General features: G+C 39.7%; 7 protein-coding genes across 10 annotated transcripts in view; 4 read left to right on the top strand and 3 right to left on the bottom strand.

The window, feature by feature from the left end:
• The window catches only part of vac14 (vac14 homolog (S. cerevisiae)), a 16850-nt gene extending 1412 nt beyond the window's left edge, over positions 1–15438 (bottom strand). Inside the window, 19 exon segments of the mRNA XM_046850070.1 lie at positions 255–405; positions 1257–1336; positions 2288–2406; positions 3406–3580; positions 4244–4376; positions 4559–4706; positions 5338–5403; positions 5486–5630; positions 5912–5975; positions 6432–6569; positions 6988–7125; positions 8870–8991; positions 9105–9214; positions 9332–9439; positions 9522–9584; positions 10162–10329; positions 11936–12086; positions 14683–14827; positions 14915–15438. Coding sequence (XP_046706026.1) covers positions 255–405; positions 1257–1336; positions 2288–2406; positions 3406–3580; positions 4244–4376; positions 4559–4706; positions 5338–5403; positions 5486–5630; positions 5912–5975; positions 6432–6569; positions 6988–7125; positions 8870–8991; positions 9105–9214; positions 9332–9439; positions 9522–9584; positions 10162–10329; positions 11936–12086; positions 14683–14786 — 2183 coding nt within the window. The 5' untranslated portion in view covers positions 14787–14827; positions 14915–15438.
• A 2623-nt stretch (positions 15439–18061) lies between these two features.
• Positions 18062–23657, top strand: zpd (zona pellucida glycoprotein d). Its single transcript, XM_046848940.1, has 9 exons — positions 18062–18172; positions 18254–18305; positions 18395–18502; positions 19618–19826; positions 20700–20857; positions 21986–22228; positions 22345–22549; positions 22629–22734; positions 23424–23657. Exons 1-9 carry the CDS (start codon positions 18137–18139, stop codon positions 23543–23545), a joined length of 1239 nt encoding a protein of 412 aa, XP_046704896.1. The 5' UTR covers positions 18062–18136; the 3' UTR covers positions 23546–23657.
• Positions 23658–25211: 1554 nt separating this feature from the next.
• Positions 25212–45030, top strand: mmp15a (matrix metallopeptidase 15a). Its single transcript, XM_046849677.1, is given in 11 exon segments — positions 25212–25800; positions 30617–30765; positions 32063–32185; positions 33392–33696; positions 34630–34791; positions 36617–36960; positions 37343–37364; positions 37367–37480; positions 39895–40042; positions 42556–42671; positions 43064–45030. Coding segments are annotated over 11 exon segments (2043 nt in total). The 5' UTR covers positions 25212–25683; the 3' UTR covers positions 43507–45030.
• A 22863-nt stretch (positions 45031–67893) lies between these two features.
• Positions 67894–81412, top strand: LOC124386530 (cyclic nucleotide-gated cation channel beta-1-like). 4 transcript variants are annotated; one of them, XM_046850432.1, is made up of 19 exons: positions 67894–68266; positions 68413–68578; positions 69975–70001; positions 70471–70569; positions 71848–71999; positions 72608–72799; positions 72929–73137; positions 73270–73320; positions 73422–73508; positions 73696–73760; positions 73988–74110; positions 75524–75665; positions 76774–76933; positions 77017–77114; positions 77976–78059; positions 78476–78594; positions 78674–78820; positions 78929–79127; positions 79216–81412. In XM_046850432.1, the coding sequence occupies exons 1-19, from the start codon at positions 68026–68028 to the stop codon at positions 79423–79425; spliced, it is 2571 nt and encodes an 856-aa protein (XP_046706388.1). In that variant the 5' UTR covers positions 67894–68025; the 3' UTR covers positions 79426–81412. The 4 variants fall into 4 exon arrangements, with proteins under 4 accessions (XP_046706388.1, XP_046706387.1, XP_046706389.1 ...); XM_046850431.1 differs by having other exon boundaries at positions 69969–70001; XM_046850433.1 differs by lacking the exon at positions 69975–70001.
• Positions 81413–84125: 2713 nt separating this feature from the next.
• lrrc29 (leucine rich repeat containing 29) lies at positions 84126–94424 on the top strand. The gene is made up of 8 exons (XM_046848744.1): positions 84126–84420; positions 84659–84760; positions 85691–86005; positions 86091–86762; positions 90585–90797; positions 92374–92589; positions 92694–92911; positions 94173–94424. The coding sequence occupies exons 1-8, from the start codon at positions 84394–84396 to the stop codon at positions 94339–94341; spliced, it is 1932 nt and encodes a 643-aa protein (XP_046704700.1). The 5' UTR covers positions 84126–84393; the 3' UTR covers positions 94342–94424.
• Positions 94425–98895: 4471 nt separating this feature from the next.
• Positions 98896–129281, bottom strand: elmo3 (engulfment and cell motility 3). The gene is made up of 21 exons (XM_046849522.1): positions 129057–129281; positions 122146–122255; positions 119071–119111; positions 118888–118960; positions 118124–118174; positions 117842–118011; positions 117472–117571; positions 117227–117378; positions 115450–115528; positions 114479–114529; positions 113707–113829; positions 113125–113247; positions 112391–112495; positions 111854–111962; positions 111239–111375; positions 103029–103192; positions 102349–102461; positions 101990–102094; positions 101270–101349; positions 100174–100254; positions 98896–99749 (listed from the first exon to the last, which is right to left on the bottom strand). Exons 2-21 carry the CDS (start codon positions 122221–122223, stop codon positions 99537–99539), a joined length of 2148 nt encoding a protein of 715 aa, XP_046705478.1. The 5' UTR covers positions 122224–122255; positions 129057–129281; the 3' UTR covers positions 98896–99536.
• Positions 129282–131944: 2663 nt separating this feature from the next.
• e2f4 (E2F transcription factor 4) lies at positions 131945–143192 on the bottom strand. The gene is given in 11 exon segments (XM_046850032.1): positions 131945–133804; positions 136342–136383; positions 137330–137377; positions 137529–137684; positions 137860–138133; positions 138396–138460; positions 139749–139792; positions 140024–140185; positions 141410–141519; positions 142685–142781; positions 142783–143192. Coding segments are annotated over 11 exon segments (1170 nt in total). The 5' UTR covers positions 142839–143192; the 3' UTR covers positions 131945–133688.
• Positions 143193–144179: the final 987 nt, after the last annotated feature.

Here is a 144179-nt window from a genome sequence, read left to right as displayed (position 1 = left end):
ACGAGAAAATTAAGTCTTCCCTATAAAGAAGCAATAAACTGTGTGGACAAAAATACAAATCACCAGGGAAAAGCCCCTAAAAACAATCGTTCTTGGAGATACTACGCTTTTAGATAAGTCTTTTTCTCGTAGGCTTCATTCGAGTTCCACAGCTTCGTCCTGGACTAACTAAAACCCTGACTCGACACTTTTCAGCTGGGTTTCTCTGGAAACCAGATGTAACCTGAGAAGTATTTTGTTAAAGGTTGACTTACACAGTCCTCATGAGCTCAGGATTGGGGACACAGCGCAGACGGTGAGACAGCAGCTGGAACGCCTGGCTCTGTGGCAGCAGCATCAGCAGTCCGTACAGAGCTTTGATCAGGTACGGGTTGTTCTCCACGTCAAGCAGCTGCAGGCGCAGGTCTACACAAAGGCGAAGGTAAAGGCAGGAGAGGGTGAAGGAGTGTAATTATGGGTTAAAGAATGTAAAGAACGACCCAATTTCTAATTTATGTAAAGGAACTTCAAAAACGCACATATTTTACGAGTTCGCATCTTCATTTGTGTTCCATACATTCCGATAAGAGTGAATACAATGTATAGAATATAAAGTCTCCTCTAGATTTATCTTCTCCGATTAATCAGGATCAATTGCTGGAGCTATCGGCAAAAATCCACAGCGATAGTTTTTACGGGTTGCGCTTCACAGTACGAGAGCGAATCACTGACACTACATGCTGTTTATATTTATAATTGAAGTGTTTTTTATTATTAGTGATTTTGGATGTAACTGTTATGTTGTTGTTGTTTTTTTTATATATAATTAATACATTTATATTTTTCATTTTGCACATTTTGAATCTGTTTCTGTGACTTCTGCCTATGATTCTCAATGTATATCAAAGCAAAATAAAATAAATATATAAATTTATAAATGAAATTATACAATCGATCAATCGAAAAATATAAATCAATCAAAAATTATAAATAATAAATATATACACCCTCCGTGCAGTGCGCAGTCTCGCATGTAAAAACAAACAGCACCTGGCGCCATTGTCTGACCTCTAGTGGCCGTTCTCGTAATGACAGCGGACCTTCACGGCTGCTCCAGCAACAGACGCAACCCGGAAAAACTATCAGAATAGATTTTTGCCGATAGTTCCGAATAGCCGAATAATCGAAAAAAAAATGTTTTGACCTGTCTTGCTTATTAAAAAAAAATACTTAAATGAACTGCTGTAGTGGTGTAATATAAATTAGAATGAACTTACATGTAAAAATGGGGCTCTCGATGAGCTGCACCAGTTTGTCTACTTCTATCAGGAAATCCACAGTGACCTCCAAATCACCGCTGCATCAAGGGTTGAAGGTTAAGGACAACAGAAACGCTGCATGGAAAAGAATTTCAGGGCTAACGATAGCTACCGAAATTTATCGCTGAATTTTTATATAAAATTGTAAAAAATATGGACAATGGACAAAAGCTTGTGGACACCGGACCATAAGATTGGTATGTGCTTCTATTTGAACATCCCGTTCCACATTTAGTCTCCATTTGCTCTTAGTAAAGTCAGATACTGATGTAGGTGAGGTGAGGAGGCCTGGGGACCAGGGTAGAGGTCAAAGCTCTATAGCAGGAGATGTTCCACTCAAACCCATATAAAGGAGATCTTCATAGAAAAATTTGATGATTTCTGATTCAACAAAAGAAAGTATCTTAGTAATGCGCATATAACCTGCTTATTTTCCGTTCCTAAATCTATTTGGTCGACCCACGGCCCCTTCTAATATGACCGTAATTAAATCCTGGTTTTTAAACCAATAGAACCTTTACGGCTAATTTGGTGTTCTGATCGCTAATCTTTGTCCATTATGTTGCTTAGCAACCAGCACTTACTGCCACGGTGTTTGATCACCTGGCAAACGAATTGGATGTGGAGTGGATTAATAAGAAGAAACTTAATTAATAATTTAACACTGGGTTTATGGTGTTTTTGTTCCTTCTTTAATAAAAGCAATAAAGCCACTCCAGGTGTGTGTGTGTGTAGTATAATGATTATCCCTGGTGGAGGAGGAGATTTTCCTCCATTTTATAACCAGCATTGCCTTTGCTTAAATGTCTGTAATGCATGCTTTATAGGAGCAGAGACACGGGCATGACAGAAAGCCTGAATTATGTTCCAAGAGACAGACATTCTGCTTCTGGTCATGACTGGTTTTTGGTCCATTCGATTATGCATGTGTTTATTCCTCTAATTTCTAGAATCTACATTGAATTTCTCAATGAAAGAGTGAAGGATACAATTTTTGGATGAGGTCGTACGCGTGGTGGTAGTTCTGAGTCAGGAAGCACAGCGAGACCGTGGCCACCGGGTTATGGCACCAGGAACGATAGAGGCAGCAGAACAGAGCACAGCTCTCCTGCAGAACAGAGCAGAGAAACCTATACGTTATACATTTTTCATTCCACAATTCCATACTTTTCAAGACTCAAATATGCAGACTACACTAAAGACCATATATAACATCTGAATTAATGATTTGAAATTCCAACTATAGCATGCGTTCTGTTACAATCTCTGATTACGCCATTATATTATTACAAATTCTATTCTAATTTATTATTACAATCTCTGATTATGCTTATTATTACTATTATATTACAAATCATTGGCGGAAGGTTGTAGCTACTGAAGTTTGTACAAATTGACACCAAACCACGTTCGATGCACAGCATTTTATTAATATTTAATGTTCATGTGCAATTCTGCGTTTTTAATCAACGAAAACGCGGGTTTTCAAAAACCGATCTCCAAAGAGGCGTGAAGTAAATAAACGGGGGGCGGAAATGACGTAGGTCGAATCGTCTTAGGTCGTGCTCGCGCGCAGTACAGGGACGTAATCGTTTTCAGATGTTTTGACCTGGATGAGCAACTTTTGGGAAACGATTGAAAAGTGTGGACACGGAGCGATTTTTTTTCTTTCTCAACAAAAACGCTGTTTTCAAACACCATCCGGATTCGTGAAGATGAAGCCTTTGTTTTATAAAAAAAATTAATATATATATATTTTTTTAACAAATTCTTAATTTTATATTTGAAAAAACTAAATAGAAAAATAGTATGGAAACTTTCTTTTTCACGTATATATATGATAATCCAGACCTGGAAATCATTTGAATCAAATTCAATACTTTTTAAAAAATGCGTAGGTTAAAACCCTGGTTATAAAAAGAGTCTGGACATCACAGAAGTTTAAACTTTGCCCTAAAACAATATATAGTGCACTGTTTGGGTGTCTGATCCAAAATACAGTCCAATCTATTAAACACACAGGGGTTTATGAATTCGTTTGTGATCATCTTCCACTCTCATGATAGGCTAACCAGGCTCCATGCATGGATGTGTGTATGTTCCTCACAGGCGTTCGCAGATCTTTGAGCTGGTTCCGGAGCTGGAAGAGTTCAGCCGAGGTAAGCAGAATGGTGTTGAGCGTTTGTACCATGGTGGATGCAAACTTTAGGTCCTCCTCCTTCAGGAGGATGTCAGCCATGGAGTGGAAGATGTTTTCAGCGTGCAGGAGGAGACACAGCTGCCTGCAGTGTGAAGAAGAAAAGAATGATCCATTGTTCAGCATGGGCGTACTGAAGCCATGTTTCATAGAATAAAATTGGAACCTAGGAACATGTCAGGAACATGTCAGGAACATGTCAGGAACATGTCAGCTTCTTATATTGGGATTAACAGACACAAAGACCACCCTTTTTTTTTACTAGGATTGATGTGCATAGGCCACACCTGCTCAATGAAGCTGACAGGAAATTAAACCTCCTTTAAAAATCTCCTTCACGTCTGCTGGCAGAAATACAAGCCAGATCTTCGCCTATTAAGCTGACAGAAAATGAAACCACACCTCCTTCACCTTTTTCAACAGAGCCGGCAAAAAGTGAGGCCACACCTCCTACACTTCTACTGAAAAATTTGCCACACCTCCTTTAATGGAGCTGTGAGGTCACGCCTTCTATATAGGAATTGATCGGTACATAGGCCACACCTTCTTCAAGAAAGATGACAAAGAGTGAGGCCACAACCTGCAACATAGGAAGTGACAGTCATATAGGCCACACCCCTTCAACAGAGCTGACAGGAAGTGAGGTCACGTCTCTAATCTGCAGCTAGCAGATGCACAGACTTGTGAATGGATTCAACATTGGGACCCACAGGCCACTCCTCCTCCGTACTTTATTAGCAGGTCTTACCTAATGATGAAGGCCCCCCTCATTTCCAGAAGCTTCCTCTCCTGGCTAAAGCGCTTCAGAAGGTTGATCATGAACTTGTAAAAGTACGAGTTCATGCTGGGAGTCGAGGGTGAGGAGTCCACCGCTTTAGAACCTGAAAATCACACACGTGTCAAGTCCTGCTAAATCGTAGGCACCTGTTAAAAAAGTGTTTATCAATTTTAGGGGCTCATTAGTGCCACACTGCGAAGCTGATCATTAGACCACCCCTGTCCTGATACAGACGTTACGCTTCGGTGAAGCAGGATCAAACGATTATTTGAGTCGGTTACTCACTTGGCCCCAGCGCTTTCTGCGCTTGCTTGCCTCCATCCGGGATGTGAAGCTCTGTTTTATTGGCTCCCTCACACGACTCCGACAGCTCGGTCTGTCCGGCGCGGGACGATGCGATCTCCGCTAGAACTTCCAGGTCTTTCAGGATGACCTTTTGGAGAACAAGCGGCACTGAATCGGTTTGTGGAAGACCGAACTGCCTGTGTAACCGCCAATTTGTTCGCTTTACACACCATTACCCAGATCCCAACGAGGACCGCCCAATGGACAATATTTCCAGTAACCACTTATGGGTGCCTTCTATTAATAACTAAAAGTAAATTTTAAATACAATCAAACATACGTTTGAGCAAAACATATTTAAAATTCATTGTTTAAAGGGCTGTTCCAAATGTGGGGGCATATTTTGGGGACCCCTGATTTAAAAGAACCTTTCAAATTTCTATACAGAATCTTGAAACGTTGCATTTTCGTCTTAAAAGTGGGTCTAAATATAACCCTGTATGAGAAACTAAGATCCATCTACTAATCTTAAGAAACCTTTATTTGTAAGAGTGTACCGATGGTACCAGAGCATGCCACGAATCAAAACAGCAGCAAGAACTATCAAATGTTGGACAAGCTGTAAAAAAAAAGTTTATCTTTTGGAGAACCTTCCAAACTTTCATTATTAGAAAAAAAACATTACACCAAGCTATGGATTCTCCACTATCTGAGGAACCCTTGAGGAACCCATTTTCTCCCACCCTGTCCATTGGAAAACCAAACGCAGTATCACTCACCTCGTCGGACTCATCGGAAAGTGTCTTCAGCAGCATGGGGAACAGACTGTCCGTATGGCGGAACATCTAAACACACACACACACACACACACACACGTTTTTATACGTCTGGCGTCTTTCGGACAGAGTTCCCCGTGTTGGTCCTTACTTTGCGAGGTGTTCTGATATAGAGATGGTAGAGCCACTTCAGCACAGCGATGCGAGTCATCATGCCGGTGGAGGAGTCGTGCAAATGTCTGTTCAGAACCTGCACGATGCCGTCGAGGTCCAGCGTCACGTGCGTCCTGTCGTTTCTACAGAGACAGGAGAGGACATGCTCGCGCTAATACACTAATATTCACGATCTCCTCAGCGCTCGAGACTTTTAACTTCAAGATTTCAAACCACGCCGCTTTTGAATCCTCGATTCTGATTGGTCGGTTTGATTTATAATTATCACTCGTATATTTATTAGTATTCTGCGTACCATATTTTAATTCTTTGGATATTAATTGTTTTTTTTTTTGTTATCCCGGTCTCATCATTTTGCCCAGTTTAATCCAAACAATTGTGTGAGATCATTTACACATCATACCCTGTTGGTGTGAAGAAGGAGATGTTGCTGAATCCCACAGACTCCTGAGAGGCATTGAGGGAATCTGGGAGAAAAAAAGAGAGAAGTCTGGGGTGGACGTCTGTTGGTGTGTTTATCATGAACAAAGCTGAATGAAATAATGAGGAGTTGCACTGACCGAAATTATTATTACATTGTTAAATAAAATGCAGAAATTTGATTGGCCGTGACAAAATATTAGCACAACAGGAGAAATGCTGCAATGTGGTCGGCTTGCGCAAATAAATGGCTCTCGTGTGCCCTCTGGTGTTTAAAGGTGACATTGCAATGTGGCTAGACGTTACAAAGAAATCTTATTATTCTCATAACAGCGAATAACTTTTCAGCCATGTTCCTGTAAATCCTGCAATATTCCTCACACCCTTTTACCACAGGATAAGGTTTAACAAGTGATCAATAATTATTTATTGGAAATTGTTCCAAGCACGAAGAACTGGTTCCTGTTAAAATCACACACATGGAAAAAAAGTGAGGAACTCACCATTAAGATCCACTTCGGTCTTACTGGTCGTGTCAGTGCTCACCGGAGAGCTTATGGTCTGCTCGTCATCTTCATCATCCTCAGGGGTGACGAGCTTCATGAGGCTGCTGTTGCAGGCACTCGCCGCCTCTTTAGTGCCTGTTCGAGGTGGTTTAAGGGCACGAAACCAAACAACAGGTCGGAGAGGTACAGTGAAAACGTCCGTCTTACACCACCAGGGGGGGTTTGATCGTCATCTAATTTGTACTTAATTTTCAAAATATTTCGACTTTATTCTCGTAATTTTTACTTCATTTTCGAAATATTTCGACTTTATTCTCGCAATTTTTGCTTCATTCTCGAAATATTTCGACTTTATTCTCGTAATTTTTACTTAATTTTCGAAATATTTCGACTTCCAACTCGTAATCTTAGATTTTTGTTTGTTTGTTTTTTAACATGTCACTAAAACGTCATAGTCTGCGATCATTTACATGCCACTTATAATAAAAAAAGTGTCAGTAAAAGAATTTGACAGAATTTGAGGTGAATCCACATCAGTGTGATTAGAGGATACTCTTCTTGCGGTCGTCGTAGGATAAACAGGGCAGCACTGCTGTCAGAATGCCAGAGGAGTAAGGCAAGACCACTCGTCCTGCCAGCTGAATAAACTCCCTCATCCAGGTCATCGCCGTCAGCTGGATAAGATCATTAGCTGAGGGGCAGATTGAGATTAGAGATCTCAGAATAACTGAATATACACTACAGGGACAAAAGTGTTAGGAAACTTGACATTCCCAGCCAAATGTGGTTGTTTTCCAAAATGTTAGCACAAACTTGGAGGTACACAATGTCTTTGGATGCTGTGGCATGAATTTTTGCCTTCACCTGAACTTGGAGACCCAAAACCTGTACACCAAACCAGCTCCATGAAGATATGATTTAAATGGGTTAGAGTGGAAGATCTCCTGCTTTAGAGCTACAGAACACCTTTGGGATGAATGTGAACGCTGACTGCACCCCAGGCCTCCTCAGCTTCTCAGCTACATAACTACCTGAATTTACCAACAGCCTTGTCTCAGAATGAGCACAAAATCTCCACAGAATCTAGTGGAACATCTTCCATGCTTTTAATGTTTGTATGTATGTATATATGTATATATGTATATGTATATATATATATATTATATATGTATATATATATATTATATATATATATATATATATATATATATATATATATATATATATATATATATATATATATACACAGTTCAGACCAAAAGTTTGGACACACCTTCTCATTCAAAGAGTTTTCTTTATTTTCATGACTATGAAAATTGTAGAGTCACACGAAGGCATCAAGGGCTATTTGACCAAGAAGGAGAGTGATGGGTGCTGCGCCAGATGACCTGGCCTCCACAGTCACTGGACCTGAACCCAATCGAGATGGTTTAGGGGTGAGCTGGACCGCAGAGTGAAGGCAAAGGGCCAACCAGTGCCAAGCATCTCTCGGGAACTCCTTCAAGACTGTTGGAAGACCATTTCAGGTGACTACCTCTTGAAGCTCATCAAGAGAATGCCAAGAGTGTGCAAAGCAGTAATCAAAGCAAAAGGTGGCTACTTTGAAGAACCTAGAATATGACATTTTTCAGTTGTTTCACACTTTTTTGTTATGTATATAATTCCATATATAATTCCACGTGTTAATTCATAGTTTTGATGCCTTCAGTGTGAATCTACAATTTTCATAGTCATGAAAATAAAGAAAACTCTTTGAATGAGAAGGTGTGTCCAAACTTTTGGTCTGTACTATATATATATATATATATATATATATATATATATATATATATATATATATATATATATATATATATAAAAACTCTAACTCCAATGCTGTGTGGGTTTACTTAAGCACTCGACTGATTCATCGGCATCGATTTGATAAATAAAAATCAATACCGATAGTTTTTCCGGTCGTAATAACGCATACTTGAATTTACTTTAACTTTAGTTAATTTATACTTAATTCTAAGTTATACTTATTATAATTTATACTTTTTCGACATACTTTAATGTGCAAGTGCAATACTACCTAACTGGATTTAGCATGACATATTGACCCCGGTTAAGTCAGTCAAATTATTACTACGATCTCATGTATTATGTATGTGATAGGGGAAAATAGTAGCTTGGTTTTAGATGATGATTAAATAAAACTTTTATTTACATCGCAGCAACATCAAACTGCCACAATTTGGCCCTTGAGCAAGGCCCTTTACCTTCACCATTGATTGCCACTTTGTTTAGGAAGGAAGTTTCCAGGCTCACTAGGGTATATTTCTGGAAAATTCTTACAGGTCTTAATAGGATTATAATGATTAGCTCTGTAGCTTGGAAGCTCCTGTGAAACTAGAGTTCAAAGTTCAATTTAACTGAGACCCGTGTCCACTTACTGAGCTTGGAGTCATCAGACACTTGGCAGTGGATGACCAGGATGTTTGCCATATCAGCAAACTTCACGCTTGAAGGAGTTTTCTTGATTTCTTTCAGAAATTCTCCCAAGACCACCTCACACCTGCAAAACCAAGCGCTGGTGTTACAACTACAGAGCATGAAGGGCATGAGAACAGCTGAGAAGCAGATAAGATGAAATCTATCCATCAATCAATCAATCAATCAGTTCTTTACATGCGTTTGATCTCTTTGCTGCTGTCTCCGAGGATCTGAAAAAGGCCATCTAGAATTTCGGGCAGATAATCCAGCAGGTTTATGTCTGGAACTGACTCCAGCACCAAGATCTGAGGAGACAATAAAACATTGAGTCAGTGTACAGCTTACAGGATAATACACCTCTTTCACTGTGATTGACACACTGATGCATAGGTCACGCCCACTTTACTGTAACTGATTCTCACCCACGAGATGATGAACTGCCGAGCGTACTGATTGTTGGAGTAAATCCTCTCGCGCAGCAGAGGAACAAACGCCACCAGGTCGAACTTGTTGCTTTCAGTAACGATGTCCTACACGGACAGAGGCAACACGTTAAAAGAAGCCACGATTTTATAAATATTGCTGTTTAAACGAAACATTTTTCAGGTTTACCTTCAGAAGGCGATCAAGAAGCTCGGAGCCGCTCTTCACGTTGGGGTCTGGGTCGGCTGCCAGCTGGGAAACGTGTAAGAAGTGCGTTTAGTGAAATCCTGCGTTCGATACGGCAAGCAAAGACGGGTGCATAAGACACTGGGCGTGTAAATGTTGCTAATCAATACATATTCTCAGCTTTAAATGGAATTTAAGTGTATATTTCATCTTCAAAATATACATCTGTGAAAAGTCTGGAAACCCAGACGGAATCGCATGGTGGTGAAGTATGGAACGGTTGCCATGTTGGTTCCATTCACTTTCCGGAATAAGTCTCCAACCTTCCCTGATTCAAAACAACCCCAAACTATAAAGTTTCCACCTCCATGTTTGACTGTGTGGAAGAGGGAGTCTGATCACATCTTCTCTCCTGTTCTCCATCTTACACAAGTTCTTCTGCTGGAACTCATTCATTGTCCAATTAGTGTGTGTTTTTTTTAGTTTCTTGGGTAGGAACAAAAGGAGCATATGTGTGTCTCATAAATCATAAATCACTCATAAATGTTTTCAAACTCGTACAGATCGACTTTATCATCTATACCTATTACCGGGTTTCTCCAAGATCTCCGCTAATCATCATCATCATCATTGTCGCTGTTACCTTACTGAGGCCGTCGAACAGCACATTGAAGTGAGGAAGCACGGCTCCCCTGGCCACCTTCACGATGTTGTAGAGCGCCTCGCAGGCGTAATACCGCAGACGGCTGTCCGAGTCGTTAAAGCAAGTAAGCACCGGCTCGATCAGCTCTTTCAGGTACAACCCGGAATCCTAAAGACACACAAGGCACGCTCGGTCATCCAGATAATCTGGAGGGATGAAAAATGGTGTTGGAAGAGATACAGTGTGCGATGAATCCTGAGTTAGTGGTTAAAGCTTCAGCCATAAGTTTGAATTCCAGCCACAACAAGCTGCCACTCCTGGGCCCCTGAGCAAGGCCCTTAACCCCTGGTGTATGTATCAGATAAGTGTAGGTCGGTCTGGATAAGGGCGTCGGCCAAATGCTGTGAATGTATGTATGTATATATATATATATTATATATTATATATTATATATATATATATATATATATATATATATATATATATATATATATATATATATATATATATATATTTATTTATTTTATTTTATTTTTATTTTTCCCACGTGTCTGTACTTCACTGAAGTGTTTCCATTTACTGTAACTTCACAACAATTCAAAATCAAATCTCATACTTTTTGCTCGACTACGTTTTGTGAAATCTGTCGTTACTTTTTTTTATTTATTTATAAAAACGTAACTGTTAAAACACTCAGCGAGGTCAGTATTTGATAAGATTTAGGGGTATTAAATTATAGAATGGTTTTTCCCATCTAGCAAAAAAAAATAAAAAATCTTCTTTAACACGCTGAAAAATGTATAAAGAATCATCTTAGTTTTTTTTTTCTTCTTTTGTTATGCACTTTATGTATTATATTTGTTTGGGGTACTTTATTCCTGGGTTTTTGACACATTTTGCAGTCATTAACAATTATTTATTATAATTTAGTCATTTCCTTAATTTTAATAATAATAATTATTATTATTATTATTATTATATATAAATATAAAAATCTCTCTCTATTTCCTCTCTCTATCTATCTGTTATTGATTTCCTTATTGTTTAAGTGGATTGTATTTTTTGTCTTTTTTTTATTGTAAAAATATTTCTGTATTCAAAATGGATGTGCAGGTGTGAGGGTGAATGTACAGGTGTGAGGGTGGATGTGCGGGTGTGAGGGTGGATGTACAGGTGTGAGGTGGATGTACAGGTGTGAGGTGGATGTGTGGGTGTGAGGGTGGATGTACAGGTGTGAGGTGGATGTGTGGGTGTGAGGGTGGATGTACAGGTGGATGTGCAGGTGTGAGGGTGGATGTGCAGGTGTGAGGGTGGATGTGCAGGTGTGTAGGCGGATGTGCAGGTGTGTAGGCGGATGTGCAGGTGTGTAGGCGGATGTGCAGGTGTGAGGGTGGATGTGCAGGTGTGTAGGCGGATGTGCAGGTGTGTAGGCGGATGTGCAGGTGTGTAGGCGGATGTGCAGGTGTGTAGGCGGATGTGCAGGTGTGTAGGCGGATGTGCAGGTGTGAGGGTGGATGTGCAGGTGTGTGGGTGGATGTGCAGGTGTGTAGGTGGATGTGCATGTGTGAGGGTGGATGTACAGGTGTGTAGGCGGATGTGCGGGTGGATGGGCGGATGGGCGGATGCGGGTGGATGGGCGGATGGGCGGATGTATGGGCGGATGGGCGGATGTGCGGGTGGATGGGCGGATGTGCGGGTGAATGGGCGGATGGGCAGGTGTGAGGGTGGATGCGCGGGTGTGAAGGTGAAAATACAGGTGTGAAGGTGCGTGTACTTTGCCGAGAGCGATGGAGCAGGCGGCCAGGCCGATCAGACCTCCTTTCCGGCTGTGTGGGTGCTGCGAGAGCGCAAACTCGGACGCCAGGATCTGAATGACGTGCCTGATCTGAGTCGAGTTGTTCTGAGCTACGAACTCCCTCACGAGTCTGCAACAAAACACATGAAAACATCAGGCAGACCAAAAAACAGCATTACAGTGACTACAAGACGTCCGTATTTTCCTTCCCGATCAGAAATATGATGTACTGATTTTTGAAAGTTTTGTAACTTGAAGCCTGAGTGTGAAAAGTCATGAGGTTACGGATAAATTCAACTTTACCGCCACTCAGTGCACATGGTACAGACAGTTCACTTTCATTTTTTAGTTCAGACAGATTCTAATCCTGTTGTGTCTGCAGGAAGTTACAGCTCTACCTCTGCCATGTTAATCTGTATTCTATGTGGCTCTCAGGAAGCGACTCGCTCTCTGTAGTGATGTGATACGCTCGAGAAACAGTTTAGCGGCAAGAAATGGATCACAGTTACAATCTGTTTCCCTCAGGTATGTATTAAGTGACGGACCACAAGTTTGTTTATTTTCCACTTTGCACTTTGAGCGCATTAAAAAATGTATTTAAAAATTGACCAAACTCACAAAACAAACAGAACAATGACAGGATTCTAAAAGATAAGCTAGAGTTAACTCAGCGTCACTGCGGTTACTCTCTCTGTGCTGGAAATACGGTTTGTTTTGCGCATGCACGGAAACAATAAAGAATCAGTAGCGTTAGAATTAGCAGCTAACAAGGGAGTGGCTAACAGCTAACGCTACAGATTCTTTAATGTTTTATGTCCAGATTCAAGAATTTCTCTTGAAAGGAGAAAATCCTGACAATCCCACACAATACGAGGGAGTGAATGAATGAAGGATGGAAGGAATGAAGACTTTTGTAAAAGGATGTTAAAATAAAAACAGTTATGTAGATCATATGTTTAGAAAATTATATGTAAAACACACACACACACACACACACACACACACACACACACACACACACTTACATACCCAAATAGGGGGTCTGACAAATATATATATATATATATATATATATATATATATATATATATATATATATATATGTGGATGAATGACACTAAAGCTTGAGTTAAATTATGCAGCTAACATAATGAGGATTTTAAGGTTAAGGGCCTCGCTCAAGGGCCCAGCAGCTTAGTGGGATTTGATCTCACAATCTTCCGATCCACTACCACTTCCCCTTTCAAATAAATATATACAAATATATACACCGTGCATTCAGGAAGTGTCACATAGAAATATCACATGTACAGAAGTATTCAGAACCTTTGACTTAAAAATTAGCTCATGTGCCTCCGGTTTCTCTTGATCGTTCCTGAGATGTTTCTACACCTCTGTAGGAGACCTCACAGCTGACGGAGCAAAAACCCGAACCATGAGGTGGAGCTGCCTGCAGAGCTCAGAGACAGGAGACATCTGAGGAAGGTTTCAAAACATTTCTGCTACACTAAAGATTCCCAAGATCACAGTGGCCTCCATAATTGTCAAAGAGGTAGTGCGGACTACCCAGGACCATTCTAAAAGCTGGTCGCCCAGCCAAACTGAGCAACTCGAAGGAGAAGGGTCTTAGTAAAAGAGGTGACCAAGAACCTGATAATCTCTCTGACTGAGCTCTGGAGATCCTGTGTGGAGATGGTACAAAGTTCCACAAGGACAACAATCACTGCAGCGCTCCACTAATCTGGGCTTTAAGGCTAGACAGAAAATTCTTAGTTCCAAACCCATGGAAGCCCACTAGGAGTTTGCCAACAGGCACCTGAAGGACTTTGCAGACTGTGTGGAAAAGGTTTCTCTGGTCTGATTGATGTAAATTCTAAACGTTATCTCTGGAGGAAATGAGTCAGGCATCTCCTGACCAAAACCATCCTAAAAGTGAAGCATGGTGGTGGCAGCATCATGCTGTAGGGTGTTTCTGCAGCAGGGACTTGGCAACTGGTCATGGTTGAGGAGAAGCTGAATGAAGCTTGAGATATCCTCAATAGAAATCTGTTCCACTGCGCTCAGGACCTCAGTCTGGATCGAAGGTTCACCTTCCAACAGGATGCAGCCAAGACAATAACATCATGGCTTACAAACATCTCCGTGAACGTCCTAGAGTGACCCTGAACCTAAACCCCAGAGTGACCCTGGACCTGAACCCTAATGAACATCTGTGGAGAAAGCCGGAAGTGGATTTTAACGGGACGTGTTACATTATAGGAGTCGGACGGAGAAAAATGTAATCTTGAAATCGATTCATTTTCCGGAGGAACCGTGGAGGAACAGGGTATAATCGAAAACACGTGATGGTGTGAGGACCGTTATGAAACCCGTGATGGAATTCGACAGGAATCCATTCGGTTACGATCAACGATGTCTATCAGGTCTGAACATTCTAATGAACATCGAATCAGATCCTCTGAATAAGGATAACTAAATATCTGCCCAATCTCATGATTTCTGAAGACCACAAAGGATGCAGGTTGAACATAGTTTACAATCGAAATGGGCATAAAAACTGATCATGTTGACTTGATTTTAAATTAGAAAGCATGTAAAAAGAAGGGACAGAAACACACACACACACACACACACACACACACACACACACACACACACATTCAGACATCCAACTCAGACCCAGATCACGTGATCATCCAGTCTCGCTTCTCCCATTTCTCACTCACTTTTCAATCTCCAGTGCTGCCACTTTCCTTTTCTCATACAGCTTGTCGTTGAGAGCTCGGACAATGTTCGGGGTCAAAGGGGAAAAATCCTTCTCGGTGTTCATCCTCACAACCTTCTCCAGCAACCAACCTTCAATCCAAAAGCCTTAATGAGGAAAGAAGAAAAGCCTGGATGATCTCAACCTCTTCTCTAAGAACTGTACTGTTCTGTTGGAAAGACAGAAATGTAGACCTGATTTGCTGAGATCTGATGCTCAGCCTTGAGCAGTTGTTTTGGTTTTCCAGCTGAATGAAGAAACCATGGAGCATGGAGCAGTTCTCAAAACGTTCACTTCCGCATTGGCTTTACATACAAACGCAATGAGAAATAATGATTCGAAAAGGAAAACGCTGCTCGTTTGCTCCTGGATCAGTGGATTTCATTCAGGTAGTTCCTCAAAGAACTGCTGGAGATGAACATCTACTGCTCACATGATTCCTTCGCCCACACCACAGGCTGTTTAGCCGAATCCAGATCAGCTGCTTCCGCATTCCGCAGGATGAGTAACCGATCCCAGAAAAATCGATTCGTTGCACTAATATACAGTAGTACATTTCTCTTTACAGGTTGATATGTCGAGCCCAGATTTGTACTGCGCATGCGCATATATGCATGTGCCTTTATATCAAGAGAATAACTCGTGAAAAATGTACAACCAATTGTTTTCTTGTGATCTCAGCATAAAAGTTGTTTTCTTGTATCATGACTTTTCGTGGACATGGCACGAATGAATATTATCCATGATGCAGCATCTAGAACAGGCTCTAGAACATGAAAATATTATAATGCATGACCTCTTCCATACCTAAAAATTCATGCATTCTAATTTTCTTTTTATCAATATTACTTTCTTGCACCCTCGACACCATACATTGAAACTCGATCAATAAAACAAACTTTGTAACAAAGCACAGGTTCAACCACATCATTGGTGGGTCTCGTGAGAGAAGAACGAGGAGTCGGTATACAGAGATAAACTGTATCCGAATGTGTGATGGTTGTTGACTTCAGGAGGACACAACACATATAGATCAGTCCCCTGCTAAACATCAATGGCTCCTCCAAATCACCTGGACTTCACCTGGTCCCTCAACACCAGCTCCATAACAATGAAAACATCTCGACAGTCTTGGCCCAGCTCCCACAATGTTCTACAGAGGAACCTTCGAGAGCATCCTGAGCACCTGCCTGATTTGGGAATGGAATCGTTTCGGATCGCAAGCCTCTGCAGAGGATAGTGAGGACGGCTGAGGAGATCCTCTCTACCCTCCATCATGGACTTTTACACCGCATGCTGCATCCAATATTGTGACTAATCACACATACTTTTCACTCTCCTACGGTCTGTGGAGAAAGGTACCGAAGCATTTAGCCCTCACATCCAGACTGTTACAGTGTCTTTCCACAAGCCATTCACGGCTCAGTACAAGGAGACTGGACTGACACACACTAGGGATGTGCATCTCCATAACTGAGGTCGATGCGATTCGCAGCTCGATTCATAGCCAACGATACGATACATTAAAGAGACAGTAATCCTCCGCTTTACCGCGAATTTCCTGCCCCGGTATCTTTTCCACATAACTAATTAGTTTGGCTGATTTTCCCGGTGTCTCATGGAGAGGACCATAGACCAAAACACTTATATCATTTATATACTAATATATGCACATTATCAACTTATGCTGTTAATATCATGAATAGCAGCTACGCTAATTCCTCTCCACTGCTTCTCTTTCTCTCCCCATCACGAGGCTTCCTGAGGTTTGGCCAGCTCCAGTCACATCCCACCTCATGAAGATTATGGACCTTTGAAGAAGTAGATGCCGAACTCGCAAACATCACGTACCATCTAGAGACGTACCAGTGCCAATTGGATCCCACTACATGTGTGGAGTTTTGACATTGGATCTCCTGGAGTGTTTAAAGGCTCTGGCATGGAGAAGCTGATGCTGGATCTGTGATGATCACAAATGTTGAGCTCAGTAGCTCCTACTTTTATAACCATAAAGACTGTATTAGACTGTAGAAAGAACATTACTTATAATCTTATACTCCAGTACTCATGTTAGTTCTCACTCTCCAGTGTTCTGTATTGTTGAAAGATTTATGATCAAACTCTTGATGTCACCCAAATGAGGATGAGTTCCACTTTTGAGTCTGGTTCCTCTCAAGGTTTCTTCCTCATTACATCTAAGGGAGTTTTTCCTTCACCACAGTCGCCACGGCTGCTCATCAGGGACAAATACACACCATTCACCATCACTGTTGATTTCTGTAAAGCTGCTTTGAGACAATGTCTGTTGTGAAATAAACTAGAGAATTGTTTTTATGAAGTTTGATATTGAAATAATGAAATGTATTAATAAAAATATAATTTTTCATTAGAAAATGAAGTAAAATGTTAATACAGTACAGTACTGTAAATAGCATTTTTGGTTTTGTAGCGTAACTTCCGCGATGAACGGGGGATTAATGTATTTTACAGATAAGACCTGAGCCAGGAGAGAGCTGTTCTCTTTATTCCAACAACATTCTCAAGTCTAGCAATTAGGATAGAATGAAGCTTACTGAGGTCGAGCAAAACAAGTAAGGAGACAAAACCTTGATCAGAGGCCAATAGCAGGTAATTTACCACCTTAACCAGTGACGTGTCTGTGCTGCGACGAGGCCTAAATCCTGACTGATATATTAAAAACATTTATTCCTCAGTAGATGTGAGCAGAAGTGCTACGCTACAACCTTTACTAAACTCTTGAAGATAAAGAGGAGGTTTGATATTGGCCTGTAGATATCTGCAGTTTGAAGGATTTAGGTACATAATCAAACAAGGTGAGAGAGGTGAGATTGAGATGGTTTGGACATGTGCAGAGGAGGGACATGGGGTATATCAGTAGGAGAATGCTGAGGATGGAGCCACCAGGAAGACCAAGGAGGAGGTTTATGGATGTGGTGAAGGAAGACATGCAGGTAGTTGGTGTGAAAGAGGCAGATGTAGAGGACGGGAGAAGCCGAAAGAAGAAGAATCAGTTCTGATGGAGGAGTTTATCATTTTTTTAGAACAGGTTCAAATACGTCTGAAATGATCTGCAATGTAACCCAAGTCTAAGTGACACAATGTCCTGTTTTTAATATAATAACCACAAATAACTGCATTTTTTTTTTTTATATCACCCAACTTTATAGTCTACTGCATACTGGACATTATGGTACTGAATAAGCTGAACTACAATGCTGAGGCCTGCCGTCTTCATGAAGCTGTGAAAACCACGTGCACCATGTGCTCCTCATTAACACTAATTAGCTGGGTAAATATATGTAGGATGGCAGTGGCAGTAGTTTGTTCCTTTTCAGTCCTGTTCAAAAGTCTGCCCTAGTTTGACAGAGTTGGATGAAACAAGTCTGGGTTCTGCGATGCATCAGTGGGAGTTTAAAATGTTTTATTTGTCGGTGAGTTCTGCAGGAAGAGTTCAGTAACACTGTCATTATCCCCAATGTTTCTTCAATGCATTTTTGTTTGTGGTGTTGCAGGGATCTATCGTACTAGCAGTGTCACTTCTGTGCAGTTTTGAAAGTGCAACTGGTAAGAGAGCATTTAGATTGTAATATGAGGTGATTTGTACAAGTCAATAAAATGGTATTTGCTTTAAACCTGGATTTAATATATTTCAGGGAAATGCATTCCCTCCAAGTGTGTTGATCCAAACACATGCCTCCTATCAGATGATGGACAGAGCTGTAAATGTGCTGCGGGGTATTTTGGAGACCTGTGTGACCAAGGTGCTTCATCTCGTACACACACACACACACACACACCACACTTGCATGAATTAACTGCATTGTTTATTTATTTTATATATTAACAATATTATTGATTTAGTCTTCCTTTTTTTTTTATTATTGGGACAGAGGCAAAAAATAAGGTCATAAGTAATCTGCAACTACAAATCTGGCTTGCAATACAAACTAAATGTGTTTTTTTTTTTTTTTTTTTTTATAAATATATTTCAAAATTGTGTCCTGCTTTGGAGGCTTTAATAATGTTGCAGAAGCATAACTGACCATTAGGGGGCAGAGTAACACGTATAAGTGCACAGCAATGCATGATTTATTTTTTTTTTTGTTTAATGGAGAATTAATGGCTAAATTTATTAAGGGCAGGAAAATGTCTTGATTTGTGGGTATTTCTTTATTGATTTTTCTGGAGAGGGCAGAATCTAGTGTACATTAGTGCTATTAAAAGCTCACAGTGAAGCTAGTGTTTTTTTTTTTTTTTTTTTTTTTTTTTTTTTTTTTTAAGTTCTGGACAGTATTTTGAGGTATATGTGCACTTCATCTTTGCTAAAACAGCTCAGTTCAACACCGAGTTACTTTACGTCTTGTTGGGTTTGATAACGTCTTTTGGTTATACTACTCTTATCCAACACACACTTGCACCGTAAACACCTTGATATTTATTAGAAGCTGAAATGACACTACAATCAGCAGTAATCTTTTAAAATATAAATCAAAATATAAAGCTAGTTGTAGCTTTTCAAATTACCACAATGGGGAAATGTATTAAATTTCGCTCTGAGCAAACTTTTTTAAATTATGTATTTTTTTGTAATTTTTAGATGCTTTTTAATCCAAATCAGTGTCTACCTGCAACCGCCACGTGTAGTGGATTTTTCACACGCCATTTTATTTTTTACATTATGCATTATAACCTTTTTATTGTTCCTGGATTATTTCTCCAATTACATGTTTTACAAGGAAAAGTATTAATGCATCAATCCTGCCCCAATTCTTTAGTGTCCATTACACTAGAATATAAATAAAAAAATAAATAGAAAACAAACAGGAAGGTCTAATGTTTAACACGTCTCGTGCAATCCTGTGGCTTTTTCTTCCAGCTGTAATGATGAACGTTGTTTGTGGAAAGGATTCGATCACGATCTCGGTGATCGAAGACTTTTTCATATACTACAACGTCGGCCTCGGATCTGTGCACTTGGCCAACCCTGACTGCCGCGCCAGGAAGGAAGTGATCGCCGGTGTTGCTTTTTACACCGTGCGGACACCAAAAGACAAATATGAGTACTGTGGTGGTGCACCTGTTGAGGTGAGGAATGGTGTCTTCTCCTTTTTGGTTCTTTCGGCTCTATAGATGGGTTACGGTATATGCTGCAGTCTTTTGATGGCTATTCTGCATTTTGAAGAAGTCTTCCCAAAGCAGACTGAATATTTCTAGTCAAATTATTATATATTTTTTTATAAACTATATAAAATAATTATAAAAAATTATATATTTTTTTATAAACAAGTTAACTTGCTGATCATGGTGGACTTGCAATGTCTATAAATTTGGTCTAAATTGGTAGTATTGTTTAGAATGTAAATAAACAGCATATCTAATAAATGTAACTTGGGGGGGAAAAAAAGAAATTTACCATTGACGATTTTTGCTGATCTCGGGTGTATTCTCTAGCAGAGTGGTGGACATGTTCATTCCTGACCAAATTCATTCCAACATGCTTTGCAACTGGATCCCACCCATGAAGCGTTATCACATGGTACCATCTGTCCTGCTTGAGACACCACTTAAAATAGTAGTTTAACCCCAAACTTCATAAACTTAATCCAGTTGTTTAACCTTATTGGAAACTGGATCAGGTTTTTTTTTCCCATGACCATGTCTAATCCCTACAAAACATAATTGGGTCCAGTGCTGGACATTTTGGACAAATATTGGTTTAATTTGCAGGGAAGTGTTTTTTTTATTTTATTTATTTATTTTTTTTTTTTATAATTGGTGTAAATTGGTCCACGTTCTTCTCACTCATGCTGCACCTTCAGTAAAGCTCCATCTTGGGTCATTATAATGAGATTAAACCTCCATTGAATTTCCCTGTGACCCCCCATCGTAACCTTGATATCTCGGAAGAAGCCAAAGTTCATGACTTGTTTACCTGAAAGCATTTTCCTCCCTAAACAGAAAAATATTACCCATGTGACCTACTCCCTGACACTGATGTCTGACCTGCAAGTGTACGGAAACATCGTAAGAGACCCGGCCATAAAGATCGACTACAAGTGTGTTTACCCGTTCATCCGCACCGTCAGCCTGCCTTTTCCTGTCCTCCCTGTAACAAGGTAATGCAATAATAAACAGGATGCAGTAGCAAAATAGCATAGCCTCTCATAGCCTCTGTATTCATCTGCTACACCAATGCCCCAGCAAGTTCTTGGATTTCTTGGCTAGGTACATCTTTATAGAAGGAATTATTTTGATATGTGATGCAACCTTGATGCCTGAAAATGCATTAGAAAGCTGGTTCCTCTACTGAGCAGTTATGGGGTTAAGAGTGGCAGCTTGTTATGGCTGTAATTTGAGCTAAAGTCCACTACCTTTAACCACTAAACTACCACTGAATTTTTATTAATAAAACGCACATAAAGCAGAAATGTATACGAAAAGTTACTGCTGTTCTAAAGTGGAATTTCCTTTTCTGCTTCGAAGTGGAAGTTCGGTTTAAGATCATGACTTCTGATCAGAGGAGCTCCTGCTAATCTACTTTTCTGATTTCCTTTGAAAATGTGCAGTATTTTCCAATACTGCACACTTTCCTTATTTTGCACAATAGAATTCAATTTATAAGAGCATATCTCTTTCAATGTTTGTATATAGTCCCTTTGGCTACTGTAGAGGTAGCAATAAGGTTATTTGGAGCACTACTGTAAATGCATTGATATTCCAGTAAAATTCCAATATACAAGATTACAAATGCAAGTGCTAAAAAGGAAGTGCTTCTGATTGGAGTAAGTGTTATAGCTCTGCACCCACCATGGCCCTTCATGCAGAAGGTTGGACACCCCTGATCTAATGCAATTACTGGCCTCTAAGAGAAACTGAAATGCTCCTTAGCAAACAGAAGCTATTCCTACTCTAACTAAGGCTGGTCCTCAACTCTAATGTTTCTTCACAATTCCGCTTCCATTTTTGCAGCGTAAACCATGAACTGTCTCATTATTCTGCAACTTTTTTCAATATGCAAGTAGTGTTTGCTTGGGCTCGATCTTGTAAAATCTGTAATTTCGTGAAGAAAAATGGCCTTGACTTATTCGTTAGCTTGCACTTAACAAAAAATCAACATTGAGATGTCCAGGTTTTGTTCCCCAACAACCTCTACTTGTGTAGCTGGAATACCCAGAGGTGAAATTATACAAGTCCACAATAGATTTGCTATCAATGGAGTTTATTTTATTTTTTCCTCCCTGCAGCGAGACGGTATTTCGGATGGATGAGCTGGAGGCGAAAGTGGAACTGAGCATATATAGGGACGAGAGGTATGTGGATGTCTATGGAGGCGTTCCCACTGTGCCCTACAGGGACAGAGTGTTCGTGCAAGTCAGTGTGACCGAGCCAAGGGACTTCTTTAACTTGAGGGTGGATGAGTGCTGGGCAACTCAGACTGACAATCCCAATGACACGTCAAGCCTCTCACACACACTCCTGCTGGACGGGTGAGCTGTAGAAGTCATCTCACTGATGTTTTTGTTACTTTAGATTGTTTTCCTATAATGGTACAGTGGGGTGTGTAACATCCTTTTCAGCTAACCTTCCAATCTTCCTTTTTCAGGTGTGCTGATGACGAAACCGTCTCGTTTATAACGAAATCGATCACCTATCGAAACGGAACAATGGCCCAAGGCGGCCAAAACGGAGTGAGCTCAACCGTGCGGTTCTCTTTCGAAATGTTCCGCTTCATTGTCGAGCCCCATGAGCTTTATTTGCACTGCATAGTTCACCTCTGTACACAAGGGCACGTAGACGACTGTGTTCCTGTAAGTGCACAAATCAACAGTGTTGAGACACCAAGTGGGATTTAATGTGGGGGGACTCATTTTCTGGTTTTCTTTCCAGGAATGCAAATCCATCATCAAGCGGGAAGCTTCGTTGAAGGAACCCCTTGAAGGTCTAGTGTCTTATGGTCCGATTAGACTTGCGATGCCTGAGCGGCAACAAATGAGTAAGAGTGACTGATGGTCTTGCGTGGCCAATTTTTGCAGAATTGAAATTTGTGTACAAACTTGGATGAGGTACAGTGGAGATGTAGTGAAGTAAGAGTGTCCCTTAAGGGGATCCTTGAACTAAATTGCCAAAATCGAGATTTAAAATGTTAATGCCACCTGCTATTTATAACTTTAGGGGAAGTCAAGAATTGATTTGCATGTCAAGTTTAAAGGAACCTGCTTTTGAAATCTTCTAATTTAGATTTATATTAGGTGGGTTTTTTTTCCTTTCCACACCTTTTCTGCCACCCAAATGAGAAGTGGTTTACTTGTGTTTCAAGGTTTCTCTCATACCATCCAAGGTAGTTTTTCCTTGCCAAAGTCACCCCATTCTTGCTCAATATAGGGTTGAAAATAAAGGGTTGAAAATACTGTTACTTTTGTCTTGAATACCAATTGAATTACAGCAATGTAGATTTTTTTTTTTTTTTTTTTTTTTTTAAAAGCAACTTGCATTTGCCCTTTGTGCTTTAAGTTCTGGTTACGTCCCTGGTTATTCCTGCTTTATTCATTATATAGCAAGCTAAAAATAATCTCTTGCAAAATCAAATTTTTGCTTTGAATGGGTTTAGAATGCATAGTATCACATGATTCCTTTTTTTCACCTGTTTTTTGATTGTCCTGATTTTGCCTTTTGTTTCTGTAGACATTGTTTATACCCTGATGCTGCCCATGGCTGTGGTCTGGATCTTGGCCCTCTTTCTCCTCTTCCTGATCTACATTGCCAAAGCAGGGAACAAACGCATGGCCTACAACTCTCCATCCTAATGCACCGGCACCAAAAACCTTATTTTATTTTATTTTTTTATTTTCAATGTGCTTATACCGGCTGGATGATGAGCTGTATCTATGTTGAACTAAAGATAATGGTGACGACAAATCTGTTTCCTTGTCTTCTTTGAACTTGAGGGGAATAGTAAAACTAAAGCTGAAAAGATCTTGTCTAGGTTGAAGGCTTAACTGTGTTAAAATGATGCCGATTTACTGTCAATTTTTTTGTTTCACCTGCCAAATTAAGACTCACCCCAGAAATGGATTTTTGTGCTCCAGTATGACTGATCATCTGGAAAACAAGAGTTTGTATCCGATCCCATCTCGGGCCTTAAATCTAGCGATCAAGAGTTGCTGGTGTGCTCTGGGTGGGAGGGGAATTTTTGTTCCTGTCAATCTCAGGGTCTTTAGCAAATTGAGTGAGTTTGTGTAATCCTCCTCTAATCCACAGATTCTCCTGTAATAGCAGGTTTTTTTTCTTTTTTTTTTAAAAAAAAAGCAGTTCACGTGCCCTGTTCCCATTAGCCTTCACCCTCATCTCCTGGTAGCAATTATCATTAATCCCAACCAGCAAGCAATCTTCAGTGGGAGGCTAACTGGAAAGGGCAAACATGAATAAGGAAATTAGAAAGAACACATCCCTAAATTAGTTTTAAACGTTTAAAAGGCCGCTCCTGTTTCTTAAGATTGTAGCACAACCCTAGTAGTAAATGTTTGACTTAAAGGCTGTAGTTAGAATTTTGTGGATGACCCCAAACCCATGTGGTTCTTCTCCAAAGGACAGCAGTTGTAAGTTTGAAGCTCACAATTTTCTGTCTGCAGACAAATTAAATTTCTTTTCACTGGAACTAACAGGCCAAAGCACTGTTCCAGCATGAGTGGATAAAGTGAGCTCGAAGAAGGAGCCTCATCAAACATTTAGTATTTACTATCTGCTTTTGTAGTTTACATTTGTGGCATTTAGCAGACGCCCTTATCCAGAGTGATGTACAAAAGTGCTTTGAGTCTCTAATGAAGAAATCTACACTGGTACGCCAGAATACAAACTTAATATAACTCTTGAATTCTACAAAGCAAACATGGAAAGTCCTAATTTGTGTTTCAGGAAGATGAAGGTCTTCAACTGTCGCTTTCCGATGGTCAGGGACTCTGCTGTATGGACAGCTAGGGGAAGTTTATTCCACATCTTGGTGCCAGAAAAGAGAAGAGCCTTTAAGTGTACTCACGTCTCATTATGAGAGAGGGTGGTACCAGTTGAGCAGTGCTGGAGGATCTCAGACAGCATGGTGCTGGTCCATCTTACCTCAGAGACCTCATCACAGCTGAACAAACACTAATTGCTACAGTCACACCATTCAAATAGCATTTGGCCGGTGTCTAAGGGCCTTGCTCAAGGGCCAAGCATTGGTAATTTGGTGAGCAGGGATTTAAACTTGCAACCTTCTGATCTGTTGTCTTAACCCCATACTGTACTATACCTCCTAACCAACCCTGAAAACCCTAACCAGCAGAGTGGCAAAAGAAGAATAAATACAGGATGCATGTGAAATGGTTGGGTATGCAGACCACAATATTGCTCCCTCTCTGACCCAGTTCATAGGATTGGGGTGGTGAAGTTTTGGGAGGGTTTAAGTTTTGATCTGGCAACCGTGATACAGTTACACTTACCCATGCAACATGAAACTTTTCCCTGCAGAAAGTCTCCCGGTGTTCAGCACAGGACATGGAGATAGTCAACAAGTAGCACTTTTTTCTAGGGATTGTGGGGTTAAAAAGAGTGCAGGATGCTTAAGATTTTGGGGAGTGAAAAGTGAATGTTTTACAGCTGAGAAGAAATTCGAGTTGGATCTCGAATGAAAAAAAGAAAAAAATAGGAAAGAAAAAAGGCCAAAGACAATCTGGATTACAGCTGAGACGGAAATGTAAAAAATTGCATACTGCAATCTGGAAACTAAGACGCACTCAACTGCGAATTTATTGTTATTATTATTATTATTATTATTATTATTATTATTTCCTGTGCGCAATTAACGGCGCCGCACTGAAAGACGCAGTTTGCGTCCAGTGCGCACTTTGGGTGAAGAAAACCAATCGATTGAGGTGCATTTCCCAGGAATCTGAACTTATGCACAGAGATGATTCGTAAACCTTTGTTCACACCTGGAGTGGTTTTCTCGGTCTTTGTGTTGGCGCTGAAGGTGGTCGGTGTTTCAGCGCAAGGGGACGAGCTGAAGGACGAGTTGAACGCCGAGGTAGAGCCAAACATCTCTTTTTTTCATTATTCCCTTAAAAAGACGTGTCTGAGGACATGGTGGGTTCATCCAGGTGGAGAAATACTTGAGATAGTGTCTACCAGGTGGGCTACAATGTACCCTTAACAATCCGTATAAACCCATTGTGCGCATAACTGAAATCGGATTATGGACCTCGTGTAGACATTGTTGCAAATCGGATTAGAATCGACTCGATTCGAGTTATTTTGTATGTGTATTCAATCAACAAATTAACTTTAAATGCTGAGATGGACACCAATAAAACGATATCTGATCAGTTTTTGGCAATTAAACAATGAATCAGATTAAAGCTAGATTTAACAGGATTATGTAGTTGGATTCGGATCATTTAGATTCGAGTTATTTTTCTGCGTGTGCATGCTGTTTATTATCAGAATCGAACTTTTTTATTGAGATGGACACCAATAAAACAATCGATATCTGTTTTAATCCGATTTAATGCCCAATGTAAACATGAGGTGATGCCTTAAATCGGATTCGAGTCAGATTTGTTTTTCCCGTGTGCGTACATTAAATGAAACAAAATAGAAAACAAATAATGAAAACAACTCAAACTCAGTGTTGAAATGGACTCCAATGAAACGGTATCTGATTAATCAGATGATGCCCATGTAGACATTTCAGCAATGGCTTAAATCAGATTAGAATCGAGTAGATTTGAGTTATTTTGTGTGTGCATTCAATCAACAAACTCACTTTAAATGCTGAGATGGACCCCAATAAAACAATCCATATCTGATCAGTTTTTGGACAATAAAACAATTCTCATTGATCAGATTAAAGCCCATATTAAACAGGATTATGATGTTGGATTCTGATCATTTAGATTGGAGTTATTTTCCTGCATGTGCATGCTGTTTATTATTAGAATCAAACTTTTTTATTAAAATAGACACCAATAAAACAATCGATATGTTTTATTCTGATTTAATGCCCCATGTAAACATGACGGTGAAGCCTTAAATCGGATTTGAGTCATATAGATTTGTTTTTCCAGTGTGTGTACATTAAATGAAACAAAATAACAAAAAAAAAGAAATGAAAACAACTCAAACCCAATGTTGGACTCCAATGAAACAGTATCTGAATAATCAGATGATGCCCATGTAGACATTTCAGCAATGTTTCAGCAATCAGATTAAAATCATCTAGATTTGAGTTTTTAACCATATGTGTACACTGTTTACCAATGAAATTGAATTCTGCTTTTAGATCTACACTAATAAACAATCAGTACATGATTATTCAGAATTTGAGGTCTGTGTAAACACTGATATGAGGTCTTGAATCTTGTTATCAGAAGTCTAGGTGTTTATTTGATGTTTCTTTATAGTTGCGTAATTCCCGTCTCCATGCATGTGCAAATGTTATCGTAAATGAACGATAAAATAGTTGGATGTGTAAAGTCACTGTTTGGCAGCCTATGATTTTTTTTTGCTTCCAAGGAAAAAAACACATCAATACATGATTCATGCTCAGTTACTGGTATTTATACAACTGTGTAAATACCAGCTATTTGGTTTCAAGTGTCGCTGTACAGTGACAATGAAAAAAAACTATACCTCGGCCCAATTCAGTGTTATTTATAAAGAACTTGTCCCAAAGCAGTTAGTGAGTATAAGTTTATCCCTAATGAGTGCAAATCCATCCTCAGTTTTTGAGTTGCTCTGTACCTTCATGGATCTTTAGACTGTTCATGTGGAACCATCTTCAACTGCACAAAATGGTGTTCAATGGAAAATGTAAACCTGCTTTCTAAATTACCAGCGACCAGTGTCCCTGTCCCTTTCTTCTCTACAGATCTGCCCCGATTCAATTAGAGACCACTGTGCAGCTGGGGATGGTTCCACATCAACAGCCTGAAGATCCATGATGTTACTGAGCAACTCAAAAATTTCTGAGGATGGATTTGGACTGTAATTAATATCTACAGTCTGCTATAATGGCTCAGGACCATGTTGCATTTAATTGCCATAATCAGTGCACACCTTATCAATAACGACACTGTAATGAATGGACATTCGGTGTTGAGGATGATGTTCCTTTTGAGTCTGGTTCAAGGTTTCTTCTTCATGAAATGAAACTTCATGAAGTTTTTTCTTGCCACGTTCGTCACTGACTCGCGCATTAGGGACAAACTTACGATTATAAGAAACGTATACATTCTTTTATAATCCCGTTTTCTCTGTAAAGCTGCTTTAAGACTGAAACAGGCGAATCTGAAGTGAAGAAAGAGGCATAATCGCTTGTCATTGGTACCTCAGGAGAGTATTTAACTCACAGACAGAGATACAAGAGATTATTAAATATCTTTAATGGTCCATAAATACATTCTAATAATAATTTGATCTTCCACTAGTAGAGGATTTTCATGTTGTACATTGGTGTATTGATTTTTGCAGGATGCCCATGCGTGTTCTATCAGACATTATACTCTCTCCAGTCTGTCCAGTCTCCCCAGTCTCTCCAGTGTGCAGCTGAATGAACTTCACCACAGCTGTTTTCCTTTCATGCACATCAGCCTGCTCTTGGGTACTTGGAGGAGGAAAAAAGTCATCCGTAGAGAAAATTCGCTATGCTCTGAATTCTGTACTTTTCCGATCCTCCCTCTCGCAGCATTCTCTCATCTGCCTGCTCCCCTGCGAGTCGTCAGAAAGTCTCCATCCCCGCTGTGTAGGTCGTGTTGTGATTTCTGGGGGTTTAAAAGGTTCACTCAGTGCAACCCCGAGAGGCGCTTGGCATTCCGCCTGCATCTGCGATCACTCACGGGTCTGCCATTATTCGACACACACTGAACTGAGTGAACATGCTGAAGATTTTCAGTTTGAGTTTTTGCTCCAGATCTTCATAGCTAAGGGAACAGTTTGGCAAAAACTTGACATGATTTTCCACTAAGTGCACCATTAGAGAGCCGGAGCCAAGACGGATTTGGTGTCAGGGGTTTCTTTTTTTTTTTTGTTAGTTTTTTATTTTATTTGCACAAGAGCTTTTTGACCGCGAATCTCGACTTCTTCAGATCGGCATCCAGGTCTTCAGTTCTTAAAGACATACAGATTGCTGGAAAGATTGAAAGTATGGCTGAAATTATTCCTTGCGTAATTCGAATGAAAAAACAATTTGCATACGATGCTTCATTCGGTCTATTTAACTACACACGGAGTATTGTGTTTCCACACGGACCATTATTACCGACGCCCACCTGCTAAACTGTGGCGCACTCTGGACAGGTAAACACTATGGATGCCTGTTTCTGGCACGTAATTTTTTTTACCAAATAAAATTTTTTTTTCTCACAATTCCGACTTTATTTCTCACAGTTCCGACTTTTTCTCTCACAATTCCGAGCCAATCGGGCAGCCCCTCTGTAGTGACCCCCTCTGTAGTGATACAGTCAATAGAATCGCATAGTATGAACTAACATGGTTGCCGGTGGATGCACCAGAAATGTTGGATATTTCCAAGAAAAAAAGTCGGAATCGCAAGAAATAAAGTCGGAATTAGGCTTTTTTTGGTATGTGGCGGAAACTGGCTTTCGTATAACGCAGAAGACTCTGCAGAATAAAAAATGGAGGGACGGTTTGTGGATCATTTCAAATGAAAACATAAAGAAAATACCGTACAGTGCGTTTTTAATTATTTTTTTAAGTCATTTCAAAATTATTTGTATATTTATAACCATAAAGTCTGTATAAGACTGTAGAAAGAACATTACTTATAATCTTATACTCCAGTGCTCATGTTAGTTCTCACTCTCCAGTGTTCTGTATTGTTGAAAGATTTATGATCAAACTCTTGATGTCACCCAAATGAGGATGGGTTCCCCTTTTGAGTCTGGTTCCTCTCAAGGTTTCTTCCTCATTACATCTAAGGGAGTTTTTCCTTGCCACAGTCATCACGGCTGCTCATCCGTTTGTTCATCCTGCTCATTAGAGAATGAAATAAAGAGAAGTCCATCCTTCCAAGATTGGAATTCAGACCTGTAGCCAAAATGCTAGAAATGTTCCAAAGAATGATGATTTTTCACTTTAAATAGATTAAATCCGTAAATACACTCTATCCCTGATCTTTAACCGAATAATCACAGAAGGTTAGAGATGCGATAAAGACTATTTTAGACAACAAACTATTAGCGATTCACCAATTCGCATCGATTTAAGAAAAAAAAAAGTGTGAATCGGATACAAGTAAGAATTTGTATCGTTTTTAACATATTTGTATTAACCGATTTATTTATATATAATTATTAGTATATGTGTTAAAATCTAATTATAATATATAATATAACATGCGTGTGATGTAATATTCATGTTCTCTCAGCACGTATCACATCGCTACGGAGACCGAGACGTGTCCTGAGAGTCACATAGAATACAGATTAACATGGCAGAGGTAGAGCTGTAACTTCCTGGAGCAAAATTTAATTAAATTAAATTAAATTGATAATTTGCTGTCTGTGTGAACCAAAGAAATGGTGTGATGTCTACCATATTGAATATTGTTTTCCTTTGCATCGTATTGCATTGCCCTCAAAATCAGATCACTTTGCGTTGTAATGGGGTGAATCGTATCATATCGCATTGGTAGCTGCTTCATATTTACCGTTAATGTATCGTATCTTTGGTTATGAATTGAGATTATGGAGATGCACATCTCTACACACTACATAGGCAATGAGGGGGGGGTTTTAAAATTGGTTCACTGGATAACAGATGATGGATTTGTACAGATGTTTTTGAAAAAACATGGATTTTCTCCATAACTTTCATCTCCATAGACATGGCTGAGGACTTATGGATACCTGTCCCAGGCCAGCAGGCAGATGTCCACCATGCAGTCGGCACAGATTCTGACCACCGCCATAAAGGACATGCAGCGTTTCTACGGCCTGGACATCACCGGACAAGTGGACGCCGCCACTCTGAAGTATTTGCATACTTACATAAAGTTTATTCTATAGGTTTATTGTTAGATTTTTCGTAATCAGAATCTTTCCTGCTCATGAAGGTGTTCTGAAGAATTCATTTCACCCGAAAATCTAGAAAATTGTTATTTGTTTCTATTAAATAAATATCTAATTGTATTCACTCAATGCAATATTGCTCTTTCTTATCAAATCACACTATATGCCCAAAACTATTGGGACACCTGACTTTTCCAGCCATATGTGGTTCGTCTCAAAAACATTTACCACAAAATCTATTTTTGGAGATTTTTGGATGGAGTTGGAGTGGAAGATCTCCCGGTATAGCACTCAAACCCTACCGAACACCTTTGGGAAAATTTCTTTTATGCTGACTGTACCAGTGCCAATTGGATTCCACTACATGTGTGGAGTTTTGACATTAGAAATCCTGGAGTGTTTAAAGGCTCTGGCATGGAGAAGCTGGTGTTGGATCTGTGATGATCACAAATGTTGAGCTCAGTAGCTCCTAGTTTTATAAACATAAAGACTGTAGAAAGAACATTACTTATAATCTTATACGCCAGTGCTCATGTTAGTTCTCACTTTTCAGTGTTCTGTATTGTTGAAAGATTTATGATCAAACTCTTGATGTCACCCAAATGAGGATGGGTTCCCCTTTTGAGTCTGGTTCCTCTCAAGGTTTCTTCCTCATAACATCTAAGGGAGTTTTTCCTTGCCACAGTCGCCACGGCTGCTCATCAGGGATAAATACACACCATTCACCTTAACTGTTGATTTCTGTAAATCTGCTTTGAGACAATGTCTGTTGTGAAAAGCGCTATAGAAATAAACTTGACTTGACTGCACCCCAGGCTTCCTCACCTCACCTACATCAGTACCTGACTTTTGATGTGAATCACAGTTTCCCTACAGTACCTTAAAATTTAGCTAAAAGGCTGAGAATGTGTGAAATGAATCCAGTATGTGACGAGAAGTCACAATTTGAGATCTAGGAGGAAAAAAAAATCGAGGCCGTGTGCTGTGTCGTTGTGATGGTGTGTTTGATGTTGTGAGCAAAAATATTTGACATTCGTTCCTATGGAAATTATACTCTATGGATTTTCTTGTTTAAATTATTCTAGGGTGCAGTCTGTAATTATAGTATCCCCCACCCACACACACACACACACACACACACACACACACACACACACACACACACTAAAAGAAAGAACTCTAGTTTTATGTTTAAAGTGGTTTCTCAGTGAACTTGATGTTGTTTAAGTAAACAAGTATCTTGAACTGGTGTGTGTTCAGAGCTATGAAACGTCCACGATGCGGCCTTCCTGATCGCTCAGAGGAAACCAGCGAGGAAAGAGTCAGGCGGAAACGTTTTGCTGTGACGGGACACCGATGGGATAAAAACACGCTGACTTACAGGTGAGTGAGAAGAGGACGTAAAATAGTTGTTATTTGTTTGCATTGGATTGTAACATAGGGTCGCAAAATTCCAGAAATTTTCAAGACCGGAAACTTTCCATATGAATTAACAGGAATTAATGGGAATAAACTGTGAATTTACAAAATTGCAGGTGTGCCTATAACAAGGAACTTAAATTGAGTAGTTAAAAAAATCCTAACAATTACATCAAAAATTAGATTTTTTACATTTCTGTATTAAATTAAATCTGTATTCGTTTGCATGCATGTCAGATTCTGACCAAACAAAATGTTTATATGTATGTACTTATATGATACAGTTTATATAAATTTCTTTACATTTCTTATAAATTTCCACAGATTCCCATAAGTTTCCAACTTGGAATGTTTCCAAAATTCCCCAGATAGAGTTATAGAAAGTTTCTGGAAATTTACTGGACAATCTTCACTCCTTTGCAAACCCAATAATAACTACTGTATATTTTTATAACAATAATCTAGTGAATATTTTTCATAATAAAATCAATACTTTTTACAAACGCAGTTACAAAAAAGTCGTTTTTTAAATTCATCCCTAGTATATACTAATAACTGCAGATCTCTTCCTGACTTTCTAAGTAGGAATTCCTAGACAGAGTTGAAAAATTCTGAGATATGATTTTCCATGGAATGCTGTTATTTTAATAGTAAGCAAGTCTCAAGAGCTAGGGGTGAAGCTCATTTCCAGGTCAAAGGAATGTAAACAGAAATAAAGGGCAAATACACTGGACGCAATATTTTCACTAAGAATATTTTCAAACATATCAACTTATTACAAATGCATAAAATGAGAATTATTTTTGGTTAGTTAGTACATTGCCGTGGCGGCCTTCAGGGCCAACAAGGCCTTTTTACGCCTTTTTTAATCGATTTGGTTGCAGATACACTTACAAGGACACGTACTAGACAGACTTTTTGAGGAAAGCTGGATATTGTTTGAAAAAGTCGTCCAAAACAGTTCTAAACAGTTGTTAAGCTTTTTCAAGAACCCTTTCTGCTTTTGCGTTTAAATTCCTGTAAGATTTGCACAAAAACTTACAATTTGCCTTCATTTTAAATGGTAAATTGTGATCCCCGGGGCTTTCCATTGTTGGAGAACTCAAAAAATCCAGGGCTCAGATATGTTCCATTTAGAGAGGTGACATTTTACTACAAATTTTTTCTCAGCATTCAGAACAACCCACCCAGCATCAGCCAGCAGCAGGCCCATGAAGCCATCATCAAGGCCTTTCGCGTTTGGGAAAAAGTGACACCTCTGCGCTTCAAACTGATTCCTTACCGTGAGATCAAAAATGGAAGCGAGGGGCCGGATATTCTTCTGCTGTTCGCCTCTGGATATCATGGAGACACGTCTCTCTTTGATGGTGAAGGAGGCTCCCTGGCTCATGCATTCTTTCCCGGTCCAGGTATTGGAGGAGACACACACTTCGACATGGACGAACCGTGGATACTCAACCAGCGAGAAGGAACAGGTGGCACAGATAGATTTCTTCGAATTTTTTAATATTGCAAAATATATATTTTATGCCATACAGATTGGATTACATTCATATTTAGTGTGTATTTATCAGCGGTGTAGAAGTACACGTGACAAAATTTTCCGGTACAGGGCTTTCGGTTCTGTGCTCACGTATAAAAAAAGAAACCAGAGTTAGCGCAGTGTCACGGTAGCTACTCACTCGTTTTGCGCATGCAAACGCTAAAGAATCAATAGCACTAGCATTGGTCACTAACCAGGAAGTGGCTAGCGCCTAATGCTAGTGCTATGAACTCAAGATTCAAGATTTTTTGTTTGCAACAAACATAGTTATATGCAGAATACAACTTGCAGTGAAATGAAAAGTTGAATAAAATCTAAATCTTGAATCTTAAATCCATAGCGCTAGCGTTAGCGAATGAGGAATATAATGAATTTAATCCATTTTGGAATAAGACTGCAACGTAACAAGATGTGAAAAAAGTGAAGCGCTGTGAATACTTTCCGGATGCACTATATATATATATATATATATATATATATATATATATATATATATATATATATATATATATATACATTCAGTAATCCTCAGCTTTACGGCGGTTTGACCATAGACCAAAAAACTTATAGGGAACTGTATTTATGGAGTTTTATGTTGAAATAATGAAATCTATTAATAAAAATACAATTATTACTTATAAAATGAAGTAAAATGTTAATACAGTACAGTACTGTATATATAAAATAGCATTTTTAGGGTGGCGTCCGTTTATCACGGTTTTGTCATCGTTTATCACGCATGGTTTTGGATTAATGTATTTTAAATTCAAAGTCTACTGTGAGGTGAATAAATCCTAAGGCTGATTGTTTTAATGATTATAAGAATTACTCATTGTTCCCCATCTGGCCTCGTGCACGTCTCAAGGCATTGACCTGTTCCTGGTTGCGGTTCACGAGCTGGGTCATGCTCTGGGACTCGAGCACTCCAGTGACGCCTCTGCCATCATGGCTCCGTTCTACCAGTGGATGGACATTGAGAGCTTCTCTCTAGGTGAAGATGACATCAGTGGCATTCAGCAGATTTACGGTGAGCCCTCGTAGCATGTTGTTCTGTACATTTGAGGTGTGTTAGTGCAGGATGCAGATGCAGCAGAATGGAATTCAGTGGACAAACCTGAATCCTTGTCTGGTTCCTCTTAAGGTTTGTCTGGTTCCTCTCAAGGTCTCCCAGGCGTCATCATCAGGGATAAACACACATCGTTTACCGTAATTCTTAAATTCTGTAAAGCTGCTTTGAGACAATGTCCATTGTGAAAAGCGCAATAGAAATTAACTTGAATCCACAACAGCTGCTCTGAAATGTCCGGAAATCTGTTATGTTTATTGACTTTTTTTCATTCTCGGTTTTGTTCTTGATAGGTGATGACTAAAAGAAAAGTGAGCACTAACTGAAGTGTCTCTTTCAGGGGTTTTGCTAGGGTTTCTGGACCCCTAGCTAATTTGTGCTCAGAGCCCCAAGGCCCCATCCCAAAATGATCTGATCTTTTTTGCAACTTGTAACAACAAGCGTAATAATTATTTCATATTCAGTAGGAGACAATAAAGAACTTAATCCTCACAGTTTAGTAAATTAACTAAAATGATGCATACTGTATACAGTAAAGCACTTGACACCATTGCATGGTCTCTCACACACAGACAACTGAAACACTGTCTGGATGTCTTAGAAGCTGTCTTCAAGTGAGAAGAGTTGGTTTTTTCCTCTGATTAGATCTTTGATATGAAGCTGCCTTGCTAAATCGTGTTTATTAGAAAGCCTGGCTAGACTTTTTATTCTTTCCTGAGACATTGTTGATCGTTGAAGTAGGTCTTTACAAGGTTAAAGGTCTTTCTCCACTTGCAGGACTGACAGGCAAAGTCCTAAATATCCACAAGCCAATGCATGATCTATTCTTTTTCAAGTTTTTCTTTCCTTCTTTGACATCCTTTTTTTCCTTTGTTCCGTTCTTGCATTTTGCAATCTTCCTGATGCGTGACGAGTCAGAACTTCGTAGCCGGTATGTGAAGCACCGCACATTTTGCATGAAGTGGGGCATTCATTGAAGCATGCTTCTTAACAGTTTATTGTTTAGAGGCAATTTAAATGCCAAAATCATACAGAAGAATTTCGGGTTCTGCTTGGCCCCCCTGTGTGATCAGGACCCTTGGAATAGTCCCCCACCCCATCCCGGGTTACGGCACCCCTGGTCTATATACTATATTTTTTTTTTATCTCTTTTACAAAAGGAAATGAGAGAGTCACATGCCAGAGTGGTTATAAATGGAAATTTCATTAGCTAGGTTGGGTCTACAGGTTCTACAGCAAACCATGCCATGACCTTTCCGGATGCAGTCTGTAAAAAAATGATAGGATCTGGCTGAGACAACACTTTTAGAGATATAATTACACTACCTTACCTCCCTATAAAACATGTTTTCGGACCGATAATGGATAACAGAAATGCTCTTAAAATGCCTAAATAACCGTAGTACATAATCATGACTTTATTACCAGGCGAAGTCTTTTTTTTCGACTTCATTAAGCAATCCTTTCGTGAGGATAAGGGATCGCCGTGTCTTTGCTCTGTATTTATTTATTCGTCCTACAGTGCTACATCAGCAAACTGAAATCGGCCCGGTCACGCGACTCCGTTTAATTTCCGCCAGTTGTTGTGAATCATCGCGTGTCTGTTTTTCTCCGTCGTGGCTCATCTGGACGGCTCAGCTGGATGCTCTGCATCACTAAGCCTGTGAGAGCGGGGCTTTCTGCCACTGCTGATGCTAGAGGGAAAGCAAAAAAATCACACCAGGTTTCTATGCTTAAAGAGGGGAAATGATAGCGAAATATAATATAATAAAATATGTGTTGGCAGGACCACCTGTGATTGCGCCCACCGAGCCTTTGAGCACAACAACAACCCCATTGTCTACAACGACTACAGCACAACCCGAACCCACGTCCACTGCTACAGAGTCTTTAAGGACCACCAGACCTCCAGAAAAGCCCACCAGGCATCCAGAGAGGCCCACAAGACCTCCTGAAAGAGCCAGCAAACCTCCTGAGAGAGCCACTAGACCTCCTGAGAGAGCCACCGTGCCGTGGGTTCCTCCGGCTAACCCTAAACCCACTCGCCGCTCGGACCGGGATGCCCCTGATATCTGCGATGGAGACTTTAACACGATTGCAGTGCTCAGAGGGGAGATGTTTGTTTTCAAGGTACATGTCTGTGCACACCAGAACCTCAGGAACTCCACAATAGATAAGCATTTTTTTTTCCTTTTTAAAGACCTTTAAGACGTCTTTCTAACTGGTCTTTAAGATTATCCTGATAAACACAATGGAGCTTGTAGTTGATCATATCCCATGTGATGTTTGTACAAAAAAAAAAAAACTAGGATATTGCATAATGTTTAAAGATGATTTCCTGTATACCCTGGAACAGAGTGGTTCATTCTCAGAATAGTTTTTGTTTTTCATGCCTACAAATAGATTTCTAAACTCGTAGTCATGTGCTTTTTGTTTGATGCGCAGATGCTTTCAGCTGGAATGTGGAAATTTCTATTTCTCTGTTCATCTGTATCTTTGTCTTCTCTCTCAGGGTCGGTGGTTCTGGAGGGTCAGGCGAACCGGGTTCTCGATAATTACCCCATGCCTATTTCTGTGTTTTGGTCCGGCCTGCCTGAAGACATTGACGCTGCGTACGAACGGCATGATGGAAAATTTGTGTTCTTTAAAGGTCAGTAATGTAGATTGGATGAAATAAAGGGTACATATATGTCCTAGTCAAGAACTACAGATTTTTACAATTCTATTTAGGAGGTAAAATTAAATAGTAAACCGTATTAAGTAATGGCAAAGGTTTTCCACATTTAATATTAAAGCAACCACTGAAATTCAAAATGGATTAAAAAAGGAAGAACAGGAAAAAAACTTGCAAGAATGGTTGCGTAAGTGTGAACACCCTTTTAGGCATCTGCTCAGAATGAAACAACTATCAATGGCAAGTGTTTCCGATTAATTCCAAATAAAGGTCAGCTTGTTGTGTAGGATTTTCTTGACGTCTGCTTGGATTCGTTCGTCTGCTGAAGCCATCAGCAATTAAGTAGCGTTATCTAGAAGGGGCCAAAAGTCTTAAGCGCTTTATAATTGTCACAGTGGAAGTTAGAAACACCAAGAATCCCAGCAATTTTAGAAAGCTGGGATCAGAGAACAGGGTCAGCCAGGATACAGTTCCCCCCTGCAACCTTCCAATCAGTAACACAAAGCCTTAACCCTTAAGATGTCAGTAAGAAGTTCAATAGAACTCTCTAAATCAAATAGATATCAAATCTGTTTGTCTAAATCACCCCTGAACAATAAGGGGACAAATTTCTGGTGGACAACTATCCGAAATATATTTTAGATATAAAACAACGTAAAACGAAACACCATGCCCACAGTGTTGTCATGGTGGTGGCTGCATCATGCTATGAGGCTGCTTCTCTACAGTTGGCTTTGAGGCTCGATTCAAGATAGAGTAACGGATATCTCTAAATGCTGTTTTGGCACAAAGCTTGGAGGTTATTTTTAGACAGCTAAATATGAAGAAAAAATGTCCCCAAAGTCAAAAGGGAAAATCTTTAGAAGATGATAATTGGTTTAAAAAGGCGTTTGAAAATACTGTCAAAAAACCTGGAATGAATGGAGGATGTTGGTGCACAGTAGGTTCGGGGAGGTAGTAACTTAGTGGTTAAGGACTCTGGGGCAGAAGGTCACAAGTTTAAATCCCAGCACCACCAAGCTGTCAGTGCTGGGCCCCTGAGCAGGGCCCTTATCCTTCAACTGCTCAGTTGTAAGTTGCTCTGGAGAAGAATGCCATAAATTTAATTTTTGCAAGCTGGTAGATTTGGAGTAATTGTGGACGGAAAAGTGTACCAGCTTATGTCAAGTTTTCTTTTTGTTCATTCGCAAGCCAACAGAAAAGGAAAAGTTGGGACTCTGGTGTCTTTGTTTGGTAAGAAATGTTTTAGCAACAAGTCTGACACTGCATTTTTCCCTGGTTGTTTTCTTCCTTGTCTTACATCTGAAAAAAAACAGCAGACTCGACATCCATTGACCTTGTTTTTGTAGAAAGATTCTGTTTTATCTCTTTTGACTGGGAGGATTTTCTGGTTAGTATTGCTGGTACTTGTGTCGAACGTACTTAGTCTGAGGTATCGATCATTTCCGACAAGCGCACAACATTAAACATTTCACAACTATCCAGTTTTGATCAAAACATCTGCTCTTTGTGCTCCAACAAACTCTTTAGGCCAAACTACGTCAGTAGTAAAGCACTCTGTGAGGGCGGGTGGTGTGGTGGGGGGAGATTTGGCACAAAGGTTTAGTCTCTGTGTGTTGCGTCAGCCTCCACACGCTCCCGCTGATCAGATTATAGAGGCAGAGAAAGACCTGAGTGCCATAGCTCAAGTGTCAGCTACTGAACAGGACATGCTAAACTTTATTAGAGCTTCTGTAGCCATCACTCGTTTTGTAAGAGACCTTTGTGTAAAACTTGTAGTGATTTGAGAGGGAAAGTGGCTTTTCATGCAACATAATACCGCCTTTGTCCTTTCAGACTGAAAGAGTAGAAAAGATCATGACCATTTCTACTTTCTTTGTTTTCTTTATTTTTTTTTTATACAGGGTTGCCAAATCTGCACCAAAAACCCACTGATAATCAGAAAACCAGTCGATTTAAAAAATAATTTTAGACCTTTGTATTAAACTGTATTAAACTGCACAACAAAATCTCCAGCTGACATTTATTGTCTTGGAAATTCCGTTATGAATATTCTAATGAGTGTAATCTAAATGCCCAATCCATGAAAAAAAATTAAGATAATAAAAAAAATCAACCTAAACCAGAAACCTTTAACTTGTATTGACATGGCAACCCGGCATCAACTCTCGTTCTTTTTTTTTGTTTCTTACTTTGGAATTCATTTCTGAAACTTGTTGTTTAAATATTTAAATGTTTAAATTGTGGAAATGCATCCCATGGAAGGCTTGCACCTGGGAGGCAGCTCACCTGTGTAACGCGACCTTTAATGCCTTTTTATCCATGATTAGATTCAATCAGAGAAAGCATTTCCATCAATGAGCTGTAGCTTTGCTCCCTTCTTCTTACAGACAGTAAATACTGGCTCTTCAGAGAAGCCGATGTGTTGCCTGGATATCCCCAGGAACTAATGCACTACGGTCACGGGATGCCTGATCGAGTGGACACAGCCGTGTGGTGGGAGCCATCTGGCTACACCTACTTCTTTAGAGGAGACAGGTACTGCAAATCATTTTCCATTTTTCCATTTAGTCTCTCGAGTTCACTATTTGTTTTCATATACAACAGATGAGACATACAAACGCTCTGCACACTACACTTTATATAAACTTGTGGAAGGAAATCGGCAATGGCCAGCTGCGTCCCCGGTCTGTGGACCACCTTGAATTTAAATGGCTGAAGTGCCAGATACCACAGAGTGATCCGCGTGTTGGTATCTTTCATACGATGGAGCCACTGGAGCGGGTACGAACAAAGAGTGGAGACCTGTCCTAACAGAATCAGAATGTGAGGACCACCCACTTGATTGCCAGGCATTTCTTTTCTATGGTGCTGTATTGACTTTCCTGCATTGACAACTTACGGCTGATGTACAGCACCGGGTGCTTCTCCCCCTCCACCACCTGGGACAACACAGCCCCCCATCCCTCTGTCCGAAATGCCTATCTGCAAGACAAAGGGGAAAGAGAAGTCAGGAGAATGTAAAAGTGGTCCACCACAGAGTGCAGCTTTCACCCAGAAAAAGCCTGCTGGCACTACTCTGGAACAGATCTGGTGCTCTCTTTTTATTTAGATAAGTCAGCGGGCTGGTGACATCCGAATAATTTGGGACAAACCTCTGATAATAGCCAGCCAGCCAGCCCCAGGAACCGTCTCACCTACATTTTGGTCTTGGGTCTTGGGCAGGCTGCAATCGCTCTAGTCTTATTAATTTTGGGGACGCACCTGCCCATGACCCAAGTCGAAACCCTGATACCGTACTACAGCCGGCCCAATTGCATGCTTCTTTGAATTTGCTGTGAGTCCTGCCCACAATAAGGTTCTCAGGACTGCTCTGTGTTACAAATGCCTTCGGAATTTGGTCCATGAGGCGTTGGAACATCACTCAGCCAAATGGAAGTGTGAAGAACTGTTGTAAAAAACAGTAGCCATTTTTCACAAAACATTGGATTCAAGGGGATCTGCCAATATCCCTTGGTTAAATCCAGTGTTGAATAAATGCATGCCGTGCCTAGTCGTTCAAACAGTTCATCGATTCGAGGCATTGGATATGCGGCGAATTTAGACACCGCGTTGACTTTTCGATAGTCCACACAGAACCAGACCGACTCATCAATCTTGGGCACCAAGACCACTGATCTGCTCCAATCACTGTGAGATTACCCCATGTCGAGCATAGCCTTGAGTTCATCCCGAACCACATTTCTTTTGTGTTCGGGTATTCGGTATGGTTGACTGTGCACCACTATACCTGGAGGCGTCTCAATATGGTGTTCTATGAGGTTTGTTCATCTGCAAACTCTTTTTGCAATCTCCCCACCTGTGCTCTCTGCGACGGCGAGAGGTGGTCTCCAAAGAGGACCGGGGTGAATTTTGACACAGATTTTGGCCTTACCTCCAGTCCCAGCTTCTTCCTCTCGTTGACCACCATCGCTAAAGACACAGGCACCACCTCCCTCTATGGTGTCAGGAGGTTGAGGTGGTACACCTGGGGTGCATCGCCTCTATCTGTGCGCCTCACCTAATAGTTGACATCTCCAACTCACCGTGTAACCTCAAAGGGTCCTTGCCACATCCCAAGTAGTTTAGAGCTTGATGTGTGTAGTAATATGAGGACTTTTATCTTCCGGTGAAAATTTCTGCCGCTGCGTGCTCCTATTATTCACCCGGGATTGCCATTCTTGAGCCTGTAGCAAATTCCTCAGTGTTAGTTGGCCCAAGGTGTGGAGTTTTGCTCTCAAGTCAAAAATGTATTGAATTTCTTTTTACTGGGGGAAGGTCTGTCCTCCCAATTTTTACGGATGACATTGAGCACTCCATGCAGCTTGCAGCCGTATAATTATACCAAAGGAAACCTAGTGGAGGCTTGCGGGACCTCTCGTACTGCAAATAATAGAGGTTCGAGCCACTTATTCCAGTTCAGTGCATCTGCGTGCACGAACTTCCGAATCTAATTTTAAGGTGTTCAATTAAATCGCTCTACTAAGCTGTTGTTCTGCGGATGATAGACGCTAGTATGAATCGATTTAATCCCCAATAATCCTTTAAGTTCATAGAGTGTACGTGCTGAGATGTTGCGGAGGCACACACACACACACACACACTACGAGTGTTTTCGATGACCACTGAACTTCCTTATGAACGTACATCAAGTTCAAAGTACAGACAAAGTATGTGCATGTAGAGTGTGCCGAGAAAAAAGGCCACAAATATTTGTGTTTTATGGGTGTAAAACATATGGCTCATGCCGTGCATTAAAATGCTTGTAAAAATGAAAGCGATTCTGTGTGCGTGTGTGTCTAAAAAATGTCTAAATTCCGATTGTTAGGTTGAGAGTTCAAATCCCATCTGCAGGGTCCTAGAATAAAGCCCTTAACCCTCAGCTGCTCGGTTGTAAGATGGATGAGGGCATCTGCCAGATGGCATAAAAAAAAAACCCTGGAAAATTTGCCAGGGTGTTTTTAAAGTGTGCAGGTTTTGTTTTAACAAAAAACTACTTTTGCTTTCTGTAGATACTGGCGTTTCAACGAGGATTCTCGGGCCGTGGATAAAGATTACCCACGACCCATCAGCGTCTGGGGCTCCATCCCTTCCTCTCCTAAAGGGGCCTTCCTGAGTGATGATGGAGGTGAGTTAAAAAAGTTAAAAGTTAAAAAAGAAAATGTCACACATGAGCCTGCTATAAAGCAATCCAGAGCCTCTGAGAAGGAAAAATCGACTTCACTGTGGAGAAAGTAGGGCAGCAATTCCCAAAAGCTTTGACTTCACTCATGCATTCTTGCGTCATTGCTCTCAAGCATCAGCAACCTCGTTAAAGCAACAGATGTATAATAACGAAGATTTATATTTTTTTTATTTAGCCAATGGTATTTTATCCAAGTGTCAGAAACCACTCCAGGTCCAATGCTTTTAAACATTCCTTAAACTGCTGAGTTGTCACTGTGAATAAGTGTTTATCTTACTTCTAATATAGCTGTCGGATGTTTGGTTTAATATGTGTCCGTCTTTTGTCCTTCTCAGTGTACACATACTTCTACAAAGGGACCAAATACTGGCGAGTTGACAACAAGCGTATGAAGGTCGATGCAGGATACCCAAGATCTATCTTGAACGATTTCATGGGATGCCACGTTCACTTCGATCCAGGCATAGACCCTGATATAAAACCAGACCCCAAGTGGCCAGACACAGGAAGTAAAAATGAAGACGACAACACGAACGACTACAAAGACGACGACAACAACGACTTAGATGATGACGTTGACGATAGCGATGACGTTGATGATAAAAAGGTGGTGGTGCAGGTGAAAGACACTACCAATTATGCCATGCTCCTCCTCCTCGTGACTGTGCCTCTGGTTCTGGTGTTTTGCATTTTGTTATCGATTTACTTAATTATCACCAAGCTGCAGACTCCCAAAGTGCTGGCTCACTGTAGACGTTCACTGCAGGAGTGGGTGTGATACATACAAGCACACGTGAACTCTTTCTCTCACACACACACACACACACACACACACACACACACACTTGTTGTTTGGTCTTTTTGCAGTTACAATACGTTTAGGAGAAGATCCCACATAAACAGTCCACTTTTTTGACATTCCTGAAAATGGGAGTTGGATTAATCTCATAGTTCAGAGTTTACGACTCATGAAACATTCTTGCCGTTGAACCCATAGATGTTCTGTTAGCAGCTGACGTATAATTAGATGTGTAATTGTAGTCACATGGAGGCCCTCTAGGTGACTTTTCCTTAAATCTGAGGAAAATGTTGATCTACCCGCAACTTTCCTATGGTTTTCATCAAGCGCTCTTACTTTATATTGCCCTAAACACTGAGAAACCAATAAGAATAGAAACATTTTCCTCAGATTTGTTGAGGAATTACTTAGAGCAGTCATACTGCAGTAGCATTTAGCATTAGCGACTATCAAACTTTAAAACAGCATCATAAAATTGATTTTAAAAAACAATATAAAACCACCCAGAAACTGTTAAATACATTTGACACAAACATCTGAAAGCTGTCAGGAAACAGAATATTTTCCTCAGTTGTATCAAAGAAAAGACGTCATTGATTAAATTGTAACTGTAATACGATTTAGCATGTATTAGACAATATTGATGCAAAGTGAGAATGGAAATATGTCAAAAAATGACTAAGAAAATAATCCACAGACTAAAATTAAAGCGTAATACGACTTACACTGAATCTAAAGGCGTGGTGATATTAAAAATGAGACACAGATGTTGGAAATATAAACATTTTTCTCAGTTGTACTGAGGAATTACTATGTCAATTACTATATCAAACTTTATCTGTACCAACACTTAGCATCAGCTCCTCTCAGACAGTGGAAATGGATAGTGAGTGTCACAATGAAAAATATGTCAGAAAACTGTCAGAAATGCAAATGTTTTCCTCAGATGTGTCATGAAATCAGTAAGAAATGATGTCACCGATTGAAATGAAACTGTATTTAGACTTAGCACAAATCAGACAATGCAAGACATCAGCACTTATTAGATGATCTCAATGCAGTGAGAACGGAAATGAGACACAAATGTCGGGAATAGAAGCATTTTACTCAGATGTGTCAAGAAATTACTAGTTAATAGACTCCATCCTGAAACTGTACCATATATATGTAACATTTAGCATTAGCTGATATCAGACAATGTAAAGCCATTGTCAAACAGTGGCACAACAAAACATAGATGTCAGGAAACTTTCAGGAATTCAAATATTTTCCTCAGAAGTGTGGGAAAATATTACGAAAAGACTCCACAGATTACAATCACGCCATAATAGCTCTTAGCATCAGCTGCTAAGACACATAAGGCAAAGTAAAAATGGAAACAGGACAAAACCACCCAGAAGCTGTGGTGATTTTGGAAACAAAACACAAATGTCAGGAAATTGTCTGGAATGTCAACATTTTCCTGAGATGTGTCAAGAAATGTAAAAGAAAAGAATCCACAGACTAAAATTAACCGTAATAACACTTAGCATCGGCTTCAAACGCAGATGATATAAAGGCTTGGTGAAAGTGGAAATGAGAAACAGGTGTTGGGAATGTAAAAAGTTTCCGTCGTTGTGTTGATAAATGACGAAGTCAAGACTCCATATTTAAACCTTAACAGCACATAGCATCACACGCTATCAGAAATCATAAAAGAGTAGTATTAGTGTTCCAATGAAACACGAATGTCTGGAAAACACAAACACAAATTTCGGAATATAAACATTTTTATCTGATGTGTTTGAAAATTACTATGGCAATTGCGCCATAATAACTCTTAGCATCAGCTGCTACATAAAGGCAAAGTGAAAGGACATAACCGCCCAGAAGCTGTCTTGATAATGAAAACAAGACAAAAATGTCCGAAATATAACCATTTTTCCTCAGGAGTGTTGGCAAACGACTTGGATAAAACACTCCACATACTGAATATTGTCGAAATAATACGTAGCATTAGCTGCTAATCTAACTTCTATGGTTTATACCATATTATGGAACCTCATCAACAAAGCAGATTGTGTAAATTACAATGTACTGACTTGTTAATGACCAAAACAATGTGCCGTTGAAGTGGAATCTCCTTGTAAACGTAGTCAACGAATGACCGTATATGGATGTAGTAAATAGTTTCTCCACAGCGAGACACATTTTTTTGTTTGCCTTAACACGACTTTGGTGCTCTGCCCGTTTCAAACTCTGTTCTGAACAGAGGATTTGCACTTTCTTGTCATTTTAAATGATCATATTTGTTCTGTGGTGATTTTTTTTTTTTTACACGTCGTGGTTTTTTTCTGTGTGAACGTCAGTTTGCACATACATCAGATTCCCTTCTTTCCTCTGAAAAGAACCCAGTTTTTACAACTCTGGATACATTGGAATCATTTCGATCAGAGAAAAAGTTTCTCCCGCACCCTTAGGGTAAAGTAGCCTCTGTGAAAGCGGGAAAAAAAAGCGATAAAACCTCTCCGAATGCGTGTGTAAACACATAAACAAATAACGCATAAAGGAGTTAAAGGAGTTTGGTTGAAAAAATTGCATTGCACATACTTTGCAACCTTTACTGTCTGTGCTGACGGGGTTCAGGCTGGCTTGTGTTACACACATGCTGCTGATTTAGGGATTTTTCAGACAAAGAGGAAGAGAGCAAGAGAAGGAAAAAAGAGGGAATGGGAGAGGTGGGGGAAGGGGGCTATTTTATGCATGCAGCATTTCCTTCTCTTCCTCCGAGTTCCATCGACTTCGCCAAAGAGAAAAGGAAGAGACATGGCATCCTCCTGCTGTCACTTTGACCTACATTCAAACCCTTATAATGCTGTTTATTAGGAATTCGGATCGTTCACGAGGCAAAAAAAAAGCCCCCCTCATTCCTGTGGGACATTAGTTTTCTGAGCCAGGGTTTTTTAAAACCACAGATTCCCTCTCAGGATCTCAACCCTGGAGTCTGTTTATAAGAATCTTGGCACGTCCATTAGCTACCGCTGGGATTACGACTCGCCGTCGAGCTCTTTGTTTTTACTGTGCGACTTCAGCTGGAAAAAAAAGAAATCTGATCCCTTTTTGCCCACATTTTGCATCTCTCTCTTTCTCTCCTCTTTCTTTTTCTCTCTTTTCTCCCCTCGGGGTATCAGTGCCTTAAGTGATTGTTTTAAAACTGTGTGGGGTTTTTTTGTACTGTGTATCTTATGAATGTTGAATGTGTAATTTCTTTTATTTTTATTTTTTGGTTTTCTTGTAAATCATTGTTTGATTTACTTTTGCATACATTTTTGTATTACCAGTGAACCGAGTCAATCCATCATGCGGGGCATGTGTTGCTTTTTTTTTTTTTTTCTCCAATGCAGGTAGCCAATTATAAGATGACATTATTATAAGCTTGCACACAATAAAAAAAAAAACGGTTTCACCAAAAAAAAAAAAAAAGAAATACCATTTCAGGCTGTATTTGTGTGTGTTTGTCGTAAATGTATTATTACATTAGTACATTTGACTACACTTTATTTTATTTATATTTTACAAAGCTTTTTTTTATTATTTAATATTCTTTGTTTCCATTTTCCATGGGTTGTTTAACCAGTACATCAGGGTGTGATTAATCAGATGTCCACATGGAGAGAGATTTGTGGACACCTGACCATAAGATTTGTTCATCACATTTCACACTTAACCCCCTTTTTCTGTTATAATAACCTCCACTCTTCTGCTAGGATATTCCACGAGATTTTGTGGGGATTTCATTCTACTATAAGGGTGTAAGTAATGTCTACTGATGTGGGTGAGGTGAGGAGGCCTGGGGTACCATTTCAGTTAATTCCTAAGTTGTTCAACAGTGTTGGAGCTCTATAGCAGGAGATCTTTCACTCCAACCCATGTAAAGCAGATCTTTCGGTTGCTGGCATTGTACTCTTGGGCATTGCCATGCTGGAACAGGTTTGGATCTGTTAGTTCAAGTGAAGGATGCTGGATGTCCTATACTATTGTGTGCCAACAACTTTGAGGAACAGTTTGGGGAAGAACCACATATGGCTGGAAAGATCGGGTGTCCCAGGAGTAAATTTGTCCATATTGTGTATGGATTGATAGATGAATGAATGAATAAGTGTTTGCACGATGATTTGTAGCAATGCTCGTGTTTTTTCAGAACCTTATTTAATCCCTAATGCAGGCTTTCCAAATGAACTACTCAAAAGTGACCTGGTCAGCATAATTATCAGGGATTAACGACAGTGTGCATCACACACATAGGATTATATATATATATATATATAACTTAAACTCCTCATTTAATACATGGACACTGCCCTGACCCCCACCCTAGTCAGCCCTTTTCTATTGGATCAGATTGTACTTCTCTTCCTGCTCGTCCAATCGCGTGCGAACATCCCGTCGCCCCACATCACGCACGCATTTGTCTCTGGGTAAAATCAGGATCTAAGCATATGAGCAGCTGGTCCAGGATCAGAAGAATTTCAATTTCATGATGTAGGCCTTCTCAGGCCAAGCTAATCCTTTCATTATCTCATTATAGTATCTGCTGCTTTTCAGCTGCTCAGCTTGCACAATCCGGCCGAAGGAACTGTGACGAAGAGGAACACCAAGCTGGCGATAAGGCCTGCTTGCACTTCAGAACTGCTCATGCTCAAAAGTCAAAGAATCAACATAAGGCGTTTACTTTAGCTTCATTTGAATGGGTTATATTTTTTATTCATTGTACAACAAACCCTTAATGAGGGAGTGGTTAAGTAAAAAAAAAAAGAAAACGAAAAAAGAAACAAACACAACATGTGAACACTTTAAATATATTCAGTATAATTAATTGTAAAACAAAAATCAATAAATGGTCTTTAAACTGGAAAACGCTCTTGTTGGAAAACAAGAACAGAAGATTGTAGAAGAGTGTGGCTCAACTACTTTGAGTCTTAAATGAGTCTTGAATTAAAAACTAACCCTCAATAAAAGTCTAAAAATGTTTTATAAGATCTTTATAAAGTATATGAAGATTAAAACAGTTAGTAATAATAATAACAAGAAGAAGAAGAAGAATGAAATATTAATTTTGGAAACAAAACTTACACAAAAAGTAAAATATAAATAAAGAAATAAAAGAAAGAAAGAAATAATAGTAAAATATATCTATATTTTTTACTATATATTCATATATTCATATTCTTATATATATATATATATATATATATATATATATATATATATATATATAAACATATGAATGTTTATGTATTTATATTTCATGTATTTTCTTTTTGTGTGTTGTTTATTCTGTTCCCAATATTTATATTTGATCATCTATCAACTGTTTACTGCTATTTATACTTAATTAAATACATTCTCATTTTTTATTTGTAACTTTTTTAAAAAGATTTTTAGCGTTAGCTTTTCATTCTCGCGGCTTAAAGTTGTTGTTTTATCCATAGTATATAGTATAGTTTTTTTTTCTCCCCAGTACAGCAACACTGCAACAGATTGGATGCAGATCTTGTGCTTCATGTGATGGATTATTGTGTGGCATTTCTATACCCAACATTAACAGCATATTGTGATGTCCTTTAGCCTGTAATCTCATTACGCCTGTCTTGCATCAATCCTAATCCTTGCACAAATCTCTGTTGTGTGTTCTGGGTTTAATCACAATCCCACCTGGAATCAGGTAAGAACACTTTTTTACTGGTTTTTTTACTTTATTCTCATATTTCTAAATCACTTGAGGTTTCTGAAGATGCTCATCATAAAAGCACCAATCTCAGGAACCCTGATCAGATCAACAGGTTTTTAGAAAAGGGGTGTGTTTAGATGGTGTTTGGGCAGATACCTTATTCACATTAATGGTGTAATTTTGCATTATAGTCCTCTGTAAAGTGAACAAAAAAAAGATGATTTTCATCTACTTAATTTTTTAGTTGTGTTGCTGAAATTCTATTACAGATAACATTTAAGGATTAAAAAATGTCTTTTGTATAAGTAATCACATGAATACATGAAAAAAAAGGTTTTGGTGTTCATTTTACGTTGTGTACAAACAGATAACTGAAAGCTAAAGATACTTTGTAAGAACCTGTTTTGTTTTAAATCCTAACCTCCATCATTATGTGATTTGAGCACCACAAGTTTGTCAGACACTTAATATTTAATGGTCCTCGGCTTGGAAAGCGATACGTATATGAAGTCTAATAGTGTCGTGTACCTGATTGGCTCCATTACATTACATAGGTGAGATATTTACAGCCGTATTTTCCCAACCTGATTTGCCTTACCCAACACATTCTGCTGCATTGAGTGAGTTTCTGACAGTATATGTGAGAAAATCCAGGGAAAACTTTTTTCAGACTGAGTGTGTGAAACTCTGATGTTGACTGAATTATTTCCCCACATCCTGTTCATGCCCTTCTCACTGGCCTCATTGTTCGGCCTCAAACTTCGAACCGAACCCTTTTTCTTTTGTTTGCGGATGGACATGGGAAGTTTGACATCATTCTATTTTTGCCTTCTTGTGATTTGTTTTCCTGGAATCAAGCCATATGCAGTAATAAATCAGGATGTGAGATGGACGAGGGGCTTCTCAGGGGCTTTCCCTTTACTGTTTTTGATCCACAGTAGGGGATTGAGTCTGATTGTATTGTTTTACACAACATTAGGTGACATCACACATTTCCCTATAATGGCAAGGAATTAAAGTGCCAAACTGTCAAATGTGTGATACGCAAATGCAGAAAGAGAGCAGTGGCAACAATAGCAACCTCTTATTGAATGAAGAACAATGCAGAGTGTTTATCTGTTTATTTATAAATACCTTTGTGTGTGTGTGTGTGTGTGTGTGTGTGTGTGTGTGTGTGTGTGTGTGGTATATAGGTGTGTAAATACTGCTTCTCTTTGTATGTTAGGATGTTTAACTGGATGGTGAGGGTGGTGCCACAGACCCGAACCGGTCCTGAGAATGCACTGGTGCAGGAGCAAAGTTCTACAGTAATCTCTCTTACTCTTAGACACACACACACACACACACACACACACACACACACACACACACACACATACACATACATACTGTAAACAACATGGCTACAAAGGTTTGCATCTCACACTGAAAAACAGAAACACCATATATATATATATATATATATATATGGGCTGTCAAAATGAACGATTTACCGTAAATTAATTTAAATGGCACAAATTTTATTAATGCATGATTTTGCTGTGTGCATTTCTTTGATCATTTTTTATATAAATATAAATCAATTAATCAATCAATATAAAAGAGGCAAAATTAATGAGTATATTATAATTAATATATAAAATAAATAATATAATTATTATAAATATAAGATAAAGTTATTTTACTGATGCACCAGGTTTTAAATCAGCACCAAAATCTGCCATTATGCACACATCCGGCAATTAAAAGTGTCCGTGTGGAAACATAGCAAAGTTTAGATCGGTTGTTCTGATGATTTACATCATTTAAAACATCATAATTACTTTCAAACATTGTCTTCATGCTCCATGTTGAGTTGGGTTTCACTAATATTAAACATTATTAATAATACATTTGCATAAAGCATTAATATTTAATATTTGTCCATAAACATGTTGATTATGTAAGCGACCTGCACCTTCACTCTGCGTTGTATTGACGAATGAACCAGACCACAAAAACTCCTCTGGGTACTTTTTATTCTGAACAAATAAAAAGAACAAATAAATAAAGAAACTTCAGTCCAATGCTTTCCAAGACAATTTCATTAACAGGAACTGCAACATAATTCTTTAAGGAGACACGTACCATTTTTAACAATTAAAACAACCACAAAAAAAGCACATAACTATATATACATGACATCTCAAAAGAAATTCATATTAGAAGAATAAGTGTTAAAATAATTAAATAAATATAAAATAATTAATAACAAAGTTTTTGAGTGTAATTAATATATTTATAACATCTCTTACAATTAGTTAGTGTAATAAAAACTTGAAAAATATTATGTGACATATATTAATATAATCTTTTATGTATATATATATATATATATATATATATATATATATATATATATATATATATATATATATATATATATATACATATAAGATTATATTATGTTGTGTCTGCATCTTCCTGCAGACACAACAGGACAAGAATGTCTGGTTTTATTTAATATTTTTTTATTTTTTGCACTACAAAGGCATGTTTGTAAAAGGGCCATGGGTTAGAAGTCCGAATTCACTTAAGTAATTTTATGATTTGCTGTCTGTATGAACCAAAGAAGTAAAAGCTAAATATTTGCACCATATTGAATTGTAGAGCATCATATTTTTGCCATTACGTTGTACTGCATTGTGTTGAATCAAATTAAAATCGGATCGCACTGCATCCTAATAGGGGGAATTATTTGGCATCGCTTAGGTAGCTGCTTCATATGTATCTTTAATGCATGGCATCATTGAATATGCATCAATATACAAATCACATCAGCCTAAGTTATAAAAATGCGCATCACACACACACACACACACACACACACACACACACACACACACACACACACACACAATCCCTTTTCTTCCATTACCAGCATAATTACATCATGAACACAGTATGGAATGATTTCACACACAGTTCCACCTTTTTCTGTGATAGTTTGTACCAGGGTAAGAAAATGTCTCATGACCTAATAATGACCTCATTATTTTCTGTTCTGCTCTCGTACACTAGTCTGGAACGATTCCAGGAAACAGAGGTGCGAGTCTGCTCAGTTTCTATGCAAATATATAAATTCAAATTCAATCCTTTCTTTCTGGTTGAATCTCATTAATGTTTCCTACAGGTAAACTGAAATCAATCAATTCCATCAGGGATGATGATCAGGCATCAGAAACATCCCAGGCCAGGCAAGTAACCAGAGGTGGAAAGTACGTGAAATTCTACATTTCCATTATTAAAAATCTGCAGGCTTTCAACTGTTAAATATCATGACATATTTTCCCCCCAATTCATTCACATTTCTTAGGTGACATGGTGGTTATTTTTATTGTGGCCATGAATAAACACACACACATTAGGCTGTTATATTTGCCAGGTGTATACTTCACTTAAGAACCATTAAAATTGTACTACATTTCCAAAAAAAGACCCTGAAAATAGTCCTTACAATTCTTAAAAAAATGAGGACTTTTTGATCTACATCAAATGGGACTTTTCAGTGTAGCTTCTGATAATTGGCTGAAACATGAGCATGAGTGCATCTGGCTCTACCTCAGTAAAATATTTAAATATACCAAAAATAGAAAAAACTTGTCTAAAATTAGGCGGCGCTTTTACCTCAATTAAAAGCACGATTTTCTATTTAAAAAAATAAAAATAAAACATTTATTTATTGTGTTTTGCTAACATGGGTTATCTTGTCTCTTTGCTAGTTTCCTTTGCTAATGCCGGGTTAGCCTAGCATTGATTTTAGTAGCTAACAGCTAACAACAGCTAGCTAACAACTAGGCCAGACAGTTCGTCAAATGTTAGCCAATGTTCACAGCTTTAAATCAGAAGTTTTTCCTATGAAGGGCCAAAAGCAAATGTTGCATTATACGGATTCATATTATATTAAAATTGAAGTTTCTATGATTCCTGAATTTATAAGTTTAGAAATAATTAAATAAATAAATAAATAAATAAATTGCATTACTCTCACTGATTAGTACATTTCTAGTTTATGATTTTTCAAATTAGCATGGATACTTCCATTTTTTTTTTTGCTCCTGTTTATACATATCTGTTGACTCGATAAAACATTTTGACCAGTAACTATATTTATTATTGATATACTAATTTTCAGTACACCGTAACACTAACACACCCAGTCTGCCTGTATGTGAATGCGAAATCTCAGCGGTTGGTGTAAATAAAACCTCTGTTAATCTGTAGTGTTCAGAGTGGAGTTCTGAACTGGCTGTCGAATGGCTTTATGAGTGCCCTGCCACAGCCTACTGGAAGCCCGAACGTCCACAGAGCTGCCAACACCAAGGCCAAGGTCTTCCCTTCACTGTGAACTACTGTTTCTTTTCTAGCAAACAAAAATAACCAGAGAAATTCCATTAACAGCTTCTCAATACACTGTTTATTTCATCTTTATCTTGCAGGCACATCAAGATGAGGATTCCGACAGGTACGATGAACCATGGCAGCATATTTAATGAATCCATTATTATACACTATAAGTAAGAAGGAGGTGGGGAGGTGGTAGCCTAGTGGTTAAGACATTGGACTTTGGATCAGAGGGTTGTGGGTTCAATCCATACCTTGGGCCCTTGAGCAAGGCTCAACAAGGCTTAATCTCCCATGGGTGCTCAGATGTGGGAACAGGGATACTCATGCCATGCCTGGTGGTAAAAGGAGGAGGCTGAGTGTCGGGCCAGAACTGGACCCTGTAACAAAACTGCTATGTAAACAGCAAGTAAGACATCAGGCCCTTGCTGCCCTATACTCTATATGGCCAAAACTATATTACACCGAATGTACATGTGATGTTTTCCCAAACTGTTGTTTGAAGCACACAATAATATAGAATTCTTAAAATTCCCCTTAAACTAAGAGCAACACACTTGTTCCAGCATGTTGATGCCCCTGTGCCATAAAAGCAAGCTCCATGAAAACATGGTGTGTGAAGACCAAATTGGCAGAACTCACAATGGTCACACCTCAAACTGTACTGGAAAGTGTTTAGAGGAAAGTGAATCTCATCATAACGTCAATGTGAAATCAGCAAGTACACTTGGGTGTGATGGTTTGGTGTCCATATACGTTTGGCCGAACTGTGTATAGTTTAGTGTTCCTCCATTCTGTTTGGCATTGATCAATTGTCCATGACAGCGACTGTGTAATGTGTTATTATTTGTATAGTAGCAGGGATTTGAATGGTGAGACAGTGTTTAGGAAATATAATCCACTGTGTAAAACCTCTAACAGATCAGGAGTCACTAGTTGGATCTCAGGGGGAATTGGAAAGGTTGTACCACAGCCTGAGACTAAATACACAGAGAGGGAAGAGAAAACTGATGAAGAGCATACAGAGGTACAGTAGTTATTTGTACTATTATGAAACTTGCCTTATTGCTCATTCCGTTCATTCTATTACTATGTGATCTCTGTCAAGTGAGGGGTCACTGGACAAATTTTACCTCATTTCTCTGCACAATAAATATATATATTTTAGGACTGTAAAAATTAACATGTTAACGCTTTAACACAAATTCATTTTAACTGCACTAGTTTTATTAACACGTGATTTCTGTTTTATTAGTACACATTTCTGTTAAAATATTTTTATAAAAAATACAAAAGATAAAAATAAAAGGGGTGAAATTAAACCCCTCAGTGCAACACATTTATTCACAACGTCCTTTCATTTCTCAGATATATAAAAAAAAATTATAATAAATTCCATAAATGTCTAAAATCAAGCTCCAAAATCCGCCATGGTGCACACATCCAGCAATTAAAACAGTCCGTGTGGAAGCTGAGCAAAAGTTTAGTTTGGTGTCCCGATGATTTACATCATTTTAAACAGTGGTCCCCAACACAAAAATGATAATCATCATATATATAATAAATAAATATATAAATATAAATGAAAAAGTACTTCATTAATGTAACTAATTACATGTACTGGCCGCCACTGATAATAATAATTATTATAATTTAATAATTTTATTTAAGTAAACTAATGTAATTGTAGAAAAGAGAATAGTTTCCCTATAATTGTCTAGTAAATCTATTTCTAATTCCAGGTTTACGATATTGAAGAACTTCCAGGTGGGTGTTTGTAGAGCTGTTCACTGTAATTCTGGTGAGATGGTAGAGTTTGGAGAGCTGGAGATCTCTGACTGCTCGTCATGTGTTCAGACGCAGAGCCTCTTCCTAATGTCCCGGTGGTGGAGATGGTCTCGGAGGACGAGGTGTCTGAATTGCAGCGTTCTTCTCAGTCTCCCACTGGGTGAGTTACACACAGTATATTTCCAAAAGTATTGGAACACCGGACCTTTCCTGCTATATGTGGTTCTTTTCCAGACTGTTACCACAAATCTGGAGGCACTCAATCGTACAGGACGTCTTTAGATGCGCTTTAATACAATTTTGCATTCACTTGAACTTAGAAACACAAACCTGTTCCAGCATGGCAATGCTCCTGTGCACAAAGTGAGCTCCTTGAAGATCTGGTTTACATACTTTGGAGAGGAAGATCTTGCTGCTATAGAGCTCTGATCTCATCCCTACTGAACACCTTTGGGATGAATGTAAACACTGACTGCACCCCAGGTCTCCTCACCTACATCAGTACCTGCCTTTCATAACACCCTTATGGCTGATGGACACAAATATCCATAAGCACACTCCATAATCTAGTGGAACATCTTCCCAAAAGAGTGGAGGGAATTTTAAGAGCAAATTGGGACTAAATGTGGAATGTGATGCTCCAAAATCACATACCATACTTATGGAAATATAGTGTATATTGATTAATTATGATTTAAAGTATCATGACTTTTTTTTTTTTTTTACATCTGAACCAACTTACGTTTCTCAGCTCTTCTAGAAAATATTTGAGAGTGAGACTTTGATCATAAAGATGAATATTAAAAAAAAAAGGAAACACCAAAATTACACTACATGAATTGAAAAGTGCATAGAAGAGTCTTCATGGCCTGCTGATTCTTACTAGGTGAATGCACCTAATATGAGACACATAAACCTTACCATCTGCATCTCTTCAGATTGCTGCTCATGATGAGTTACACACTTGGAAGAAAGCGATATTTGCCGTATTTCTCATACATGATCTCAGATAGGTAGCTGATTGGCTGGTCTCAATAGCTTCCTCGCCCGTGTTCAAAGCAGCGCACACTTTTCTGGCGTGCCTCTTGGGAGCCCATTTACATTCTTTTACATCTTATTGAAAGAAGAATGTAAATCTGAGGGGGAAATAATATCGCTTCAGCTTTCAGCTTTTCACCCTTACACTTTCTTGTATCAAGAACTCACCTATCACCCCATCATCTACACATCTTTTTTTGTGGAAACCACATACGAGAGCAGACCCTTATTCTATCACAGAGATTGTCCTCGCAAGAAAGGTACAGCAATAGCCTGAAAAGCTGAAAGATCTTCAAAGATAAAGCAGCCTTCTGAAGTATGGCGAAAATACTTTGCCATTCGTCTTCATTACCCTGATTTTTTCCCCCAAATTTTCTCCTTTAATCAGAGTGGTACAGTGGATAAAGACCGGATTCCGGAACGCTGTGCCATACCACATGCCTCGCCCTCCAGACCACCTGGAAAACAGCTCCCAAAGATCATCACGCAGTTCAGATAAAGGTATTTATACACAGTAATACAGACTCTATAGTGCAGAATAGTCAGATCTTACTGGGTTGCAACCTGGTGACTTTGGTGGATCAGTGTAGTACTGACACTGGAGACTTCTTCCTTAAATGTTAAATAAACATCTCCCTATAGAACTCTTCACCTTGGGGAAATGGTAGCTCAGTGGTTAAGGCTCTGCGTTACTGAAGCCCCAGTATCACCACTGCCACTCTTGGAGGCCTTGAGCAAGACTTTTAACCCTCTGTATCATGTCTGACCCTGCGCTCTGATCGCTGGCATATGCGAAGAAATAATTTCACTGTGCTGTGAAGGACACGTGACAAGTAAAAAGCCCCTTTGCCAAAACATTTTTATTTAGTATTGAATCAAACGTAGATCATTCTTGGCCGTCCATCATACAAGCGAATGAGTTGTTACCAGTGGTGGGCAGTAAAGAACCTAATTCTTTACTGTATTTAAGAAGCTTTTTCACATGTCTGTACTTTAGTGTTTTCATTTGGAGAGACTTTTAATTCAATTTTACTACAATTCAAATCAAATTTCTTACTTTCTACTCAACTACATTTAGCAAAATCAGTCGTTCCTTTTTATTTACGAGGATAAAAACGTAACTGGTGAAACACGCAGCGAGTCACCGATCAGGGTCGAGCGCACGCTCTGTTTTACACGTGTTCTGATCGGCGCTCGGTGCATCTACTGATCACCAACATACAGTTCAGCATCAGTTCAACAGCAAGCAGAACATTTAGAGAGGAATAAATGATGAAGAAACTCCAGACTCGAACTCAACACAACACGTGACCTTTTTTTTTGGAGGTTTTGTTCTCATGATCACTGTAATAGAAATCAATCAGTGTTTGAGTCATTAATATCATTCTATTAATAGATCAGTGTGCTGAGAGTCACATTCGAGTCTTTTCACACAAACTGAGGTGATTAAGTAAAGAATCTTATGATAAAACTTATAATAAGAACATTATATTTATAATAAATCAGTACTTTGGATAAGTAAATTTGAAAGCAAATACTTTTGTACTTTTACTCAAGTGAAAGTTTAAAGGGACACTTACTGGGGTCACATTTTACTGAGTGTCTCTACTTTAAGTTTAGAAACGAGTTTATTAGAGGGACAGTGCATGTAGTAACCTTTTGGGGACAAAGTGAGAGAGGCTCGATTGAGATGGTTTGGACATGTGCAGAGGGGGGACATGGGGTATATCAGTAGAAGAATGCTGAGGATGGAACCACCAGGAAGGAGGAAAAGATGAAGACCAATAAGGAGGTTTATGTATGTGGTGAGGGAAGACATGCAGGTAGTTGGGTTTAAAGAGGCAGATGTAGAGGACAGGGGAGGTATGAAAATGGATGATCCGCTGTGGCGCCCCCTAATGGGAGAAGCTGAACGAAAAAGAAGAAGAAGCAGAAAAAGTATGAGCATTTGATATAATAATGACCATGGAATTAAAGGTCACCTTTGCATTCCTCTTTCCTCACAGTGTTCTCACCTCCTCCTGAATCAGTAATCAGCCTGACAGAAGTCGACCCAAAAGTCAAGTACGTTAATCTGTAGCTTCGGAAGGCTTTTTTCATCTCTATAGTACTGCTGATGAGTTATGTGTGCATATGCCTCAGTTTGTGTGTCTTTATCTCTCCCAGCATGATGGGCTGGATCGTTCACGGTCTCGGCCTGGCCTTGCCCCAGCCTGTCATAAGAAGCAGAGAGGATTACGGGGTGAGTCAGACACTTGCATTCCTTAAAAAGAGCAGTTCAGCCAAAAGTTATCACAAGGTTTTCTACTTAACTGTAAATGCAGCTGATCAGCTCAAACATTCCTGGGGCTTGAAGTTTTCAGTCCTTTTGTGTTGCACTGAAGCTTCTTCTATACAAACCCACCTGATCATGCTGTATTCACAGTTTAAAAAGTGCATTTCACTACGTTATGTCCTAAAATGTATGTAATGAGTAACGAATAATATGCCATAATTAAAGCCGCATATCAGACTTAAATATTGCAAAATATTGCATGCGAATTATTATGAAGCAGGAGGAAATAATAATCTAGAGAGTAGAGTGGTAAGAGTACAGTGTACACTCCCATCAGAGACTTTGTAATCTCTGGGGAAAAAACAAGCAAGTATAATTTTTTAACAGATTTAGCCTGTCTTATCTCAATGGGGAGAGAATTCCAAAGTTTTGGTGCATAGGAGGAAAAATCCAAATCACCCTTAGAACGTAAAGGAGGTAGGAGAAACAACTAAAAGACCAGAATCAGAAAAGTGAAAATCATGCCTTGAAGCGTAGACAGTTAAATGTTGTGACAAGTGATGAGGCCAATACTATGTAGTGCCTATCAGTCAGCATTAGAATTTTTAAAATCGATCTGTAGTCTAAACACGTAGTCAAAATAGCATCAGTTGCACAATGACAGTCACAGGTCGGTGCTCCCTGTGACTGTGTGTGCAGCCTTGTGCTGCCATCTGTTGGTGTGTTACAAAACTTTTTATTCTACCTTGTATATTTGAGTGGAGGTAAATTGAGTCCAGTTGGTTTTTGACTGAAATGCCCCATAATGCTTTTAATGCCATTATATAAACATGCTTATATTTCTTTTCTCTTTCCTCAGGGAGTGGCAGACAAGGTAACGCAATGTGGTATGTATCTACACGTGGTATAGTTTCTGTTCCTCATATTGTGAAGCTGAATATGAATATGAGTGTGTATGCATTTATATATATATGTGTGTGTGTGTGTGTGTGTGTGTGTGTGTGTGTGTGTGCAGCCAGCATCACTCCAAACAGTTCATCTAATCATGTTTCAGACTTGAAGATTTTGATGGTTTCTTATCTTCTGGGGACCCATCAAATGTCCCCATAAAGTCAACTCCTTCATATTCCTATCCTTGTGGGGACATTTGGCTTTTGCAAAAAAATTTAAACATGTACTTATTACTGAACAGGCATACACAGTCTCTGAGGGTTGAGTTTCAAGAGAGAAAAGTGCAAAAATATATAGGACCATCTAGAGGGTTTTAACTTGCATTTTTCTACCATCCTCTGGGGCATCTTTTCTCATGCAGAGGAGGGTATTTTTTCGAATAAAAGGCCCCAAACAGGGAAGTGATTTTTCCACACTTAGCAAAACGATATAAAGCAGCGCATCACATATTCTCTAGACAAGGTACCCTACAAGACATTTCAGTACATTTTTTCCATTTGAATGGTAGCCATTGGGGCATTTCATCATGTACCGTTTTTAAAAGGCAGCCTACTGCGCACTTTATAGTATTCTAATTATATTGAGCTTTTTCTACAGGGCTCTTTAGTGAGGGTGACCTGCCCTCCCCCGTGTCCACCAGTGACGAGTTGGACAGGTTTTGCTTTTATATCACAGTGATTGTTAAGTTCAGTCCTTTTTATAAGAACCTGTTGGCTTTATAACAAAAAACAAAAAAATAACCCTTTCTCATCTCCACATTTATTAATTTTCCCAAGTAAACAAGCTGAAGATTCTGTTTTAATTGTGCCTTAAGTATTTTTGTCTCCATTTAGCAATATTCACATTTCCAGTAACAAAAAACCCCCTTTCAAATATCATTAAATCTGCAAAAATTCTCCTATGAGTCATAAAGTTCAATTTAATTTTTATTTAATTTGTGTAAAACTGATGATATCCATCCTGAGCCATCTAGAGGTTGAGCCAGCTCCAGTTGTGTCTCACCTCATGCTGACCTCAGGAGGATCCCGAGCCTTCTGGATAAGCTCCAGTTGGATCCAACTTCAGGAAGATTTCAGACATTGGACTTTGAGGATAAACAACAATCAATACTCAAACTTACATTCTACATATGCTGTTTCTCCATCATTTAACATATAAATGCTCAGGCATGGAGGATGTTGGTGTTGAATCTATAATGATCTTTGATGTTAAGCTAATTTATGAGTTGCTCCTGAGCTTCTGGTTCCACAACTCCAACTGAGAGTATAAGATGTAGAAAGAGACTTACTCATAATCACACAATTACTTTAATGATAATCACACTCTTGGTGTCTCCCAAATAAGGATGCCTTCCTCTTTTGAGTCTGGTTCCTCTGAAGGTTTCTCCTTCATATCATCTAAGGGAGTTTTTCACTGCCACAGTTGCCCCAGGCTGCTCATCAGGGATAAATACACATCAGTTTAAACACGCTCTAGAAATTCAATTGAATAAAAAGTACATTTATAATGATTCAGCCCGTGTTACAGAATGGTCCGAAGGTGCACTGGGTGTATTAGTAACAACACACAGCCAGAAACAGAACCACATGACCGGAAAGAATGTAAAAGCAGGATAAAGTCTAAACAAATTTCTAATGCTAAACAGGAAACTTTAAAATAAACCTAGAGCTAACATGGTTGATGGTCACAGTGTAAACACAGGCTCTAAATCCAAACAGTGAAGATCTACAGCATATTAATACATATCCAAATTAAAAGCAAGCAATTCACAAACATTTTCCCTAAAGACTCTGATGAGTGCAAATGAACATTCGAATAAAACATTCTGACCAATTGGACTGTGGTCTGATTACCTTTGATACTCGTAAAACCGATGATTGCAAAATATTTTATGTTAAAACAAGTGCTTTATGTTTAGTCATGAATTGATCTACAATTATGCCAACACACACCCTGACGCGAGATTGAGATGTAATTGCTGATGTAGTGAAGTCTTCTGTTACTTTGTTTAGCACTTTGTTACGCTTTACCTCCTTTAGTACTTTATATTTGATCAATGAGGTTGATATTTTAGGTTAATGCAGATCATTAACAAGTAAAACAGGGTTGTTCTTTTGCATACAATCTCCATCTTGTCCATATTTTCAGCTGTACACTCCAGGCCAACTTCCTCAGACATGGTCCTCGAGGACGTCCTCTCAGACGATGACCATGAAAAGGACCAGGACCAGGACCAGAATCAGAACCAAGAGGACAGATCTGAGCAGCCATCTTTCCCAAAACAAGCAAAACCAGAGGGAAGCCCGGATACACGAGAAGCGGCAAGTCCTTCGGAAGCAACATGCGTGGAGCAAGAAGACGCTGAGACCCAAACCGGGAGATGGACGCCCTTTATCGAGAGCATCAAGAGAGAGGCAGAGGACAACGCCATGGCAACTATGGAGGAACGGTCGGTGTCTCAGTTTGAGTTCTGGAAATGTTGGGGTTATACAAACTACAAGACACTTGTTTTACTTTGACTATGATTTTAAATGAATGTTTGTTTTCTGTATTGGTTATGAAAAATTTACAAAGACAGGGCGATTATTATTTTGCAGGCTGGCTAAGAGTTTAACCTAAAGTCCAACTGAATCTCACTCTTGCAGCTGTGAAACCCACAAGTTAATCTAAGTGCGGCTAAGGAGGACTGCTGTGTAACGTTAGCGAGGCGAATAATGCAAATTAGCATACAAAAAAAAAAAAGGTTAAAACTTTTTTCAAATGCATCAATGAGGTATTTTTATAAACAAGAATGCACTTTCAAATCTTGCTCATGTTAATGCAAGCAGGAGACATGACATTAGCAAAACGAAGCCAGCTCTGAAGGACAGCAGTATGGTTAAAATGATAAGGTTAGATTAGCTAATACCACATGCTATTCTATAATTCTTCTATAATAACAAAATGACTAGACTGGTCCTGTAGAGCTTTTTTTATTGTGTGTGTGTGTGTGTGTGTGTGTGTGTGTGTAGTTTGCGTGAGGAGCGGTTAAAGATGGTAAGGATGGCCAAGGAGGTGGCGAGACACGCAGCTGAGGTGACTATCAGAGAGCTGGCTGGAGCCAGAGTGACTGTACACACTCCCATCCTGGAGATAGAGGAGGAGGAGGAGGAGGCTGAGCTGGAGTAATATCACACACACACACACACACACACACACACACACACACACACACACACACACAGACCTTGTTATCCTTACACAGGGTGGCCCATGGAAAAGTATCCCGCCTCTGGCGAAAGTATGACAGATGAACGAGCAAGTGGACTGTTTTTATTCACTTAACCACGAGTTTCTGAAAGTGGTCCCCGTTCACGTCTATGCACCTTCGGGCACATCTGAGCAAGTTGGGGGACACTGCTTTCAGCTCTTTAACTGTGATACTGCGGATAGTTTTCCTTAAGTTCATGCAGGGTATGTGGATTGTTGGCGTACACTTTCTGCTTGAAATTTGCCCACAGATACAAGTCTGGGGAACGTGGTGGCCATAACCCCCCTTGCTCACAGTTCACTCCTTCGTAAACAGTTCATGAACCCGTGCCAGTGAGCCATGGCATGTCCCCCATGTTGTTGAAAAAAGCAGTCAATTTTTTCTTCTGTTGTTAGTTGGTCATAAGATGTTCGGGTAAACTCCACAGTTGATTCCAAGAAAATAGTGCCCACTATTTGTGACACCTCGCACCAATTTTCTGGTCATGAAGTGGTGTTTCGTGAGTTAAGTAAGAATTTACAGCATACCAGTAACTTGTATTCTGGGAATTTAGGTGACCTGATAAATTAAGCCAAGCTTCCCATCAGCCACTATAGTCATCAACCACGTACAATTTACACATTTAAATTTGTTGCGCTCTTTCAGTTGGCGCACACGTTATTCGGTTCGGTTTGAGGTTCCGAGATTTCAGTGCTCGCTGATACGTCGTTCGTGATACACCAACTTGCTGAGACAGTCTGCGAGTTGATTTTCAGGGGGGCTACTTGCAATCAGCTGCTGAAAGTCACAGACAAATTTGGGGTCCGGATTGATGGGGGCCTCGATTTTTTTCATGTTTGCTGGTTTGACGCTATTTTCAAAAAAGACTCCGAATACAGCGTTTAGCTGGTGGTTTTGTTCCTGGTTACTGGAAGGCATCTTGCGTTTCCTTGATCGATCCGCTTCACACAAAGCCTTCCACAATCACTATTTGCTGTTCCAGGGAGAACACCATCTTTCCGATGTGCAAAGACGGATTGAATAGGAAGACAAAATAAAGTCGGAAACACAGCACAGACAGATGGACAGAAATCTTACACAATAAAACCACAATGTACGTAAGGGCACATTTTCAAAACCAATACAAAGTCCACTCTGGGTCCATGATTCTCTGGCACTTTACCTCAGCAGTTATCCAGAATAGTAAAGAATAGTAAATGATTACAGCAATTCACGACCACATCGGAAAATACGTTCACACAGCAGCAGACAAAACCATTGTTACGAGCTTTGTTAAGGAATAAATCTTTCACATTTCTTAGACTTTTAATAATTCCCAAGTAAACAAGCTGGGGATTCTGACAGACAAAATCTTATTCTGTTTTATCTGTGAATTGATTTCAGTATTTTTGCCTGTCAAATGTCATAAATGGAAATTTAAGGAAAACCTAAAGACCTGGCAACCCTGATGACAGCGCCAGCACATCCCCATTTGACCCTGTTAGCACAAAAAATCCCCATCATACATGCAAATGATTAGTCCACTGTTGGTTATTGTAGAACAACAGCTGGCGTGATATTTATACCCCCCGTTTATCAGATTTGTATGAACTTTGAAACACAGCCAAATCTCTTTTTTTTTGCTTCTCTCCTATAATCATAATCTGACTCTTCTTGCGCCCTCTGCTGGCAAGATTGTGCAACTACTAGTTGTGGCTCTTGACTTAAAATACAAAAAGCAGAAAAGAGAAATATACCAAATTTTCATTAAATATGATTTACAGGTGAATTGTCATGTATAACATGCATAACACTATTGTATATTAACATATTTGATACAAAGAAAAAAACATGGATTAAAGACACCCTAGCAACCGCATCCCATGGCAACCACGGTTGCCTGGTTACCGCTCGAGGAATCAAGCCGTTTGTTTACCCCTAGGATGGTGAGGCTGCATGGAGCTTCCGCAAACATTCACAGCTCAAATGAACGAACATTGATCAATCTTTTCATTAGTAATGAAGGTTATAAATATAAACTGGAACAGGAGCTTTAAAAGACATAACTGGATTTGAAGCTGAGCACCTGTGTATCTCGTAAGTTCATATTTTGGGGGATTTTATTACTTTTGATCGCATTTCTCTTCTTGTTTTTTTATATTAATATAATTATTAGGGAATATTTGCATAAATAATCACAGGATGTGTGTTTGTGTGCACCACAGGTGTCCAGCTGAGAAGTTCATCCAGGAGATTGAAGAGTCAGTAGAAGATCCAGCAGCAACGCTTTCTTCTCCTGAGTCAAAGATTTTTACAGAAGGTCAATCTGGTTCTCCTGAACCTTTTAAATCTGAAGCGTTTCCAGCTGAAGAGTCAGAGGAACCAGAAGAAGAGGAGTCCGAAAGCTCATCAGAACCTGAATCAGAGCCAGAAGCGATCATTCAGCAGTTGAAGTCGTGTGATGGAGCCACGCAGCACAATGTCTTTCAGGTGAGGAGATGTGCATGTAGCTGGAGATTAAAAAGCTCTAGGATAGCAAAGCTCTGTATATCTAGTACTAATATTTTTAAATACGTGAAAATAAAAAATAAACCCCATTGTGCATTATTGGTTTCCAAATTAAAGCTGCAATCTGTAATATTTGAAAGTATTTCTAGGCAAAAGAATCATCACGCAACCTGATCAAATCGAATAGTTTCAATATTGTCCTGCACTGAAACGAGATGGTTTCTTACTTCTTCTAATTAGCATTTTGCTAATTTTTGTTCGAATTATAAATTAGCTTTACCCCTACAAAAATGACCTTATAACATGATCAGGCATGACATTATGGCATTATAACATTATGAGCAGTGGAGATCATTGACCCCTGAGCCTTCACTGATCTCTTCATCATGGCACTTGTTAGTGGTTGGATTTATTTATTAGGCAGCAAGTGAACATTTTGTCCTCAAAGTTGTTAGAAGCAGGAAAAATGGGCGCGCGTAAGGATTTGAGCGAGTTTGATAAATTGTGACGTCTAGACGACTGGGCTCTTGTGAGATGTTCCTGGTCTGCAGTGTTCAGAATCTATCAAAAGTGCTCCAAGGAAGAAACAGGGGTGAACTGGCGACAGGGTCGTGGGCAACCGAGGATCATTGATGCACGTGAGGAGCGAAGGCTGGTCCGTGTGGTCCGATCCAACAGACGAGCACAGGATTTCTCTAAAAGCTGTAATTATTCTGCCTGTCTTCATCCATGTCCTTCAAACACATTTCACTGCATGCTTCTGAAGATATGGTTCTATAATACATTATTGACCTCGCTGCCCTTCTGTAAGAAAAACACAAGACCCAGTTATCATCAAACCGATCATTCTGTACACACACCCGTGTGTCTCTAAGATCTCAGAGGAAGGAGGAGTGACCTGGGATTGGAAAATCCCTGTCCAAACAGCTGCTGTTCATCAGGAGATAAAAGGAACCATCTGTATGCATATAATAAAAATGCTGTAAAATCTGTTCGATTTGGATGTCTTCTCTTTACATCTAAATTTGAACATCATGTCTGCTGTCCGTTTCGGCAATCTGATCCTGGAAGTGTTCTTCTGTCATTCCATAAGTTGTATCGTTGCTCGTTATAGTTCTTTATTATTCGTTTACTTCTTGCATTCCTCCTCATGTGTCATCTTTTCTGCTTTTAGGATGAAGGGGCATTATCTGAAGAAGGAACTTGTGGTAAGGCTTTTTTTTTTAATGTTTAGCAACCATATGTTAGGTCCGAAATCCATGCACTTAATGTTCATTTATCATTTCCAATGCACCAAATGTGGTTGGTTTGTTTTTATTCTCTGATCAATGGGGATTGGGGGAATGGGGGATTTATTTTAAAGCAACAGGTAGTTATAGAGGTAGAGAGGTGCTAAAGACAAAATCAGTTTGGTTAGAAGTGTGCAAAAGTGTTTGATTTTAATAACACTTAAGTTTTCCAGACTTTTGTTGCCCTATCCTAACTTTTTTGAGACGTGCTGCAGCCATCAAGTTCAAAATGACCTTATTAGGATTTGCATATTTAAGCAAAGACAATGCAAACTGCATGCTGCATCTATTACAATAGCATTACTATAAAGTAGAAGAGTCTGGGTGCTGAAATGGCCTGCCTGCAGTCTAGACCTTTCACCATTTGAAAACATTTGATACATCATAAAATGAAAAACACAACAAAGAACACCCAGAACTGTTGAGCATCTTGAATCCTGTATCAGACAACAGTCATCCCACAAATCTTCAGAAACTGGTCTTCTCAGTTCCCAGAAGAAGTGATGCAACCCAGGCTCTGTCCCAAAGAGTACCCTATTGACCTACTTACAGAATATCTGCAAGGGGAGAATATGGCCTACAAGGGGGCCATTAATTATTAAATTCAAACCATAATGCCATCAATTTGATGATACATTGATTCTCTCTATTCTGTTTTGATTTGTTATCAAAATTCATTCTATATGATCATTCAAAATGAAAGGCCGTGTGTAAATGTTTCTGGAGCCGTGCAAGAGACTGGTATCCCATCCATTGATGTAGTCCTGGGTTTGAGTTCACACACACCCTGCTTGCCAAATGAATTAATGACTATATTCTAATGCAGTTACTGACTGCACCATTCTGCTTTCAGGTCCCTTCAGATGTGATGCACTGATGGCCTTCCTCATGCGAGTTCCCTGCGTTCCAGTGTGCCTCAACTGTTTCAATCATCTGCTAAAAGAGAACAATATCACCCTGCCCCAAGTGCCCCCTATACCTAAACTCCCCTCTCGACTATCCCAGATCATCCAGCAGATTCCCTTATTACTAACTAGACTCAACCAACTACCTCAACGAATCACTCAGCAGATTTCCCAGCGTGTACCCAAGCTTCCTCAGAACTTTCCTTCTTTCCCTCAGAAACTTCCCAGTTTCTACGAACGATTTTCCTGGAGGTTTCCCCAAGGACTTCCGATACATTCTTTTTCACAACACTTCTCCAACCTCCCTCAGCACTTTTCCAACATTCCACATCATCTATCCAATCTACCTCAGCACTTGTCCAGGGTTTCTCGGCAGTGTTACGTCGCTGTTCAGAATCGTCTGATCAGCATCAGACCTCAAAATGATGTCTAAACCTCAGCAACAGCTGGAGAGTCGGGACCTGGAGCTGGGCCACCTGGTCCGCCAGTCCCCTCTCCATGTCTCCCGTACCCCATCCCCTTCATCACCCGGCTCCGTTCTGGATTTGCCCAATGTGCCCGTTTATCCCCGTCTTCCCCCTATCAGTCCATCACGTCAGCTCTCGGGCCTCTTCAACCCTACCTTTAATGCCGAGGATGAACTCAAATCCACTAGACCTTCAGGTGAAACGTTTGTGACTCTTTTGGTGAAATTTTTATGTGAAGTGAGGGAGCTCTAGCTATACACTATGTATATAAATATTTTTTAGTTCAGAGTACTTTAAAGGTTTTATATTGTGTATTGATGTGTTCTGCTGTTCCTTTTGCAGCTAGCTCCAGACTGAGCATTCACCCCGCTGTAAATGTAGAAGACATGGACTCAGACAGTGAGCAGCACGGGAAAACTTCCCACCACATGCCCCAGATCATCACCCCCCAAGACCCAAACCTCAAAACCCTCACTGTGCCTGGGCCATCCAAATCAACCCGAACCAGGTTCAGACCTTCAGTTATTCATCTAGTTAGTAAAAAGTGTGTAATATATTTGTAAAATATTTGTATGCAAGCTACATAGCAATACTTAAAATCTTTAAAGAATTTCAACAATAGACATTCTTATTCTTATATATTTTATATATCCTATGAAATATATTGCTTTTACATGTGAAATGGACTATAAGACCATTTTTGTCAGTAGTAATCGGTATTAATGTTTTAAATTTAAACACATCTGGACACTTTCATCAGCAACGTGCATGAAAATGGTTTTTCAGAAACTTTCTTTTAGGTTGCGTTTTGTTAGCCATCTAACTAGCGTTAGTATGAAAATTTGAAAATATATACAAAATTTGTTTATATACATTAGCTCAAATATTTTGCCATAAAAAATTATGAACCTATGAATCTAATGTCTAATCGTCTAATGTTCTAATCTAATCTAATCTAATCTAATGTTGCTGGTTACTTGCTGCTAATGTACACTAAAGCATTTTTTCCAGCAAGTGTAGAAATATTCAGAAAGATTTTCAGAGAATAGTTTATGCCAAATCTTTTGGTTTATATAATTAGCCATAAAAACATTCTGAGAAAACCTCAAATGAGCAAATGAGCAAGACTATGACAGACTATGACAGATTATGAATGTATTCCTTGAATAATTAAAGGCATATATTTTATATTCATATTTATTTCTCCTTTATATTACATATATCTTATGACATATAAATTCTTCATGTAAAATCGACACATCTGGAAAAGTGTATGAAAATGTTCTACTGCATTTAGAAACGTTTTTCAGGAAAAGCTTTCTCAGGTTAATTTGTGTTAGCCTTCCAACTAGCGTTAGTAAGAATAGGAATATTTTAATATAATAAATAATACATTCATTTAAAAAATACATTTGATTTGGAACAATTTTGAACCTAAAAATCTAAAACGTTTCAAAAAGGATTTGTAAATGAGTGAGCGATGTTAGCCATCTGGCTACTATTAGCAATAAATATGTAAAACCTAAAAACAATACTTTCAGACTACAGCGCTTGTTAGATTATTGTCCGAAATTAGTGTTTGAGATTATTAAAATGTTTTTATGAGATAGAATTGACTCAAAAATTCTGTCAGGTTAGCTCAGGTTTTCTAGCTAGCTTGCGTTGTGGACGTTTTTAGCTCGTGTTTAGCTCATGCTAAGTAATGATACTTGTGCTATGACCTTTTTTCCCCTAATTATTATGTCTAATTATATGTTTTTATTTTGTCTGGGTTTTCTTGCTTCTGCATACTTTCTCCCATTCTCTCTCTCTCACACACACACACACACACACACACACACACACACACACACACACACACACACATATACCTGTCATGGAAACTATGCTGGTGCAAGGGACAGAAAGCCACAGACTATTTGGACGAAAATGTAAGAAATTTAATATGATTTATTGTCTGGCTTCATCCCATCGTCCCGAACTCATAAAGCCATAAATGTGTCTTATGTGTGACCAGCGTTTTTTTATCCACGCTCATTTCACTTCTACATCTGTTCTTTATATATTAAGCACTCGTTGTTATATGTTTTCGTTTCTATAGAAATGTCTTGTTCATAGGGATTGAATAAGTATCGCGACACATAATTTAGCCAGAATTATTCAAATAAAAGATTTTTTCTTAAACAAGGAGCGAAATGGCAAGAGATATATTTATATTAACTCAATTTGTGGGTGTTCCTCAACATCAAATGTAACTAGAAATTGCTAAAAAAAAAAAAAAAATCAATGTTCTTGAATAAAATAAAAATTGTGGTAGCGTGAGCAAATTACTGTTATATAAGATAAATAAAACACTTGTAAAAAAAATTTTAACAACTGTTTCTACGTTTTTTGAGACAGAAAGAAGCTGTATTCTTCAGGAGATGATGAAGACGACGAGCTGGAGACGGCATTCAGAGCCTGGCCGAGTCAAAGCAGCATCACGAGTGGCGATGACGTGTAAGCAGAAATAATTCAACCAGCGAGCACCAGACATTTAAATATGTGTCTATAAAACACCTCAAAGCTCTAAGAAAATCATGTATAAATGGCTTCAAGCCAGAGGCATGGTTGATCATCTCAGAAGAATGTCTGGAAAAACTGTGTGGTGTTATCATGAAAGTGTTACAGAAAAGCCGCTAAAAAACTTCTCAGTTTTCTTAATGTAGAGTTTAGTTAAAAAATGTGAAAAAAAAAAAAAGAGATCAAATAGATGCCTGGATGGATAAATAAAGGAATTAGTGCATGAACTGATGGTTGGGTATTCAGAGTTTAGTGATTGCTCAAGAATTTCTCTTTAATCAATACTTACATTCAAACACTCGTCATGTGTTTATTGGACTGGTCAACTTCCTAAGTGGAACCTTTTATGATAAAAAAAAAAAAACTACATTGATAATTAATGTTACAATTAATGTATAATTAATGGATTAATGGTTTGATGAATGGATGGATGGATGAATGGATGGGTGTGTGCATTTTTTATGGATAGATAGATGGAGGGATGGATGGATGAATGAATGAATTGATGGATGGATGGATGGATGGAGGGATGGATGGATGGATGGATGGATGGATGGATGGATGGTGGGTGGGTGGGTGGTTGGATAGATGGATGGTTAAATGGGTGTGTGCATGTTAAATGGATGGATGAATGGATGGATGGATGGATGGATGGATGGATGGATGGATAGATGGATGGTTAGATGGGTGTGTGCATGCAAGATAGATGGATGGATGGATGGATGGATAGATGGATGGATGGATGGACGTATGGTGGTTGGGTGTTTGGATGAAGAGATACATTTTCAGTTGTTACTTTAAAAATTGTGTAAACTAATGACTGAGGTAAACTTCATAGAAAGATAGATACACGATTGATTGATTGATTGATTGATTGATTGACTGATTCATTCATTCATTCATTCATTCATTCATTCCTTATGCATAGAAGAACAGCAAAAACCCTTATATATAGTAGACTGTCAATACAAAATGGATGGATTGATGAATAAATAAGGAACTTGGTGGTGACAGAAATGGTTGGATAATGGAAAAATTCAGTTATTTATCAAGAATTTGCATTTACTTTTCCTCAACTGTTTTACTTGGAACTCACTCTAATAATTAAAACTTCCAGTGAACGTTTAAAAATAAATATGTGAATTTATGAATAATAATGATATTCCAGTAGGCTTCAGTGTGTTCTTTGCTTAGCTGTAAGTGTGACATTTCCAGCCTGAAGGAGCGTCCTACGTCAGCAGCCAGCCAGGCCAGTACCATGGTGAACGAGCGTCTGCAAGAGCTGGTCAAACTGTTCAAAGAAAGGACGGAACGTGCCAAGGAGAAACTGATTGATCCTGATGACTTGGATGAGGACACACCTGCCAGTGAGCTTAACCCTACTCCAACCTTACTACAAACACAAGGAGAATAAGCAGCCATACTCCATAGGTCATGGAGTGATGTTAGCCATTCTCAAGTCTCCTTTATGGTTGCCAACTGAGCATGGCAAAATTAGCACAAAGGCACTGACCACTAACATTCCACACTGGTTTCAAGGCTCCTAGATTCTCCATTTGGAACTATATAGTACATTTTCTGACGTGATGGTCTGGTCAGAACACATAGCTACGTTTCACTGGGATTTTACACTGATACTTCCACCAATCCTCACTCTGATGGTGGGAGACAAATCATACCAAATTCCTAATATACTAGTTAGTCACATTACTACCTATTACCAGGTGAAATCCTAGTTAATACAATATTATTAAATACGCAGATTTATGACTTTGCTCCAGACTTTCTCCCAGATTGAGGAGGAGCTGAGGCACAGACATGGAGACATGTTGGAGGATCAATTATAACGATTAATTTATATTATAAATTTAAATATAATTAGAAATATTATAAATCTAATTATAGAAGTTTGCTACAATTATTGACATAAAAAGTAATTAAGGTTCATAATGTTCAGTATTTTTGCCCATAATAGCTCCTGGAGCTCCTCCTCCTCCTGAGCCTATGAAGGAACCGGAGCCTGCTGAGGAAAGTCCATCTGCCCCTCCTAAAGAAGAAGTTGAACAGGAAGTGTATACCAAACTGCTGTGCTTCAAGGTGAAGCCTCAGTCCAGGATCGGGCGTGTGATTCAATACCGTTTCCCAGCCAGCATCGACCCGTTCACCAGTGGGTCCCTGTCTCATCTTTCACTCTTGACTAGTGGTTCCACAAAATGAAGAGAAGTCCAATCTTTGTGTGTGTGTGTGTGTGTGTGTGTGTGTGTGTGTGTGTGTGTGTGTGTGTGTGTGTGTACAGACCTTGGATACGTCCTGTGGCTCTTTTTTGTCACTTTGGCCTGGAACTGGAACGTGTGGATGATCCCGGTGCGATGGGCTTTTCTTTACGACGTTAAAGGATCCCTTTACCTATGGCTGATCGCCGACTACCTGTGCGATGCCATCTACATTCTGGACATCCTGCTCTTCCAACCGCGCCTGCAGTTCATCTGCGGAGGCGATATTATCGTACGAGAGATCACTTATTTAACCAGCTAGAGCACTCGATTCTGCCCAAAGCACAGTGTCTCCAGTTGGACTTATTTGAATTGGAGGTTGAAAATGACACTAACTGCATTGTTTGTTTTTTTTCGATTTCAGAGTGACAAGAAGGAAATGAGAGCCAATTATATGAAAGATCTGAGATTTAAGGTCAGCGAAAAACTTCCTCAGCAGTCAACATCCGTTATTCTGCTCTGTGATGTTATCGACGATGTCCATTGGCTTTTGCATTTTATGTGTTTCTTTTTTAGCTGGACGTGATCAGTCTTCTTCCACTGGAGCTCTTCTATCTTCTAGATGGGGTCAAACCTCTTCTTCGCTGCCCACGGATACTGAAGGTAAGCCTCAAACATCACACTGTCCACACAAAGCAAGGCTATTAATGCCAAATACTGTAAATGTTTAAACATGATTTCAGGCTTAGCGAGTATTGTTAGTATGAAGTAAATTTTCAACAATAATCAGTTTGACACTACTTTGAATACCCCAGTGAACAAGACTCCTGTGTCTCTTTTTGTGCTTCAGATCTTGTCTTTCTTTGAGTTCAACACACGTCTGGAGGCCATTTTGACCAAAGCCTATGTCTACAGGTGAGCATAAACATATTTTTAGGAATCACAAACTGAGGGGCATTCTGTTTTAGAAATCCAATTAAAAGCACCATGCATCCAATCTGAAGATAAATAGTTTGATGACGGAAACAATAAATAATAATATATAATATAATATAATAATAATAATAATAAACACTTCTGACCAATCAGAATCAAGAATTCAACAACTGCTGCAATGCTTTTCTTCTTTATTCTGTTCTCAGAGTCATTCGCACCACCAGCTACCTGCTTTACTCCCTGCATGTTAACGCCTGCCTTTATTACTGGATGTCGACCTTACGAGGCCTTGGGGCTACGCCCTGGGTGTACAATGGAGAGGGCAATGCGTACGTGGAGTTTATCAATTATTATTCTTTTATTGTTTCATTCAGCAAAAATTTTTAAATTACTAATAAATAATATTACGTTTTTGTTCAGATTGCCTGTAATATATATATATACACTCACCAGCCACTTTATTAGGTACACCTTACTAGTACCGGGTTGGACCCCCTTTTGCCTTCAGAACTGCATTAATCTTTCGTGGAATAAATTCAACAAGGTACTGGAAACATTCCTCAGAGATTTTGGTCCATATTGACATGATAGCATCACGCAGTTGCTGCAGATTTGTCGGCTGCACATCCATGATGCGAATCTCCCGTTCCTCCACATTCCAAAGGTGCTCTATTGGATTGAGATCTGGTGACTGTGGAGGCCATTTGAATACAGTGAACAATACAGTAATGTTCAAGAAACCAGTCTGAGATGATTCACGCTTTATGACATGGCGCGTTGTCCTGCTGAAAGATGGGTACACTGTGGTCATAAAGGGATGTACATGTTCAGCAACAATATTCAGGTAGGCTGTGGCGTTGACACGATGCTCAATTGGTACTAATCGGCCCAAAGTGTGCCAAGAATATATCCCTCACACCATTACACCACCACCAGCCTAAACCGTTGATACAAGGCAGGATGGATCCATGCTTTCATGTTGTTGACGCCAAATTCTGACCCTTCCATCCGAATGTCGCAGCAGAAATCGAGACTCATCAGACCAGGCAACGTTTTACCAATCTTCAATTGTCCAATTTTGGTGAGCCTGTGTGAATTGTAGCCTCAGTTTCCTGTTCTTAGCTGTCAGGAGTGGCACCCGGTGTGGTCTTCTGCTGCTGTAGCCCATCCGCCTTAAGGTTCGACGTGTTGTGCTTTCAGAGATGCTCTTCTGCATACCTCGGTTGTAATGAGTGGTTATTTGAGTTACTGGTGCCTTTCTATCAGCTCGAACCAGTCTGGCCATTCTCCTCTGACCTCTGGCATCAACAAGGCATTAGCGCCCACAGAACTGCTGCTCACTGGATATTTTCTCTTTTTCAGACCATCAGCAGTTTCTGAAATACTCAGACCAGCCCGTCTGGCACCAACAACAATGCCACGTTCAAAGTCACTTAAATCACCTTTCTTCCCCATTCTGACGCTCGGTTTAAACTGCAGCAGATCGTCTTGACCATGCCTACATGCCTAAATGCATTGAGTTGCTGCCATGTGATTGGCTGATTAGAAATTTGCGTTAACGAGCAGTTGGACAGGTGTACCTAATAAAGTGGCCGAACTATGAATATGATCTATAAATAAACAAACAATAAGTGAGGTGGAAATCTTCATCGTTTTATCCCAGAAGAGTGGAGAATTATATAAAAGCAAATTTGGACTAAGTGTGGATTGGGATGTTCAAAATGTTTATTTTATTTTCACAGATACATCCGGTGTTTCTACTTTGCTGTGAAGACTCTAATCACTATCGGTGGATTGCCAGAACCAACCGCACTCGAAGAGTATATTTTTCAGCTCATCAACTACTTTATCGGTGTATTCGCCTTCTCCATCATGATTGGACAGGTACAGAGGTTGAAGAATAAATTCATTTTATATGATATATATATATATATATATATATATATATATATATATATATATATATATATATATATATATATTATTGTTTAACTATTGTTTTCACAGTAAAAGCTAGGTCACATGAACTTCACAAAATCGATTCATATTTTGAAAAAATAATGTAAGAATAATACAAACTGTTTTGGTAATTAATGAAGATGTTTTTAAAAAAGGAGTAAAAGAAGGAGGAATGTATGTCTATATCTGTCTCATTAATTTTTTTGTCTCACTACATTAAAAATGAGCTTTGGCCCGGAGAGTATGGCGCGTTTCTGGACCATGCTCACGCATGCCTTCTTCTTTGCATGATAGAGATTTAACCTGCATTTGTGGATGATGTGACACACTGTGTTTACAGACAATGATTTCTGGAGGTGTTAATAAGCCCATGCAGTGATTTCCTTTACAGAATCATGACTGTTTTAAATGCAGTGAGGGCCCCAAGATCACGGCCATCAACTGATTTTCGCTCTTGTCCCCTGTGCACAGAGATTTCTCCAGATTCTTTGAAACCTTTTATGATATTGTTTACTGTAAATAATGAGATACTGAGAACTGTTCAGCAATTTAATGTTGAGGAACATTAATCTGGAATTGTTCCACAATTTAAAGACAGTTTATCACAGATTGGTGAAGCTCCGCCCATCTTTACTTCTGAGCGACTTTGCCATTCTAAGATACACTATTTATAACCAGTCATTTTACTGACCTGCTGTCAATTTACCTCATTAGTTGCAAATTGTTTCTCCAAATGTTTCATTTTAATAACACTTACTTTTTCAAGACTTTTGTTTCCCAGTCCCTACTTTTCTGAGACGTGTTGTAGCCATCAAATTAAAAATTACTTAATTTTTTTAATTAAAATGCTACTTTTCCTCAGTTTCAACATTTGATATGTATTCTATTTTCTGTTGTGAATAAAATATGGGTTTATGAGATTTGCAAATCATTGCATTTTGTTTTTAATAACATTTAACACAGTGTTCCAACTTTGTTGGAATTGAGGTTGTATATCAGTTTAATAAAACGGATTGCTTTTTTGCTGCATTAGATGCGAGATGTAGTGGGCGCTGCAACAGCTGATCAGACTCAATACCGCTCGTGTATGGACAACACTGTGAAGTACATGGGTTCTAATCGCATCCCTAAAGACGTGCAGAACCGGGTAAAGACCTGGTACAACTACACATGGCAGTCTCAGGGCATGCTGGGTAAGATCGCATGTTTGTGCATGTTGTATTTCATGAAAAAATGAATGGCCCATACCGTAACCTTTCTATTACTGTGTTTCTAGATGAAGATGAGTTGCTTATGCAGTTGCCAGACAAGATGAGGCTTGATATAGCAGTTGATGTGAATTACTCAATTGTTAGTAAAGTGCCTCTGTTTGAGGTATGAACCAGTTTTTTTTTATATAATCCACATTTGATGTATTTGATGCACATAGTTTTTCATAGTTGGAATAATTTTTAGACTTGTATTGCTCATAATTTCTTTTAGATCTGCCTTGTTTTTACATTTAAGGTTCTTTTCTCTGACAAAAAAATTGGTTCCACTCTTAAAACTTGACCAACACAAAGTACACAGTACTTTTTATGGACAAAAATATTGGGACACCTTGATTTATTTTCCATTCATATGTGATTCTCCCCCAAACCTGTTACCAAAAACTTGGAGGCACACAATTGTTCAGGACGTCTTTTCCCTTCTTTTCAAATACAAGACCCAAACCTGTTCCAGCATAACAATACCTGAAAGCAAGCTTCATGAAGATCTGGAGTGAAGTTCTTCTGCTATAGAACTTCAACCCAACTGAACACCTTTGGGATTGATGTAAACACAGACTGCACCCCAGACCTCCTCAACTTCTCACCTACATCACTACCTGACTTTACTGACACCCTTGTGGAGGAATGAGCACAAATTTCCACATAATCTTGTAGAACATCTTCCAAGAAGAGTGGAGCTTATTATAAGAGTGAATGTGGACTAAATGTGGAATGTGATGTTCAAAAAGAAGCACATACCGATCTTATAGTCAGGTGTCCACTAACTTTTGTCCATATATTGTCCATATAGTGTATATATATATATATAGCTTTAGGAAGGGAAACAATGTCTGTTTTGGGCTTTAAAATAACAAACTGCATTTATTTCATATATATTTTTAACAGTAGTGTATATCGTGCTCTTCTCATGCATGTATATTGTGTGTCCTGAAATGTGATCGTCTTGGTCTTGTGTTCATGACAGGGCTGTGACAGGCAGATGATTTACGACATGCTGAAAAGACTCAGATCAGTTGTGTATCTTCCCGGAGACTACGTATGCAAAAAGGTGCAATGTGCTTGCTGTTTAATTGAGAGAGATTTGCTTGAATACATCTCTGATCATATACTACAGCTGTTTTAATAATTCACCTGTGTTCGGTAGAGAAAGTGGAATTTCAGAAAGGAGAATTGAATGTACATAAATAGACTACAATTGATGGACATGATCTACTGCCATTGCTGGGCCCTTGAGCAAGGCCCTTAACCCTCAAATGCTCAGCTGTATAAATGAGATCACTGAATAAGGGCTGTAAGTGTGTGTGTGTGTGTGTGTGTGTGTGTTGTGAATTTTATTACACAAGGAAAAGCTTAACAACACCTGGCATCCCAGGATCTGATAATAATTAATCCAGTGATACCTTTAAAAACAGGTGACGTTGCCAGTCGTTGTACTTATTACACTTTTTTATTGTCCTGATGCAGGATGAAGTAGGCAGAGAGATGTACATCATAAAGTCAGGAGCGGTTCAGGTAGTCGGCGGTCCAGATGGCAAAACAATATTCGTGACTCTGAAAGCGGGATCTGTGTTTGGCGAAATCAGGTACAAACCGTTATCGGGTGGTCTTTCAACCATATTTGTCCAATTTGAAGCTGACCTGCGTTTTTTTTCTTTCTTGAAGCTTGTTAGCGGTGGGAGGAGGAAACCGGCGAACCGCCAACGTCATATCACACGGTTTTGCTAATCTCTTCATCTTGGACAAGAAGGGCCTCAACGAAATCCTTGTGCATTACCCCGAGTCCCAGAAACTGCTACGCAGGAAAGCAAAGTGAGACGCAATGTAACAAAGCTACTTCTAATAGTAGTTAAACTTGAGCATTGTGTTGTTTGAATGGCGATCCTGGTGCTGATGTCATGGTTTCTGTGGCTTGTGAAGGAAGATGCTGGCGGATAAAAATCCGGAGAAGAAGAAAGAGGAGGAGAAGGAGCCAGTGCAGGTGATCCCTAAGCGGAAGGAAACCCCTAAACTGTTAAAAGCAGCACTGGAAATGACTGAGAAAGAGAAATCAGGCCTGCGAGGCACACTGGCTAAGATGAAGGGAAAAAAGAATAACAAGTCCTGTGTTTCATTGCAGGTATACACACAGCCCTTTTCCCATTAAAACCCAAACCTTGTGCTCACATTATTACATACATTACTTCTGTCTTCTTTCTCCTGTCCAGCCATCCGTGTGTTCCTCAGTGCTACCAGGCTCCCCGATGGAGAGGCAGCACTCGGAGCAAGAAGCTGACATTCTGTCTCAGATCTCAGACAGCGTTATACAAGGACTTCCCATCAGCCCCTCCGGCCTTGAAGATGAGACATGCTCTGTGCAGGAGGGACCAACAGGAAACGAGAGGACGATAGTGGGGAAGGACAGGACGGCCGAGTAATCGGGAAGTGTATCAGGTGATGAGGTAACAAGGCTATGGAGGGCCAAATGGGTCATTTTTTATCTTCATTTTTCTTTCTGGATGGATTAAAATTTTACTTATTCAGGTCTCAGATTTGAAGTATGAATAAGATCTGGATTGATTTGTTCTAAGAAAGGGCTCGAAATACCAATGAACTGGACTGGTTTTATTCCTATTTCGGAATTTTCTGCCACGTAAATCCCAAAACATATATACTTTTTGTGTGTGTTTTTTTATGTATATACGGAGAAGTGCACCTTCAGCAGTTTGTGCATTTTAGCAACTAAATAGGACAAAAAGTAATCAATAGTAGCAGCGATTCTAGAGATGTTTGTCACATGTACAAGAAACGGTTACACCATCCACTGAAATTCTTACCCTGTGACTCCTCCAAGTAGCCCATGATATTAACTAAGGACATAAAGAAAACTAAATACATAAATCATGAATGTCCCTGGTGTGTGTGTAAAGTGTGTGTGTAAAGATCTGAGGTAGAATGGGTCCAAAGGGGTGTGTGTGTGTGTGTGTGTGTGTGTGTGTGTGTGTGTGTGTGTGTGTGTGTGTGCGCGCACAAAATACACACAGGAAGTCCCCAGTCAGTCTTGATATCCAGTATATTAATATATTAGTATCTAATCCTGTCATTTCCTCCTGTCAAAGTTATATTTGTTGCATTTGTATATATTTTTTGTGTGGTGCAGTTGTTCCACAGGATGCTGCTGCTTTATATCTGTAATACTTTCAAATTTCTGTGACAGGTAATTTTTAAGGGAGACACAAACACACACACACACACACACACACACACACACACACACACACACACACACACGTGGGATATTTATATTAGGCAAAAAGCCTAATATATACTATATCTATAACTATATATATATGAACATTTTGTCCTCAAAGTTGATGTTTGAGGATTCGAGCGAGTTTGACAAATTTTGAAGTCTAGACGTCTGGGTCATAGTGTCTCCAAAACTGCAGCTCTTGTCGGCTGTTCCTGGTCTGCAGTGGTCAGAATCTATCAAAAGTGCTCCAAGGAAGGAACAGTGTTGAACTGGACGAGTCTCATTAATGCACGTGAGGAGCGAAGGCTGGTCCGTGTGGTCCGATCCAACAGACGAGCTCCTGTATCTCAAACTGCTGAAGAAGTTCATGCTGTTAGTACATCATTCCATTTTAATCTAATTTGCTATATTTATTCATTTGTATAGTCCAGACTTTAGGTTTAAACTCTGTAAAATGCCCGGCCCCAATCACTGTCACGCTTATTGCCAATTGCTTTTACTATCATTTGTGTTGGAGTTACATTTACAACTTTGTGTTTTCATGATAGTGTGATGCAGCACAATGCTTTTTAGTGTGCTCACTTATTTACCTTCTTATATAATCATCCATTTACTACACTGAAGTTTCCACATGCCTGGTTAGTAGTATACTGGCTAATATTTATTTATAAGACTTTTTTCCTGATGATCGTCCATAGCTGGACAAAGGCCTGATGCAGAGTGCACTTGGAAAACGTTTTCACGTCCAATTAGCTCATTGAAGAGGAACGCTGAACACTAAGTGAGGTGTGAACCTCGAGCAGAGTTTTCTTCTTTATAACATCCAGATGTTGAGGGAAAAAAGGGCTGGGAGTCACCGATGCATTCGTTTGACAGATTTTAGATATTTGGAAGGGTTTTTTATAAGAAGGATCTGATGGTGGAAATTACTTTCTAAGGAAATTTTCCAAACTATTGCCTTCAGTTTCATAGCGACATTGGAATACATTTTGGTGCATTTTCTAATGAAATTTATTTACTCAGGTGTTTCATTTTGTTTGCATGCGAGAAGGTCAAACTTGGGTTTTTTTTGTTAAATTATTATATTATTTATAATGAATGAATGAATTTTATATTATCAAATGATCTTTTGAATATAGGCACATTTTAATAATATTTTTATATTTTTAATAATATCATTTTTTTTTTAGATTATTTGTTTTTTTTGTTTAGTTTTTTTTTAGAAATGGCCATATTGTAAAATGATATTAATATTTACATTTTCAAAAGGTGAAATATATTATATATAATTTTAAGAGGTGAAATATATCAGAAAATAGTTAAAAGCTTATATTTGTAATATATGTAATAATCTTAAATATTATTCAAGAGATTAGAAATAAAGATATCTCTTTTGCAGGTGTGTGTAAATGTTTCCATTTTGTTTTCTTAGAATATTTTTTAGACAAGTAAATATTTTTAGTCATTTTTAACCCTGCTTGTAATTATTCCATAATAATGACATACATATATTTAATTATGTCTGGATATTTGTGAGGTGATAATTATTATTTTTTTTGTCCTTTATGGAAATATTTGTAGAATTTCTTTTTTTTATATTTTGCAAGTTTATGTCTTACTTTTGAATAGTAAATACAGTGGACTATATGGCATTTGTCCAACAATGTACATATCTATCTAATAAAGGAACAATAAAGGAATAAAGGAACAATACTATAGAAATTAAATGAGTCTTTTTTCCTGACGATTTGATGATTCCTTCATGGTTAAAACACTATATGGTGTCCAGCATGTGTGGCAACATCCTGGTGTGGGATCAAAAAAATGGTGTCTTGCCTGCAGTCAAGCCTGGTGGTGGTAACATCATGGTCTGGGGCTGCATGAGTGCTGCTGGTACTGGGAAGCTGCGGGTCATTGAGAAAAACATGGATTCCAACATGTTCTGTGACGTTCTGAAGCAGAACATGATGCCTTTCCTTTAGAAACTGGGCCGAACGACAGTTTATCAACATGATAACAACCACAAACACATCGTCACGATGTCAACTGCATTGCTGAGGAAGCTGAATGTGAAGGTAATGAAGTGTCCAAGTGTGTCTCCAGACCTGAACCCTATTGAGCACCTGTGGGGCTCTTCAAGCGTAAGATGGAGAAGCGCTATGTGTCTAACATCCAGCAGCTCTGTGATGCTCCATACCCAGGAGGATTAAAGCAGTGCTGGATAATGATGGTGCTCACACTAAATATTCACACTTTGGACACAGTTTTGACATGTTCACTGAGAGTGTACTCACTTTGGTTGCCAGTTATTTTGACAAATAACAAGCTGCATATTGACTACTGTAAAATATATCTCAGTTTTATGTCTATAGTATTGTCCCTTTAATAGATATACTAATAAGGTTTACTGAAATGTGAGGGGTGTACTTTCTTTTGTGAGATACTGTTTCAGTGCATTCAGAAAATATTCAGACCCCTTCACTGTTTTCAATGTTGTTATGTTGCAGCTTGATACTACAATCGTTCCAATTCAACACTCAGTTCCCCATAATGACCGAGTGAAAACTAGAAGTTCTACGAATGTACTAGAATTCTAGAAATGTCTGTTGATTTTTTTTATTGATTAAAAAACCTGGAATACCACATGTACGTGTTCAGACTCTTTATTCAGCACTTAGTTGAAGGACCTTTGGCAGCAACTGCAGCCTCGAGTCTTCTTGGGTTTGACGCAACAACTTTTGCACATCTGTATTTGGGGATTTTCAGCCGTTCTTCATGGCTGTTACGTTCCCTTTTAATTCTAAGGAAGGGAAGTAACATATGGTGTTTTTGTGATGGATCTTGAAAAATAGGACATAACAGAGACCCAGTTTTAGTTTTTCTTTTTCGCTTTCCTGTGTAGTGTATAATACAAATTTACAGTAGTATGGAAAAAAAACTATATACAACAAAACAAAGAAACAACCAGCCGGGGTCAATGACCTTCAAAATAGTGAATCGTGGAGGTGGACTCTATAGAAAGCCTCACAGCTGACAGAGCAAAAACCAAGCCATGAGGTGAAAGAAGCTGCCTGCAGAGGTCCGACACAGGATTGATGCAAGACCCAGATCTGGGGTAGGCTACAAATGATGAAAATCTGGATGTTTGATTTAAATTCCTAATTAGCAAGCCAAAAGCATCATGGCAAAAAGAACTTTCTGAGAGTACATGAGGATGAAACCTTGAGAGGAGGAAACTTATTCTTCTATCATCAACCTCAGTGATCTTTACTTACATTTTCATTTACAGCATTTGACAGATGCACTTATCTATAATCAGATTGCGAGCTGGACCCACTGAGGCCCTCTAGCAGGCATCCAATCACGTCTGCATTTTCACATACTTTGATTGGATGGTTCAGAGAACGCACTCAGACCTCGTAAACCGCATCTGTAGCAAACTCGATAGATAGATAGATAGATAGATAGATAGATAGATAGATAGATAGATAGATAGATAGATAGATAGATAGATAAGCTGCGGCTACAGTGAAAGGAGACGTGCTGAATTGTGTTCATTGGGTTTCTCGCTTCAGTGATGATGTTCATTCTCACTGTATGAGATTTCGTCTGTGATGCAGCGCTCTGTTCTACAGACGTGGCCCCCTAATGATGGTATTAAGAGGTGGATTCAGGCAGGACACCACTGAAGGACTTGTTTTGAAATGCACAGCTGATTATTTGTAATATTTATAAGATTTGATCTACTTTTTTTAAAATCCAAAAGTTAAGAGTTGAAATTCACGCCATCTGGTGGAGGAAAATGAGAACAACAAAAACAACAGCGGGCAGGACACATGACTCGGTTAGGCAGCAACACTTCCGGGTCTGCCCACGTGATAAGGTGTCACGTGATCAGCCGGGGTGTCATTCTAATGCGTACCTCTTCACCGTGTTATTGTTATTGACTGGTTGTGCTCATGTGCACCTGCTGGATTCACTGAAATGTGGAACAGACAGAGGGATGGTTTGATTATAGTGTTGGATTTGGATATCAATATCATAGGAATATAAATGATATGGACTTTTGGTCTGTTTGATTTGACATCAACATCATCACCACCATCATCATCATCATCATCTGTCCCATGGTGTGAATCAGAAGGACGCAGGGATGGAGACTCCAGCTTTGCCACACGAGGTGAGTCGAACATGATGGTAACAGGATTAAAGCAGCTGTAAGTAGTTCTTAACACACACACACACACACACACACACACACCCACACACACACACCCCAGTACCTGTTCTGCAGCAGTACAACTGACTAATGGAATTCCAACATCTGTCCTAAGAGCATGGTGGGGGGTGCACAATCTTTCGCTCCTGTGATATGAGACAATACTGCAATCGTGTCGATTTGTTACCCTCTGTTCCAGGTCATTTGTCACATCCTGACCTTTCTTCATCCATCAGACCGAAAAGAAGCCTCGCTGGTGTGCAGAAGCTGGAACGAAGCGAGCCGAGATCATCAGTTTCAGGTTCTTCACTGGATTAAAATGATTTCTGTTGATCCTGGGAACCTGACGGATGGATAAAAAAACCTAGGGGAACCTGATAAAAATATTTGTCATCGTCATATGATTTTAGATTTAATTTTATTGTCATATTTAATAAGTGAAAGAAATCAGACCTGTATCTAAAAGTGTCCCTTTAAACTTTCATTCGAATACAAAAATATTTGCCTTCAAATGTACTTAAATCACTCAAACTCAAATCAACTCGACTCAGTTGATGTGAAAAGACTCGAATGTGACTCACTGATCTATTAATAGAATGATATTAATGACTCAAACACTGATTGATTTCTATTACAATGATCATGAGCACAAAACCTTCTTTTTATCTACTATGGCCGAGTTCGAGTCTGAAGTTCCTTCCATCATTTATTCCTCTTAAAATTGTGTTTATTTATGTATTTATTTATTTTGCAAAAGAATAAAATGTATACAATTTAAAAAAACAAGACCAAAGAAGTACAATCCATATGCTGCACAGAGGCAGAAAACCCAAAAGGGCTTATTTTAGCTTCCACCTAAACAATAAAGAGTCCAAAAACAAATATAATACATAAAATGCATAACGAAAGAAGAAAAGAAATGTTGAACTGTTGATGTTGAACTGATGCTGAACTGTATGTTGGTGATCAGTAGATACACGAAGCGCCAATCAGAACGAGTGTAAAACAGAGCGTGCGCTCACCCCTTATTGGTCGATTGCTGCGTGTTTCACCAGTTACGTTTTTATCCTCGTAAATAAAAAGGAACGACTGATTTCACAAAATGTAGTGACTTTACAGTAAAAGTTTTCCCAAATGGCAGGTACATACATGGGACAAATCCATTTTGGATTTTGGATTTAGACATTCCAGTCTTCCCCATTTTTCACCAAATATATTTTCGCTTTTTCAGAAAAACCTCATCTTCAGGTTCCCAGCTTGCACGTCTTCGTTAGGGTTTATCCGCGGCCTTGCTTGCCGGCCTCGATGCAGTCTGATCATCAGCCATGTGGATGATTCCAGTGTCTCACGCCAAGTGCTGGAGGAGGTCAGAGTTCACCTCGGGGCTGAGCTAGAGGGGCTGATGCTGCCCCGGAGCAGTATGATGGAATCGTCTCTCCTGAAGCTCCTGCCGAGCCTGACCGCTCTGCGTAAGCTCGACCTCGAGGGTCTCGACAGTCTCTTCATGTCCGGAGTGTTCCTGAGCCGGGAGGAACATCGCCAGCAGGTTAGACTGTGAGGACTTGATTAACCTATGATTTATTTATTCATTATGGGAATATTGTGAGATTGTAGCGTGTTTATATCTGTAGGTTCGTAAGGCGATGAAGAACCTGGAGGAACTGAACCTGTCTGACCTGCGCTACCTCTCAGACCTCAGCTTTAATCGTCTAACAGGCTGCACTCTGAGACTCCGGCGTCTGGCTCTGGCTGGATGTCACATCGCTTTCGAGTTTGACCCGTACCTAGGGTGCGCTGTGGGCCCGGGTTCTTCAGCCATGCTTTCTCTGAGGAACCTGCTCCGGCTCCTTCAGGATCAGAGCTCCACGCTGTGTAGTCTGGACCTCAGCCGCACCTCCATTACCCCCGAGTCTTTGCGCTCGCTGGCTCTCGTTCCCGGTCTCCACCTGGACGAGCTGAACCTGTCCGGTTGTAAGAAGCTCAGAGATTACTCCATCGAGCAGCTCTGCAGGCACCAGAGAGGCCTCCGCAAGCTGGACTTAAGCGGCTGCACAGAACTGACGAGCCGCAGCACAATAGCGGTTGTTGCCGAGCTCAAGCATCTCCAGAGTCTCTCCCTGTCCCGGAACTGGAGGGTGACAGAAAAAGGGATGGCGGATTTAACAGCGCTGCCCAGTCTGAGCTCGCTGGACCTGTCTGAATGTGTTAACGTGAGCGGAGAGGAGCTGGTGAAAGGCCTGTCATCTGCTCAGCCCAGAGCTCAGCTGGAGAAACTCAGCCTAAAGAGCTGCACCTACATCCAGGTGAGGAACGAGGCCACAATTTTATTCGTTGTCTCCGATATCCGAGCCACCTGGATTGGAACAGTGTCATCTCTTGAGGAATATTTTGGAACACTAGGGCTACCTAACTTTTAACCTAACCTTCTAACATCAACTTTGAGGACAAAATGTTCACCTGCTGCCTAATAAATAAATCCACCCACTAACAGGTTCCATGATGAAGAGATCATCAGTGTTCTTCACTTCACCTCTCATAATGTTATAACGTCATAATGTCATGTGTATGCATAAATTATATATAGTGTATGCATAAATTATATATATTTAGCATTTTTTTAACAAAGGTAGATTATTTTGACTTGAAGTGAAGTGAAGGTGCTTCAATACAACCTGCAGTCCTGAGCTGTTTTAGTAGACTGTGGGTATTAATTACATTTCAAATCCATCCTCAAAGTTCTTGAGTTGCTCAGACCCTAATGGATCTTTATATTGTATGCGTATTTGTCGAAGGCGTCAACCCAGCCATTAGGGAGGCACAAGCCAGTGCATTCTTAGTGCCGGTCCCAAGCCCGGGTAAATGGGGAGGGTTGCGTTAGGTTTGTGCCAAATCAAATATGCGGATCACAAATGAGAATTTCATACCGGATCGGTCGAGGCCTGGGTTAACAACGACCGCCACAGGTATCGTTAGCCGACAGGGTACCGGTGGAAATTGGGCTACTGTTGGTCAAGGAGGAGAAGGAGAGGAGGAAGACGCCTACAGAGACGGCAGGGAAAGGAGCAGTGTAGGAGAGTGGAGGTTAGGGTTGGTACTTTAAATGTTGGTACTATGATGGGTAAAGGGAGAGAAGTAGCTGATATGATGGAGAGGAGAAAGGTAGATATGCTGTGTGTTCAGGAGACCAAGTGGAAAGGGAGTAAGGCCAGGAACATTGGAGGTGGATTTAAACTGTTTTATCATGGTGTGGATGGAAAGAGAAATGGTGTAGGGGTGATTCTGAAGGAAGAGTACAGTAAGAGTGTAGTGGAGGTGAAGAGAGTTTCTGATAGGGTGATGATCGTGAAGGTGGAAGTTGAAGGGATGATGATAAATGTCATCAGTGCCTATGCTCCACAAGTTGGCTGTGAGATGGAGGAGAAGGAAAGATTCTGGAGTGAATTAGATGAAGTGGTAGATGGTGTACCTAGGAAAGAACGGTTGGTGATTGGGGCGGACTTTAATGGGCATGTAGGTGAAGGGAACAGAGGTGATGAGGAGGTGATGGGTAGGTATGGTTTTAAGGAGAGGAATGTGGAAGGGCAGATGGTGGTAGATTTTGCTAAAAGGATGGAAATGGCAGTGGTGAACACTTATTTTAAGAAGAAGGAGGATCATAGGGTGACGATAAGAGTGGAGGAAGGTGCACACAGGTGGACTATGTGCTATGCAGGAGATGCAACCTGAAGGAGATTGAGACTGTAAGGTGTTGGCAGGGGACAGTGTAGCTAGACAGCATAGGATGGTGGTCTGTAGGATGGTTTTGGAGGCGAAGAAGAGGAGGAGAGTGAGGACTGAAAGAAGAATAAGATGGTGGAAACTGAAGGAGGAAGAGTGTAGTGTGAGGTTCAGGGAAGAGGTCAGAGAGGCTCAGTGGTGTTAAGGAGGTGTTGGATGATTGGGCAACTACTGCAGGAGTGATGAGGGAGGCAGCTAGAAAAGTACTTGGTGTGACATCTGGAAATAGAAAGGAAGACAAGGAGACGTGGTGGTGGAATGAGGAAGTGCAGGAGAGCATAAGGAGAAAGAGGTTGGCAAAACAGAAGTGGGATAGACAGAGTGATGAGAAAAGTAGGCAGGAGTACAAGGAGATGCGGCAGCAGGTTAAGAGGATGTGGCGAAAGCCAAGGAAAAGGCATATGAGGAGCTGTATGAGAGGTTGGACACTAAGGAAGGAGAAAAGGATTTGTACCGATTGGCCAGGCAGAGGGACCGAGCTGGAAAGGATGTACTGCAAGTTAGAGCAGTAAAGGATGGAGAGGAAATGTGTTGACTAGTGAGGAGAGTGTGTTGAGAAGGTGGAGGGAGTATTTTGAGCAGCTGATGAATGAGGAAAATCAGAGAGAGAGAAGGTTGGATGATGTGGAGTTGGTGAAGCAGGATGTAGATAGGATTAGTAAGGAGGAAGTGAGAGCAGCGATTAAGAGGATGAAGAGTGGAAAGTCGGTTGGACCAGATGACATACCGGTAGAAGCGTGGAGATGTTTAGGAGAGATGGCAGTGGAGTTTTTGACCAGATTGTTTAACAGGATTTTGGAAGGTGAGAAGATGCCTGAGGAATGGAGAAGAAGTGTGCTGGTACCGATCTTTAAGCATAAAGGAGATGTGCAGACCTGCAGTAACTACAGGGGTATTAAGTTGATCAGTCACACCATGAAGTTATGGGAAAGAGTAGTGGAAGCCAGGCTGAGAGAAGAGGTGACCATCTGTGAGCAACAGTATGGTTTCATGCCGAGGAAGAGCACCACAGATGCCTTATTTGCTTTGAGAATGTTGATGGAGAAGTATAGAGAAGGACAGAAGGAATTGCATTGTGTATTTGTGGATTTAGAGAAGGCGACGACAGGGTGCCAAGAGAGGAGTTGTGGTATTGTATGAGGAAGTCAGGTGTGTCAGAGAAGTATGTGAGGGTGGTGCAGGACATGTATGAGGACAGTGTGACGGCAGTGAAGTGTGCAGTAGGTACGACAGACTGGTTTAGAGTGAAGGTTGGACTGCATCAAGGATCGGCCCTGAGCCCTTTCCTGTTTGCAGTGGTGATGGACAGGTTGACTATGATGTTTGCGGATGATATTGTGATTTGTTGTGAGAGTAGGGAGCAGGTTGAGAAGAGCCTGGAGAGGTGGAGATATGCGCTGGAGAGAAGGGGAATGAAACTCAGTAGGAGTAAGACAGAATACATGTGTGTGAATGAGAGGGAGGGCAGTGGAGTGGTGCGGTTGCAGGAGAAGAGCTTCAGAAGGTGGAGGAATTCAGGTACCTGGGGTCAACAGTGCAAAGTAATGGAGAGTGTGTTAGAGAAGTGAAGAAAAGAGTGCAGGCAGGGTGGAGTGGGTGGAGAAGAGTGACAGGAGTGATTTGTGATAGTAGGGTATCTGCAAAATTGAAAGGGAAGGTTTATAGGACTGTGGTGAGACCTGCGATGTTGTATGGTTTAGAGACAGTGGCATTGAGTAAAAGACAGGAGGTGGAGCTGGAGGTAGCAGAGCTGAAGATGTTGAGGTTTTCGTTGGGAGTGGCGAGGATGGATAAGATTAGAAATGAGTTTATTAGAGGGACAGCGCATGTAGGATGTTTTGGTGACAAGGTGAGGGAGGCGAGATTGAGATGGTTTGGACATGTGCAGAGGAGGGACATGAATTATATTGGTAGAAGAATGCTGAGGATGGAGCCACCAGGTAGGAGGAAAAGAGGAAGGCCAAGAAGGAGGTTCATGGATGTGGTGAGGAAGACATGCAGGTAGTTGGTGTAAAGAGGCAGATGTAGAGGACAGGGTGGTATGGAGACGGATGATCCGCTGTGGCGACCCCTAATGGGAGCAGCCGAAAGAAGAAGAAGAAGATTTGTCGAAGGCGTCAGTTCACCCCACAGGTTTTTAGCTAGATCATTCAAAATCCAGCTGGCATCATCCTGCACCTACCTTTTTATCAGGATCACCTTCTTTTCTTAAATACAAACCAAAAAGATGCACAATTTCTCACTTGTCACCATCTTGGTCTACATTTCGAGCTCATCTTTCCCATATTTTCCAGCAGTTCTGGCAGTATTTTTTTTTTTTAATGGATTATGTTTGTTTTTTGCTCCAGGACGTTCACTCGCTCGCTCGGCTCTTAACGTCCAGTCTGAAGGAGCTGGATCTGACCTCCTGCGATGTCCTCACAGACTCCAGCGTCCACGCCATCTCCTACTACCTGGCCGGGCTGCGGGTGCTGCGTCTCGGCTCGTGTAAGCTCATTACAGACTGGGGGCTGCTCGGGATGACGGAACCGGAAGATGGAAAAGATCCCAGCAAGGATAAGGTAAAAAACCTGGGAAATACTGAAAAGGCAGAAAAACTGAATATATCACACACAGTGATGTGATTCTCACATATACCATATACCAGACAATACAATCTTTGGTTATAATTTTATATTATGATGTCCCTTATTTTTGGGTAATTATAATATTCTAAAAAAATGCTATTACTTATTTATATTTTAAATGATAGTTTTTCCTGGTCGCTTTGCAGCATTTTCTGGAATCATCCTTAATATTCACAGAGCAGCAAGTGCATTTTTCGAAACAATTTGTACAAACAGCACAATACATTGGATTTCTTGCAAAAGCCTCCACTTTTCTCAAAGTCTTTCGTTCATCTCTCGAAAGTAAGTATTTGTGTCAATAAACATCTCAGTTTGTTTCCTGGTTGTTCGTCCATTTTCATAAATTGGCGCCGTCCCTCGCCAGTCGAAGGTTCACAAGATTCACCTTTGACCTGTTTTAGAGAACTAGTTGATCATTGGTTGATCTGATGCCGTTCACTCGCTTTCATCAGCGACATTCAAGATTCATCTGCACAATTCAATTCATGAAAAAAATGTGTAATAGAAATTTAAACAGATTTTAACGTTTAATCATTTTGCGTTCAATGATGTAAAATGGTGAGATTTTCAGGTTAGAACCAGTTTAATATATTTCGATAACTACGATGAAGGAAACAGCAGACACTCAGTACTTAATCAATTACATGAAAGCATTCGAAATTTCTTTAGAGCATCCAGAAATTGCTTTTACCATGTATCATCTAACATCAGATTTCAGGGAAGAAGCTGTGAGAATCGTATCTGTTCCATACACCTGATCATCACACCCATATGTATATGTTGGACATCTCAATCCAGATTAATTCCTCCTTTACCCTTCAATAATGAGCTTCAATCTTGTGGTGGTTTTTACCAGATTTTGTGGTGTGGCTGCGGGGATTAGGGATCATTCTAATACAAGAGTGTCAGACAGATCAGATGTTGGAGGAGGTACAAATCTGAGGTGTTCATTGGGGTTGAGGAGGTCAGGGCTCTGTGGAGGACACTTGAGTTCTTCCAGTCCAACCTTCAACAACCGTGTCTTAATGGGACAAGTGTCTTTAAATCGTGTGTACAAAAACCCCTCAGTGCTCCAGGAAGGCCGTATCATGGCTAAACCTGTGCTCTAAACATTGCTGGGATATGTGAAGAAAAAAGTTCACTGTGAAATAATGCACATGTGACATGAATATATTCCTTAAATTGTACAGAAAATGTTTAAACTGGGTGTCATTACCAGTTAGAACGTCATGATCGAGTCTCTCACAACACGAGTGCGTCATTTTGAAGAAACGGCTCGACACTGAGATGATTCGTGTTGTGGAACAAAGCGGTGAGGGCTCCTCATGATGGCAGCTCGATGTTCAGCCTCGATGATCTCTGGTGTAAGGGCCTTTCAACACCGTCTGGGGTCCAAAACGAGCTCAAACCGGTTCCTAACAATCGCTGACACCCTTTCAAACTGTCCCCTTCAGTCTGCTTCAATCTCTACAATACATAAAGAACTCAACTGTTACTCTTGTCCCTGCAGGATGAGGAGAACGGGCCGAGCTTTACCCGGACTTTCGGGAACATCGGCTTCTTTCAACCCCCTAAAATGGCGTTTGAAGAAAAGCCACGTCTGGTGACTGACGCGGACCTGCGCACCTTCAGAGAGCAGGAAGGAACCTCGCTGCGGGCGATTAAGGGTCTAGAGGAGCTCAACCTGTCCGGCTGTTCCAACCTGTCAGACGTCAGCATAACGCAAGTGTGTGTCAGTAAAGTCAGTTCTCCATAAAGAGCTGATGGTGTATGAACACTATGTTCACTATGGTTCATCTCCTTTTCTCAACCTGATCCATGTTCTTGCAGGTGCTGCATTTCCCAGTGCTTCAGCGCCTCTCCCTCGCCATGCTCCCGGAGATCAGTGACGACGCTGTGGCATCCGTGGCTCTTCACTGCCGCTGCCTGAGCAGCCTGGCACTGAGCGGCTGTTCCCGGATCACAGACGAGGGTCTGGCTCGTGCCCTGCCTCACCTGCCCAGGCTGCAGCACCTGCGGCTGGCGCACTGCGACGGCATCACGGACACGTGAGTTGGCGCCGTCCTACATCACGGCACATCACACTTCCATGAACTGAGCATTTTATAAGGTGCAATACTTGTGCAACTGTTGTGCAAAGGTTTATATTTTTCCTATTTTTCTCTTTAGAATCACTTTATTTTTAATACGTTGTCTTTTCTCATCGAGGCTGGAAAACGTCCTGAATTACGTGTTAATAAACGTGACTGTGTGAAGGCTTCTGTAAAGAGAAGTTTATTAGACGTTTACGGAAGATGATTTCAGATGGCTTTGGCGATGAAGCTGTAACTTTTCAGGCTGTTTTTTTTTTTGGCTTAACTATTTAGAGAGAGAGAGAGAGAGAGAGAGAGAGAGAGAGAGAGAGAGAGAGAGAGAGAGAGAGAGAGAGAGAGAGAGAGAGAGAGAGAGAGAGAAGCAGAGAGGTAAAGAGACAAATGGAGAGAGACAAACAGAGAGATAGAGGAGAAATGGAGGATGGGAAAACAGACAGAGATGGGAGGAAATAAAGAGATAGACAGTGAGAGAGACAAAGATGTCGAGATGGTGACAGATCGATCAATCGGGAGAGAGAGAGAGAGAGAGAGAGAGAGAAACAGAAGGAGAGCTAGATATGGATAGATAGGGGACAGAGAGGAGAAGAAACAAAGCCAGATACAAAGATAAAGAGATAAGTCAAACAGAGAGAGAGAGAGAGAGAGAATGTGAGAGAGAGAGAGAGAGAGAGAGAGAGAGAAAGAGAGAGAGAGAGAGAGAGAGAGAGAGAGAGAGAGAGAGAGAGAGAGAGAATAGTGATGGTAAGATTTTCAGTTATATATGATGTGTGTTTATTCCTGATGATGAAGCCTGGGGTGACTGTGGCAAGAAAAAACTCCCTTAGATGTTATGAAGAAGAAACCTGGAGAGGAACCAGACACAAAACAATCCTAATTTGGGTGACATCAAGAGTGTGAATATAAATCTCAAAACAATACAGAACACTGGAGAGTGAGAACTAACATGAGCACTGGAGTGTGTGATTATGAGTAACATCCTTTCTACAGTCTTATACGGTCAGTTAACGTTGTGGAACCAGGAACTACTGAGCAACTCCTAAATTAGCTCAACATTTGAGATCATCGTAGGTTTCTTACTGAGGGAATTTTCTTGAACAGCACACTTCAAATGGCTTTATTCTCCTTAGTGTACACACACACACACACACACACACATACACATTGTTGTGTAACTTTGTGTTTGTATTAATTTTTTCTCCTTCACATCCTCTACCAGGTCCCTGAGCCTCATCGTCCAGCACTGTACACGACTGAAGACGCTGGACATCTCCAGTTGCAAAGACATTACAGTATCTCAGGTGGACTTCCTCCAATCACACCTGCCCTTTCTGGAAAACGTGCAGTATCGCTTTGTGGGCGGAGCTGACGCAAACCTCACGCTATGATTAAACCGTTTTTAACTGTTCGGATGGAGCTGATGAGCGAAAAAGTGGAGCAACAATCATTAAAGCTGTTCCTTGAAGATGAATCGCTTCTGATACTCAGTTAAAACCAACATCAGGGCTTTGGGCAAAAGTTCTTCTATAGCTGTAATAAAGTAAATTAGATTAGATTAGATTCAACTTTGTTATTGTAAAAGGTAAATGTACAGAGCCAATGAAATGCAGTTTGCAATTTATTTACAATAAATAAATAGCAATGTGATGAATAAGGGTATGGGGTCCATATGTACAGGGGTGAAGGTGAATAATGTACAGAAGATTTATGAGCATTACATGCAATTATACACACGATTATTTAAATATTATTTATTTAGTACAAAACACATGACACTTCTTAGCTATCTGCATTACGAGTCAGCGTTCATGCTAAAAAAAAAAAAAACGTACGTACGCACAGTCGTTACGTCGCAAATGTAATGCATGGGACTGAATAGAATTCAGTTTGAGAGATATAAAGTGTCATTATGCCGCTTGTAATTTGTTCATGCGTTTAAAACAGTATAATAAAACCCTAGTGCCTTTTCCGAAATCATTCCAAAAATGGCGTATGAACGTATTTGACCAGTTAATGAGTGTGTTCATTCGTCATTGTAGACGTGTAGAGGGAGTGTTGACAATCGTCTCAAATAATGGATTTGGTGGCGAGGATAATGTATGTATGTGTATATATATATATATATATATATATATATATATATATATATATATATATATATATATATAATATTTAAAAGTCGTAGGCCACCGTTTGATTTCTTGTTTCAGAAATGGTACATTTTAATAAAGTCGAGATGATTTGCAAAATGTAAATAAAAACAGAATGTAACGATTTGCAAATCTCATAAATCCATATACTAGTCACAATAAATCACGTTTAAACTGAGAATATTTACCATTTTAAGGATAAAATAACGGTTATTTTAAATTTAAGGTCTGCAACACGTCTCAAAAAAAGTTGGAACCGTGTAGCATCACGTCTTCTGTCCATATACATCTGGGAACTGAGGAGACCATTTGCTGAAGTTTTGGAAGAGAAATATTATCCTATATGTGTCTAATACAGGATTCTAGCTGTTTAACAGTCCTGGGTGTTCTTTGTTGTGTTTTTCATTTATGTGTGTAATATATATGCTGTGCAAAAGTCTTACGGCACCATTAGATTTTTTGCATATATGTTTTTGGATATGGAACTTTTGGATGAACTAGGTGACCCTCACAAAATGATTACAACTGTGAAGCATCTCCTTAAATAAGATAAAAAAATAAGCCCAAAAGACACCTGATTTTTCCAGACATATGTGGTTCTTCCCACCACAAAGTTAGAGGCACACAATTGTATACGATCTTCGGATGCTGTAGCGTGAAATTTTACCTTCACTTGATCTCGGAGACCCAAAACCTGTTCCAGCATTTCAGTGCCCATGTGCACAAAGCCAGCTCCTTGAAGATCTTCTTTACATAGATTGAAAGTGAGTGAAGGATCTTGACACTGACTGCACCGAAAGCCTCCTCACCTCTGAATCTCTGAATGAGCACAAATCTCCACAAAATCTAGTGGAACATCTTCCCAGAAGAAGTAGAGGTTCTTATAAATGCAAATGGGGTCTAAATGTGAAAAGAATTAATTCATGTTTCTATTACAAACTATTTTTAGAAGTCTATCTGAAGCAACATCTGAACAAACATATTAAAGAATACACATCCTATCCAGGACGTTTCTCCATTTTATTAATTGAGAATTTCATACAAAAACAACACGACAATCTCCATCGTCTTTATGGTATAACATGCAAACTCCATCCCCCCCCAAAACCCCCAGTTATTTACACACAAGAGATTTGCAAATGATGGAAAAAAATTGTTACTGTTGTTACAAAAGTGTGCGTTCTGCAGTCATTGCATTATTAATCAACAAAACCATACATGCATACTGCACCCTGGGGATTGACTGAGCGATTTATTATATATTTAATTATCTTAAATAAAATGAATTACCTCAGAGAATTACCTCAGAGAATTACCTCAACTTTTACACGATACAGTAATAATACGATAGGACTGTAATACAGGCGACACTCTGCTAGCTGCTATAACACAATCTGAAACAACGCACAGTAACGATATGTTTACATTTTATTCAGTAGCCTCTGATCGATATAGAAGCCAATTTGTGCTGAATGTGTTCAAGTCAAAATCAGTACTGCAAAAAAGGGACAAATTTATGGGGAAATTTATGAATGTTGAAATTTTGTATAATTGTAATCGTTATTTCTGTAAAGTTGCTGTGACAACGTGCTTCTAATGAGCGAAGTTTAAAAAAAAACAACCTAATTCCAAAACACCTAGTTACTTTGCACTATTACACTGTATTGCCAAAAGTATTGGGACACCTGACGTTCCGAGCCGTATGTGGTTCTTCCACAAACTGTGATGGACACAACTGTATGCAACATCTTTGGCTGCACTTGAAATTTCCTCTTCACTTAAACTAAAATCTATTCCAGCATAACAATTCTCCTTCAAGCCAGGTCCATGAAGATAGGCTTTACATGGGTTGGAATGGTACATTGGTTGGAATGGAAGATCTCCTGCTTTTGAGCTCCAACCCTATTGAACACCTTTGGGATGAATATAAATGCTGACCTACATCAGTACCTGGCTTTACTAACACCCATGTCTCTGAATGAGCGCAAACCTCCACAAAATCTTGTGGAAAATCTTCCCAGAAGAAGTGGAGGTTGTTATAATAGCAAATGGAGACTAAATGAGGAACGGGATGTTCACAAATTGGACGTGTCCAAAAAACTTTTGTTCATACAGTGTGTCATTTTGATGTCATTTTAAATGCATGTGAAAAACTGACTGACGGTTTAAGGAAAAAAAAAATACCAGATGGAAAAGATGTCCAAAAGCATTTAAGTCTTCAACTGAAGCCCAAATCTGCGGTTTAATAACAACATGACTGTGTAATAATTTCTGATATAAATTGACTTTCTGCTGATTATTTTGATTATTTTCTGCATTAAAATAATTCTGATTCTCAAAATGATTTTTCAGATTTTTTTACCCAGTGTCGTATTAATACGATTTTACGAAAAGTAAAAAAAAAGGTAGCTTGAAAGAAGCAACTAAGGGAGCAGGAAATGTTCCTGAAGGATCTAAACGTGGTGTTTGAAAGCTGAAGGTTCTTCAAGTTCATCTGGTGTAGTATTTTGTTTCATTTATGACACTATTTTTGTCAGAATCTTCACATTTTTACGGTACGTGATTGTAAAGATTGTAATTTTGCACACGCCTGCACGTTACTGAGGTTTATTTGCCGAATTGCTGTGAACCTCCATCACCTTTATTTAAGAAAAATAAAACAAAGAAATGATGAAGATAAAATAAAAAATATTATAGGTAAGATTTACATCAGTGGGTTTTTGGTATGAATTGTGATCTGTATTATAATCCAAATGGATATATTTCAGATATATTGCAAAATGCACTACTATCAATATCATTAATATTATTTTTCGATGCCAAGTACCTCATGATGTACCATTTACATAAAAAAACCTTCTCTGTTCGTACCAGCTGTTAATATTAAAGTTTCACTCCAATAACTGCTCACACAATAATTACACAACATTATTCTATAGAAAATACATTTCAGTGCCTCATTCGTGTAAAATACTGCATATTTACACAACAATTTACAGTATGTTGTATATCGATTAGCAAAACTCATGAAATTTTTCGCTTAAACACTAAAGCTAGCTGTTTGTTATCGCCCCCTGCTGCAGCAAACTTATTACCACACCCCTGGCCCCGCCCATACTACGTTCAGTTATAAGGGCAGGGCTAATTTCAGGTCTGGCAAAACGTGTGAAGTGAGTGTGAAAGTGAAAGTCCTCGCTGTGTCCAAGGCATCTGCGAAATGATATTTCGCCTTTGCCATGTCTAACGTACGTGTGTTCATTTTATTTTGGAATGATGGCAATTCAATTTTACTTGTCACTTGTACACTGAAATTATTTCTTCACATTTCTCAGAGATGTTAGGAAGCTGGGATCAGACTGCAGGGTCAGAGTGCAGGGTCAGCCACGATACAGTGCCCTCTGTAAGCTTAGGGGCCTTTATCAAGAGCCCAAAAGTGGCAGCTTGGCGATACTAGGGCTAAAACCCTCAACCTTCTGATTAGTAACCCAGAACCATAACCACTACCACTTCATATCAGACTTCTACATGTTCTCCCTGTGCAGGTTTCCTCTGGGTTCCCCAGTTTCCTCCTAATGGTGCCAATAGGGGGCGCTATGCCAAGTGTGTAAATGTGAAAGAACGACATCCGAACAAATGTGTATGACTTAAAACTAGCGTTCCCCTTAATAGACTCTGTAATGTCTCTGATTACTGATGCTTACTGACCAAATGGGGAAAAATTTTGAATCCGTAATTATCTAATGGACCCTAAACTGAGTCAAAGAATCCTTGAGGAATTATTGAAGAACCAGATGGAGTGTAACATCAGATGATATATTGTACAGACACATTTGCTAAGTGTAAAGTTGTTATCTTTTGATTATACTGTTGCTTTGTGTTTGAAACAAGGTGCCGTGGTAACGACAGCTTTCCCATCGTCTTGTAATTACCATAATTCCAATATAACATGAACAAACGATTTTTTTTATACTGGAACAGCCACATGCTGGTTACGACGTCATGGACTGTGTGTTGATTTGAGCATTCGAGTTCCATCCTGCAGTCCGGATTACGGCAGATTCATGAAAAATGTAGCTATTAGATGAGTGCAGTACCATTAGGAAAAGAGTAAAAAAAAAAAAAGATATTGTATATATTTATATTTGTATATATTATACACCCTCGCAATGCCTTGAGCAGCTTGAGAAATTATCTGTCTCTCAAAAGAACCTCTTTCTGATCCTTCCTTATCTTCCCAGGATGGGCTTTTCTCTCAAGGAAAGCATCATGTGACAAAACCCAGTCTTCTGCCCCTTCGCTGCCCCTCAGTTTATTGACTCTCTTGGTGGAGCAGGAGGAGGAGCAGGAGGAACAGAGGGAGGAGCAAAAGGAACAGGAGGAGGAGAAGGAGGAGCAAGAGGAGGAGCAGGACGTCACGCCCCATCGTCTGGCCTTTAATTCTCCGCTTGACTGAAGTCGTAGCAGAAGTTGAAGTTGCTGGGCGGTTTGGGGATGGGCGGGGCTGAGTCAGGAATGGGGACGTTCTCCAGATCGAGGAGGCGGAGCTTGATTTCCATGGAGAGGAGGATCTCCAGCTCACTGCGCATGGATTCGCTGCTCATCTCCTTCCCCAGCAGAACGTTCAGTCCATCCGTCCACAAGCAAAACTGATGGAGAGAGAGAGAGAGAGAGAGAGAGAGAGAGACACAGACAGACAGAGACAGAGCAGGAGAGAGAAAAAGAGAGAGAGACAGAGAAAGACAGACAAAAGAGACAGGCAGACAAATATATTAAAAAAAGAAAACAGACAGAAAATGAGAGCGAGAAGGAGAGAGAGAGAGAGGAAGAGAAAGACAGAGAAAGAGAGAGAGCGAGAGAAAGAAAGAAAGAAAGAAAGAAAGAAAGAAGTGATCTTTTAAACACCTATAATATATAATTTCCTCTTCAGCACCATCTCAAAAACATTTCGTCATTTCGTGAAGAATGAGAGTGAGGGAGCAAAAAAAAAAAAAAAAAAAAAAAAAAAAAAAAAAAGACAAAAGAGATAGCTGAAAAATGGAAGGGTTCTAATGGAAAGAAAAATTCTCTCACATCTGTTCTGGAGGAGGCGACGAAATTCAAGGTGTACTCCTCCACATCATACGTTATAGTGAACGCCAAATCCAACATCTCCTGCAGGAGGAGAAACATCATCATTAATGAGCTTTTGAAGATCGGAGTGTGCACTTTATAGTGTGTTAGTAATGGAATGTCTGCGATTTCAGACTAATCCGAGATCATCAGGGTTTTCTTTTTATTTCAGATACGAAGTAAAGAATTTCACCCATTTTCCTAATGAGGAAAATAAATTACAGCTTCACTCACTGTGACATCACACCATGTATAAAACATTTCTACCATAATATATATCTTATCTTAAAGATTTTACATTTAATTCTATGGCGAGAAAATAATTCTCGCTATGTATGCTAACTCAAAACAAAAGGCACGTGGTGTCAGCGATTCGCCTCTAGAGGCCGCTCTCGTAATGACAGTGAACTGGAACCCGGAAAAAATATCAGGATGGATTTTTGCCATGATTGTTGAGGTTATCAGCTGTTCACTGAATGCAGAAACTGTTCAAGGCAATTTTAGTCCTGCTTAGTTACATTATGAATCATGTTCATGTGGAACCATATCTTAAGCAGCATCAGCAAGTGGTCTCCAGTTGAAAAGATCTCATCCAGAGGTGAGGCGTCAGAATAGATCAGGCAGTTCGGGAAGGAAGAAAGAAACAGGATCACTGTGGTCTCAAAGACCTCAAGGTTTAAGCTTGTGAGTTCAAATCCCAGCACCATCAATGTTCCACTGTTGGGCCCTTGAGCGAGGCTCTTAACCCTCATCTACTCTTGTATAAATGACATAAATGTAAGTCACTGTAAAGACTGTTCCCAGTCATAATTTTTTATGACGTATTATTGCTTATGAGTTTTCCAGCAATAAATTGATTTGGCGATAAATTCATTAAAAAAGTGAATAATTATAAATAATAATTTGAGTGTTTTGAGTTCAACCATTTGGCCATTGAACGTCACCCAGAGCAATCGCTTCCATTCCGAAAGAACTTTCAGATTAATCATATTTACAAGTTTTGGCACATAATTAAAAATAATTAAAGTAAATATATAGAGAGAAAAAAAAGATGAACCTTGGTTTGCTTGCCCTTGTTATCCTTCATGTGAGGACAATCTTTTCCAATCAGCAGGGCTTTAATGTCCGCCACGGGGACTGATGGAAAAAAACATCAGACATCATCACAACATTTTAGTTCAAAAGTTTGCATCCCCCATGGTTTCCAGTTAAAGAGTTAAAGCTACAGTAAATAAATAAATAAATAAATAAATAAATGATAAACTACATGGACAAAAGTTTGTGGACACCCGATCATAAATTTGGAACGTGCTTCTTTTTGAACATCGAATTCCACACCGAGTTCCCATTTGCTCTTTCGAGAACCTCCACTCTTCTGGGAAGATGTTCCACTAGATTTTGTGGAGCTTTGTGCTCATTCAGTAAAGTCAGGTACTGGTGTAAGATCTTCCACTCCAACCCATGTAAAGCAGATCTTCATGGAGCTGGCTTTGTGCACAGGTGCACTGTCAAAGACATCCTGTATAATTGTGTGGGAACAGTTCGAGGAAGAACCACATATTTGGGTCGAAAAGTCAGGTGTCCCAATACTTTTAGCCATTTAGAGTAAAAACAAACAAACAAAAATTTTTTTATATAATAATAATTTGACCATTTTGTTCTCGAGGACAATCTCACACTATATTGGTCGCCCTCCACTGAACCATCTTCAGTTCTTCAGTAAATCCGTTCGAGACTATGAATAAGTGCGAAACGCGCGTGTGAACGGATCACTCACTTTTGTCCTGCAGACTCTCGATGGATGGAGTCTCCGTCTCCTCGTCCACGTCTCCGTAGTGAAGGACTTTGTGGTTCGGGGAAAGGCGACAGTACCACAGTTTATCTGAAAATAACGGTCATAATGTGAACGATCAAAAAAAATGATCAAAAAGAAAACATGTTCCTCTGGTAGCTATTATCGATTCAGTATTTGTCCACAAGAGGGCGACCTTTATATTGCGTCTCCCAGACTGCTTTGGGTCAGCAGACTGACCCCAAAAAACAACAACTTTGGGAATTTGAGGAAAAAATTTGAATTAAAGCTACGTGTGTGTGTGTGTGTGTGTGTGTGTGTGTGAGAGAGAGAGAGTCCCTCACCTTGTCTCCGGCGACTGCTGATTTTGCGGAACAGGGTGCCGTGACACAAACGGTTCAGCCTCTGCTGCCTGATCAGCTCCAACAACTCGGGCTTCAGACGCTCTTTCAGCTCGCTGCGCGCACACACACACACACACACACACACACACACACACACGCACACAGATGTTAATGCTATTAACCTTCCACAAATTTAAATTTATGCACATGAATAAATACTTCAGTAGTAAAGCTGTGTGATGTGAAGTTTGTGGAAACATGATCATTAAATCGTGTTGTGCATCTTGAAAGTCCCACATTCTGTCCCCATTTGCTCTTCTAAGAACCCCCACCTTCCTGGGAAGATGTTCCACTAGATTTCGTGCAGATTTGTGCTCATTCAGCTACAAGTCAGGTACTGATGTAGGGGAGAAGGTGAGAAGGTCTGGGGTGCAGTCAGTGTTTACATTCATCCTAAAAGTGTTCAATAGGGTTTAAGATCTAGAGCAGGAGATCTTCAACTCCAACCCCATATCATCATGGAGCTGGCTTTGTGTGGAGGAGCATTGCCATGCTGGAGCAGGTTTGGGTCTCCTAGTTCCAGTGAAGGGAAGCTTTAGGAAGTCAGGGGTCCCAATTACTTTTGTCCTTGTAATGTGGGTGAAACTGTGCGTGTGTGTGTGTGTGTCTCTCAGTCTTACAGCACGGGCGGGGCGAGCGTCTCCTCCTGGTGCAGTCTCTCAGTCTGACGCAGTTTGAGGATCTCGCTGTAGTTTAAAGCGTTCACTTTGTTCCTGAAGAGCTCCAGAGAGGTGGGTTTACCAGACAGGGTCCTGGTGATCTGCTCCCGGACCACCTGCATGACCTGTACACACACACACACACACACACACACACACACAAGATGATTTCACTCTTCTCTTGGTCTCCTAGCAGGGTTTCTGCAGGTTTCTCCAAGTCAAATGTAAAACTCTAAGACCTTTTTTAAGACCATTAAGAATAATATTTAAGACCAATTATCGCATCAAACACACACACACACACACACACACACACTTTGACACTATATGGAACTCTCATTTGTGCAGCGTGTTGTCTCGCAAGTGTGTGTGAAGTGTGTGTAAAGTGTGTGTGAAAGTGCGGAGCACAGACAGAGACATGACCTCAGTCACCCCAAGCAGAGGTGAGGAACGAGGGAGGGAGACAGACTGAAGGAAATGAAAAAGTAAAGAACGAGGAGAAACAATGGAGTTCCAGAAGCATTCAGTGTCCACTGTGGGACCTTTAGCTGATAAATCCCCTAATACAGTGCTAACTCAGGCGTTTAGAGACGACTGACCCCTGACCACATCGCCACAATTCAACCACCGCTGACTGACACGCCCACTTTCTCCCTCTCTTTCTCTCTCTCACCCTTCTTTTATCTCTCACTCTCTCTCTCCCCCATGCTCTCTCTCTTTCCTTCACTCCCTGCTGCTTTCTCTCATTCTCTTTCACCTCTTTTTATTCCCTCTCATACTATCTCTCTCTCTCTCCTCCCCCTCTCATTCCGTCTCTCCCCAGATGCTCTTTCACCTCATTTCATTCTCTCTCTCTCTCTCTCTCTCTCTCATTCTCTTTCCATCTACCTCAACCTTGTTTATTCTCATTCTCTCTCTCTCTCTCTCTCTCTCTCACACACACACACACACACACACACACACACACATCACGTTCTCCCACATTTTCCTCAATCCATCTCAACCCCTTTTACTCTCTCTCTCTCTCTTTTCTTTCATCCTTATTCTTCCACTTTTATTCTCACTCTCTCATCTCTCTCATCCCACTTTTACACCCCCCCCCACACACACACACACTCCAAACAGTTTTTCAAACAAACTCATGTTTCTTTCATGAAATCGAAACTGATTTAATAAGAAGAGCATCTCGCTGCTCAGACGAGTTTAACATCAGCAAAACGCAGGACACGTGTTGTTTTTCAGTGTCCTTCATACCTGCATGTTCTACAGAAACTGCATTTGCAGGTAATAAACAAGTTTCTCTTGAGGGAAGAAAAGCCTGGACTCCTCTTAGCTGTAAATTTAAATCCGTTCATATTAAAGATTCACACAGAAGTAAAGCACGTGTGCAGCTCTGGGGTCGTCACAATCTGGGTTGCCAGATTGACTGTTAACCAAACTATCCAACCAAGCAACACTTTAATTCTTCCAAATGATCAGATCATCAAATAATCCTATGTCTTCCAAATCACCTGTATTTAGGATTTTCACAATTTCCATACCCAAGAAATGGAATATAAACTATCACAATTAAATGTATAATAATTTTTTATAATATTTCAAATACAAATGACTGAACTGACTGCCTCACAGACATGACTTTTATGCCTCACAGGGGTGACATTTTTGCGTTACAGAAGTGACATTTATGTCCCAGAGGCATAACAATTAATTGTCACAAGCATAATATATGTCTCACAAGTATGACAATAATGCCTCATAGGTGTAATTTATGCTTCACGTTTATGCCTCACAGACAACATGATTTTTGCGTCGTAAAAGTGACATATATGCCTCACAGGCGCGACATTTATGCCTCACATTTACGCCTCAAATGCATCGGAATTAACAGTCAAAGGCATGACGTTTATGTCTCACAGGCATGACATTTATGCTTCATTGATGTGTCATGACTAGATGTGACGTGTAGCTGTGATAGACGTGACATTAAATTGTGTTACAGAGTTCATGCGTTATACACATTCTGCTTTTAGTTTATAGAGCAATGCAAAAATATGAAGTGTGTATTTTATAACGGTTACCTTGATGTAATTTAGACATTCACAGTTATGAGCCTCACATTTCCACATGATATAAAATTATTTTATTCCCTGGTGGTCTAGTGGTTAGATGCGACGCTCTCACTGCTGCAGCCCGGGGTTCGATCCCTGGTCAGGGAACCAACCCCAGCCGTTAGGGTTGCACAAGCCAGTGCACTCTTAGTGCCGGTCCCAAGCCCGGATAAATGGGGAGGGTTGCGTTAGGAAGAGCATCCAGCGTAAAACATGTGCCAAATTAAACATGCGGATCATGAATAATGATGATCCGCTGTGGCGCCCCCTAATGCCGAAAGAAAGTATATCACATTGTTATTGAACTGTCATTTCACAATTAACGGAGACGTCCTGCTTTTTACTTCACGTGTACCAAAATTTCACATTGTCAGAAAACAGCACCATGAAATAAACGGGTTCAAAGTCATTACAGTAAACGTGTATTTGAATATTGTTTATATTTATACATTAATCAGGTGCTTAAGCAATTTCTGCTTAGTCAGGATTACACTAATAGCAAAAATGTTTAAAGTTACAGTTCAAATAAATGACAAGCCGGTCATAGTTTGTATTGTTGCTGCTCATATTCAAAAAGTTTCCACAACTTTCTAAAACGGGAATAAAAAAAAGTTGCTGCTGTTATGAAGTTCACACACAGACACACACAGATCCAACGGAATAATCTAGAAACGTACCTCTGCCATGGTTATGAAGGTTAAAGCAGCTTTTCTTAGTCCTCACCTGTGTGTGTGTGTGTGTGTGTGTGTGTGTGTGTGTGTGTGTCCATGTACAAATCCTTCCAACACTGTGATGCGAATTTCACAAACCAGGGAGCATCTCCATAAAAAACCCGCCCACAAATGCACGCCAAACTCACACCCACACACACTCTGACTCCCTCTCCCACTCCAAACACACGCCTCACACACACACACACACACACACACACACACGTATTCAGTTTGGGCCCCAGTAAAGCAGCTGGCAGAATCTGAACGTTAAGACCAGGAACGTTTAGAGATGTGGAGAAACAGCCGAGCCAGGAGACGAAGGGACGAGGAGACAATGGGAAATGAGAAAAGCAGGGCGAGAGAAATGATAAAACACATGGAGGTGTGGTGGACGCAGGACAGAGTTACCATGGCATACAACAAGAACCAGCACAATGACATCATTTCCTGGTGAGGTCGAGCGAAAGCCTGAGCGGTTTAACAGTGTCGAGACGCAAAACAGCCGTAAAACACATCCGCTGCAGAAAGTCCCCGCAACTCAAAAACCTGATTTTTTCATCTGTAGTCGTTGCTACAGAGGGTCTTCTGGAAGCTCATTGGTTTCGATTCAAGTGAAAACCAACAAGAACTAATTGTTTGTAGGCGGGACTAGGAAAACATTCTGGTTTTATTTCGTTGCCTTTTACATTCTTATTCAAATAACAATTTTCTTTCTTCGGCTCATATTTATTCGTATTTTTCTTTCCTTAGTTCTTATCTTCAGCTCATATTCTTTCTTTTATGGTTTGGTTTTCTTTTTTCTTGTTTTATTTCTTTGCCTTTTGCATTATTTTCCTTCCTTTCTTCCTCCTTTCCTTCTTTCCTTATGAGAGCTAATGGCTTGGGACAGACCTTATTTTCTTTTTTCACCTACAGAAAAAAAATGTGGAACGTTTTTTTTTATGGTTTTTGAGACACCTGCAAGTTCCTGCAACAAACTCAGTAATGCAACTATATGAAGATTTACTTTGACCAAACAAATCTATAAATGTCCAGATCTTCATTTCATTAAAAAATCCTCCTTTAGCATGAAGAACAGCTTTGCACTCTCTCAGCATCCAAACACTTTCAGATGACATACTTGTGCTGTGTCTCCTGGAAAACGATGTTCTTCACTAGTTGGAGATTCCATTACGATTTAGTTCATCCCAGAGCAGTTCACTAGGATTCATGTGCGGTGACTGGGCACCAGTACATGAACCATGTACTGGTGAGAGAGGAAAAGGACTTATTAAGCGGTAAAAAGACCACCAATGTGGAACGATCATATCGATTATTTTTGGGGGTCATAAACAGTGATCCGACGTGGGAATGTGAGAAAGATTCAAAGGAGGTCTGTGCATGTAGGTTGGTTACCAAACTGCCATTCCAAGATTTATTCATCTTCTATTCATTTACCACAAACTCCACAAGCTGCCGTCTCCATAAAGTTGAGATAGGGCCATGTTTACCACTGTCTGTACACATCTGGGAACTGAGGAGACCAGTTGCTATGGTGTTGGGGAGGAATGTTGTTCCATGTGTGTCTGATACAGGATTTTACAGCTCAACAGTTCTGGGTGTCCTTTGTTGTGTTTTTTTGCTTCATGGTGAACCAAATGTTTTCTACTGGTGAAAGGTCCAGACTGCAGGCAGGTCAGTTCAGCACCGGGACTCTTCTACTACAAAGTCATGCTATTGTAATAAATCCGTATGCAGTTAGCATTGTCTTGCTCAAATATTAAAGGCTTAATAACGCAATGCACCCAATTAGCAAAATCCTTTTCCGACCGTTTAATTTTAATAACACTTACATTTTCCAGACGCTTGGTCAGCTATTTTGAGACTTGTTGCAGCCATCAAATTCAAAATCACCCTAATATTTAGTCCTTAAAATGGTACAATCCCCCAGTTTATATGTTATGTTTTTTATGTTCTATTGGAAATAAAATATGGGTTTTTAAGATTTGAAATCATTGCTTTCTGGTTTTATTTACATTTTACATTTTTCACAGTTGACAATTTTATATACATACAGTGCCTTGCGAAAGTATTCGGCCCCCTTGAACTTTGCGACCTTTTGCCACATTTCAGGCTTCAAACATAAAGATATGAAACTGTAATTTTTTGTGAAGAATCAACAACAAGTGGGACACAATCATGAAGTGGAACGAAATTTATTGAATATTTCAAACTTTTTCAACAAATAAAAAACTGAAAAATTGGGCGTGCAAAATTATTCAGCCCCTTTACTTTCAGTGCAGCAAACTCTCTCCAGAAGTTCAGTGAGGATCTCTGAATGATAAATGTTGACCTATTTGACTAATGATGATAAATAGAATCCACCTGTGTGTAATCAAGTCTCCATATAAATGCACCTGCACTGTGATAGTCTCAGAGGTCCGTTTAAAGCGCAGAGAGCATCATGAAGAACAAGGAACACACCAGGCAGGTCCGAGATACTGTTGTGGAGAAGTTTAAAGCCGGATTTGGATACAAAAAGATTTCCCAAGCTTTAAACATCCCAAGGAGCACTGTGCAAGCGATAATATTGAAATGGAAGGAGTATCAGACCACTGAAAATCTACCAAGACCTGGCCGTCCCTCTAAACTTTCAGCTCATACAAGGAGAAGACTGATCAGAGATGCAGCCAAGAGGCCCATGATCACTCTGGATGAACTGCAGAGATCTACAGCTGAGGTGGGAGACTCTGTCCATAGGACAACAATCAGTCGTATACTGCACAAATCGAACTTTTTGGCAACAATGCAAAATGTTATGTTTGGCGTAAAAGCAACACAGCTCATCATCCTGAACACACCATCCCCACTGTCAAACATGGTGGTGGCAGCATCATGGTTTGGGCCTGCTTTTCTTCAGCAGGGACAGGGAAGATGGTTAAAATTAATGGGAAGATGGATGGAGCCAAATACAGGACCATTCTGGAAGAAAACCTGATGGAATCTGCAAAAGACCTGAGACTGGGACGGAGATTTGTCTTCCAACAAGACAATGATCCAAAACATAAAGCAAAATCTACAATGGAATGGTTCACAAATAAACATATCCAGGTGTTAGAATGGCCAAGTCAAAGTCCAGACCTGAATCCAATCGAGAATCTGTGGAAAGAACTGAAAACTACTGTTCACAAATGCTCTCCATCCAACCTCACTGATCTCGAGCTGTTTCGCAAGGAGGAATGGGCAAAAATTTCAGTCTCTTGATGTGCAAAACTGATAGAGACATACCCCAAGCGACTTACAGCTGTAATCGCAGCAAAAGGTGGCGCTACAAAGTATTAACTTAAGGGGGCTGAATAATATTGCACGCCCAATTTTTAAGTTTTTTATTTGTTAAAAAAGTTTAAAATATCCAATAAATTTCGTTCCACTTCATGATTGTGTCCCACTTGTTGTTGATTCTTCACAAAAATTACAGTTTTATATCTTTATGTTTGAAGCCTGAAATGTGGCAAAAGGTCGCAAAGTTCAAGGGGGCCGAATACTTTCGCAAAGCACTGTGTATATATATATAAAATTCATTTAAATTTCACACATTTTATTAACGTGTGATTAATGCAACGTGCATTTATTTTTATACATTTTTATTTCGAATATAAGGCGAAATTAAAACCGTCAACACATTGATTCACGATGTCCTTTCTTTACTCAGATATACCATATTTTTCGGACTATAAGCCGCTACTTTTTTCCCACGTTTTGAACCCCGCGTCTTAAACAACGAAGCGGCTAATTTATAGATTTTTCCTGGGTTTTTCCCGGTTTCACAAACTTCAAGCCAAAAAACTGAACCCCATAACATTAGACCAATGAAATTTCCGAACGGAAACGAAAAAAACGCACCTCACCTGTGTTCTGAGCTGCACGGCAATTTTTAAATGCACGATGCCAAAAGATAAACTCCAGAGAGAAATAGTTGTGAATGGAAGGAGGAAGACAGTAACCAATGACTTTCTTGGTCGTCTACTGTTTAGATACAAGCCGTTGTAACGTGTTGAGTCTGGGTGAAGGGAGAGCTCATAAACTCCAGTTACAACAGAAATCATATAAGCACAGACAGGTTTCCAAAACTCGTGCTTTTGGCAACAGCGTTACGGTTTAGTCAAAGAAACTTAGAAATGAGCATCAGAAAATAATAAGGACATATTCCTCGGTCTTGCACACCGTGTAACAGACACTGTCTTTCGTTAAAGCCTGTGTAAAGTTCATTAGTTTCAGTGTAGACACTGCGGCTTATAGACAGGTGCGGCTTATTTAAAATAATAACTCCACCGGAAAGTAATTTTTAATCAAATCAGCCTCAAAATCCAACATGATGAACATTAACCCTCGAACACAAATAAATATATATAAAACCTTGAATAAACCATATTGAATAGAAATATTCTCTGATTATGTAATCCGTATGAAAGTTAGAACGGTACAGTTTTCTGTCATCAACTCATCAACCGTCCATAAATAAAAATTTATCTAAACAGATTTAACTTGCTAGTGAACAAACTTCCTGTATTTATACATTGCCATTATTTCACCAACATTCAACATATAGCTGCCTGTTGGATATAAGTGATATAAAAGAAAGAAATTAGTAGAAAGGAGGAAAAGAAAAGGCTGAAAGATGAAAGAAATGAAGGAGCAACAAATAAAATGGAGAAATAATGAGAAGAAAAGCGAGAAGAAAACGTTTCGAGTAAAGAGTAAGTGAAAACGTGAATGGAGATTAAATGGAGAAGTTAATAAAACAGGAATTTAAACACAAAAGGCGAACCAGATAGAAAACAACAGATAAGAAAGAAAGCAAAAGAAAAGAAATTACGAGGAACACGTTTGCAAACACGTTTTTTTACACTGTCTTGAAAGATCACGTGTGTTATTTTAGTGCTGATTTCACTGAGGCTTTGTGGTGGGGAACTGATCCACCTTTTCTCTTTCTCTGTATTTCTGCTACCGAGTGGCTTTGCTATTGTTTCGCTAAAACCCTCATAAAAACCCGCTCTAGCCACGAGGACAATGGGTGATCATTCCAGCCTGAAGGTTAAAAGGTCGTTTTGTGAAAAGAAGGCATGTTTTAGAGACCCAATGGGGTGATGATGATCTACTGAGAGGACACTTCAGAACGAGGGATTAGGAGCTCATAGCTTGTGTATGCGCTTTGTAAACATCCCATTCCACATTTAGTTGCCATTTCCTGGAATCATATCCTCCACTCTTCTGGGAAGATGTTCCACTAGATTTTGTGGAGATTGGAGCTCATTCAGCTACAAGGACGGACGGACGGACAGACAGACAGACAGATAGGAGAATCCACCTTATCAAAGTCCTCCTGCGTTGCTCTCATCTCCTTCCAGGTTTTGTTCAGGAGCTGGATGCAAATGCAGAAAAGTTCCTCCAGCAGCCGGTCCTGGGCGAAGAAAAGGGGGTGATAGTTGGAGCCTGTTTCTGATGCTGCAGGAGAGAGAGAGAGAGAGAGAGAGAGAGAGAGAGAGAGAGAGAGAGAGAGAGAGAGAGAGCGCGAGTTTTTTGTGGCACAGACCTTTAATAAACAAATCTCCAATTATTACTGTATGTACAGTTTGTATGGATGTATTTGTTTATTTGTATGTTTATTTATGAATGTGTTGATTTGATTTATTTGTTAATATCATTTTTTTTCAAAATATTTTAAGCTGCACAAACTAAAGGCTCCACACCGATTCCGTAACTATCTTAGCTTCTATGTTTCTACTTTTGGGTTTGTATGTAAATCCCTGCCAATCCTGGGCCCCTGAGCAAGGCCCCCTAATCCCATAGCTGTTCAGTTGTATAAAGGAGATAAATGTAAGTTGCTCTGAATAAAAGTTGCTGCCAAAAGCCTTGCATATTTCCTCCTGCAGCATAAAGTGTGCTTTTGACTCGTGTGATGAGGCTTTGAGCGTGAACTCACGTGGTTCTCCGATACGCAGGATCTCGCACAGCATGAGTGTGAGCTGGATGCTGCTGCGAGCGAACGGACACTCGTGTTTATCCTCACGGCTGCTGTTCTCCAAAACAAACTGGAACACAGACAGAAAAAAAAGACGACACAATAGATATACATTTAGTAACATTTTCATTATACCACGGCCTGTGTGACTGCTCGATTCTGATTGGCTGAAAGAAAGATGAGCAACTGTAATTGTAACTGAAGAAAGACGACTGTAACCATAGTAACATGGTATTCGGTGATAATTTTTATATCGCAATTCTGATTTTTCAACTGGTCAGTAGGTGTTGAGTAATACTTTAAGGTATCACACACACACACACACACACACACACACACACACACTGTATGTGCAGCCACTGTTTAATAAGTACGCCAAATAAATAAATAAATAAATATAAAGGCTATGGCAGTGAAGAATGTGCAGAAGCTAATCTGATCTTACATTAAAAAAGGTTCCCATGGTGGAAATGTGGTGTGATGCTGTGTTTATCTCACCCTGCTGTAGGCGTCTGGGTAACGCGAGGCGAAATAGGTCATCGTGTCCAGAGCCAGAAGCCCGGGAGGTGTCCGGCTCAGGTCCTGCCCCGGGTTACTGTTGTTCTGGAATGCACACACAAGAGCACACAATAAATCCTGCTTTCCGAAGGAACCTTCACAGGAACCAGACACCAAAGTGTAAGCCTCATCCTCATCTAGAAACTGATCATTCATTCTTTATTCGAGGTGGTTATCAAAGACTCTCGACACGTTTTGAACACGTCAACAGATGGCAGCACGAGGCTGCACGCACAGTCACAGGAGCACCGACCATTATAAGTCAGTGTGCAAAAAGACATGGTCCTGTGTACATCAGGAGCTGTGCGACTGAGGTTAATCTGACCACGTGATTTACCACGTCGGCAATTCATGGACAGCGAATTAGAACAAAGAGCAAACATGAAATAAATCAATAAATCAAGTACACTCTTGTAAACAGAGCTAGTCTTGAAACTTTGATACCACCTCGCAGTTCCACCATTGTGGAGGATTGCTCACTTCAGTGCAAATTGTAGTCCTAAACCATTGTAGCAGACCGTTTATTAATCATAGTCCAAAGCCATCTTCGGGATTGAAAGCAGATCTATCCACGATCATCTAATGTATCTTCAAGCATGAGTGAGTGGTTTCCAATTCGATCCAATCAAACTCCATTTAGAAGTAAAGAATTTATCTGTAGAGCAAACACTCACCGAGAAACCCAGCTTCTTGAACTCTTTAGCACACAGAGACCGGCGACGCTCCGTACTCAGACTGCCGTCGCTTTCCGTCTCGAACACGGCCTGGCGTAAACAGTGCAGAGCCTCCCTCTGTTCCTGAGAGAAGAAAAAGAGAGAGAGAGCTCAGTTTTCAGCTGGAGATCGACCGAATAATGGCCACCGACAGTCGACTGCTGGAACTAAAAGCACATACCGATAGTTTTTCCTGCCTTCCCGTCCACTGTCATAACAAGAGCGGCCTCTAGAGGCGAATATAAGCGTGCTATATTATATTTATTATTTATAATTTATTAATAAATGTTTATCAATTTATATATTTATTTTATTTTGCACATTTTCATGATTTTTTTTGTAATAAAGTGCCGTACAATTTTACATGGAGTGTTTTTTTTTTTATCTAGTATCCCTTTTTAAAAAAAAAAAAAATCGGTTGATTAACCAGTTATCAGCAAGTACGATCCAACCCAGCTATGGGAATCGGTCGAGCTCTAGTTTCTATGCCCCCAGCTCGGTGTGGATTTGGGGTGTGGTCCTGCACCGAGGTCAGAAGCTCACCTGGTTAAAGGAGTCCAGAGCGGTTCTCATTCGCGCATCGAGGTGGTTCAGGCACACCGACTGCAGCACGTACAGGTAGTGAGCCATTTCATCTCCAATAGGACCAGAGCTGTGGATTATATTCTGAAAGAAAAAACAAAATGATGTTGAAATGATAGATAATCATGCATTAGTAATCATAGGTTTGTTTGTTTTTTAAAAAAAAAAGAGTCAAGTCTAATCCTAATTCAAATTAATTTACATGTAGAAAATGTTTTAAATATTTAAATTTGACTAAATTTATGGAAAAATACTCCCGCATGTCCCACAGCATTACCACGTTTTTTTTTTCAAAAGAATGACGTGCTCTACATTTTGCCCATTTTAAGGTACAATTAGTGCTGTGAAATATCTGCAGAAGTTGTTTTCCTGTTTTCACTTACACTACAGCAGCTACAGACTCCCCACCTCAGCACCATTCCCTTACCAGCATCTCTATTGCCACTCACATGAGTCAGATAACATACAGACTGGAACTAAAGACTAATTCCAAAAACACATGTTAAATATCTCTTTGGTCTGTTTATAAGCCTTAGATTATACGGTTCCAGACCAAATTAATGAGAAGTTACCATAGAAATGATCACACCTCATAATCAGAGTTCAGTCACACAAACCTGTGATTTGAAGCTGTCGGAGATGCTTCAAATGACTTCCTGACCAACATAATTCGACAGTATTGTGCAATAAATTAGTTCACCTTTAGGAGGAACGTGTGCAGAACTCAGCTCACCTTGTGAATATACTGGCGGAGATTCTTCTTCTCAAGGAAAGCAAACAAATCCTGAAATTCATAACATATAACTCATTAGCATATTAATACCCACTCTGCATTTTATTGCACTATACACAGATATACTATACTACACTATACACAGCTTTTACTTTTCTGGTATTTGGTAAATATGGCACAAATATCACATTTATCCAGATCAAACTTTCTTGCTCCAAAACAACGACAAAACCAAGAATTTTGGACTCATCTGCCCATTCATTCATTGGTCCTTGTGTATTTTCATAGAAACAAAAAACCCATAAAAGACTTGGTGTTTCCAATACCAGGGCTCTAGTTGATGGTTAAGGATTCAAATGTACTTTAACTTAAACATAACTAAAATAAATAAAAACCCTCAAACAAAACCATGTTTCCATTATTTCCTTTTTTTCTTGAAAAATCTGCACTGATGCAGTGCAATATAGCATGTATTCAAACTGTGTGTTATTTATTTTATTACCCTCAGGCACAGTACGACCTCAAGAAGGCAGCAATCTTTGATGAAATACAGTCCTTTTTTAACATTAAAGTCATGTGTTCACTAATAGGTTTTCTATTGAAAATTTTGCTGAGACTGCGTTTTTTTAGTTAACGGAAACGCCGTTTTTTTTTTACGCTCTCCAAAGTGGATAAATTTGACAAGTACAGCTTTTTCGTGTCGCAGTGTGGACTGTGAAATGATGACGCTACGTGACGGAGCCTTTGCTTGTCATTGCCGGACCGTTCAAAGAGCATAAAAACGATTAAAAACTTAAAATGCTGTTTTAGATAAAAAATTATGTTTTCCAAAATTTATCGGGATTAGTGATGACGTAGCCCGAGTAAGACGCCCAACTTTAAAATTCTGCAGTTTTGGACTAATATCCATCCGTTTAAATTCGATTTTAGGTTTCGTCCTCAAAACAAAGCAGGTCGAAACATGAACTCACCAGTCTTTCTGCATCTCCAGCTGTCTGCAGCAGGGCCATGAGGAGAGCCATAGCTTTGGTCTGAAGCTGCTGGTTAGACCTGAAAGAGAGAACATAGTACATAATCCTGCACTGCTTTAGTCAAGTCAAGTCAAGTCTATTTGTATAGCGCTTTTCACAACAGACACGTGCTTTTCACTTTAGTCTCAGATTCCCTGTTAGGGGTCCAAGCACTTGCTCAGAGCTCCTCTCATTAAACCAGCAAACCTCATGGGATTGATTCCTGCTCATACAGTTTATATCAAATTGAGCGATTTATTGGTTTAAACGTTCCTCCACCACTTTAATAGATAATCAGGATTTGTTCCTCCAATATACAACGCCAATTCCAAAAAAGTATGGACAATGTGTAAAATGTCAATAAAAACAGTATGCAAATCTCACAAACCCATATCTTATTCACTATTGAACAGAAAGCGTATTAAATGTTTAAACTACGAAAATTGACCATTTTCAACAAAAAATCAAGGCCATTTCGAGAGGCAACAAAAGTCTGGAAAAGGTAAGTGTTATTAAAATGATACAGTTGAAAAAACATTTTCTAACTAATGAGGTTAATTGACAGCAGGTCAGTAAGATGATTGGGTATAAATAATGTAATAATCTTAGAGAGGCAGAGTCTCTCAGAAGTAAAGATGGGCGGAGCTCCACCAATCTGTGAAAGACTGTGGCTTGAAATTGTGGAATCATTTCAGAAAAAAATAAAACTGTGAAGACTTTGAATCTTTCATCATTTAGAGGACAGACTATCTTAAAAAAATTGGACACGGGCAAAAATCAATATTGGATGTCCGTGATCTTCAGGCCCTCAGGCGGCACTGCATTAAAAACAGCTATGATTCCGTAATGGAAATCACTGCATGGGCTTATGAACACCTCCAGAAATCACAGTTTGCCATGTCCTCCACAAATGCAGGTTAAATCTCTATCATGCATAGAAGATGAAATATGTGCCGTATGCCACTGGGGCCAAAGCTCATTTAAAATGCACTGAGGCAAAGTAGAAAACTGTTCTGTGATCAGACGATTCGAAATTGTAATTACTTTTTTGAAGCCATGGACACCACGTCCTCTGGACTAAAGAGGAGAGGGACTATCCGCATTGTTATTAGCGCTCAGTTCCAAAGCCTACATCTCTACTGGTATCAGAGTGCATTAGTGTCTGTAGAATGGGCATCTTGCACATTGGGATAGGCTCCATCAATGCTGAATGAAATATATAAGTTTTAGAGCAACAAATGCTACCATTCAGAAATCGTCTTTTTCAGGGAAGGCCTTGTAAACATCATTAAGAACATGCTACCTGCATACTGCATCTATTTCAATAGCATGACTTTGTAGTAGAAGAGTCCGGGTGCTAAACTGACCTGCCTGCAGTCTAGACCTTTCAGCTTTTATACACATTTAGTGCATCATGAAATGAAAGAATACAACAAAAAAGACCCAGGACTGTTGAGAAGGTAATATCCTGAGGCAGACACAAATAGGACAAGGTTTCTCTCCCAAAATGCCAGAAACTGGTTTCCTATGATTATATAATATATTTTCTTTTTAAAAATGTTTATATATTTTCTCAGTTCCACAGTGATTTTATTTACATTTTACTTTTTTGAAATTGGGGTTTTAACAGAGTAAAAAAAAGGTACTAATCTCAGACCCACTGTGTTTCTAATGTATTTTATTCAGTAGAGTGTGTGTGTGTGTGTGTGTGTGTGTGTGTGTGTGTAAATCTACATACACCTGCAGATGAGAGATCAGCCTCTCCATTGTGATCTCCTCTCTGATCTGGTGAAACAAGCTGATGCTGCTCAGAACCATGCTCTCCAGGATGTCCAGAGAGACCTGCTGGATGGAGGTGTCCATCACTTTGGCGTTCACGAAACTGGCGATCTGTAAACGTAGGTGCACACAAACACACGCGTCATTCTGTGCATTCAGGTAAAGCAGCTGACGTGAGTAGGCCGAGTGTGAGGCGATCTGCACCTTTTTGATGAAGACGCTGGAGAGGTTTTCCCAGGAGACGATCCCATGGTCCATAAGCTCCATAAAGGCTGTGAGTGTGTGTGTCACAATGAGAGGAGCCCTGCACACACCCATAGACATTTTTAGAAGAACATCACGAATTATGTGCTACATTAAATGCCACAACAAAGAAAAAAAAAACATAATACAAATTATGACACAGCAATTTTTTTTTTTAGACAATAATTAAGAATTTATTTTTTCCCAGTTCTTTATTTTAGTTTGCTTCTGCTCTATTTATCATTTTATCATATTTTTGTAAAATGTAACTTCTAAATTGAGTAAAGTTTAGGAACATGTCTGGCACGAGTTTGATGGAAGAAACACGCACTCGTTAGTGTCCTCCACGATGTGGATGAGAAGCGAGTGTCCGTCTCGGCTGATGAACTCCTGAGCGAAGGTGACGTCTGTGGAGATGATGGCCAGCTGCTTCAGGGAGTCGCAGCGAACGTCCGAGTCTGAGCTCTGGACGCCTTTATAAAGGTCGTCTGCACAACGGCGCTGCAATGCAAAAAACACACACACACACACACACACACACACACACAGAGTTATAAAAAACAAAGACTCAGACCACAAAGACACGGATTATATGGAGGAGGAAGTCACTCACCGGGGCTTTGGTCAGGCGAAGGATGCTGCCATTCTTAATGTCCAAACGATTCTGTAACAAACCAACATACACACCGAGTCAGAAACCATGTGACGAAAAGAAAAAAAAAAAAAGAGGAAAAGAGAGAAAGAAAGATTAATAAAGAAAAAGAAAGAGAAAGAAAGAGAGAGAGAGAGAAATGCAATAGAGATAAATGTATGAAAGATGTACTAGAGTATAAAAATATATGGCAAAATATATTGTTTTAAATTATTATTGGAGTGCAAATAATATCAATATTCATATAATGGAATAATGTTTGTTACACACTTTATTGATATATAATACATATTTAAATAAATTATACTATTTTATATATATATATATATATATATATATATATATACACACACACACACACACACACATACACACACACAATATACATTTTCACAAAATTAGGTCTAGAAAATAAAATTATATGAATTACATGATGTTATATCCCATGTAGTGAGCTTCAACGGTGAGTTTGGGATTGAGTCATGGTTCATGTTAAAACAGATTAAATAGCAAAAGATGATTTTTTAAAACCAGAGTAAACAACAAACAAACCAGATCACTGCAACGCAACAGCGCTGACATTCAGCTCACCTGTTACTTCCTTCTAAACGCAGAACATGCAAACGTGTTCCAGTAATACATGCTGGCATTGGATTGAGGAAGTCAGGATTGCGCACACGCACACACACACACCCCGACTGCTGAAAGACAGAGAACTAACTTACCGACTCTGTGATGTAAGTGTGAGCTCCATCCGCATACTGAAGGGCGTAGTTCTCTGGTCCAGGTAGATTCCATCTTATGATTAAAGCACATAACAGATTTAATTATACTGAAGAATGTAGGAAATATGCATATATTATATGTATAATGTGTATACACACACACACACACACACACACCCCTACCTGTCACACACTTCCTTAATCACTGCAGTCAGGGGCTTTTTCTACAATAAAAAAGCAGAAAGAGATGTGATGCATTTTCATATTAAGAGTGTGTGGGGATTGGGTTCAAAGTTACTGTACTTTCAGAATCCATCAGCGGAATTAAACACATGCTACTGCCCCCATTAATAACATCTGCCACTGTAAACACCAACACACTACAACTATTAACACCACACACCAAACCAATCAAATACAACTAAGCAAAATGAACACAAATGCACTATACCTTTACCATTACAACAATTACCATCAAACACTAATAACACCATCACCATGTAAGATCATTACTATCAACACCATTAAACCCATGAACCTAAATCCAATCAACACCATTACTATTAAATCATTTACCATCAACATTAAACCCTAAAACCCAACAACACCATTTAAACCATCACCATCAAACACCAATAAACACAATTTACCATTTTAAAACATTACCATCAACACCATTAAACCCATTACCATTAAATAATTTACCATCAACAATAAACCCTAAAACTCAACAACACCATTAAAACCATCACCATTAAAACCATGAATCTTATTAAAACCATCAATCCCATCAACACCATTAAACACTTCAGCCTAAATCACACCAACACCATTAGAACTTTAAACACCATTAACACCAACAACACACACAATTAACATAATCACTATTCAAACCATCAACACCATTAAAACCATTAGCCTGTACACAATCAAACCATTAACATTTCTGCCAGTTTTGTCAGCATTCGATGTCGACACCATTAAAATCACCATTAAACAACACTCATACGTTTTTGAACCCTACAATCAGTTCAACATGAGAACAAATTTGAAAAACGGGACGGATCCAATGTCCAGGCCAAAAAAGTTCAAATAAACAGCAGCATAAAAATAAAATGTCTGAAACAAACAAAAAAAAATCCACTTCAACTTTTCTGCTGAATCTTACACCATACGCCTGTACGGGTTCCTCACAGCATGTAGCATTAGCATGGCTTCCTTTAGCATTTTAACCCCAAATGATAATGTGCTGTTTTAGAGCTGTTACTGTTATGGGACTTAAATAACAGAGCAGCATCGAGGCTTACACCAGCGTCCTTAAGTGTAGCTTCTGGGATGTTACAGAGCCGTCATCAGGCCGTAGGGTGAAATTAGCAACTTTATTTGGAGCAGATTTAGAGCTCAGACTCGGACTCTAAACTACAGACTTCTAACTCTCTTTAAAATTAGCTTAAAAGCAATGCAGTGAATATAAACTAAACAGAAGGTTTATGGACGTCTGACCATTCCACACTCAGTCCCTATTCGCTCTTATAATAACCTCCACTTTTCTGGGAAGATGTTCCACAAGATTTTGTGGAAAATTTTTGCTCATTCATTTGTTCACAAAGGTGAAAGTCAGGTACTGATGTATGTAAGGTGAGAAGACCTGTTCAGTAGGAATAAGTTTAGAGCCCCACAGCAGGAGGTCTTCCACTCCAAACCCATGAAAAGCAGATCTTTAGGGCATGTTGGAACAGGTTTTGGGTCTCCTAGTTCAAGTGAAGGGAATGCCTCCAAGTTTGTGGGAACCATCTGGAGAAGAACCACATCTTCCTGGAAATGTTAGGTGTCCCAATATTTAGTCCATATAATGTATGTTTTTGTCAATGAATTAATCTAGAAGCTGGTTCTAAAATTTTCAGGTAATCTTCAGGTGACTAAAAAATCCGAAAGTAATTGCCTTCATTTTAGGCAAACGTAAAAAAAAAAAAAAAAATAATTAACTACCAAGCTGTAGTTTACTCAGTCATGTAATGTACGATATTGTTTTTGTAGTTTATGAACGAGTATTACATGAATGCTGGGTAAAATTCGAGCGTTAGCCGCTAGTCTGGGATTTTTATTTTAAAATCAGCAAGTTGCATAACAAAGCTGTGAATTCAGACAAGTGGGTGTGAAGTACGGTGGCCTGGAAGTGCGGAGCAAAATAACAAGTCAGTAAACACGACAGACAAATTTGGAGAACTGATAAAAAAAAAGTGTTCTAAATTGAACGCATAATTCAGCACATACAAAAAACGAAGTTAGATACACAATTTCCTAATTCCTGTAAGCACTGTGTGAAGGGTGTCTTGTCCAATCAGAAGTAAGTATAGCAAACTGTTCGTATTCTTTCCGGTTTAAACGTGACTAAAAGTGTTGGAAATTGGCACAGACAGAAATGATCGTTTTTCAAAATATGTCTCGTCCAATCAGTAGTAAGAATAGCAAAACTTAATTTGATACAGACTTTTCCGGTTTTTCTGAATCGTCTTTGTGTTTTCTGACTGGTTTTCTATGACATTCGCGCTTGGAATAGCGCAAATGTAGCGAGAAAGTAAAACCCATAAATCTTCCGATAATCTCAGGTCTGTCACGAACTCGAACCCGAAGGCACGGCGTGTCGTTCCGCTTTGCACTCAAGCCGAGAAACCAGCGCATAAAAATAAATGAAGGAGGCACGTTATTGCTGCGTCTGACTCCGAGAAACCCGGTAATTAGTTGCGGATGATGTGGTGAACCGATTGCAGTTTTTCGGTGTAGTGTGGTAGACCAATCAGCAGGCTGTAATTTGCGGCCGACGGCCCGGTCGAGCCGAGTAGAAGCCCTGGGTTCAATCCATCAACATGCCAGAAGGGGAGTTTATCTGAGCGGTTTTAAAGGGGGAAAGCAAAATCTATCTCGCGACCGCCAAATCATCCTTTAGCGCAAACACTCCGCTTTGGGAGAACCTGAGAGAGCGAGAGAGAGAAGAGCTTAATGAGGCTTTAGTTTTTTTTTAATGCACTATCACCACTTCCTCATTCCACCTGGGCGAGGCCAGACCGAGACCGAGACGACCGTAAGCCTGGAGCCGCGAGGAACATTCCAGAAGAAAAGTGTTTGAGGATCCCTGATCCGAGACAGGACATGTACAACATGCTTGTGCAGCTCTGAAGCAATTTTTCAGTCATGTTTCAGGAGATGATGCATCAGTCAGACATAGTGAAAGTGTCGACATCACGCCCGGTTACTTACCTGGTCCAGCTCAATGAGCTGAGGGTACGCCCCTGGCATCTGAATAGCGATCTTCACGATGTCCTTCTGCGGCGGCATTGTGATACGTAGATGCCTGTCCTCCTAAAACACTGAAAAAGAGAGGACACAGATTTTACAGGGACACAGCAAGCTTCCTATTCTGAACTTAAATACTTTGCAACCTTATATTAAATTGTGATGTCACAAAATCAAAAACTTCCACCGATGGTGATTTTTAAACGCACAACGATGTCAAAAGATAAACTCCAGAGAGAAATAGTTGTGAAAGGAAAAAGGAAGACAGTGAACAATGACTTTCTTGGTTGGCTACTGTTTAGATACAAGCCGTTGTATCAGACAGGTTTCCCAAACTCGTGCTTTTTTATTTTTCTTGGCAACAGCGTTACCGGTTAGTCAAAGAAACTTAGAACCGAGCATCAGAAAATAATAAGGACATAATCCTCGGTCTTTCACACATGCAGTAATAGCGGAAAAATGCGGCGGCAGGCTATTCCCAAAATACCGCTATGCTCCTAAAGGAACCGCAACATATTTTACCCGTTACACTGTGTAACAGACACTGTCTTTCGTTAAAGCCTGTGTAAAGTTCATTAGTTTTAATGTAGACACCTGTGGCTTACAGACAGGTGCGGCTTATTTATGTTTAAAATTAAAATCTTGGTCAAATTCAGTGGGTGCGGCTTATATGGGTGCGTTTAATAGTCCGGAAATTACGGTATGTGAATATGGCGTATTACAACGCTACGGAAACCGAAGGCGTGTCCTGAGAGTCATGTAGAATACAACATGGCAGAGGTAGAGCTGCGACTTCCTGAAGACAGAACAAAACAAGAACGTCCCAAACTACTTGGTTAAAATCCCACAAGGCATGAAATGTTGCCTTCACTTCTCAACTAAAAGTCCCAAATCTGTTCCAGCATGACAATACCCCTGTGCACAAAACCAGCTCCATGAAGATTTGCTTTACACGGGCTAGAAGTGTGCAGTAGATCTTGAGTGGCCTGCTATGGAGCTCCACAACCCTACTGAACACCCACGGGATGAATGCGAACTTGCAACTGGCTGCACCTCAGACCTTGAGAACGTGGTCTTTGAATGAGAACAAATGACCGCAAAATCTAGTGGAGCATCTTCTCAGAAGAGTGGAGAGTATTTCAACAGGAAATGGGGACTAAAGGTAGAAATAAGATGTTTTTCTTTTTAAATGTGCTGTTTTCAATTCCTACAGTTTACAAAGCAGTTACTTCTGGGATTTTAGACATTTGAGGCCAAAAGAATCGGATTAGGCTTCGGACTAAATACAAAAAGTAAACTCTTCACAGCTCTGAAGCACGCTGGAACTGAAACATGGATACACAGCGTGTGTTAGAGGAGCGAAGCGTCGTCAGTGTGCTCCCATTTTTATAATGATTTGCACCTTCCTCTTTTTATGGAGAGCTTGTGAGGTCATGCAGCATTTCTGAAATCTGCACATGGGAAACACAGAAACCTATATAGAAGGAGATACTGTATATGGCACACAAATGCATAAACAAACAGGCACACACACACACACACACACACACACACACACACACACACACACACACACTCACACACTCACCACAACAGAAGCTCCAGCTGAATAGTTTTACCAGACTCGAGTGCTTGCGTGTGTGTGAACAGGATGAGAAACACACAAGTCCAGACTCACTGTTCTCTCTGAGAGAAGGAGAAGGAAGTATGTGTGTGTGTGTGTGTGTGTGTGTGTGTGTGTGTGCTTGGTATCAGTGATTATATTTAGCCCACAACTGCAACCAGTCACATTATCATTTCAGACATTCATCCACTTGACAGATTTATTTTTTGCACAACATACACCACAAACTCCAACACACCAGCACAAACCATCACACACACCACAAACTTCAAAACACCAGCACAAACCAACACACAACGGCACAAACCATCACACACCAGCACACACTCAAAACAACGCTTAACAGCACAAACCAAAGGTCGAGGGTTAAATCCCCATCACCGCCAGGCTGCCACAGTTGGGCCCTTGCGCAAGGCCCTTAACCCTCTGTGCTCCAGAAATGCTGTACCATGGCCTGACCGTGCACTCTGACCCCAGTATACTAACAAGCTAGAGTTTCCAAAGAAAGAATTTCGCTGTGCTGTAATGTACGTGACCAATATCCAAACACTAACGCAACACCAACACACACTAAATAAACTCAACCACACATTTCTACAAATTTTATTTTATTTAACTTCATCTTTTTTTTTTTTTTTTTTTTATAATTTCTGATCCTAAAATGTTTATAGTTTTATTTTATAGTTTTGCTTGTTCCAGAACCCAGTACCCAAACTTCGGATTCCTAAATGGTAAGTTTTTTATGCCAATAAAACAACCTTAAAATCTTAGAAAAAGAGGGAAAGAAAAAGGAAAGAAAAAGAGAGAGAGAGAAAAAGAGGGGGAGAGATAGAGGCACAGAGCCATGAGTTTATTCTTCTCAGGCCTTCTATTTCATTCCTATCATGTTCCTGCATGCTCACAAGCCTGACACATTCATCCGCCCAAATTCATTCCTTCACACACACACACACACACACACACACACACACACACACACAGGAAACATATTAATGGGTGGGAGACAGACAGACAGACATCTGACAGAAATAGAGACAGACAGGTGACAAACAGACAGACAAGAGAGTCAGACAGACAACCAGATGTAAGACAGACAGAGACAGAGATACAGACAGTGACATGCAGAGGACAGATGGAGACAGAAAGGAGACAGACAAAGAGGCATGCAGGCAGACAGACAGACAGATGGGGAGACTATAGGAAGGACCAGAAAGACAGAAAGAACTTGATAAAGACAGACACAGACAGACATACACAATGAAAGACAGAAAGGGGGGAGACAGAGAAAGAAAATCATTGAGAAAGTGACAAAGAGAAATAACGAAAAGGAAAAAAAGCACAGAAAGAGAGAAAGAAAAAAAGAGAGTGGGTATAAATGCAGAGCTGTGCTAGTTACAGCTGGGTGAGATGCCTGAGGTTTCACACATGCACATAAATACACACATACACACACACTGCATCCAACTAGTGCGTGTGTCCGTGTGTGAGTGTGTGACCCCCACCCCACCAACACCACCCACCACAAACACACTAATTTCATCTCATGCCCCAATTACACACATCTGTCTTGGTATCTTTAGCCCAGCGCTCTAATGCCACTGTATGCTACTTCCTGTTCACCTATTAGGGTTCTGTCATTTCAGAAATCCCACAACGCACATGTCGACTCGGTCTCTCGATACGGCTGCCAGCGAATTGTTCAACCCGACGTGTCGAAGCAGCGTCTTTGTAAAATTAAACAACCGTCACCCCGAATCAACATCATCAATCCCCGCAAATCTGCGCTCACAAAAGCAGCGTTGTTCCTGTTCGCTCGTGGTTTGGATCGTTAAGAGGATTTATTTCCATTTGATCCTGATAAATGATCGCTGAGAGCTGTTCACACGCAACCGAGAGTCATGCACACGCTATGGTCATACACACGATATAGAAAGTAAAAACACACACAACCGAGAGTCATACACACTCTATATAGTCACACACACTAGAGTCATACACACTCTATATAGTCATGCACACACGCTATAGTCACACAGATGCTAAAGAAAGTAAAACCCACACAACCTAAAGTCATACACACTCTATAGTCATACACACACACGCTAGTCATACACACACACGCTATAGTCATACACACACACACTATAGTCATACACACACACACACTATAGTCACACAGATGCTAAAGAAAGTAAAACCCACACAACCTAAAGTCATACACACACACTATAGTCATACACACACACGCTAGTCATGCACACACACGCTAGTCATACACACACACGCTAGTCATACACACACACGCTAGTCATACACACACACGCTAGTCATACACACACTCTATAGTCATGCACACACACACACTAGTCATACACACATGCTATAGTCATATACACACACACGCTATAGTCACACACATGCTAAAGAAAGTAAAACCCACACAACCTAAAGTCATACACACGTTATAGTCATACACACACACGCTACAGTCATACACACACACGCTACAGTCATACACACACGCTATAGAAAGTAAAACCCACACAACCTAAAGTCATACACACTCTATATAGTCACACACACGCTACAGTCACACACACACACACAGACACACACACACACGCACTATAGAAAGTAAAACCCACACAACCTAGTCATACACACGCTATAGTCACACACGCTATAGAGTTTTACACGTTATAGAAAGTAAAACACACACAACCAAGATTCATACCACGCTATAGAGTCGTACACGCTATAGAGTCATACACACACTAAAGTAATACATACGCGAGTCATACACCCACTATAGAGTCATAAATGTGCTATAGAGTCATACACAGCCTTCAGCAGATGTTCCACTGGATTTTGTGGAGAGTTTGTGCTCATTTAGCCACGAGGGTGTTAGTAAAATCAGGTACTGATGTAGGTGAGGTGAGGATTCATCCTAAAGGTGTTTAATAGTGTTCAAGCTTTATAGCAGAAGATCTTTCATTCCAAACCCATAGAAAGTAGATCTTCATGGAGCTGGCTTTGTGTACAGCAGCAATCTCATGCTGGAACAGGTTTTGGGTCTAAAGGTTTAAATGTCATGCTCCTTCATCCAAATACAGTTGGGTGCCTCCGACCTCTGTAAAAGTTTGGAGAAGAATTACATATGGCTGAAAAAGTCAGGTGTCCCAATACGTTTTGGTCCATACAGTGTGTATGGACACACCTACAAGAGCTTAATGGAGTCTTGTGAGAAGATTACGACGTGTGTTTTGGGGGAATTTGTGTTTATTCAGCCAAAAGAAGATTAGTAAGACTCTCAACCAACATTCCAGTTCTTCCATAAGGTGTTCAGTGGGGTTGAGTTCTTCTACACCATGAACTTTTTGAGCTCATCATCACGTTGGAACAATAAGTACCCTCCAAGAAACTGTTCAAGCTCTGCAATACAACGCATAAAGTTCTCATGGTGTCCACCAAACCTTGATTCATCCATACTTCCCGATACTGAGAACACATGGAGAACGCATGGTTGGGTGACTCTTCCGGTGACGTTCTTCCACACTTGAAGAGACTCCTCGAACGACTCGTTGCAGTCAAACGTAAGTCACGTCGAACGTTTCTGTGGCAGATTTAACCTGCTGTCCGTGATGAAATCGCAGACGTGTAATGTGCTAGAAGAATTGCTGTTTTGCAGGCAGATGGAGGTCACACCAATTTGAGTTTTGATTTGAGTTCATTTACTTTTCGTTTTTATTTCATGGATAAAATGTTACTTTCTGAGGACAGTGAATCTGAACTTCTATACAAGCTGCACATTGACCTGAATATATCCAGGTTTCATTTCTATAGTATTTCCCTTGAGAAGATACTAATATGTATATATGGACCGAAACAAAGTAAATGTAATTTGTTATCATACTTAAGTTGCTTTTTCACGTGTCTGTACAACACTCAAGTGTTTCCATTTAGGGAGATTTTTATTGTAACTTCACTACAATTCAAAGTCAAATATTTTACTTTTTACTCGACTACATTTTGTGAAATCTGTCGTTCCATTTTATTTCTGAGGATAAAAACATAACTGGTGAAACACGCAGCGAGTCACCAATCAGGATCGAGCGCACGCTCTGTTTTACACGTGTTCTGATCGGCGCTCGGTGTATCTACTGATCACCAACATACAGTTCAGCATCAGTTCAACATCAAGCAGAACATTTAGAGAGGAATAAATGATGAAGAAACTCCAGACTTGAACTCAACACAACACACGTGACTTTATTTACACGTTTAGTTGAAGTCGTTGAAACTAAGGTTTTTGGGCTCATGATCATTGTAATAAAAATCAATCAGTGTTTGAGTCATTAATATCATTCTATTAATAGATCAGTGTGCTGAGAGTCACATTCGAGTCTTTTCAAATAAACTGAGTTAAGAGTCTTGTAATAAAAATGATAACAGGAACATTATAGTTATAATAAATCAGTACTTTGGATACTTAAGTACATTTGAAGGCAAAAACTTTTGTACTTTTACTCAAGTGAAAGTTTAAAGGGACACTTTTACTGTTACTGGAGTCACATTTGACTACATGGTTTCCTCCACCACTGTCAGAGTCTCGCTTTTCCTATTGTACAACCATTAAACACCACGTTTCAGTCTTGAGTTGCAAAACACCGCAGATTTTCCTTCACGGTTTTACTTTGAAATCTTAAAACATCAAAGGATTGTTTCTGTTTGAACGCGTTTCTTTTGAAATATTTTTCAAAAGCCTTTTGTTGATCAATTAGAGAATCCACAATACAAGTCATACCTGATGCAGGTGTTAAATGTGTGTGTGTGTTATTTTGTAGCAAAAGAAGGTGAACTTTATAATCACATCATTATCCAGCAGGAACATGACACACTTCTTCAAACAAGTCGCAGAAAATAGGAAACGGACCCGGAACTACAGCTCGAGGTCGATTTGAAATCTCAATAGAAACAATATAATAAACTATAATAATAATAATAATAATAATAATAATAATAATAATAATAATAATATTTTTCAGCACTATTATAAAATACTCCACAGTGTTAAAGCAAACCCATGCAGTGATGTTGCTCCACTCTATCATTCTTCTATTCTATTCTTCTCAAATATACATAGAAAAGTCGATCGAAACAAACAAACCCTAGAAATGTTTTTGTCTTGTATGTTTGTTTGTTTTTTGAGCAAGTCAACCGTAAACACAAACTCATGCAACGTGATTCTTACCTGCTGATAGACCAACCTTTGCACATCAGAGCTCCTGGTTTCTTATTAAAAAAAACTTTTCCTTTCCTTCTCCCCGCGTCTTACAAGTTTCCTCTGAGTTTCAGACTAAGAAGGAGGATTTCTACCATAAAGACTTCCGATTAAACACTTAGTGCACTAGGTAGGGCGCATGGGACGCGACTGAAAGCCCCCTATGTAGAGCGCGTCTACAGGAAGTTCTACAACATTCGCACGTCCGCCTACACGACATTCCCAGTTCCGGGTTTCCTCCCGTGGCCCATGAAGAAGATCCGGGCTGCGTCCCAAACCGCACACTTCTGTCCTGCTCCAAAGTACAAACCGATCCATGCGTACTGTTTGTTTTCTTTTCTGCTCTGTAGTGAAGGAGTGTGTGGTTTGGGACGCAGCCCCCAACCATTTCAGGGTTTCCAGCAAAGTTTGAGCAGAAGTTCAGAGAAAAAGTTTTGGTTTAGTACAACAATGTTGTGAGGAACAGGAAGTTGGCGATGGTGGTGTTCCTGTATGAGTTTGGCCACTTGGCCTTCATTCAGTAACCTATTTAGTTATCCACTGTGCAAAAGTTTGTGTGCCCTGGTTATAAAGGAGAAACACCAGTTATAAAGACACTGGTTATGAAGGCAGGAACCATGACTAAAGGCAAAACTCTGGTTATAATAAGTTATAAAGTATAAAGTTAAAATCCTGGTTCTAAAGTTAAAATTCAATTCATGTTTATTTGTATAGCACTTTAAACAATGAACATTGTCTCAAAGCAGCTTTACACAGATAATGTGGTGATGAAAAGTGAATATGTTCTTTATAAGTAAGTTTGTCCCTGATGAACAAGCCGGTGGCGACTGTGGCAAGGAAAAAGTCCCCGAGACGGCATAAGGAAGAAACCTTGAGAGGAACCAGACTCAAGATGGAACCTCATCCTCATCTGGGTTGCACCGAATGTCCATTTATAGCAGATATAAAATGTTGCGGGGTGCAGTGATGATGATCAGAAGTGAAAAGAAGTCCTGAGTCAGTGTAGCAGACTGTTGACATTAACTACAGTCCAAATCCATCCTCAACATTCTTGCTCAAGAATTTCATGGAACCACCCAAGGCGTTGATGAGAAACCGACCCAAGCTGCACAGAGTGGCCTCCAGTCAAAGAGAACACTATCCAGAGGCAGGCCTGGACAAAGTGGGAAGATCCACAGAGGTGAGAGGGGCAGGAGCAGTGGTCACTGGAACCTCAGGAGCATGGATGCTCTAAAAAATTCCAAAATCCTGGTTCTAAAGTTAAAATCCTGGATATAAAGTATAAAGTTAAAATCCTGGATATAAAGTATAAAGTTAAAATCCTGGCTATAAAGTATAAAGTTAAAATCCTGGCTATAAAGTATAAGGTTGAAACCCTGGTTCTAAAGTTAAGAATCTGGTTCTAAAGTTCAAATCCTGGTTCTAAAGTTAACATTCTGGTTCTAAAGTTAAAATCCTGGCTATAAAGTATAAAGTTGAAATCCTGGTTCTAAAGTTAAAATTCTGGTTCTAAAGTTGAAATCCTGGTTCTAAAGTTAAAATTTTGGTTCTAAAGTAAAAATCCTGGCTATAAAGTATAAAGTGAAAATCCTGGTTCTAAAGTTAAAATCCTTGTTATAAAGGCAAAACAAACTTTTGATGTAATATAATTTAAACACACACTGTGCAAAATCCTCCATCAGGTATTTCTCTTCAGTAACACTCAGTTTTCCAGTCATTTGTTGTCCCAACTTTTTTGAAAGAACAATAGACATTTTTACTGGTCACATATACATACAGCACAGTGACATTATTTCTTCACTGTACTCAGCATGTACAGTCGGGCAGTACTGGTGTGTGAACCCGGACCAATGAGTTATCACTTCCACCTAAACCCTCGAGACTAAAATGATGTTATATTTATCTTAAAATGGTGGATTTAGTCTATTTCGACATTTGAAACATTTATGATGTTCTATTATGAATAAAATTTAGGTTTCTGAGATCTGCTAATAATTGCATTCAGATTTTTTTGACATTTTACCCAAATATCCCAACTTTTATTGGTATTGGGTCTGTGTGCTATAAATTCATCATTTCCAGTCCAAAAAGACCTCAAATAAATTCCAAAAACGTAAAAAAAAAAAAAAACAGCTTTTGAAGTCGAATAAAAAAAATTGCCTTCTCCGACAGCGAAAGCTGCACATCACAGTCACCTCTGAATATTTGTTTTTACTTTAGAATTATTTACTTTGATTTGTCAATTGAACACTAACAGTTCTTCTACTTTGCCACATGATGCCGTCTTTTTATTGATTAGTTGAAGATCCTGCTTTACTACTTGCTCTTTACCGACTTGTTTGATCTTTGCTTCATTCTGGCATGTTGTTGATGAAGTGTTGAGGTGGACATTGTGATGTTTTTGAGGAAATAAAACCTCACAATCAAGTATGATTTTCAGGTTCTAGTCACACACCTGTGTACAATATTAATTTCTGGAATTGGGAATGCAGATCTATGCTTATTTTTTTATAGAAATGGAGATATTTATTTTCTCAAATCTGTACATCTGTGGCTTTTTAGTTTTTTTTTTTTTAATAATTAAAATCTAACCATTTAAATCATTTCAGTATTAGCAGTTCAATGGTATTTTCTTACAGCGAATGTGATTTATTCCTAATGTGGTCTGAGAAATCGGCTCTGACCTTTGAACCATTTTATGTCTCAGATTTTCAAGTCACATCCTGCTATGAAGTGCAAAAGAGAAAGAGGATTGAAACCCTGAAGCAGATTGACTCATTATATATATATATATATATATATATATATATATATATATATATATATATATATATATATATATATATAAAAAACACAAGTTACAAAAAGTCATTTATTTCTTCCACAGATAGCCATGTGTCCGGCTACTCCGTTACAAAGAACCTCAGCGGATGGTGGCGAGACGGAAGAGAGACGGTTGGAGAGTTTCCTGAAGCTCTCCGTCCGTCCAGCAGAAAGAAGTAGATGAATGAAACCCGGTTGATCGTACTGCGTTAAAGTGCCAATATGGAGATGTTGCCATCATCATCATCATCATCATCATCATCATCATCATTGGAGAAAAGTCTGCTGTGTGCATACCATAATCTGTATAACTGGCCTGTACAAAAATAATGGTGTGTACAACCATAAAAATATCCTTCAGCTAAAAGCGGTATTTTTTTTTTCTTTTCCTTTTTAAAAACATGTTCCATCATGAACTGCTCAGAGGTGAAGAAGATGCAGACGGGAGCTGATTTTCCTTCTTTACAAAGTCATGCTCATATACAAACAGTACAAACCTTTTTTTTTTCCCTATGACGAGTGAAAGACAAACACATACACGGAAATGAGAACAGATGTATAGAATTGGACATAACAGAAGGAGAAAATGAGGGTTAAGCACAAAGTCTCGGACGAGGGACATCTGCGTGTCGGCAGCATGAACGTTACGCGCTGGATGTCAAGTCGGCGGAAAGATAAAATGAAATAAAAATACATTGAAGCCAGCGGTTAGTTACGGATTAAAAATGATTGAATATACAAAGGTGAATATAATAGGGATAAAACAAAGCCCCCAAAAATGTTAAAATAATGAAACGGATCTAAAACCCATGATGGAGACGTGACCCAAGCGGATGTGAGACGAAGTGATGAGACACTGGCGGTGCTCTGAATTCACCCGAGACCCACTGGAACATGGGTTTGTATCGCAATATCGGTTTAACGATTCTGGCTTTTATTTACTTCTCGTATATCAATTACAGCGCGGTGAAATTCGTTCTTCGCATGTCCCAGATGTTAGGAATCGGGGGTCCGAGCACAGGGTCCGCCCTGATACAGCTCTAGAACACAGAGGGTAAAGGGCCTTGCTCAAGGGCCCAAGAGTGGCAGCTTGGCAATATTGGGGCTTAAGCCTTTAACCACCGAGGTAATACTTTCCCTGGACTATAGGTAAAAAGAATTGTGGGTAATATAGAGAAAACGGACCGTGCTCATCAAGTCTGGATGCCCCCCTAAAGATCTACCGTGCACCTCAGGGTTGCTCTGTGGTGCTCAGTCAGGCGCTCACACGCTTCTAAGATAGAGATGTTTCTGTGTGCGTGTATGCGATAAGAAGCAAATGATGGATAATTAAGAAACGTTACAGCCAGTTCTACAAACCAATAAATCAAAAAAATAAACACAACTACATGTCAGGGACTAGAGCTGGTGTTCCTGCTGGTGATTCTGATTGTATATTTGATCAAAAGTAACAAAAACAAACAACACCTTCATCCTGGTTAAAAAAATACCCCAAGCACTGTGTTTTCTTGAGTTTGGGTTTGAATGAAATAATAATAATAAAAAAAAAAACGGTGAAGCTTCGAGGCAGGGAATCTTCCGTGTCCCGCTTTTCAGTAGATCGCAGCTTTTTGGGTAAAAAGATATTACAAACGAAGAAAAAAAAAAGCTTTATATACACACAAAATCAGCTTATTCACATGAACGTGGCCGAACCTTTCTAAACAAAAAATTTAAAAAGGTGGCCTTCGGTTGTTAAATACAGGTGTGTTACTCTTATCACACGGGTGCGAGCGGAGGTCAAAGGTTGCTGATGGGGACGTCGAAAAGGTCACACAGGCCCTCGGTCTCGTCCAGGTTATAAATGTAGTCGTGGTCACCAGGAGGTGGGGAGAGGCGGAGGAGTGGAGAAAAAACTAGAGAGAGAAAGAGAGAAAAAGAGTGAGAAAGATAGACAAGGACACTTTTAGATGATTATGATCAAAAGTAATAAATGTGGAATTTTCTAATAAAAAAAAAAGAAATCCTTAAAACCTACAAAAAAAAGTGTATTACTAACCAAAGTCAATAATTTATAAATAAATATATATTTTTTTTTTTTTTTTTTTAAATAAAAAGACAAAAATAGATACATATTTCAAAATAAAAACATTTATATCTGGTGGTGGGACAAAAATTGTAAATATATAATAAAAAAAAGTTAAATACAATATGTCACAAAAGTAAGTGCACCCCTCACATTTCAGCAACCATTTTAGTATCTTCTGAAGGACCAATACTGTAGATATGATATATTTAATACATATCTTAGAGGCATCAATGTGCAGCTGGCAACAAAAGTGAGTACACCTGTATCTCGCTTGAACATGCACAGCCACACGTCCGATTCATCATGTTCATGTTTTTGGTGCTTTGAGTCCAATTCTCTCATATGAACCACTGAATGTTCCACATGGACCTTATGGTAAAGAGTCTCTGTGGATGTGAGAATTAGAATTGTTGCTCTCCACAAAGGTGAACGAGGCTGTAAAAAGTATGATAACACCCTGAAACTGAGTTACAGTACAGTGGTCAGGGTCATACAGAGGTTTTCCAAGACGGGTTGCACTCGGAACAGACCTCATGGGTCCATCAAAAAATTCAAGACCTCGTGCTGTGCGTCAGCTGCAGAATCTGCTTCAAAAAGCAGACGCATGAGTGCTGCAGCATTGCTTTAGAGGCTGCAGAAGCAGAAGGTCCGCTTGTCAGTGCTCAGATCGTACGCCGCACACTGCACCAAGTCGGTTTACAGGACCATCATTCCAGACGTAAGTCCCTCCACTGAAGCTGGTTCACAAGAAAGCCCCAAAACAGTTTGCTGAAGACAACCTGTCCAAGAGCATGAATTACTGGAACCATGTCCTGTGGTCTGATGAGACTAAGATAAACGTGTTTGGCTCAGATGGTGTCCAGCATGTGTGAGGACACCCTGGTAAAAAAAAAAGCACCAAGAAAACCTTGTCTTGCCTACAGTCAAGCCTGGTGGTGGTAACATCATGGTCTGGGGCTGCATGAGTGCTGCTGGTACTGGGAAGCTGCGGGTCATTGAGGAAAACATGGATTCCAACATGTACTGTGATGTTCTGAAGCAGAACATGATGCCTTTCCTTTAGAAACTGGGCCGAATGACAGTTTTACAACATGATAACATACACAAACACATCGTCACGATGACAACTGCTGAGGAAGCTGAATGTGAGGGGGATGAAGTGTCCAAGTACGTCTCCAGACCTGAACCCTATTGAGCACCTGTGGGGCTCCTCAAGCGGAAGATGGAGAAGCGCTATGTGTCTCCAGCAGCTCTGTGATGTCATTACGGAGGAGTGAAAGAGGATCCCAGCAACAACCTGTGCAGCTCTGCTGAATTCCACACCCAGGAGGATTAACGCAGTGCTACATAACAATGATGCTCACACAAAACACAGTTTTGGCATGTTCACTGAGGGTGTACTCACTTTTGTTGTTATTTAGGCAATAATGGCTGTATGTTGAGTTGTTTTCAGAGGACAGTAAATATTATACGAGCGAAAATGAAGTTCAAATCTGTCCATCTAGAAATGAATTAATTGATGGAGCGCAAGTTTGTTCAGTCTCGTTTGTGCCAATTTAAACGATTACTCAATTTAAATCAATAGAATAAAAGGTGTATTTATTTATTTATTTTTAAATCAAATATTCTAAAATACATTCTATAACCACCAAACTTTCAATATTTTTTAATAATTAATTAATGTTATAATAATTAATAATAATAATTAATATATATATATATATATATAATATAGTTTCATAAATATATAATTTCAAACTTAATAAAATGTGAACTCTTGACGTTCACAGACGTTAATAATAATAAATAACTGCATTAATAAAAAACATTTTAAAAATGACAAGCAATTTTATGTTTTGCATATTGTTATATTAAGTTTACTGAATGAGAACTAAATGGAGATCAAACGAAAAATATTCCAACAGGACAAAGTCACCAGGAGACTAAAGACCAGGAGGATAAATATGAAATCTTGACTGAAAACTGACTGATTCATGCAAAAAAAAAAAAAAAAAAAAAAAAAAAGGAAATCGCCCACAATAACTCATGCAATACATTTTTTCTGCACCGGATACATCATTATCTAGTGCCCCTTTAAATCCGTCTCCTGAATACGCTTCACTTTCCCCCAAAACAAAAATATAATATAATATATATATATATATATATATATATATATATATATATATATATATATATATATATATATATATATATATATATATAAAAAGTGCAGAAAAATACAGATACGTATTTTATTTTTACATTAAAAAGAAATCGTACACACGCGTCTCCGCTGCAGCGTTCATCTTCACGATTAGTAGTAAACTATGTACAGATGGCTTGGTTTATGGCCAGCTTTACCTTCTGATGACATGAGCTCTTCCAGCAGATCTGCACTCATTTCTGCAGACAAGACAGGACACGGAAATAAATACCACTGCGCTCATCTCTTAGCACGACAACATTTATTCAACAATTTAATAAAAAAAAATATATACAAATTAAATCATTTGACCGACATTTTTTCACTTATGGACACCAAGCTCCGCCCACAAGCGGAAAACTTTTATCCTCTTTGAACGATTTCGAATGTTGATTTAGGATAAATATAAAAATAAATAAAAAAAGATGTTATGGGTGTGTCCATAAAATGACTGACCAATCAGAGGTCAAAAGGCCAAGCCAAATTCAAACATATATTCTGGACTGGACCAGGATCACGTTAATTTAAAATAACTCGGTAGAAATTTTAGAATTACACAAAGAAAAAAACCTTTAATAATAATAATCTGTTAAAATATGAATAATTAAAATAAGGAAGATCCTCTACTTTTGAGTCGTTCATGATCACTAATGTCATGAATGTTATTAAAAAGCAAGGACTTAAAATTCCAACGCATCACAGAGGCATTGGCTTCTGTTGTTTTTTTAGACCCACGTTAAAATAAATTTTCAAATCTAAGATTATAAAAATCAAGTCAAAATTTGGAAGAAAAAAAATGGATAGCGTCGTAGTAAAACAAAATGAAAGTGTAAACCTTTGAGGGAAAAAAAAAAACACGCAGAATTGCGAGAAACGTTTCGCCGTTTCGCATAAAACTGATGTGGAGTCTTTAGTTTAATCCCATTTTGGTTCGGATTTAGCAAAAAGGAAATTCTTTGTCTTTTGGCGCATCAGAATGGAGTTATAAATCAGTAAACGAGGACGAGGAAATCGCCTCTTTAGTGCAGTCTGAAGGATACTGGCTATTCTCAAAAGACTGAGGACGATGATTAAAGAAATCGAACGTGAAAGAACGCTAGACTCTTTTAACGTGCCACTAAAACGCCGGCGTGTATAAAGTCTTACCTTTAGTAGGATCAAACATTTCTGAAAGTTCTTTGGGGAGATCCAGCACTAAAAGATATTGGGGGAGGGGAAAGAAAAACAATCAGAAAATGTTTAAAATAAATAAATAAAATGAAGAATTTTTAGAAAATATATGAAAAATAGGTTTTATTTTTTGCTTGTTTGTTTATCTGCGTAATAAAACGGGATGAACGCTCACACTCCGAAGGATCCGCTTTGATGGGTTCGAAGACGGCCGAAGACGATTCAGGAAGCGATGAGCTGCTGTCCAACGAGGCTGAGGACTGGAGCTGCTGGCGGTCCTCTGCTGGATTCTGATTGGTCGGTATGTCTGATGGGGCAGTGTTGGGGGCTTCTGTTACACACAGACACACAATCTGAGAGTGAACTTTAAACTCCACAGGATACAGGACAATTCAAAGATAAACAATATAATATAGCATTTGAAGTCGTATTCATCGAGAGGATCGTTGTGGTAAAATGAACTGAAGCGATAAAGAAAAAGCGACGTGTAAAGCTCGGTGTGAAACCTGTAGGGGGTGCAGCAGGCGTGTTCGTGAGCCTCTGGGGTTTTACAGCTGAACTCGTTGTACCGGCGCCTGCGATTTTGGGGGTAGGTGTGGAGACGGGAGCAGACGGAGCGGAAGCAGAGGAGGCCGGAAGACTCTGGAGCATGTCTTCCGGAGGGGGGACGGGTAGCACGACAGGAGAGGCGCTGGCTGGGTCTTTGTTCACCAGGAGAACGTCGATGGGGCCTGACGAACTTTTTAAGTGGATCTGGTACTTCTTTTGTCCGTTTACAACCTGGAAACGAAAAATAACCAGGTAATAAATCAGCACTGAAGGAACGGGGGGTGTGTAGGACCTCGTCTTCACCCTTCATCTTTTATTTTTTCGAGACATTTCACTTTTCTACAGGAAGGCATTTCCACACTACTTTGGATCTACGCCAGAAGCACAGCTACGCTGAACCGCACTGTTATCACACGGGACAGAAATTTGTCAGGGGAGACAAGGAAGCAGATGTGCCTCAAAACAAAACAGAGAAATGAAGACCAAAACTCACAGACTCCGGTATCGGCACCTCCAGCTGTGTTCCTGAAGGCGCTCGGATTGCCAGCAGAGTGTCACCTAGTGGAGGAAAAGATGGAGGGGAAAACCCTGATGATGAGCAAACGAAATTCTGGAACTCTCTGCTCTTATATGTCGTATTTCCGTCTTTGGATTTACACCATGATGCCGCATTCGGAGCACCAAGTACACTATATGGACAAAAGTATTGGGACACCTGATCTTTCCAGCCATAAGTGGTTCTTTCCCAAACTGTTCCCACACAATGGTTGCGGTAGCATGAAATTTTCCCTTTCACCTGAACTTCGAGACCCAAACCTGTTCCAGCATGACAATACCCCTGTGCACAAGGCCAGCTCCATGAAGATTTGCTTCACAGTGCATCTGGAAAGTTTTCACACTTTTCCCACATTTTCTTATGTTACAGCTTCATTCCAAAATGGATTACATGATGAGCGGTGCCTGGTTTCCTCCAGACATGATGCTTAACGTTCAGGTTTCTCATGCTCTTGCCTTTTGTATCCTTCTTTAGATCTGTAACTGCTGAGGAGTGTGTAAAGGACATTAGACAGTGGATGCTTGATAACTTTCTTCTGCTCAACTCAGATAAGACGGAAGTACTTTTACTAGGACCACGTGCAGCTAGAAGCAAACTTTCCGATTCCGTAGCATCTCTGGATGGTGTTTCTGTCTCAGTGTATACAGCAGTCAAAACCCTTGGTGTGATTATTGACCAGAGTCTCACGTCCCTTTGAGGCTCACGTGAATAATATCACCAGGATCTCCTTCTTTCACCTTAAAAATATTGCTAAAATTAGAAATATGATGTTACAGGATGCAGAGAAACTAGTTCATGCTTTTGTATCATCTAGATTAGACTACTGTAACGCTTTACTGTCTGGGTGTTGGAGTAAGTGTATAAATCAGCTTCAGTTAGTTCAGAATGCAGAAGCAAGTATCGTAATTAGATCTAGGAAATACGACCACATCAGCCCTGTTTTTGTCATCTACACTGCTCCCAATTACATCTCGCATTGATTATAAAATACTACTACTAAAGCCGTAACAACAAAATGTGGAAAAAGGGAAGCGATGTGAATACTTTCCGGATACAGCGTATGGGTTGGAATTGAAGACCTGACTTTACTAATGCCCTTGTGGATGAATGAGCAAAAATCTCCACAAAATCAAGTGGAACACCGTTCCAGAAGAAAAGAGCTTATTATGGGGACTTAAAAAAAAAAAAAAAAAAAATAAGTAGTGTATAATCTTCTGCTTAACCTTTGTCCATATAGTGCTCGTCATCATGGTGATGTCCCAACTGTTAATGAAAGAGGAAAGGACCTACCTTTGAAGCAGTTGCAGAGGTCTTGATGCGTCACGTAGGCCAGAGTACATCTCGTTAAGGACGCAACAGAATCGCGCTAAGAGCACGGCGTGGACAATCGACGAAGAACAAAACGTGGATGGCGAAAGCGGCGGTAAAATAAATGTTGTAATGGAGTTAAAACAATAACTCGAGACGTTCGCATTTACACGTCGTCATTAATCTCATTCATACAAACTGAGAAGTATTAAGAGCCTTGCTCAAGGGCCCGGCATGTGAATGAAGGAAAAGGATATGGACTGTTCTGCGAGTCGTCGGTCACGTTTTTGATGCTCTGCTGCACCCAGACCCTCTGCTGGTCCAGCTCATGTTCTCTTCTGTCCAGATCTTCTAGCTCCAGCTTCAGATCGATCAGCTTATCGGCGATCTCACGCGTGTTGCAGCCAGGACCTACACCTCTACACACACACAATCAGGTCTGTGTTATATCAGCCCTGAGTGTACTAAAAACATTCAATTAAAACAAAAATAATAATAGTAATAATAAAAATAATAATAATAATAATAATAAAATGTGCTTTCTGATTGGCCAGATGTTGACTGATGTTCTGTAGCAGCAGCTGACAGCACTGTATTTTTTGTTTTTTTTCAAATACGTTATCGTTTCCATATCAACAGTTTGCACGGGAACTCGTACAGCAAACGTTCCAGATGAATACTCTAAGGAAGGAGTCTCCGAAAAAACAGAAAGGCTACGAGGGAACCAGCGTTTATAGCTGCTGTGACGTGACAGGAACTAACGTCAGACTGCAAGAACGAGAGAGAAAAAGAGAATCCGGTGAAGGAACTACACTTTATTACTGCTATAATGTCAGTCAGAAGAACGGGGACGTGGAACTATAAAAGGACAAAAATAAGGCTCGTTGCAATTGGGGTTGCGACAAGGGTGAAAATAGTTGGTAAATTTCCGGAAACTTTCTATGGGAACTTTGGAAATAGTCCAAGTCGGAAAACTTGCCAGGAATTGATTTTCAATTTGGAAAATTTATATGAACTGTATCAAATACCAACATAAATGTAAAACATTTGTTTGGTCATAACAGCAGAAAGAAGTTTTAATCAAATGTATGAAATATTTCTGTCATTTATGTGGACATTTGACATTATTTTATGTGCAGGATTGGAAAAACGATGTGTTATGTGATGGGAGTAAATGCACAGTGCACGTAGGGGGCGTGGCCTCAGCAACCCTGCAGTAAGTGTGCAGTGTGCGTGTGATTGAGGAAAGTTCAGGGGAGAACTTCAAACTAAAACTGCATTAGATCTGGTGGTTCATCCACGATTATCCTTTTCAGCTCCCTGTTTAACATGGAAAGTTTTCATTGGCCAAAAGTATTGGGACACCTGTTATTACAAGATGAGATTTTTCCTTCACCTGAACTATCAGACCCAAACCTTTTCCAGCATGACAAAAACCAGCTCCATGCATGAATAGGTGCTTTCCATGAGTTGAAATAGAAGATCTTTTGCTCTAGACCTCCAACCCAACTGAGCATGAATGAATTGTACTGCACCCCCCAGGCCTTCTCACCTCACCTACATCAGCACCTAACGCGCTTTGTGTCTCCATAAAATCTGGGGTAACATCTTCCCAGAAGAGTGGAGGTCATTAGGACACTCACTTCCACTGGATGCTGTTCTTCGATTTCTTCTCGATCAGTCCGATGCCCTCGAGAACGTTGGTGATGTCGTATATCCTCCGCTTCTGTCGTACGGCCAGCGTATCGGCAGCCTGCAGGAAGGAAAGACAGAGTGAACGGTAATTTTAGGAATCCTCGCGATATAAAACTGTGTTCATGGAGTTGTGTAGGTTTTTTTGTGTCTTTCGTTTGGTGACGTTTACAGCATTTCAGTCAATTTGCGGTCATAGTTTGATCGTTTATGACATCTACAGACGAGACAAGCGTGTACACCAAGCGTGATCCAAAATGATGGACTCACGCCCTACGTTCTGGGCATCCTCAGGACATTTGTGGACCTCCCTAAAGCCTCCTATTTGTGCTTGTAACGCATTAAACAAACCCGACAGGAACGGTTTCACCCTGATGTGCGCACCAGCAAAGGATTGGGAGGCGTGAGAGCAGACCCTCTGCCTGGTTGTGCAAAAAAACACGTGATAAATAATAAAGCAAAATGACCCACACGTGCATGTAAGTTTCTTTCCCTTTTTTTCTGTACCACTGATACACAGACACAGGATCCAAGCAGGAGCTTTTACACCTTTATGTCCTGTTAGATTCAGATCTGCAATAACACTGCAACATTTTTCATTCATTTCTCTGTTTAGGTTTACAACCATCTCAGCACACACGCGTGTTCACGCAGTGCGCATGCGCAGACATCTTACCGTCTGCGAAAGGGGAAATACAACCGTGAAAAATAAATGAATTTTGGCATTCACTTTATTTTCCTTTTAATTTAACTTAATTTAATTTAAAGAGCAAATTACAGGTTTTTATTATTAAAAAATAATAATTTAAAACTTTGCATATCTATTCATCGCAAAAAGTAGACAATCCATGAATGGGATGAAGTGAAATGCTAAACTTACTTTTTTGCGCAATTTTTATTGGTCAATTTTAATATTTTGGACTATTTTAAAGATTTCCAGGTCACCACGCTGTCGTCTTTTTTTATACTTTAAGGTTGTATAAAGACGGCTGCGTCTCAATCGTCACTGCATTTTAAATCTAGGGCACTACGGAGAGCGCAGGCTCCATTCTTTTTGTAGTCTAGGTAGCGCGCATATGGAGGGAGCAAGCGTGAATTTGGGACGCAACCCACGACTAAGTTTTTTTTTTTTTTTTTAAGGCTGACGTTTGTGTATTAAGGGAAATAACAGGTTTTCCCCCAAGTGAGGGAAATGATAAAGGTGAAGACGCTAGGGTCAGGCTTACAGCTTTGAGGTCCAGGACTCCATCCTTGGCTTCCTGTAGCAAAGTGACAAACTTCGTGGTCAATAATCCGAGGCTTTTCTCATGGCGACTCGGTGGCCGGCTGAATCGATTCCCCCATCGCTCCTGACTCGGTTCGCGCACAATCCAAATCCATTCAACGCGATATTTTTGTATTTCCGTCTGATTTTCCAGCTCGGGTTCGTGTCCGTGGTTCCGCTGCGTCTCCGTCTCCAGTCAAGCTGCGATTCTGGCGCCGAAACCTTCTGCTTCCCGTTACAGGCCGGAAAACATCCCGGAACATGAGGGCCAGAACGCGGCTCTCTGCGAACCCGCCTTTTCCCACCTGAGGCGGTCCGGTTCGACCCGGAAAAAACACCTCAATAACGTTCGCGTTCACCCTAAAACTCTCTCACACACACTCACACACACTTACACACACACACACACACCGGCGGTGCGCTTCTACTTGAATTGACTGAAGCCGTTGGAGGAGCGATGCATCATGGGATAGGTAGCTCAAAAAAAAAACCCCAGGGATGCGATTCCACATGACTTCCTCTAGAGGGCGCCTCTAGATAGTTCAATGTATATTACGTTACGATGACGTTTAAAATTATATTACAATATTAATTCATTAGTACATTGAAATATGAAAGTATTTTATTCATATTTGAGTTGGAAAAAAATACTAAATATAATATTTGTAATAATTAAAACATATTATGGAATGTTTAATATAAAAAAAATAAGTATATTCATTATTAAATAAAAATTTCATATTAATATTGTATTGGATATATTATATTAGTATTGCATGAGAAAGTCAAGTTTGTCAGAGAAGTATGTGAGGGTGGTGCAGGACAAGTATGAGGACAGTGTGACAGCAGTGAAGTGTGCAGTAGGAACGACAGACTGGTTCAAGGTGGAGTTTGGACTGCATCAAGGATTGGCTCTGGGACCTTTCCTGTTTGCAGTGGTGATTAACAGGTTGCATGACATTAACATGAACTATAATGTTTGTGAATGATATTGTGATTTGTGGTGAGAGTGGAGAGCAGGTTGAGAAGAACCTGGAGAGCTGCAGGTACGCGCTGGAGAGAAGCGGGATGAAAGTCAGTAGGAGTAAGACTGAGTTCATGTGTGTGAATGAGGGGGAGGGCAGTGGAGTGGTGCAGTTGCAGGGAGAAGAGGTGGAGAAGTTGAAGGAGTTCAGGTACCTGGGGTCAGAGATGGGAAGTAACGAAGTACAAATACTTCGTTACTGTACTTAAGTACATTTTATTTTGTTATTAGTATTTTACTTCACTATTTGTTTTTTGAACTTTTTACTTTAACTAATTAAATATTTACACAAATGTCTGTATTTTCTACTTCTTATATTTACAAACCAGACTCGTTATTTTAGTTTTAATCTATTTCGTGACATAATCACTCATTCAGTGCCTTTTTTCAGCACATCAACTTGTTTTCTTGTCATTGCATCATTTCTTGTCAG

The sequence above is a fragment of the Silurus meridionalis genome, chromosome 5 (assembly GCF_014805685.1).
Source record: "Silurus meridionalis isolate SWU-2019-XX chromosome 5, ASM1480568v1, whole genome shotgun sequence".
Lineage (NCBI taxonomy): Eukaryota > Metazoa > Chordata > Actinopteri > Siluriformes > Siluridae > Silurus > Silurus meridionalis.
The sequence above is the reverse complement of the archived record's forward strand: the minus strand, read 5'-3'. Positions and strand labels throughout refer to the sequence as shown.

Bases quoted from the DNA above. Each gene is read 5' to 3' on its own strand.
- LOC124386530 (XM_046850431.1), top strand. From the start codon at position 68,026: ATGATGTCTAAACCTCAGCAACAGCTGGAGAGTCGGGACCTGGAGCTG. The intron at 76,934-77,016 runs GTAAGATCGCAT...CTGTGTTTCTAG, and splicing joins GCAGTCTCAGGGCATGCTGG to ATGAAGATGAGTTGCTTATG. The intron at 77,115-77,975 runs GTATGAACCAGT...TGTTCATGACAG, and splicing joins GTAAAGTGCCTCTGTTTGAG to GGCTGTGACAGGCAGATGAT.
- zpd (XM_046848940.1), top strand. From the start codon at position 18,137: ATGCATCAGTGGGAGTTTAAAATGTTTTATTTGTCG. The intron at 18,173-18,253 runs GTGAGTTCTGCA...GTGGTGTTGCAG, and splicing joins TTAAAATGTTTTATTTGTCG to GGATCTATCGTACTAGCAGT. The intron at 22,735-23,423 runs GTAAGAGTGACT...TTGTTTCTGTAG, and splicing joins GCCTGAGCGGCAACAAATGA to ACATTGTTTATACCCTGATG.
- lrrc29 (XM_046848744.1), top strand. From the start codon at position 84,394: ATGGAGACTCCAGCTTTGCCACACGAG. The intron at 84,421-84,658 runs GTGAGTCGAACA...CCTCTGTTCCAG, and splicing joins CTCCAGCTTTGCCACACGAG to GTCATTTGTCACATCCTGAC. The intron at 92,590-92,693 runs GTGTGTGTCAGT...ATGTTCTTGCAG, and splicing joins CAGACGTCAGCATAACGCAA to GTGCTGCATTTCCCAGTGCT.
- elmo3 (XM_046849522.1), bottom strand. From the start codon at position 122,223: ATGCCGCCGCAGAAGGACATCGTGAAGATCGCTATTCAGATGCCAGGG. The intron at 112,496-113,124 runs GTGAGTGTTTGC...TGTGCATTCCAG, and splicing joins TCAAGAAGCTGGGTTTCTCG to AACAACAGTAACCCGGGGCA. The intron at 111,376-111,853 runs GTGAGTTCACGC...TCTCTCCTGCAG, and splicing joins CCTGCGTATCGGAGAACCAC to CATCAGAAACAGGCTCCAAC.